Source organism: Pan paniscus, chromosome 15, assembly GCF_029289425.2.
Source record: "Pan paniscus chromosome 15, NHGRI_mPanPan1-v2.0_pri, whole genome shotgun sequence".
NCBI lineage: Eukaryota > Metazoa > Chordata > Mammalia > Primates > Hominidae > Pan > Pan paniscus.
This window is the reverse complement of record NC_073264.2, coordinates 100323992-100459441: the sequence shown is the minus strand read 5'-3', so window position 1 is coordinate 100459441 and position 135450 is coordinate 100323992. Positions and strand designations below refer to the sequence as shown.

At 49.5% G+C, this 135450-nt stretch overlaps 1 protein-coding gene across 4 annotated transcripts; it reads left to right on the top strand.

The window, feature by feature from the left end:
* Positions 1-30433: 30433 nt before the first annotated feature.
* On the top strand, positions 30434-133645 carry BCL11B (BCL11 transcription factor B). Of its 4 annotated transcripts, none has more exons than XM_034938101.3 (4): positions 30434-31739; positions 44998-45363; positions 71231-71443; positions 126732-133645. In XM_034938101.3, exons 1-4 carry the CDS (start codon positions 31682-31684, stop codon positions 128774-128776), a joined length of 2682 nt encoding a protein of 893 aa, XP_034793992.1. In that variant the 5' UTR covers positions 30434-31681; the 3' UTR covers positions 128777-133645. The 4 variants fall into 4 exon arrangements, with proteins under 4 accessions (XP_034793992.1, XP_034793990.1, XP_034793994.1 ...); XM_034938099.3 differs by having other exon boundaries at positions 44995-45363; XM_034938103.3 differs by lacking the exon at positions 71231-71443 and having other exon boundaries at positions 30436-31739.
* The last annotated feature ends 1805 nt before the right edge of the window (positions 133646-135450 follow it).

The window sequence follows — 135450 nt, the reverse complement described above, 5'->3', positions numbered from 1 at the left end:
ATCTTCCTGCCTTATTATTTTATCATAATAAGATGTCCTTTTTCTGCTTAGTAGTACTTCTTATTTGAAGTTTATTTTGTCCAACATTAATACAGCTGCCCTGCCTTTCTTATGCTCATTGTTTACATAATACATCTTTTGACACCATTGTACTTTCAAACTATTCATGTCATTGTATTTAAAGTGTAACTCTTGTAAACAGTATTTAGCTGGGTTTTGTATTTTTATCTAGTTTTACAGTCTTTGCCTTTTGATTTTAATGTGTGATACATTTATAGTTAGCCTAATTATCAGTTTGTTAAGATTTATGTCTATCATTTTGGTATCTGTTTTCTATACATTTCCTCTTTTTAAATTATTCTTCTGTTTGTCTTCTTCTGTGTTAATTATATTTTTGGTGTTTTATTTATTCTTTATTGGCTTTATAGCTATGTAGTAACATTTTTAATGATTGTTCTAAAGATTACAATAAGTATGTTTAACTTATCACAGTCTTCAAGTTTGTATTGAAATACTTCAGATAAAATGTAGGAACTTTCCAACAATGGTTTTATTTAAAGCTATCATAGCATATATTACATCTATATTCATTATAAACCCACAATACAATATTTTTTATTATAAACCCACAATACAATATCTATATTCATTATAAACCCACAATACAATATTTTTAATGTTGCTTCAAACAATCATATGCCTTTCAAAGACATTAAGAGAAGAAAAAATATATATCCATAGTATTTATCTGCATATTTTGTGTTTTGGTATACTTTATTCTTTCCTATAAATTCAAATTACAATCTGGTATTGTTTCCCTTCAGCCAGCCTTTTAGCATTTCTTGTATGTAGGACTAATTATCTCATGTTTTTTCTCTTGTGGGGCTTGCATTTTAAAAGGATTATTTTGCTGGATATGGAATTTTTTGTTGGCAGTTTTATTTTTCTTTGAGTACTTTAAATATGTAATTTAAATACATCCTGGTCTTCACTGTTTCTGATGAGAAGTCAGTGGTTAATTTTATTCTGTTTTCTCTCATTTTTCTTGGCTACTTTCAAGAATTTATCTCTATCTTGTTTTCAGTCTTTTGACTATGGGGTGTCAAAGTAGCATTTCCTTTGTATTAATCCTGCTTAGGATTTGTTTAGCTTTTTGGTCTATAACTTAATATTTTTCATCAAATGTGGGAACTTTTTGTCATTATTTATTCAAGCATTTTTTAGTCCCATTCTCTCTCTGCTTTATTCTTGAACTCCAATTACATCTATGTTGGACTTCTTGATGTTTTCTCAAAGTCCTCTGATGTTCATTTTCCTTCAATCAGTTTTCTCTCTGCCTTAGATTGAATGATTTTTATTAATTTATCTTCAAGTTCACTGATATTTTTCCTTCTTCCATCTCCAATCTGTTTTTAAGCATATCTAGTAAGTGCTTCATTTTCCATTTCAAATGGAAAATAAAAAATTATGTACTAGATCTTCTAAAGTTTCATTTTCTCTGTTAAAATTTTCTATTTGTTCACTCATTAAGACAATGTTTTCATTTAATCTATTAAAGCACCAAATTTATCTTTATTTTTTCTTCTTCTTTTTCCTCTTCCACCTCCTCTTTTTCTTTTCTTTTTCTTCTTCTTGTTTTTTTAAGAGACAGAGTTTCACTCTGTTGCCCAGGCTGGAGTGCAGTGGTGTGATCATAACTTACTATAACCTTGAACTCCTGGACTCAAGTGATCATTTTGCCTCAGCCTTCTGAGTAGCTAAGACTACAGGTATATGCCACCATGCCCGGCTAATTTTCAAATTTTTTGTACAGACAGGGTCTCACTATGTTGCCCAGGCTGATCTTGAACTTCTGGCCTCAAGTGATCCTCCTACCTTGGCCTCCCAAAGTGCTGAGATTACAGGTGTGAGCCATCATGCCTGGCCCTATTTTTCTGAAATATTTTTAATAGCTGCTTTGAAGTCTTTGTTTACTAATCCAACATCTGTGCCATTTGGAGTCAGTTTCTGTTGACTGCTGTTTCCCTTGAGTGTGTGTCACATTTTCTTATTTATTTGCATTTCTGGTATTTTGATGCTGTTGCAAACTAGATACTGAGTACAGTATATTGTAGTGACTCTAGATTCTGTTATGTTCTTCTAAGGATTGTTGATTTTTTCTTCCAGAAGGTTGTTAGTTCGCTGAGACTCAATCTTTAAACATCATCTTTTCTGTCCTGGTTTTTCAGGTTCCAGCTGCTGTATTTTTGGCTTGACTTGCTGGGGTCTCCTTGCAACAGCATAGTTTGGTGGTCAGCCAAGAGTTTGGATAGAGTTTATATCCACATCTTGACATCTACCCTTGTTGTGACTTCTTTGCTCCTGTGGTTCCTCTCTGAAATTCCTGCTGGTCTACCAGTCTTGAGCTCTGACCTCTAATACCTCAAGTCAGTAAGGATTCAACCTTCTGCTACTTGAGCTCTTCATGCTGGGGAATGCCCTTAGTAAAAAAAAAAAATGCAGCAAACTTAACAAATCTCTCTCAATGATTTCCGCTTCTTTTTCCCTGGACTCCCTGTGTTCTCCTTTATGCATGTGCAAATGAGCAGAGTTTATATGCAGATTTTTGAGTCTTGTTCCTTCTATTGCTCTTGTTCTTCCAGGAATGCCCCCCTAAACTTCCAGCTACTCTGCTAGCCCTGAACTATCTCCTCTACATCTTCAAGCCTGTAAAAATGAGGTTTTCAGCCACAAGATTTGTGAAGATGGAGATCACTCTCAGTCACCTCAAGGAAAAAAAAACACAAATTCAAAATTCTTTTCCAGTGGCCACCTGGTGATAAATTCTTTTTGGTTTCTGCCTTCTTTTGATTGTGTCTTCAAATACTTTTTATTTTCATAAATTTTGTCCAGATTTTATAGTTTTTATGTTTGAGAGTATTTGCCTGACCAATTATTCCATTATCATAAGCCCGAAGTCTAAATGGTATCATTTTCAAAATTTTTCTAAATATTTGCCGCTGTTATATACAAATGAGAATGAAATTTTAATACTGATCTAATGTCTAGCAACCTAGTTAGTGTTGCTAACTTCACTTATTAATTCTAACAGTTTGTGGATTGTTTTGGATAATTTTACATATACTATTATGTTGTTTGAGAAAATGGCAGTTTCATTTACTCTTTCCCCATTCTTATACATTTTATTTATTTTTATTGCACTGTCTAGGACCTTCAGAACAATATTTATATAAATGATGGTATTGGGAATCCTTGTCTTCTTTTCTTAATCAAGGAGAAAGCATAAGGTGGTAATGACTGTAGATTTTTTAAAACATAATTTTTTTTTTTTTTCAGACAGGGTCTCACTCTTTTTGCCCAGGCTGGAGTGCAGTGGTGTATGAATGGCTCGCTGCAACCTCCACCTCCCAGCCTCAAGCAATCCTCCCACCTTAGCCTCCCAAGTAGCAGGGACTGTGCACCACCTCACTCAGCTAATTTTTAAAATTTTTTGTACAGTCAGGATCTCACTATATTGGCCAGGCTAGTCTTGAGCTCCTGGACTCAAGCAATCTTCCTACCTCAACCTCCCAAAGTGCTGGGATTACAGGTGTGAGCCACTGTGCCTGGCCTAAAATAAATATTATTTATGGGAGTGTGGAAGTTCATTTCTATTCAGTATTTGCTTAGAGTTTTTTTTTTTTTTTTTTTTTCTGGAGACGGAGTCTTGCTCTGTCACCCAGGCTGGAGTGCAGTGGCATGATCACAGCTCACTGCAATCACCACCTCCCAGGTTTAAATGATTATCCTGCCTCAGCCTCCCGAGTAGCTGGGATTACAGGAACCCGCCACCACACCTGGCTACTTTTTGTATTTTTAGTAGAGATGGGGTTTCACCATGTTGGCCAGGCTGGTCTCGAACTCCTGACCTCAGGTGATCTTCCCTGATGCCTCCCAAAGTGCTGGGATTACAGGCGTGAGCCACTATGCCCAGCTAGGATGTTGAATTATATCAAATGTTTCTTCTGTAACTGTTGAGGCGATAATATGATTTTTCTGCATCTTCTGAGAACGTAGGGAGTTAAACTGATTTTTTGAAACATTAAAAAAATCAGGCTTTCATTCCTGAAATTAATCAAATGTGGCCAAAATGTATATATTATCCTTTTTAAAAAGATCACTGGATTCAATTTGCTTATATTTTGCTTAGAATTTTAGCATCTATGTTTGAGAGAGAGTGATCTGTAATTTGTCATTCTTGCAACGTGTTTATCAGGATTTTGACATCAAGGTTGTACTGGTATCATAAAATTAGTAAGAAAGCATTTCTTTTTTTATTCTCTAGAAGGTTGTATAACATTGGCATTACTTCTTCCATAGATGTTTGAGTGTATTCACCAGGGAAACTGACTGTGCTTTGGACATTTCTTTTTGGGAAGATTTTAAATTACAAAATAATTTAAAAATATTTGTATGTTAGATTTTGTATGTCTTCGTGCATCGGTTTTGAAAAGTTGTGTTTTCTAGGACTTTGTATATATCGTCAAAATGTTTGAATGTTTTGGAAAGTAGTTGTTCATAATGTGCCTGTAGGGACTGTAGTGATGTCCACATTTCATTTCTAATATTGGCATTTTTTTTCTCTCTTTTTATCTTGGTTGGTTTTTCTGGATATTTATCAATTTAATCATCTTTTCTCAAGGAGTGATTTCTGCCTTTTCTAATTTTCTCTATTCTGTGTTTGTTTTCTGTTCTCTTCATTTATTTCTGCTGTCTTCATTACATTTCAGTCTTTCTTCTTTTGTAATATCTGCCTTTTTTTTTTTTTTTGAGACAGAGTCTTGCTCTGTCACCCAGGCTGGAGTGTAGTGGTGTGATCTTGGCTCACTGCAACCCCCACCTCCCGGGTTCAAGCGATTCTAGTGCCTCAGCCTCCCTAGTAGCTGGGATTACAAGCGTGTGCCACCACGCCCAGCTAATTTTTGTATTTTTTGTAGAGATGGGATTTCACCATGTTGGCCAGGCTGGTCTCGAACTCCTGACCTCAAGTGATCTGCCCATCTTGGCCTCCCAAAGTGCTTGGATTATGGGTGTGAGCCACCGCGCCCAGCCAACATCTGCTTTTAAGGTTATGTGTTTTCCACTAATCACAGCTTTAGCTCTAGATTATATTTTAATATGTTGTATTTTGGTTTCCTTTCATTCAAAGTATTTTGTAATTTCTATTTTGATTTATTCTTTGACCAATTGGTTATTTAGAAGTGTTTTAGTTCATTTCCAAACATTTGGAAACTAGCTTTTGATTCTCTTTTTGTTATTGACTTCTGGCTTTAATACCACTATGATCTCACAACAAACTCTGAATGATTTCAATCTTTTGAAATTTGTTGAGAATCACTATATGGTCCAGCCTATGATCCCAATTCTTTCAAAAAAAGATTTTTAAAATTTACTTTATCTGGATTTTTCAGTTGTTCTTAACAGCTATTTTGGTCTTCTATAAGCTACTCTGTCATAGCTGACAGTACAAGTTCCACTGCATTAGAATTTAATTAATCACTCCTCCACTGGGAAGCATGAAGTTCATTTTTGGTTTTGTGATATTGAAAAGTGCTACAGTGGACATCTTTGCAGCTTCTTCCTGTGTATGCTTGTAGCCCTGCCAGAGAATTAGAAGAGCAGAGCTGAGTGGTTGAGGGCATGAACTCTGAGCAAGATCCCTGGGTTCAAATCTGATCTTTCATCTTGTGAAAAATACAGATTCCTGGGCTTCACTCCAGATCAACTGAATCTATTTCCCAGGTGAGCTTCCTGATTCTACGAGTCAGAGAATCATGCTGTAGAATAAGAGATAGGAATGATAACGATACACTGACCCTAGATGCCAAAGAATTACAGATGGTTCCACATTTTCCGGGAGGGAGTGGAGAGAGGAAGAGGAGGGATCAGGCATTTCTCTCTGCTGCCTTCTTTCCCTGGAGTCACTTTGCCTCTTCCCAAGTTATTCCTAAACTTGTGTTAAAAACCAGGCATTTTTGGATCTTCCTTTGCCCTCCAGTCTTGCCTAGCAAAAGAAGTACTGAGTATATGCAGCGATAATACTTGGGGAGCTTTGACTCATAACCCTGGCATTGTGATGCGCTTCGAGTGGGTCCTACTGGCTGCTGAAGAATCGTCTCCTCTCGGCCCTGAGGGCTAAGGAGAACTGCATCTCAGGCATATTTCTCTTGGGGCCATGCCAACAACAGCGCCACTCCTGTTGGGGGTGGGAATAGACTCATGAAAACCAGGTTGGGTTCACAGCACAACAAAATAAGTTCCGGGGTTAGGCTGTGAGGATGCTCTCTTGTGGTACCTCCATTGAGGCTGACCTTCAAATATTCATCTTGAGGCCATGAGAACTGCGCCTCATCTAAAAGATGTCTTTGGCAAGAGAGGACCCCATCTTTCAGGCTCAACTTGAGATTGTTTCCCCATGAATTCACTCATTCATTCAACAGATATACTTCAGGCACAACTCTGTGCAAATCATTTATTTAACAAATATTGTTAAAATTCTGTGGCAATTATTGTTCTAGTGGCTGGGTACAGCAATGAACAATGTAGATACAACTTTCTGCCTTTTTGGAGTTTATATTCTGGTGGGTGACGACAGGCTACAAAAGTTAGCTGGGCATTGTGGCGGGCGCCTGTAATCCCAGCTACTGGAGAGGCTAAGGCAGGAGAATTGCATGAACCCGGGAGGCGGAGGTTGCAGTGAGCTAAGATCTTGCCACTGCACTCCAGTCTTGGCGAAAGAGTGAGATTCCATCTCAAAAAAAAACACAAAAAACAAAAAACAAACCAAAAAACCTTAAAATAAAATGCATGATGTTGATATGGCAATAACTGCTACAGAGAAAATCAAAACACAAGCAGGAGGTAGGAAGTGGCAGGAGTGGGATTTCAATTTTACTCTATTGCTTGATTCCTTTTTAGGTATAATTTCAGACTTACTGAAAAGTTGCAAGAATAGCCCAAATAATTCTTGATTGTCCTTTATCCACACTCCCAGTCTCATACCTGAAACTGGGTAATATATAAAGGAAACAGGTTTAATTGATTCATAGTTCCACATGGCTGGGGAGGCCTCACAATCGTGGTGGAAGGCAAAAGGCTTACACGGCGGCAGGCAAGAGGGCATGTGTAGTGGAACTCCTTTTTATAAAAACCATCAGATCGACCTGGCGCAGTGGCTCACGCCTGTAATCCCAGCGCTTTGGGAGGCTGAGACAGGCGGATCACGAGGTTAGGAGATCGAGACCATGCTGGCTAACACGGTGAAACCCTGTCTCTACTAAAAATACAAAAAATTAGCCGGGCGTGGTGGCGGGAGCCTGTAGTCCCAGCTACTTGGGAGGCTGAGGTAGGAGAATGGCGTGAACCTGGGAGACGGAGCTTGCAGTGAGCTGAGATGGCGCCACCGCACTCCAGCCTGGGCGACAGAGTGAGACTCTGTCTCAAAACAAAAACAAAAACCAAAAAAATCCTGAAAAACATCAGATCTTGTGAGACTTATTCACTATCACGGGAGCAGCACAGGAAGAACCTGACCCCATGATTCAATTACCTCCCACCGGGTCCCTCCCACAACATATGGCGATTACTACAATTCAAGGTAAGATTTGGGTGGGGACACAGAACCAAACCATATCACTCCCCAAATGCGAATACTTTACTGCATACGCTTTCTCTCTCTCTCTCTCTCTCTCTCTCTCTCTCTCTCTCCCCCCTCCCTCCCTCTCCTGAACTATCTAAGAGTAAGATGCCTCTATTTCAGCGTGTGTATTTCCTAAAAGCAAGGATTTATCTTGCATAACCACAGTGCAATGATCAAAATCAGGAAATTAACATTGGTACAAAACTGTAGCCTAAACTATTCCTTATTTAGGTTTCACCAGCTGTCCCAATAATATCCTTTATACTGCAAGAAAGCCCAAGGTCATCTGTTGCTCTCATTTGTCATGCCTCTTTAGTTTCATATTTTATGACACAGACACTTTTGAAGAGCATGGTCCAGTTATTTTGTAGAATGGGTGTCTTTTTTTTTTGAGATGGAGTCTTACTCTGTTGCCCAGGCTGGAGTGGCACAGTCTCAGCTCACTGCAACCTCTACCTCCCGGGTTCAAGTGATTCTCGTGCCTCAGCCTCATGCGTAGTTGGGATTACAGGTGTGTGCTACCAGAGTCGGGTAATTTTCATATTTTTAGTAGAGACAGGGTTTCACTATGTTGGCCAGGCTGATCTTGAACTCCTGACCTCAAGTGATCCACCAGCCTTGGCCTCCCTAAGTGCTGGGATTACAGGTGTGAGCACCGTGCCTGGCCTGGAATCCAAGGATGGGTTTCCTGATGGTTTCTCATAGGTAGATTCAGTTAAGGCCCTTTGGCCGGAGCACCATGCGGTGATGCTGTGTTCTCAGTGCATCCTATCAGGAAGCATGTGTGGCCCATTAGTCCCATGGCTGGTGACATAACTTCAATCACTTGGTTAAGATGGCATCTGTCAGGCCTCTCTAGTGTAGACACTATTTTATCCTTTGTAATTGAAAAGTATAATGTGAGGCTATACTTTGAGACTATGTAAATATCTTGTTATTACTCAAAGTCTTATCTCCTAGTTTTAGCATCTATTAATGACTCTTGCTTGAATCAATTATTATAATTATTATTATGGTTGCCAAATGGTGATTTTCTAATTTTATCATTTGTTCTATTTTTATTAGTTGGCTTTCTACTATAATAAATAATTTTTCTTCCTATTTATTCATCTATTTATATCAGTATGATTCATAGATTCTTACTTTATACTATAGGTTATAATCATTTACTGCCATTGTTTATTTTGACACTCAAAGTGTCCCAGATTTGGCCAGTGGAAGCCTCTTTAGTTTGGCTCTTGTGCCTTTTTGACATACCTCTATCTTTTTTTTTTTTTGGAGCACTTCCTTACATTTTGCTACAAGATGTTCTAAGCTCATCTTGTACATTCCTTGCTCCAGCCCTGGAATCAGTCATCAGTTCCTTTGTGTGGAAAATGACATTTATAAACCAAGATCTTGTCTATACATATGCTCATTGCTACGAGGCCCTCTTAGCAGACAGAACTGGGAAATTTTACACACACACATACATCACATATCCACACATATCTGTATGTGTGTATCTATCAATCATTTACCTATGTATGTATGTATGTATCTATCAATCTATCATCTATCTATATATCTATGTATCTATCATCGGTCTATCAGCATATATTTATCACCTATTTATCTATCAGCTATATATCTGTTATCTATCTATCATCTATCTATCTATCTATCTATCGAAACCTATAAGTTCACACCAATATCTCCAATTCCAAACAACACCTCATGGTACCTCTTATCTTTCTCCTTTTGCATATTTGTAACTCCCTTCTCAATAGTGAAAAGACTGGCTTCCATGATCAACAACATAGTCACATATTTGTTCAGTGATAGAATGTACAGAGTATCCGAATCGCTAACCCATTCCTTTGCAAAAAGGAAGCCTACTAAAGAGAGTTCAAGATTTGTTTGGGGTCTTTTTGTCTAGTGTCTGAGGGCATATAATCCAAGTACCATGTTCAAAAGTGACTCAGTTCTCCCCCGCAGCAGTTATGCTATTTATTTGAAATATAGCTCTGTAGTCTGTTGGTATTCTAATTCAGGTCCTCTCCTCTCTCCTGGTTGATTTCATTTTCTTTTCTTTGAGCACGTGACACATTAACATGGTCAGGATTATATAAAATATAATCAGAGAGTGTTCTGTGTTATGACCCCATCATTTTGAACATTTCACCCCCTTCTCACCCAAGCCTTTTATGTGACTGCTATGGCCTGAATTATGTCCCACTCAAATTCATATGTTGAATCCTTAACCCCCAATACCTGGTCATGATGTATTATCCTTTCAGTGCATTGCAGTATTCAACTTTCTAATATTTTGTTTAAGATTGCTGCATCTAGGCTTATGAGGGATTAAGGTCTGCAATTTTCTTTTCTTTTTCTTTTTTTTTTTTTTTGAGACGGAATCTTGCTCTGTCACCCAGGCTGGAGGGCAGTGGGACGATTTCGGCTCACTGCAGCTTCCACCTCCTGGGTTCAAGCAATTCTCCCACCTCAGCCTCCCAAGTAGCTGGGATTACAGGCACCCACCACCATGCCTGGCTAATTTTCATAGAGATGGGGTTTCACCATATTGGCCAGGCTGTTCTCGAACTCCTGGCCTCAAGTGATCCACCTGCCTCTTGTAACGTCCATGTCAGGTTTCAGTTTTGGGGTTCTGTATCCTCATAAAATGAGTTGGGAGGTGTTTTTTCTTCCTCTGTTTTCTGGAAGAGTTGGTGTAAAACTGGTATTTCTTCCTTAAATATTTGGAAAATTTACCAATGAAGTCATCTGGACCTAATTTTTTTTTTTTGGTGGGGGCTGGGGAGAGCAGAGAAAGAGGAAGGAGGGGAAGAAGGTTTTAAATTACAGACTCAATCTTAAACAGACGTGACTCTGAAAATTTTCTGTTTCTTCTGATGGTAGTTTTTTGTTTGTTTGTGTATTTTGAGCGTCTCACTCTGTCACCTGGGTTGGAGTGCAGTGGTGCGGTCGAGCCTCCTGGGCTCAAGTGATCCTCCAGCCTCAGCCTCCCAAGTAGCTGAGACTACAGGTCCACACCACCACGCTTGGCTAATTTTGTAGAGATGGGGTCTTGATATGTTGCCCAGACTGGTCTTGAACTCCTGGCTTCAAGGGATCCTCCCAACTCAGCCTCTTAAAGTGCTGGGATTATAGCTGTGAGCTACTGTGCCTTATGTCAGTTTTGATAATTGGTATTTTTCAAGGAATTGGTTCATTTTATCCAAGTTGTCAGTGTTTCAGTGATAAATCAACTGGTCCAGGAAGGCCTCCTTGAGAAGGCAATATGTGAACAGAGACCTGAAGGAGGAGAGGAAGCAGGCCATGACCTGGGGAGCATATTGCAGGGAGAGGAAATAGAAGATGCAAAGACCCTGACGCATGTACCTGCCTGTGAGTTGCAGAATAATCCACAGGCCAGCGGAGTGGTGTTCCGGAGGGAGAGAGTGGTGGGGTTAAGGTCAGAGAGGCAAAGGAGGCTGGGACCTAGGACCCTCTGGGCCATCATAGGGTCTTTGGTTTTTACTCTGAGTAACAGAAAGTTTTCGTCAGAGCAGTGTTGTGATCTGGCTTATGCTTCAAAATATCAGACTGACTGTTGAGAGTAGCCTCAAGGAAGAAGCAAAAAGACCAGACAGGAGGCTCTTGGCCTGGGGAGGTGGCAGTAGGGTTAGTGAGACCTGGCCATGTTCTGGAAAGACTTTAAAGGCAGAAGCCATACAGTGTGATGAGGGGTTGGATGTTGGGTGTGGGAGAAAGAGAAAGGTCAGGGCTGACTCTCAGGGTTTTAGCCTGAGCAGTGACCATATTCTGAATTAGAGAATACTGTGGGCAGAGCAGATTTGGGGAGTGGAGCTCTGAAGTCAGTCTTGGAGAGGTTAACAGTGAGAGGCCTGTTAGGCACTCACTGTTAGTGAGTTAGTCCACTGTTAGTGAGGAAGTCCATCAGGTGGCTGGATACATGGAAGCATTGTTCGGGGCTGGGGACACATTGGCATGTAGATGGCATTTGAAGCCACATGAGACGTTGGTATTGCCAAGGGAGTGAGTGTAAGTTGAGAAGAGGTCTGAGGGATGAGCTCTGGGGCAGAACTATGCCCAGAGGTTGAGAGATGAGGGAGAACCAGAAAAGAGATTTCTGGCCGGTGAGATGGGGGAAAAAACCAGGGGCACGTGGCCACCTCAAAGCCCAGCAAAGAGGAGGAACGTCCTGCCATGGCACAGGCAACTGACGGGCCTGGGGTGATGAGGACTGCGTGGTGACATTGCACTTAGCAACAGAGAGGCCAGTGGTGACTTTGGCAAGGTCCCTTGGGTGGCTCCTGAGAGCCAAGGCGGATGGGGTGGCTTCCACAGGGACTGGGAAGACAGAGACCCAACAGAGTTAGCATAGACAGCCCTGTCACAAATGTGCTCTTCTTGGAGAAATAGGCTGGTACCTGGGGGAGCTATGGAGGAATTACAGCGTGTCTTGATTACAGCTGGTAAAACGAGAGCTGTTTACATGCCAAGTCCTGGGGCACTGTGGGGTCCCAGAGGTAAAGAAGACACCATTCCTGCACCCACCGAGTTCAGTAGCAGCTTGGGGCCTGCAGGATTACAGCCCAGGGACTGATGTGCTGTGATGGATGAGGCCCAGTGCCTGGTTGGAGCCTGCAGAGGGAAGCCTTCCTGGAGGAAGTGATGTCTGGCCGAGCCTTGAAAGGGAGGTGAAGAGGCCTCCTCCCCCAGGAAGCCTTCCTTGGTGTATTTGCACAACACCCCTCATCTTTGTCTCCATAGAACTCGCTGCGTTCTACTTGGTACTGGCTATCTATGGGGATTGCATTCACACAGGTGAAGCGCCTTCCACGCCCAGCTGCTGAGCTTAGTACTTTCACCTGAGCTTTCTCAGTTCCTCCTTGGAACTGCGTTGTGAGGGAGGTCCCGCTAGGATTCCATCTCACAGAGGAGGAAACTGAGGCCCTGGGGGGTTGAAGGGCCTTGCCTGAGTTCACACTGCCAGGAAGCAGCTGAGCTCGATTTGAATTCTTTCTGATCCCTATCCAGCGGCCTTAGCACATAGCAGGGGCTCAGGAAATGTTTTTTGACTCGACACTACCAGGGAGGTTTGATCTTGCAGAGGCCAGCGGAGGAGAAGATCTCCTGGCTGACTCCACAGACACAGCTCAGAGGGGAACCCCCTTCGCTCATCCTCGGGACCTGCTTCAAGGGAGCTATGTGGCTTACACCTGGTCCCTGGGCTTCGGAGTGAGCTCGGGAACCCTGGCTTTGCTTCAGAATAAAGAAGGCTGGACGTAGACGGGAAGGCCCCATTGAAGCCCTTCTGCCTCCTGGGCCTGGGAGTCAGGGCATCGGGGCCCACCCCATGGCTCACGCACTACCCCGGTCCTGTGCCTCCCCCGCCTCCCCCTGGCCTCAGACTCCCTCCTAAGGTAGGTGGACTGCATTATCTCTTGGTTCCTTCCAGCATAAAAATTCTATGTTCTAAATCCATCCATCAAACCCTATTTTGAGGGCTTTGAAGTGAAGCCTGGGTGTTTTTACCTTATCCCACACACCTACCTCACACCTTCCAAAGTTCCAACATCTCCTTTGATTGGCATGTCAAGTGGACACATTTCTGGACTGGAGGGGCCCCCACTGTGAGTCTCTGTTTCCAAGGAGCTAGCTGCTCACTTCCAAATGCTGCGGGTTGGTTTGCTCCTGAGGGCACATTGCACAACCAGGAATAAAGTCTCCTAGATTCTTGCCTCTGTATTACCTTGAAAGCCCCATGCTTCTTCAGTGTGATGGGAGCAAGCACAGTGAGTGATGGATAAAGGAATGGTGCCAGCAGTGAACTTCAGAGGACGGAGGGAAAAACCTCAGTCAGCTCAGAATAAGACCCTGCGTATGTTATGTAACAAATCCAGGTGTGTGGGCACTTCCGTTGACCCATGGTCCTGATTCCCAAATTGACTGGTGAAGAAATTTCTAGTGAAGGCCCCTTCAGTCAACAAGGAGTAACTGTGCACACCCTCTTCCTGGACATGGTGGCAATGGGCACTGCCAACCACACTCGGGGGCTGTTCTGCATTTCCCAGCTTCTCTGGAGGTCGGGTTGGGTCATGTGACTGGCTCTGGCCAATGGGCTGTGAATAGAGGTGATGAGTGTCACTTCTGGGTTGAGGCAGTTAAGAGCCAGTGGGACTCCTCCGTCTCCCTCTTTCCCTGCCATGGAGGTCCTGGAGGCCATGAGGGGTGGCTAGAGGGATAGAAGGACCACCAACAGCCTATGGCAAAAGAGGACATGTGAACCTTTCTTGTGTAAACTTCTTGTTTTTTCGAATTTATTTTTATTATTATTATACTTTAAGTTCTTGGGTACATGTGCACAATGTGCAGGTTTGTTACATATGTATACATGTGCCATGTTGGTGTGCTGCACCCACTAACTCGTCATTTACATTAGGTATATCTCCTAATGCTATCCCTCCCCCTCCCCCCACCCCATGACAGGCCCCGGTGTGTGATGTTCCCCTTCCTGTGCCCAAGTGTTCTCATTGTTCAATTCCCACCTATAAGTGAGAACATGTGGTGTTTGGTTTTTTGTCCTTGCGATAGTTTGCTGAGAATGATGGTTTCCAGCTTCATCCATGTCCCTACAAAGGACCTGAACTCATCCTTTTTCATGGCTGCATAGTATTCCATGGTGTATATGTGCCACATTTTCTTAATCCAGTCTATCATTGATGGACATTTGGGTTGGTTCCAAGTCTTTGCTATTGTGAATAGTTCCACAATAAACATACGTGTGCATGTGTCTTTATAGCAGCATGATTTATAATCCTTTGGGTATATACCCAGTAATGGGATGGCTGGGTCAAATGGTAATTCTAGTTCTAGATCCCTGAGGAATCGCCACACTGTCTTCCACAATGGTTGAACTAGTTTACCATCCCACCAACAGTGTAAAACTGTTCCTAATTCTTCACATCCTCTCCAGCACCTGTTGTTTCCCCACTTTTTAATGATTGCCATTCTAACTGGTGTGAGATGGTATCTCATTGTGGTTTTGATTTGCATTTCTCTGATGGCCAATGATGATGAGCATTTCTTCATGTGTCTGTTGGCTGCATAAATGTCTTCTTTTGAGAAGCGTCTGTTCATATCCTTCGTCCACTTTTTGATGGAGTTGTTTTTTTCTCGTAAATTTGTTTGAGTTATTTGTAGATTCTGGATATTAGCCCTTTGTCAGATGAGTAGATTGAAAAAATTTTCTCCCATTCTGTAGGTTGCCTGTTCACTTAGATGGTAGTTTCTTTTGCTGTGCAGAAGCTCTTTAGTTTAAATAGATCCCATTTGTCAATTTTGGCTTTTGTTGCCCTTGCTTTTGGTGTTTTAGAGATGAAGTCCTCTTAGATAAAGAGATTAAGTTGTGTAGCAGCACAGCCTGGGTTACCCTAACATGAGGAGGTAGACACAACAGGACGCGTGTCATTGGAAAAACCGACTTTGAACCCTGCGTCTGCTGCTACTGCCTGTGCAGTCTTGAGCTAATCGCATAGCTTGGCTTCCCTCCTATAAAATGAGACAGATGTGTAACCCGGGGGGCGGTGTGGTGTGTAGGAAGAGTGGATGTCAAATGTCCAGCTGCTGCCTGGTGCATAAGAGGGGCACAGCCTGGGTCTGAGTCAGCTCTCTGTGAGCCCTGCCCTGTGACTTCACTCCCGCTGAAGGCTCAGTCAACTGGGGGAGACCGTTCCATGAAGAGCGAGGGCGCATCTACCCCACCATACATGCCTTTGGTCAAAGTTGCAGAAGCCTGTGGTTGGGCGTGAACCCAGCACTTTGCAGAAGTGTGAATTCTTAATTTACCTCCCCCACAGCCACACACACAGGAGTGAAGGCAGCAGAGCCAAGCAGGAACCCGTCCTGCCCCAGGCCTGAGCTTTCTTAAGAGGCTCACGGGGCAGAAAGGTAAAGTGGTTTCTTCCTCATCTTCCATGTGCAGGAGCAGGGGTAGAGCTATGTGCCCAGATAATTTCATTTTGGGGGGCGCTGTGGGGAGGAGGGAAAATGGGGCTCCTTCACTCTATTATGTCCAGGAGGGTTTTCAGTAAGCACCAGAGAAATGTGTCTTTTATGTAATTCCATTTTCCTGTGCAGTAATTTACTACTAGTAGTTAGTTAATAGTTTCTCTTGTTTTTAATTCTTTATTTGTTAAACACAAAAATGAAAATGAAACCCAGCTACACACCGAGCTAACACTTCAGTGGCTGAAGAGTTTCACCGGGGTGCAGTCTTATTTTAGGGTCAACTTTGTGTGTGGTTACTTGGAGGGTGTGATTTGAGGCCACTACAAATATTCAGCCCTTAAATATTTCCTCCACTGAAGCATTATTTTCCCCTAAACCCTGACTTTATAACTGGAGCTTAAACTATGTGCAAAGTCCCAAGCTAGGACAAGAGGGTGGCAGGGGACATCTGAGTGGGAGTTCAGGGCAAACCTGCCATGGTTTTGGCCTCAAGATACTCACAGTCCAGGCATTATTGCTCTTTTCTGAGGTTGACAAGGAGGGCCACCAGTTCTTGTCAACATTCTCTTTGCAAATATGAAATGCAGGGAAATCTTTATTTATGTAATTTTAAAGGCAGAGTCTGTCACCCAGGCTGGAGTGCAATGGTACAATTATAGCTCACTGCAGCCTAGAACTCCTCCTGCCTCAGCCTCCCAAATCGCTGAGACTACAGGCCTGTGCCACTATGCTTGGCCAATTTTCTTTTCAAATTTTTGTAGAGATGAGGTCTCACAATGTTGCTTAGGCTGGCCTTGAACTCCTGGCCTCATAAGGTCCTCCTGCCTCAGTCACCTACAGTGCTGGGATTACGGGTGTGAGGCACTGCGCCCCGGCCTCGGGGATACTTTCCACAGTGTTTTACGACTTCGTAGAAAAGGCCTGTGACCCCTGAGCCCCCGAGGGCAGGGTTTGTGTCCAGGTAGCTTGGCTCTGCTGGCCTGGCCCCGGCTCATTATCCAGCACAGGGCAGGCACACACATTCATTTCTGGGGGTTGGCATAACAAAGTATTGCTAGCTGGGTGGCTTAAAACAAGAGGTGCTGATTGACAACTAGGGAGGCTAGAAGTCTGAAATCATGGTGTCTCTGGGCCACGTTCCCCCTCCAGGGGAAGATCCTTCCTTGCCTCTTCCTAGCTTCTGGTGGTGGCCAGCATTCTTTGGTGTTCCTGGCAGCTGTCTGGGTCCAGCGTCTGCCTCCGTTGTCACCAGACGTCCTCCCTGTGTGTCTCTGTGTTCACGTGGCTGTGTTTTTAGGAGGACACCAGTCATGGCATGGAAGGTCCACCCTAACCCAGGATGACGTCATCTTAACTAATTACATTTGCAAAGACCCTAAGGCACATTCACAGGTACAGGGCTTAGGACTCCAACATATTATGGGGGGGTAGGGGGCATGATTTGACCCACAACAGAGCACAATGCTTGGTAACAATGTAGTTACCAAGTGAACCATGAGGTGCTTTGGGAGCAGGGAGGGCATTGGGAAACGAGGGCGAACAGGCCACAGAAAGGAGGGCTTTGCATGTACAATGTGTCTAAGTATTCAAACACTGCATGGCGCTGTGTTGGGTGAGAAAGGGAGTCTCTTAGTTTACCACCTTGCCGAAACCCAGGGTTTTTCTCTTCCTAGGGTCATTGTGCATTTTTGTTGACTATTGATTCTCCCCTTCATTCAACAACTGTACTGAGGCCAGATCCCAAACTGAGCTCTGACGAGATGGAGAAGCAAAGGACACGGTTCCTGCCCCCAAGGAGCTCCCAGACAAGCAGGAGAGAAGGCGGCTCCCAGACAAGCAGGAGAGAAGGCGGCTCCCAGACAAGCAGGAGAGAAGGCGGCTCCCAGACAAGCAGGAGAGAAGGCGGCTCCCAGCCAAGCAGGAGAGAAGGCCGTGGAAATGATCCTTCTGATACCACAGCCTGCCGATGTCATCTAGAACTCTGGGGGATTGGGGGAAAACGAACAGAACCAGATTAAAAAAAACCCCTGTCCTTAGCTAGGTGTGGTGGTGGGCACCTGTAATCCCAGCTACTTGGGCGGCTGAGGCAGGAGAATCGCTTGAACCCAGGAGGTGGAGACTGCAGTGAGCCAAGACTGTGCCACTGCACTCCAGCCTGGGTGACAGAGCGAGACTCTGCCTCAAAACAAAAAATGAAAAACAAAAATGAAAAAGAAAAACAAAAACCAAACCCTGTCTTGTAATTTTGACTTTTATTTTATCCAAGTCAGGACTCCTGGTCTGAAGAATATTTGACCTCATAACTATTGGGGGACACTGGGGCTCCCTGCCCAGGGACAGGATGTTCTCTGCAGATATCAGGACGTGGGTGCCGATGACAAGGGCGCTTTGCCGCCATGGCCCGGGGCTGGAAGCGCAGCTCTCAAAGGTTGGTTGTGAAGCTTCCAGGGGAGATGGTCCTCTGCAGGAAGAATAAGAGCCATCCTGTAGCCTTCGCTGTTCCAGAAGGCTCCGTGGTGAATACATAATTAGGTCCTCTGTAATTACCAGTTTGAATCTGCCTAGGACACTAAGGCTCCCACCCCCTAATTTACCTTATAAATTTATTCTGCTAAAAAAGTCGAAAATGTCAGTCTTCTGTGAACGCTGCATAAATGAATTATCTCCCCGATGACAGAAGGTGGGGAGCGGGGAGGCTTCCAGAGGACATTCCTCACTGTGAGTGTCGGAAAGTGCTCCACGCTTCGCAAGCACCCAGCAGAGAGCCTAACCAAGCTGCTTCCTGCGCCCACCCCACGGAGGGCCAGGTTCCAGCAGGTTCTGTGTAGCTGGTTAGCCGGTTAGCCAGCCCCAGCAGGGCGAGCAGAGGTGGCTTTAAAATCAGCCTGTTTGGCAGCTATGAGAGAGCTTTGCCTTAGCGTGCAGTCCCAGGTAATGGAGGGCTGCAGACAGAAGGAAAGGAAGGAAAAAGCATGGCAGCTTCTTAAAGAAGGTCTCATCCAACCACGTCCCACAGACCTCCCTGCACCCAGGATGGTCTCACACCATAGCATGGCAACCATCTCCTTGATTCTTTCACAAAGAATAGTTTTACAAAACTATTTATTACAATGTACGAGGCTGGGCGTGGTGGCTTACGCCTGTAATCTCAGCACTTTGGGAGGCAGAGGCAGGCGGATCACTTGAGGCCAGGAGTTCGAGAGCAGCTTTGCCTATATGGGGAAACCCTGTCTCTACTAAAAATACAAAAATACAAAAATTAGCCAGTCATGGTGGCGGGCACCTGTAGCTCCAGCTACTTGGGATGCTGAGGCAGAATTGCTTGAACCTGGGAGGCAGAGGTTGCAGTGAGCCGAGATATTGTGCCACTGTACTCCAGCCTGGGTGACAAAGCCAGACGCCATCTCAAAAAAGAAAAAAAAAATGTACAGCAAGTCTTTAGTGATATTCTAGGGGGTTTGGGAAACAAAGTTCCTTTTTTTCTTTTTGAGATGGAGCCTCACTCTGTCACCTGGGCTGGAGTACAGTGGCGTGATCTTGGCTCACTGCAACCTCCACCTCTCGGGTTCAAGCGATTCTCCTGCCTCAGCCTCCAGAGTAGCTGGGATTAGCCCGCCACTTCAGCAAGCTAATTTTTTTTATTTTTAGTAGAGATGGGGTTTCACTATGTTGGCCAGGCTGATCTTGAACTCATGACCTTGTGATTCGCCTGTCTCGGGCTCCCAAAGTGCTGAGATTACAGGTATGAGCCACCGCGCCCGGCGGGAGACAAAGTTCTTTTAAAATCCCCCCTAATCTCATAATTCTCACACAATAGCTGCTGTTATTTCTGAATCTCCTTCCGGTCTTTTTTTCATATGTAGTCTATTATTTTCCTCCTGAATAATTAGTCAAAAGGTTCAACCGCTACAACCTTTAGTTTTTAATTTTTGGCGGCTGATAATAAAAACCATAAATGCAGATTATAGAAAATGTGGAGACCGAGAGAAGAAAATGAACAATGATTCCCCACCCTCAAACTCCCACATGCTCATCTCTGAACCCTGAGAGCTTTCTTTGCAGTTTTTGTCCCATGGCCATGGTTTTTCTTTTTCTTTCTTTCTTTCTTTCTTTTTTTTTTTTCCGAGATGGAGTTTTGCTCTTGTCCCCCAGGCTGGAGTTCAGTGGCCAGATCTCGGCTCGCTGCAACCTCCGCTTCCTGGGTTCAAGCGATTCTCCGCCTCAGCCTCCTGAGTAGCTGGGATTACAGGTGCCTGCTGCCACGCCCAGCTAATTTTTGTATTTTTAGTAGAGACGGCGTTTCACCATGTTGGCCAGGCTGGTCGCGAACTTCTGGCCTCTGACCTCAGGTGATCCACCCGTTTTGGCCTCCCAAAGTGCTGGGATTACAGGTGAGAGCCACCGCGCCCGGCTGGCCTTGGATTTTCTAGTTTGCCTGTGTATTAGGTCTTGTAGTGAAGTCCAGCTGGCTCAGTCACTGATACCCTCCTATGTGCCCGTCACAGGCACAGGAGACAAGGTAGGATCTGGACTGTCTGCTTTGAGAAGCTCAGAGCCCAGTGACCTGCTACTAGCAGATAACAACTATAATGTTTTCCTCTGGGTATTGGCAAAGGTTAGCCTGGTCCTTGGCACAAAGTAGGTGTGCTATGATTTGAATGTGTCCCCTCCAAAATTCACGCTGAAACTCAGTCCCCATTGTGGTGGTATTCAGAGGTAGGGCCTCTGGGGAGATGACTGAGTCATGGAGGCTCTGCCCCATGAGTGGATTAGGAGGGAAAGGGCTGGAGGGAACTAGCTTAGGCCTGTTTGCTCCTCTGCCATGTGAAGCTGTAGTGTTTGTCCACCCTGGAGGATGTGGCAACAAGGCACCATCTTGGCAGCAAAGGCTGGGGCCCTCACCAGACACTGAACCTTCTGACGCCTTCATCTTGGACTTGCCAACCTCCAGAAATGTGAGAAATCAACGTCTATTCTTTTTTTTTTTTTTTTTTTTTGAGATGGAGTCTCACTGTCACCGAGGCTGGAGTAAAATGGCGTGATCTCGGCTCACTGTAACCTCTGCCTCCCAAGCTCAAGCGATTCTCCTGTTTCAGCATCCTGAGTAGCTGGGATTACAGGCACCTACCATCATGCCTGGCTAATTTTTGTATTTTTGTAGAGATGGGGTTTCACCATGTTGGCCAGGCTGGTCTTGAACTCCTGACCTCAGGTGATCTGCCCGCCTTGGCCTCCCAAAGTGCTGGGATTACAGGCGTGAGCCACTGCGCCCGGCAATATCTATTCTGTATACATTATGCGGTCTCAGGTATTTTGTTACAGCAGCGCTGAGACAAGATGCTTCATCAATATTAGTCGATTATGTACCAGTGAAATCTGGGGGAAATTTCCCATTTCATTCCTGAAATATTGACGTGTGTACCTTAGACTGAGTTGAATGTGAATCTCTTGTTTCATGAGTAAAACGCCTCCATAATAATATCTATCATTTATTCAATGCCTCCTCTGTGCCAGGCCTGTGCTGGGGGCTTTCTGAGAGGTCATCTGATGAGATGCTCACAGAGGCGTTGATAGAGGAGGACCTGGGATGCCGAGAAGAGAAACCGCATGAAGGCTTTTGCAGCTAGCAGCGGGCGCAGCGGAGACTTGACCCTGGCGATCTCGGAGGCGTATATCAAGCTGTGTGTGCCCTGTCCTGCTTTTCTCACAGGCTGCTGGGAGGACAAACTCAAGTCAGGGAAGCAAAAGGGCTTTGTACACTAAAACTCTGTCCCAACATGAGTTGTTTGTCTGTTTCAAATTTTACCAGCAGAAACGTCTGTCTTACCCCACTCTCTCCACCCCATTTCTCTCTGCCTCAATTATCTAGTTTCATAACCGTGGTGTGTCTTGTTGGATTTTGCTGTCTCAAACAAACAAACAAACAAAATCTCTTCTACTAACTGAGTATACTGTGTCCTTAATGCAAACTTTGTTTCTCTGTAATTCTCTTCCTTCCTCCATGTCTCGATCCAGCACTGACTTTGTCTTTGCTGTTCTGGTTCCACATCTGGTGATGTTTTCAACTGCCTGTTATTGGCTTGCAAGATGGCTGGAAATCCAACCTGGGTATAGGACGGCATAGTGGTTATACACAGAGACAGACCTGGGGTGATTTGGGCTCTACCTCGTGGTGGCTGACTTCGGGTTTCCTGTCTAAGGGGGATGAAAGTCTTTCTCTTCTGAGGATTAGATAAGATAAATGCCTCACAATGTAATTAGACAGAGTGTCTCTTTGAATGAGCAGGTCTTGAGGGTCTTGGAAGAATTCTGCAATCTGTGCTCAGGACCCCTGAGCCCTGCTGCTTTGCTCCCATGGCACTTGGGACACATGGCCATGAATCCATGTGATGGGCTGTACTCTTACTACTATAATTGCTGAACTATGTCATCAACTTTTGTTTTCCCTTGCTCTGTTCTTTGGAGCTGGGGTGGTGTGTCAGATTCAGGCTTGCCTGAACTTGGAACCTCAGTACCACCACCTCACAATATTGCCATCTTTGGGCCCTGTCCCCCATGGTGTGCTCGGCATACAGCAGGCGTCCCATCCGCGTGTGTTGTTGAAGGAACAAATCACAGCCATGCTTATGATGCGACTGCTGCATGGCGAGAGACCGGGCCAGGCGCTTTGCTAAGACCCACTCATCACCGCTTATACAGAGCGGTGAAGCCCATCTGACAGGGAGACCACAGAGCCTGAGAAATGAATGCCCTTTCCCCAGCCGACTCAGCCAAAGCCTGAGCTTCCAGATGGGCACCCTGGCAGCATGTAGCAGGCCAGGGTTTGCAGGGCAGGGGAGCCATTCTACTTCAAGGCAGCAGGCAGCCCTCATGGCTGGTGGGGAGGCTACTGACAGTCACTAGCCGTTACTACTAGCAGGCAGGTTTTAGGGAATGACGCCTCGATTTCTCACTTAGAGGAAACCCTTGATGTGCACCGTGGCAGTGGCAGAGGCTAATCGCGTGGATCTGGGAGCTAATGCAGCTGCTGTAATTCCTGTCACCTTCTCACAGCTCAGTGGGAGCTTCCGATGAATAAATCGTGGCATTCAGGGGCTGCATACATCAGTGGCAGGTGTCACCGTCATAGGTCGGGCAGGGCACTGGTGCTCCACCTTGCCTTGTCTTTAATTAAAGGAGGAAATATGTCAGAACTGACAGGACCACTGACCAGCCTGCCAGGTCCTTTCCAGTCGCAGTGAAATCAACCGTTAAAGATGCTCATCTCAAGAGGAGAACGAGTCTCTTATGCTTCTGGGGAGAAATCACCATCTGGCGAGGGTTTCCTGGCCTTTGGGGGTCCCCCTGCTACCTCCTCTGAGCCATCTGGGGCTCCCCTGCATTTGCCCCTTACTTGGGAACTGTAACCCTTAGGGATCAGAGGGAGCATGGGAACAAAACAATTCAATAAAGTCACAATAAAGCATCCAAAGCCCTTCATACTTTTTCACTTTCTTTAACTCAATTTATTTTTCATTTTGTGGACAGAGATTTAGTCTGGGTATTAGTTTATGATTTTTACTGAAGGAATTACTCAACACACACACATATAAAAAGGAAATATTATTTTTATCATTTATTTTGTGCCATGTATACCATAGGAGAAAAAAACGGAGCGAAATCACTTCAGTACCGCTGTGTTTTTCATTACAAAGTTATTACATATAGAAATTACTCCAAATTATCTGAAATGAATGGAAATTATGAGGTTTAAATTCCCCAGGTTACTGCAGGCACAGCTCTGGAAATTTATTTTGTCATCTTGCTGAACATAATTGCTACAACAAAATTTCTTCCATTTTACAACTGCAGCATAACTTATTTATACCGGTGTAGCTGTAATTTTACATCAATAAGTTGCATGGGAAGGAATACACAGGTGGTAATTGAAAACAATAATTTGTACTGAGGTCCAGGTGGAACGGTTGGCTCAGAAAAAGGCTCCAGTTATTATCGGCAACAGCTTTGTGTCACTGCGGCCTCTTCTCATCCCCTTAGCCAACACTGGTCAAACCATCCAAACACCTTCAATCACATCCCTGTGGCTGCTGCAGTGAGAGCTGCAACTTGTCTGACTTTCCACCATGGCCCATGTATTCCGGTCTGGAAAGTGAGGCCACAGGGTGCTGAAGGTACCCAGGGAGGCCCATGACACCTCTGTGCCAGCTCCTGCCCTTTCCTTCTGCTGCTTTCCAACTTGCCTCTTGGTTGGGTGCATTTAGGTACCCGGAGCTAATTAAGGTGTTTGATAGATTTCAATTGGAGTATGAGTTCTTGCCAGAAACATCAACAATTCGATTCCCCAAGCACAATGCAGAGCGTTAAATCCACTAATGCTTTATACATTACTGTGTTCCTTCCCAGCCGGAATGTGTGGTCTGGGTACAATACCAAACTGGTCCCCAAACAGGCGTCCTCACTCTTCAGTCTCTAATTGTTCCTGTTAAGCAGATACAAATAATGAAACTGCAGATGCCTGTGCTGAATCCCAACAGCTGATGAATCTACCCGTTTGAATCCAGAGGTCCAAATACAGATTTAAAATAATTGACCATAAATCTGCCTTATTTAGAATCCAGATCATCAGAGTGGTCAGAGATGATCTTTTTTGCTCCTGTCTAGTGTTAATTTCATGATACGTGTGTGTGTGTGTGTGTGATGGGGCCGGCGGGGTGGGTAGAAGGGGGGGAGAAAGAGAGAGAGAGAGAGGCAGGCAGAGGGGCTTTGTCACAAGTTCAAATGGGAAATGTTATTGCCACATCCATATTATAGAAGCTATTCTTGTTTCAGTGATTCCAAAGGCTTGAAATCACAGTGAAATCATTTTTATAAAAGGATCCAGATTAAACTAATACCAGAATGCACAGCAATCCAGTGTCTCAGTTTTCCCTGGGCAGCATTAATTATCTTTTGTTGTAGCAAATTGTCTGCCTTGTAAATTAAGCTGAAAGTGCATCTTCAAGCAGAGGCAATGTTTTAATATGTACATAATGGAACAACTTTCATAACTTCCACATACTATAGAAATATGATTTCATCTTCAATAATGTGCCTGCAGTTAAAACTTTGTGGTGTAGAGCCTCGTTTGTCAGCTTGCAACCTTAACCCTTCTCTATTAGATAGAGAGAAACCACTTAAGTGTTTTCCAGGATACAAACTACCTTTGTTGAATTCACTCGAAAGCATCCGTGGCTGTTTCTAAAACTACAAAACAACAGATGAGCTCTCCCAGAGCTCTCTTTCCTAGCTCTGGAAGGCATATCTGAAACAAGGTGTTGGCTGGTTTTTATTTTTATTTTTTGGTAAGCGCCCCCATTGCAGCATCCTCATTAGCCGAGCCTGTTGGAGGGATGCTAGCCTGACTCATGTCTCTCTCTCCTTCTCTGTTCTTCCATAAGTGAGTGCTTGCTTCCCCCTCACTTCCTTTGTAGTGCATCACAGCACAGATAGGAGTTTTCAAAGCCTGGGATTGGGGGTGGGGGAGACCTCTCTACTGAGTCAGATGTCTACAACTCCAGCTTAGCATTTACTGAAACTTCATCTTTCTCAAACTGCTTAAGGATACAAACTAATTAATCCTTACAGCCTCATAAAACCCTTGTTAGGAAGGTGATCATTACTGCCTCCATCCCTAGTCCTCCCCATTTCCTATCACCAGACACCTCATTGTTGCTCGGTCTCAACGACAGCAGCTGACAGCCAGAGTCAGAACTGAAAATTCCTTTCTGAGTCCCTCATTTGAACCACTTTAACTCTCTTTATTTTCCTTGTCTGTTCTCTACAAAGGGCAGATGGATGGTCACTAGACCACTGAATTCAAACTCACGGATATGTGTGTGTCTTCAAAACAGAGCTCTCAGCATCTTCAGGAAAACGGTCTTCCTTGCAGTTTCAGTTACACAATTTGGAGACTCAGTGACAAAAGAGAAAGCAGCAGAGAGACCCTTTTGCATAACACACACACACACACACACGCACACAAACACACACGTGCACTCACACCACAGCTGCTCGGATCTCTGTATATGTGAGGGGTGGGGGTGGAATTTGGTGCAGTCTGATCATCTTCATGAACGATATTTCTCCCAAGTCGACCAACTGGGTGATGCCAGTCCCTACCAAATTTGAATTGATGACTCAACTAAAGAATTAAAATTAGCAAGACAAGAAAATTCCAAATGAGGTGAGAAAGCTGTAGAAATAGTTCCAGATCCCCTAGTACTGAGCCATTCAATATCATTTCTGATGACAGGGACAGAGCTAGGAACATTCAATGTGGGTGTGAGTCCTTTTCATATACGGGGAGCTGGGTAAGTATTTTTTAAGGAAAATAATACATGAATCAGGAACAGTGAATTTGATTTAACCCCTTGCAGGCTGCAGATACAAAGGCAGCAGGCAATGATGCCTCAGTTTTCCTACAGCTTACCTATGCCTTATACAGTTAAGCAACGGTCAGAAATGTACTACTGTATCAAGGCCAGGTATTACTTGCAGAAAAAAATAAGGTGCCAATGATGTCATGTTTTAACAAAAGCAATGTTGTTAAATTCAGTACACCAAAAGAATCAACCAAACAACTGTTGAAAGGCAAGTTTTGTGGTCCTGACTCTGCTATCAGGTGACAACGTAAAAAACTCCTCTAAATCCAGCAAAGCTTTAATTGAGTGCTTATGGCTCCCAGAAATTTGCTGTAATTTTCAGAAATGACATAAAATAATTCTAGAAGATACGGCAGGAAGCCCAAAAGGCCTCTTTTGTCTTTTTATGCCTCTGGATTTGATAGCTGCTAAAGATTCTAGAACTGTAAGGAAAGAGATAAGGACCACCTTGGGAGCCTTATTAATATGTACATAAATATGATTTGCTTGGTGCCTCCACTGTGGTTTCCTCAAAAGTTAGAATAAGTCCATCCACTGATCAGATCGGAACATCGTATTCATGTTCATCTTCTCAGTCAATAACACTTATAGATCCGGAGGAGTAGAAATGAACAGACAGGGGTTGCTTCTGAGTCTGCCCTATACCTGTGAATATGAAACGATTTGCCTTCTCTTTGCATGGATTTCTTCTTCTTCTTCTTTGTTTTAAAGCACCAAAAATGAAGCCCAAAGTAATTTGGTAAGATGTGCTGTTGAATTGCTACAAAGTTGACTGCGTTTCAGAGGGTGGATCTGTGTTAAAAAGAAAACAACAAAAACAAATGAAATATCAGTTTTCTTTCTGCAGAAACATTAGGACTTCCCATTTCTACTGACACGTCTTATCTTGATTCTTTCCAAATTTTTGTAAAGACATAAGAGATAAAATATAACAGCTCAGAAGGCAAAGATAACATTGTAGGATCTCGAATAGAGTCCAACCTCAGCTGAGTTAAGTATTGAGAATCGTTCAAAGAATTTTAAACAAAAAGCCTGGCTTGGGGGTCACGTGTCTGTTTAATCTGCCCCCACTGCATGGTGTGTTACACGCAGCACACACAGGGAATTAAAGCCCCACATAAGGTTAATAAAAATGCACTCTGATTTGATGAAATGATTTCTGATTTCTGAACTATTCCTCTATAAAGAAATTTAAAGTGACTGAGAATATGGAGGATTATCTGCTGGAATGCACTGTGAAGCTAGAAAAAGAATAGCAGGGAAATATTTGTGAGTTCAAAAAGCTTTTTGACATCTGCTCTGTGTGTGTGTAAAGATAGTGCAGAAAAGGTGGCATGTATTTCCATGTGATTCCAGCATGCACAAAGCCCCAGCTTTGGGCCCAGCACACAGTAGGTCTGCAGCAGGTGCTAGAGAAATGAACCTGGTTTTAAGATATTAGTTCAGGACCACATTTGGACCCACACTTTTTCCTTTTACATTTTCATATGTGAGCCACCTGCACCCTCTTTTTTGGGGGTGGGGAGGGGGCAGGAGTGACTTGTATTTTAAACAAAGGTTTGGTGAAGAAGAGGTGGGGTGGGGTGCGGTGGGGCGGTGCAGTGACCTTCTCAGGAGAGTCCTGAAGCCCCCTCTCGCCTGCCTGGGGTGCTGAGGCAGGGGTGGGTACATGGCTGTGGGCCGAGGTCGACCACCCGCCTCCCGCCCCGCCTGCTGTCTGGGCATCTAGAGAGTGGGGAAACATTAGTACGGGGCCAGCTGCGGAAGCCAGGCAGGGTCGAGGGAGAGGTCAAGGTCGGCCGAGAGGCGGCTATTGATCCGGCTTGGAACGCGAGACATGGAGCGCAGCAAGACTAAAGGGGGAGCTGTGAGACCAGACATTAACAGCTTTGCGCGCTGATGAGGCCCGTGCCAGACGGGCAGAGGGAAAAAGAGGAGACTGGAGTGGCAGCTGGGATCGCTCCCTGCCTGCGCCCGGCCGCCTCTCGGGAGAAGAGGAGGAGGAGGAGGAGGCGAAGGAGGGGGAGAAGGAGGAGGAGGGGGAGGAAGATGCGGAGGAAAAGGGGGAGGAGGAGGGCGAAGGGGCCGGCTCAAGGCTGGGCAGGGGCAGGGCAGCCTCTCCCCGGCTGCCGCGAGGTGGAGCGCGCCGGCGGGCGGCGGCGTGTCCGGCCCTGCACCCGCCCGCCCGCGCGTCCCTCTTCCCGCCGTCGGGGCAGCGCGGGGCCAATGAGGAAGTGCTCCTCGGGTCCGTGGGGCACGCGCCGGCCCACGCCAGCTACTTCCTGCTGGGAGTGGGGAGGGGTCCCCCCTCCCCAGGCACGGCCCCTTACCGCACGCGGGGTGGCGGCTGCAGCTGGGACTCCGAGAGCCCTTGCGCCGCTCGCGGAGGGGCTCCCTTTTCCTGAGGGGTCCTCCCCGTCCCGCCTTGCCACTGGCGGGGTCTGCCTTCCTTGTAATCAACCCCAGGAAGGTGAGGGTCGTGGGTCGGGATTTCGAGTCCCGGACCGCCGGCGGCGCTGGGCTGCAGGCACGCCGCGGTGTTTTGGGTCCAGACCTGTCCCTGACGCGCTGTGTGTCCTAGGGCAAAGTGCTCACCCTCTCTGGGCTTCACATCGCTAGTTCTCAGAAAGAGAGCGCGAGTTGATCTTTCAAATTTAGAGTCCGGGCGAGTAGGGATGGCCAGTTTATGAATGTCTTAAAGAAGTTTATTAAAGGTGCGTGTGGGCATATTTTTTTTAAGCCACTTTCCTGGAAAGATTTTCCCGGTGAGAGGGATGGCAGAAGAGGGAGGCCCTACTAGACTTTGGACCACGTGGAGGTGGGGTGTTGGGGGTGGGCAGCCGGGTGCAGCCTGCCCGGCCAGGGCGAGGAGGTGCAAGTCCGCGCCCCGCCCCCGGTCTCCATCCGCTCGGCCTCGCGTCCGCCCACCGTGGAGCCCACAGTTTACAGAACTGCAAGCCAGGGCACATTTTATTGTTATTATTTTTTAGGGTATGGGACTGGAAGGGATCTCTTTCTGTTCTCGCTCACGGACGCTGGGCGCTGTTAAATTGTTGGTGCCATCGCCCCACCCAAGACCTTCGGGACGAAAACAAAAACCCCCGTGTGACCCCCGAGGAAAAGGCCCCGAGGGAGGCGGCGCTCCCTGAGGCGTCACGGCCTCGCCATGCGCCCGGGTGAAGCCGCCGGAGCCAGGCCTGGGGGCGGAGTGGGGTGGGTGCAGCTGGACTCGCCCGCGAAGCCTAGCCGGAGCCAGGCCCCGACCCGCCCTGGCCGCCTCCAGAGAAACCCTGAGAAGGGAGAGGAGGCCAGCCGCGTGGCGCGCCCAGCCCTGGAGGCCAGGTCATCAAATTGACAAAGTTGGCCACAGCCTGGGAAATGAGGGGTGTCCACGGGGGCCGTGGTCTGGCCTTGTCCCCGGGCCACGGAGAGGCCCCACCACTCCTCTTGTCCTCGCCGGTTGGAGATCAAACGGCTGACAAGGCAGCTGCGTCCTTCCCAGTCTGACAGGCATTTCCAAGTCTTACCCTGGGCCGAGGAGCGCGGGGGGCGGGGTGTGACTTCCAGGTTGCTGTGATTGTCAGGGGCGCCTCCTGGAGTCACCCACCCGAGTATCTGCGGAGATTTGGCCACACCTACTCCTGGGCTGGCAAGTCCAAGTCCCTCTCCCACGTGGAGCGCCCCGGTCCCTTTACCCTCTCGCTTGCCATAGACCCAGTTTAGGAGGTGGGGTCGTGTTTGACCCCAGGAGTTAATCGGGGTAAGGTGAGGGGAGGGGACAAAGATTTGAGTGAAAATCCTTTTCCAAGTGGGACTCAAACAAGGTCTCAAACACGTCTCACCCCCTCACGTGCTCTTGATTCTGTTGTCTTAGTGTCGTTTATTTTGTCATCCTCACCCTCCCAGAGTCTGTAATACCAGGATTTATATGGAGACACTTTTTGGAAGTTGAACTCCAACATCTACTCCCCTCCCCTCGCCTCCCGCGACCATAAAACAAAAGTAAAAACTGCCAAGCGACTTTTCCAGGGAAACGAAGCGATTCCTACTGTCCCCCCAACTCCCATGTCGACCCCAACCCTTTTCCACAGTCCACGCCCCCACCCCCAAAGTCCAAGTCCGAAAGAGCTTTTGGGTGGGTGGAGACTTGCATTGATTCAATTTAGTTCACTCACACAGCACCCCGCCCCCCTTCTCAGGGGGTCCTGCTCCCAGGAGGGAGGAGATATAAGGACGATTTTTCTTTTATTTTAAAATAAGCTGCCCAGTGGCCCCCCCCAACCCCCTCCCGCTGTTGCGCAGCCGGGGCTCGGGGGAGATGAGCGCACAAAAACGCGGTTTGCACGTGTGTCCGGCTTGGGCTGCGGGTGTGCGCAACTGGCGACTGTGTGTGTGTGTGTGAGTGTGCGCGCGCGCGCGAGTGTGTCTCTGTGTGTGCTTTCTTGTTCTCTTACAGGGTACAATGTTAAAAAGCCACCGCTAGTCGCCCCCAGTGCTCCGACTCTCTGGGTCTTTTTGTCTCTAGTGCAGATTAAACGTCACGTCCGCACTTGAACTTGAATTTTATCCCATTGTACAGAGGCAGCCCCAGCCATAGAGAGACCGAGAGCTCCCAGAGAACCCGGACTCCGCCATCTTCACGTTGCAATCTATAGCTCCCAGTCTGCGCCCGCACCGACCCAGGCGCACTGGGCGAGCCGCCCCTCCGCCCCGCTCCCCCCGGGCCCGCGGCGCCAGGGGAGCGCTGGGGAGCGCTCGCGGGGACTCGGCAGCCCCTCCGGCCGGCGCCAGCCTGCCAGGTGAACTGGGAAGGAGCCTCTCCTGGTGTCCCCCCAGAGCCTCGGAAGGGTCAGTCTCCGAGAAAAAACAAAAACAAAAACAAAAACAGGCAGCCCGCAGAAAACCCAGAAACAACCGAACCGGGGCAGTTTTACATTGCTTTGGGTTTTTTGAGGGGGCGGGGTGAGGGGGTACGAGACAAGTCCCCAAGTTTTCTTTGCTTTTTTTTTCCTTTGCTTTTTCTTCTTTTATTTTTTTATTTGTTTGCATTTTTTCCCCCTCCTGGTAGAAGTGCGCTTTCCACCTACCAGACCCTGAAAGAAAGTGTCAGGAGCCGGTGCAAAATCCAGTTTAAGTTCAAGAAGACATTTGCAAGTGCAAGAGGCCAAGCAGTTTGAAGAAGTGTAAGAGATTTTTTTTCCTTCGAAAGAATATATTTTTAAAGAAACCAGCCAGTCCGCGGAAAGCAACAGCAGTTTTTTTTTTTTTTTTGCCTCTTTTTCTTATTTTAGATCGAGAGGTTTTTCTTGCTTTTCTTCCTTTTTTTTTCTTTTTGCAAACAAAACAAAAAACAACATAGAAGAAAGAGCAAAATAAAGAAGAAGAAGAGGAGGAAGAGAGGGCAAGAGAGGAAGGGGAAAAAAAACACCAACCCGGGCAGAGGAGGAGGTGCGGCGGCGGCGGCGGCGGCAGCGGCGCGGCGGCAGCGGCGGCGGCTCGGACCCCCTCCCCCGGCTCCCCCCATCAGTGCAGCTCTCCGGGCGATGCCAGAATAGATGCCGGGGCAATGTCCCGCCGCAAACAGGGCAACCCGCAGCACTTGTCCCAGAGGGAGCTCATCACCCGTAAGTGTCTGCGGAGTGCGCGCGAGGGGCCGGAGATGGGGCTCCGGGCGTCTGGGGCTGGGGACACCGAGCCCGGAACAGCCGAGCCGGGCCAGGCGCCGGGGCCGCCCGCTGGCTGGCAGAGTCTACGGCGTCGGCCTGGAGCATGGCGGGGGGCGGGGGCCATAGGAAAGTTTCTTTGCAGCCCGGGGAGTTGGGGCGCCGAGCAGCCGGACGCGCCTCGGGCTCGGGGGCCTGCGGAGCCGGCTCCGGGCCGGGGAGGGGGCATGCAGGCTGGAGGAGTGTGTGTGTGTGCGCGCCGAGCCCGGCTGGACGCTCGCCCCTCCGAGCCGCGTGTGTGGCGGCGGCGGCGCTGGTGGCGGGGTTTGGAGAGGAGGGGGAGGGGGCTGGGGGAGCGGAGGGGGAGGGGGAGCCGGGAAGTGGGGAAAAGTTGGCGAGCGCGTGGGTCCGCGCTGACGGCGCGGGCGGAGGAGAGCGGGGTGCGTTCCGGCTGGGGGAGCCGTAGGGCCAGGGGCGGCCGCCGGCTCCGGGTCCCCGGTCCCTGCGACCGGCCCAGCAGGGTGCCGGCCGCGCCAGTCCTAGGATTCCGCAGCCGCCTTTCTCTCCCCTCCTCCTGCTATTTGCAAAATAATCCAGCTGCGCGGCTGTTTGCCGGGCTCAAGCCCCCCTCCCCACCCCCCACTTCCCCACCTCCGTCTGTCTCCTGGGATGATCTTGTCTTCTTTCCCCCACTTCAAAAAAGGTGGGGGGATTGGGGTTGGTGAAAAATCCCCGCCACGAGGAAAAAAAAAAAGGTTGTCAGGAGTGGGAAGAGAGTGGTGCGCTTGTAAAATAGTAAAAGAAAAAATAAAAAAGAAAAAAAGGAGACCCATCAATCTCGTATCCATCTTTCTATCTCAGTATCTTTCATCTTTCCTATCTAAATAAACAAGGCAGGTCGCAGTGGAAATCCACCGGCTGAAATCGTGTAGATTTCAAGCATGTGGCTGGGCGGGCAAAGTCAGGCAGCGGGGCAAGACAAGCAGCAGCTTCCACCGTCCCTGTTGGGTTTATTTAGCAGAGGGGAAAAGCGAGCGCGAGCGGGCCAGGTACGGTGTTTGCAAGGGAGCCCGCCCCGGGTCCCCGCACACTTGCACCGGGAAGGTGGCTTTGCGGCGCTCCCCGCCCGCCGCAGCCCGCGGGGCGGCTTCTTCGCTGCGCGCGAACATTTCCCCGCCGTTCTTTCTCTCGCGGTGCCTGGGTCGCCGTTCCTTTTTTTTTTTTTACTGCAATAGAAATAAAACATCCTCTGGGTGCCATCGAGACCGCGGGCAGGTTATATGCTTGCAATCCGCCGCGCACCTCGCCGGGCTGGGGCCGGGCTGCCCGCGCGGAGCTAGAGAGGGCTGCGCGCCCAGCCACCGCAGAGGACTGGCTGCCGGGCGGCCGAGAGCCGAATATTTATGTTATATTTTAAAAAATTTAAATAAATAAATAAATATATAAAGGGGTTCTCCCCTCCCCTGAAAACCCAGCATAGGAGCCATCTGCTCGGAGCAATTGCTGTTGCCATCTCTCCTTTGTTACAGCAGATACATTAGTAAGAATTTGTGGATTTATTATGATTTTTTTTTGGGGGGGGAATAGAAATTAAAGTGGGATTCGCCTTGGGAGAGGGATGCCTCTTTGGAGGAAGGGAAGAGGACTTCTCTTTTATTTTTCGCCATTGTAACACCAAAGAAGACTCGCCGGCTGCGTTTAAAACAAAATGTTTTGCAGCTAGATTTGAGCTTGGTTTGATCAAGGTCTTTTTTGCCAGTTGACATTTCGATCCTTTACCAAGCCACAGCAATCGCTTATTCTACACCCTTCCCCCTTTAGATGGGGTGGTTGTTAAAACGTCTATACTTGCAGAGGCTTAATTTCTCCAGGAGGCAATTTGCCCCACGTAGCCTCTGTATAATTGCAAGGGTTGTTTTTGAGGAGGGGGAATTGGGGGGGTCGGGGAAGGGGGAGTGGATGGGGGTGCACTGCCAAGCTGGCAGCAGCGGCGAGCCAGGAGTGGTTGCAGTTGTGTGTAAGGGGAAGAAGCAGGTAGGTTCGCTTTGCTTTGGCTCTCCTTCTCCTGGCATTCCTGGGACATCAGGCGAGAGCCCTGGCCAGAGGACTGGTGGCAGCTGGGCATGGGGGTGAGGGGTGCCTGGTGCAGCACTTTCCCATCCTTCATTTGTTCCCTGTCTCGCTCAGCCCTGCTCAGAGCCGCGCTGGGGAAAGCCAGCTGACACTGGAGCAGTGGCAGGGAGGGAAAAAGAGAGAGGCAAAGGAGAAGAGAGGTGGAGAGAAAAAGGGGAAGGAGACCAGAGGGCAAAGGAAAGCCAGCCTGCCTTTGAGGGGCACACGGAGCCCAGGCTATGTGTACAGGTTTAAGCTAGGAGAGTGGTCCAACCAGTTTTCAGACAAGGCTATTTATTATCCAAAAGCAGCTGGCTTTTCGTCTGTCCTGTGTCACCCGGGAGGGAGGTGGGAGAGCAAGCAGGGGAAAGGCAGGAATGGGGTGCACTTTAGCCTCTCTGGCCTCTGGAAGTGCCTCTCCACAAATGATGCAGGAGCCGTGGACTCAGGGTGCTTTGGAGCCCTGGCTGGCAAAGCGGGTGCTGTCGCATCCTCTACTTGGGATTCACATTTTAGATTTTAAATGCAAAAGATATCCCTTAAAACATGGTGCATCTTTATCAGTTGGGTGGCAGCTCCTGGGCCTGTGGGGCAGCAACCTCAGGTCCTTCAGGGATGATGCAACTGCAAATAACTGATGGCCTGGGAAACAAGAGGGCACACAAATAGCACGCATGGTCTTTGTGGGTGGGTGGCGGGGGGGGAGGGGAGAGGGGGGAGGGAGCGTCTGAGAAGGGCTCCATAATGAGCTAGTTAAATTTACAGACAGGGCCAGGGACAAGAGGAGTGAGGTAAAAAAGAGTGAGAGACAGCTGGTGATGGAAACCTGGGCTTCTGGTTTGCTTCAAAATGTTTGACCCAGATGGATATGGCTTTTAAAAGCAGAGGACAGACACAGCTATTAATAAAAAAACAAACACAAAACAACACAGTGGCAATCGTGCCGAGGGGAGGTTAAGGGGGATCGGCTGACCACGCAGAGGAAAGGGCCAGAGCCCGCTGTGCCAGACAGGGCCAGGGTGAAGGGAAGAGTACTTAAATCCAAGAAGGAGCTTGATGCTTTCTGAAGAGACCAAGGAAAATAAGATGTCCACGGTAAACTGCGTAACCCCAGTCAAGGTGATTTTCTCAATAACCCACCAACAGGTGTCCTAGGAAGATTAGTAATTTTCCATATGAATTCACGATTTTGTAAAACAACTAGAGACCCAAGCAAGATTCAATGCAAAAGTTAGGCTAACTGTGTTAATTCCATGGTTACCTTTTAAATTAGGTTTTGCTGTAGCTGTGTGTTGTGAAGGCAGCGGTGCTCACAATTATCTTAACTCCCCAGGGTAGAGTATATCTCCAGTGGTCCACATGTCTTTCAAAATTGGGCCTCCGATAAATTTCATAAGACATAGCCCTCTTTTTTTTTTTTTTTTGGTTAGTTGGTGGGGGGGGGGTGAAGTTCCTCTCCCTTCTGCACAGAAGGGAACCCCATATCATTAGAAGTGTGATATAAGTCAGCTGCTCTGATTCAATGGGAGAATAAAAACGTGTTCACCAAAGGTGTTATGCCAGGCTGATTTTATTCATTTGTAATTCACACCTGAGAGAAAACAGCCGTGAGCATATTTTAACAACCCCTAATATTTTTAAAGGGTCTTTTTTCCCTACCTGAATGATATGATGTACATATGCATATTTCTTTTCTTTTCTTTTCTTTTTTTTGATGGGGAGGTTGCTATCTGCCTGTGCTTGGCCTTGGCGATTTTTTTTCTGGCCTTTGAAATATTTCATAACAGAAAACTAGTCATTTCTGAAGTGCTGGGGTGAATGCAGTTGCTTTTGTGAAGCCGGCCTTAGAGACATCGAGGCTGGGTTAGCTGGTTGGGTGTGTTGTGTCAGTGACCAGTGTGGAGGGCTAAATGGGTCCTACTCAACCCAAGGGAAGGCCAACTTTGGGTGCATTTGAGAATAATTAGAATTATGTCTCAGGTGAGACGGAAGCACAGAAAACAGTCGTTTACAGATACCAGTTTCTAGCGCCTTCTCAGAGTGGAGTTCTTGGCACTGTCTTATAGCTTAGAACACGGCTTGCACCAGCCTTCACTTATCCCCTTTTCATCTCCTATCTCGATTGCTTTGCATTCTCTGTTGCTTGTTGTGATAAAATACTTTCCAAAATAAACTTTCAGTTGAATTGGCTTTTGGTTGATGGCAAGCTGAAACGCCGAGCCGCGCCTAGCGCCACTTGGCAGCTAGGGGGAGCTCGGTGCCCGTGTCATGGCTTGGCGCCTCCGCTACAAGGGGCTAGGAACGGGCTTCCATCAGCAGCGGCGGCAGTTTACGTTGCTGCAAAATATCTTAAGTGTGAAGTTGTAATATTGATTTTCCAGCAGAGATTCGTGCAGGACAAAATGAGAATATAAGTTTGAGAAATCTATTTTCAAGCTATCGCCATTGATTTACAAGCCCTCACTTGGCAGATGGGGGCATTTTCTTTTTCTTTGATTTTCTTTCTTTCTTTTTTAACAATTAAAATTGTGAGTTTTGAATGGGTGTGTTTTCTCTGATTCGTCCGTGGTCTTGACGTTCTGAAAATTCTGCTGCGTTATTAAGGCGCTGGTGATCGGGCTGGGGAGGTCTGGGGAAGGCGTACTGTTCATTTCTGTCTTGCATGTCACAGACCCAGGGAACAGTCGAGAGTTGCTGCTTTTGGGAGTCGTGTACCTAAAACAGCTTGATGAATGGAAATCCTTTTAGCTCAAATTTTATGACACTTGGATTCTCAATTCCATTTATTAGGTAATGTTCCCACTGAACTAAGGGAAATAGCACCGTTCCCCAAAGATTTAAAATGCCGACTCAAATAACATGTAAAACTTTGTTTGGAAAGAGTATGTGATTGCTAGAGCCAGTGTTGATCACATCTTTCACCCCAAACAGTTGTCCTTTATGGATGGCTTTTAATGAGAGGATTTCTCCCCTAAACATGTAATCTAGTGATGGGGAATATATGTGCTTTTGATCATAGGATTTCTAGATTTATAATGTCTTCTTTCCCAAGTTGAAGAAATCTGCAGACTGCACCCTGAGTCTTATGCTAGAGTTCAATATATGAGCAGAAGAGGTTACCCTGCGACAGGAAAGAGTGCTTTATTCTAACCTGAAAGAGAAATAAATTAGGTCAGACAAAAGCCTAGCGCTGTCGTCAGCTGGAGAAAGAGCCTTCACTCTCCAGTACAGAGGGCCAGCAATTTATCTGATGATTTCTCTACTTCATTTAATGTTTGAATCGAGCCAGTTGTAAGCATGTAGTGGCAGCGAGCTCACTGGACCACTCAGAGATGAAGAGGCACGGTGACCTCGAAGTCTTGGGCCGGACGGTGGTCTCTGAGCTGCAGAAAACCGTTAAAAATCAGTTTAGCAATCTCCAATCCTTTGCCTTAGAACTGAGGGGAGTTTCACAAGCTGTAACTAAACACAGATCATAGATAAGACAATGCAGGAAAAAATATATGGGGGAGGGAATGGGAGGGGGTCAGGTTCTTGTCCGTTGGAGACTCTCCTTCATCTCCCATGGCTTAAGGATGGACCTTCTGGCTGCCTGGTTAGGCCTCACCTTTAGCTGAAACTCTCCAAAGACTTTGGCCTCTAGGTTAATGTTGGCTTCACATCTGGGGAGGACAAGGAGAAAGTAAATGGTCTTTGGGGACTGTACCCTGCACCACATGGTTGAGTTATTGATACCGGCTGAGCATCTTTCTCTGAAGACGGTGTTAGCTGTAGATACACTTTTGTATTTATTAATGGGGAAGGGTACAGAAGACACTAGGAATGAATGTCTGTGTCATCCAGCTGCCGTGAGTATGCTTTGTCACTTTGCGGCACTCTTTTGACTCAGGCCATTTGGCCTGAGGTCCTGTGTGCTCTGTCCTGTCCCTACTCCCTGATCCCACTCAGCTTCCTTCCGGTCCCAGGGAGCCAAATGTCAGGGAGATGTGCTCAGGCTCGGTCCCCCTGTTTCTCCATCCCTCCCCAAGAAACGCCGTGTGCTGACTGCCTCCCATGAGCAAGTATGTTTCCCAGGGCGTGGGTAAAAAGTGCCGAGAGCAGGCTATTTGGAGATGCGTGGAAAGAGAAGGACACATTTCTTGCGTCTTCTGCACAAGCCAGTGAGGAGGGTGAGCAGAGCAGCCTCGTTTTTTACTGGCAAAAGTGACACTAGATGGAGGCTTGATGAATGGTGCCACATTCACGGGATGTTGGTCCAGCATTTTGACATATGCTAGTCTTTTGTGCAGTTGATGAAAATCAAGAAATTCATTCTTTTTTCTTTTTCTTATGGCAGCTGATACTTTGCTTGGGTGTTGAATAGCCAGCCTGAGCTATTTTACTGTAATGAAATCCCAGACCACACAAAATTAAGTCACTTCAAAGTAAAAAAAGAAAAAAAAATCCTCTCTTTTACATAACTTCTTTTTTATGGCCCCCTTCCACTTATTTTATTGAAATACAAATAAATACATTTGTGAAATGTTCTAATGAGTTTTCTACTAAAACAACACGCAGAAATGACTCAAGAAAAGTTGAGTGCCAATATTATTGTGATTAACATGTGCCTCAGAAATGGATGCACTGCTAAGAATTAAAAAAAAGGGGGGGGGCGGTGTCATGTTTAAATTCCTACCTTGGAAAAGAGATGTCGAAAGCACTCCTGCCCTTGCTATTTGCTGTTGGCCTCAGATAATCCAAACTCCTCCAGCTAAAGCCTTGAGGTCCAGTGTCCTGTGTGGAAGCCCTTCTTTTCTTCCGCACCTTTGAAAAAAGCATAATGTTAAATAAAAACAAATCTCTTCATTTGCCCACAAAGAGTGCTTTTTTATCACATCGTTAGGAGCCCGTTGTGGCTCTGAAGATTGAAGGCATTTGCAGTTTTATAGAACCTGCTAAATGTGTTGAGAAGGATTGCTATTGTGGTAAATCTTTTCCTTTTCTTTTTCTTTAAAGCGCCTATTTTATTTGTCAAGACTTTTATTTGTAACCTTTTAGTAATGGCTGAGACCTGTGAATATACCTGAGTATGTTTTCCTTATTCACTTGTTCTTTTTTCTGCTCTTGTGCTGGGGAGACCCAGACTCCTGGGCTCAGTTTTTGGGGTTCTGGAGAGGTGTGTGCATTGTTCTTTTTTCTGTTGTTGTGCTGGGGAGACCTAGACTCCTGGGCTCAGTTTTTGGGGTTCTGGAGAGGTGTGTGCAGTGGGGGAGAGAAGGCGGTTGGACTCCATAGAGCAACTGAGGATATTTTTCAGGGAGCTGCTTAAGCATCCTAAAATTAGGCTGGAGTCCTGCAAACAATCTGTACACAGGGAGGCCCTCCCCAAACATTCGACTTTCCCGCCTGGAGTCTGTAGACCAGAAGGTATGGGAGTGAGCCTCTTCCTGTATCTAAAACCTCTTCACGGATCTGGAGTTTCCACCTCCTGGCCTGCAGGCCAGGCCCAAAGTTTCCGCTGCTGGCGGAGTCAGCGGGACCCTGGTCATTTTCCTGGGAAGCCCACACTGGGAAGCATGTTTTGCACCGGCCGCCTTCCCTTGCTCTCCCTCTCACATGTCAGAAACGGCGATCGAGGTGTGTGCCTCAGCTGAGGAGGGGCAGACAGGACCTCATGGGGTAGTGGCTGTGGTATGCATCTGTCCCTCCAGGGAGGCAGCCTTTGGAGGGTGTCAGGAGGGTGCAGAGCTGACCTGGAGCAGGCTGGACTCCTCTGACCGTCTGCTGAGAGGGTCGAGGGTCAGGACAGAGAGGTGTGATCTGGGTCTTGCTTCCTGCTTCAGACTCCGCCTGGCTGTGCCTTCCCAGGGTCCCCACCCCCAACTTGTGTCCTAATAACCCTTCGAGACCCCCTGTGGACATCCTCCTGACACCCGCCTCCCTCTTATCTCCATTTCCTTCTCTGCCAGGCACTTCATTATTCCCTCCGTTAGGGAACTTCATAAAATCTCTTGTCGTGCCTTTAAGCGTCATCTAGTCATAGATTATTTTCTCCAACAAGAATTGATTCCTGCTCTCTCCCCCTCCACCCTTCTCCTCCCCCCTCCCTACGGTTGTTATTTTCTCTTGGATCCAATAAATTAAAAATGGATGGCAGCTCAGAAAGTGTTGTGCTCCGTCGAGTGTGCGTGTGGTGGCGTTTCTGTGTCGCCTGGAGTCCCAGCCCCTCCCCAAGTGTTCACAGAGAGGAGATGAAAAGATCTCTTCGTAGATTATGGGTAAGCATGGGCTTGCTGGCAAGAGCTCCCTCTTCGTAGGAAGCAGGTGTAAAGTCTCCAGTCGGATGCAGAGCTCGGGCGGATGGATGCTGAACATTTCTTGTAAACATGCGTACACATCATGATGGCGGTTGTGACGTTGGTGGCACACGATTTTAAGAGCCTGGGACCCATCCCCCCACATCCTTCCCTTTCCCACCCCCGTCATCACTGAAACAATAATTCTGTGTATGTTTCTCCTGGACTGTAGCTTAGCCATTAAAGATAAGAGAGTTGGATTTGAATTAATGCAGGGTAAGGAGGAGCAGCAGCCCATGTACTGTGTATGTAGCAATGCACATGTGTGTGTGCAGGCAGCCACGCACATGCCTGTGCTCTGGGGACAGCAGGCAGCAGACCTCTCAGCTGGAGTTCCCCTAAGGGCAGGTGCATGGGCAGTTGTTAGAGATGGGCCAGGGAGGGCGGGGTCCTTGGCACCCTGTGTGTGGGGGAGTCACTGGCCAGGTAAGGCCCTGCTGAAAGCTTGCAGCTGCTGGGGGCTTGTTGGCTGCTTGGCTGGGCCTGTGTTAACGATGTCTTTCCATTTCTTTCTTCTGACTCAAATTCCTTCCCAGCAAAGCCGAGGCATGGGGAAGTTTGTCTTGGGATCAAGTGCTTCCCCTTTCACTTAACAACGATGTCCATTATTATTTGTGATTGCTTCTAAATGCATTTACCAGCTGGGAGGAGGCCTGGCCTTGTAAATAAAATGTGGTTTTGTTGTAAAAGAAAATCTAACTCGTGTGTGTGTGTGTGTGTGTGTGTAAATACAGATTTGTCCCTGCACTTTAGGATTTAGCATTTCAGAATCCGCCTCAGCCCTCTGATATCTGCCTTTCGAACAAGTTGTCTGCTGCATCCATTCATTTTTCCTCTTAATGAGTCAAACATTTCAGCAATTGCTCTACTTTATTCGGCTCATAATATATTGAGAGCAGCAATATTCTGCAGGGCTGCCCGACACTTGGGGAGCTTTTCATGAAAGCAGAGATCATCTCAGAGGAAAACCTCATCTTGGCTTTATTTTTTTAAGGCCCGAGTTTGCTGGACGAGGCTGCATGAGGGGCTGGTCTGTAGGGTCTGGGAATTTGAAAGACTGTTTTCATTGGTCTTTTTCCTGGTGCTTTTTCGTCTCTGGGTGGCAGGTTGGACCACTCTGCCTGTTAGAACAGAGGCCTGGCTCTCTGAGGCTGTGCAGAGCCGGGAGACTCAGGTGTCCATAGGGCAGAGAAAGAGGGGTGTCACTTTGCCCTTCCCAGGGCTTGGCTTTCTCCTTTTATTTCTTCCATTATCGATACAGTTCTAAGGAGGGACACATGCACACATATGCAGGCACCCTACACGCCTAGCTTGGTATCTGCCTGCCAGCGGAAGTGAAACCACAGTCTTTAGGGGTGTCTACAAAGGCCTTGAACGTGAGCTTTCAGGCCCACTTGGTCCACTTACTCTGACCCAGAAATTTGGGGCTGGGGGTGACTCTGCTGCCTGATGTTGAGGGTGACCTTGCTACCTTCCTGGGAAGTGCCGCACACAGCAGGCCAAGGCGCAGCGCCACAGCCTGGGTGGTAGGGAGAGGAAACCCGGTTCTTTGGAATCGGGTGAACACCCTGTCATCTCAGGGGTTTGACTTTCAGCGCTGAAAGTGGGAGGGGAAGGAGATATTTTTTGTTTGTTTCTTTTCCTCCCAGACTCCCTTAGAGGCAGTGAGTTGGATCTCTGGTCTGCGACGTGGAGATCCCAGCTCAGAACTGAGCCCTGGAGGCCTGGATAATCCCGGGGCTGTCTCGGGGACGCCAACAGGGCCTGGCTCCCAGGTTGGTTGGCTGTTAGGACTTGACGCAGAAATCAGAGCTGCAGCACAGCAAACGGCTTTGGACACCTTCAAACTCAATTACGGGGGCTCGCAGGGCTGCTGCATGAGGAAAGTGAAAAGGCAGAGACTGCCAAAAAAAGGAAAGAATACCAGATGTTACCAAAAATAAAAAAATAAAAAAAAAAAAGGAGAGAAAGGAAAAAGTGCTGGTACATAGTCTTGGCAAAAGACGAAGCTGAGGAGGAGGGGTGCTTGCGAACAGGCACGTGTGACCTCTGCTAATTTTTAAATTCATCTGTGTTTCTTTTGAATTAGAAAATGAGTTTGAAATTATGTAGTTGAAAACCTCCTAGCAGAGAGGAGATATTTAGGCTTGCTAGAACTCCTACTCAGGAGGGCGGACGAGGCTGAAAAAGTTAATAAAAAAGCAAACAAAAAAGTAAACCGAAGATTAAATTAAAAAAACCAAGAAAACCTCTTTGCCCTCAGAAAGGACGGTCCAGCTGGCCATGTGGATGTGTCGTCGTTCGTTTTTATCAAATCTTCCACTGATGCAGGAGTTTGCCAGGCCTGGACAGGGTGGTATTTAAAATGGTACCAGGTACCGCACCTCGCCCCTGTTTCCTTTGAATTCTCAATTTCATTATGTCCTTTTTTGCCTTTCAGCTCATTTCTTTTGTGCCTCTCTCTCTATTTTTTAATAAAACAATATTTTGACATCCTCTTCCCATTTATTAGAGCACCTTCTGTAAAAATGGCGCACAATACATCCTTATATTTCTAAAGAACTGTTTTTACAGCGCTCTCCTTTGGCTCTGAAATTATGTATATGTAATTGGTAATTAAAGGTGCGAGCTTTTCAATATAAACAGTATTGCTCAATGTTAGATCATTAAAGGGAAAAAGAGGCACCAAATAATTACCTTTTACATTCTGACAAACCGTTCACAGGAATCCAGTCTTCCCTAGAACCTCTGTTCGGTGGGAAGGTTGTGATTACATTTTAACCATAGCAAAGCATCTTTTCATAAAATAAATTGGTAAATTAATTACGTGGCATTGTCTTCAAACCCCTTTTTAAGTAAACTCCTATTTCTTTTTAAAGTGTAATTAATGGTTTCTGGGACCGGCTTTGTGAGGACTGTTTCTTTACCTTGTAGGTTCTTTTTGTTAGAGAGATGCAGACAACAGATTTAGGATTTCCTCGTCTGCGGGGCGTTTTTGTACTGCCACATTTCTGATGCATTCTGCATTTAATTCATCGAGGGCTCTGTCTGCTTTTCTGTAACCACAGGTGGGATCTCAAATTGTAGTTTCTCTTCTCAGCGATACCTACGTCGCTACCTATCCACACATAGTTCATACGTGCGCGCTGTACGTCATGCTTCGTCGTATATTCCGTGTTCAGTTTCACACATGGACTCTCCTAGGCCCTGCATAGGCTCGTGTTCAGAAAATAGAGAACAGTGATTTATGTGTAGGATGGGAGATGCCACAGAATTTTTTCCTTAAATTATCTGTTCTTTGGCTCTGGCACTTCAATAACTTCACTGCCACGGAATGTATTTTCCTCCCTCCCATTCCTTCTCGCCGTTCCTCTGTGGTTTTCATTATCCTTTCCTAAATACCATACAACTTAAAATTTACCTGCCTCCTCGGGTTTCAGACCTTTGGCTGCCCTCTGGCTTCCCTGAAGACCCCGCCACTCGTGTCTTCTCTACGACTACTGACATTTGCTCTCGAAAAATTCCAGCCCGAATTTGCTCAGACCCCGAGGGGAATATGAAACCTCCACACTGTCCACTTCTCTTTATTTATGACACTTTCGGCTGCCGAGTCTTCCAATTTTCCCTTGAGGAGGTTGCTGCTTTTTGAGGCATTTATTAGCTTCCAAATATTTGGGTCCTAGGCTCCCTACTCCCTCCCCCCCCCCAAAAAAAACCCAAGAGAAATCTATCGGCTGCTAAAGAAATATAAAAACATACAGTCCATTGAAAGTGTGGTTTGATATCTTCCAAGAAATGCTTTTGGAGTCTGGAGAATTTTCTTTCTTTCATTTTTCTGGGAGTGAAAATAAAATCAACAAACAGAAAAGGACAGTGGGGAGTTGATGAGTGTGGGGGAAATCTACAGAGAAATGGAAGTCTGACCGGGCCTCGGGTGCTTGGCAGGAGAGCCTGCTTCCCGACTCTGCAAGCCGGTTCCAGCCTCCCTTCTGCTGCAGTGCTTTCTCCTAAGATATTTTTTGGAACCTGACACTCACTTGTTGCTTTCTGAGCATGTGGGCTTCCTTCTCTCCTAAGGACGGGCCCTTAGACGCCCATCTGGGTTTCTGTTTTCTAGTTTGGTGTGTGGCCAGGTCCCAGGTAGAGGAATGTGAGTGGGATTCGCATGAATGGGGAGGGCATGAATGAAGGTGTAAGGGATGGGAGGGGTGGGGCTCCAGCCCAGCAGGGGGAAAGGGCTCCAGCTCACTGGTTCTCAGCCCTGGCTGCCCATTGGAATCACCTGGGGAGTCTGAAAGACTATTCCGGTGTTTGTTCCCAGTGTAACTGGTCAGGGGTGCTGCCTGCGCCTTGGGATTTTTCAAACCCTCCAGGTGATTCTCAGATACTGGAAACTTTGAGAGACACATCACGACCTCATGCTGTCAGCAGCCAGGGTGTGTGTGTATGCGCGTGTGTCCGTGTGTGTTCTTATACTACGTTGGGGAGAAACTGGCAGAAAATAAACTAGAATGCAGTAAGATCGGCACTACTTACGTGGCAATGCCCAGGGGGCACGACGTTGCTCCTAGAGCCTCAGTGTGCCCATCTGTCCTGTGGGGGATGCTCACCAGCCCCCAACCCCGGGGAGGACCTGGTGAGCTCTGGCAGCCAGCAGCAGAGGGGGCTGCTTCTTGGCGGGGAAGGGGTGGACCGGAAGTTGGGTGCTGTGACCACCTAAGCCCATCTCTATCTTCTCTGCCCCTTCCCTTTCTTCTTTCTGTCTCCAGCAGAGGCTGACCATGTGGAGGCTGCCATCCTCGAAGAAGACGAGGGTCTGGAGATAGAGGAGCCAAGTGGCCTGGGGCTGATGGTGGGTGGCCCCGACCCTGACCTGCTCACCTGTGGCCAGTGTCAAATGAACTTCCCCTTGGGGGACATCCTGGTTTTTATAGAGCACAAAAGGAAGCAGTGTGGCGGCAGCTTGGGTGCCTGCTATGACAAGGCCCTGGACAAGGACAGCCCACCACCCTCCTCACGCTCCGAGCTCAGGAAAGTGTCCGAGCCGGTGGAGATCGGGATCCAAGTCACTCCCGACGAAGATGACCACCTGCTCTCACCCACGAAAGGCATCTGTCCCAAGCAGGAGAACATTGCAGGTATGGGATGCTGCGCTTGCCTGGTTGCTGTGGAAGCCACCTCCTGGGTCCCATGCCCTCTGCCTGAGTGTGCTGGTGCAGGGGAAGGCCCAGGGGCTTCCAGGATGGCCTCTGGGCCACCAGCCAGGGCTCCCCCTTTCTGAGGGTCCACCATCCAGGTGACCTTCAGGAGGAGACAGGCCTGGGGCTCGGGGAGGCCCAAATAGCTGATGGCTGCTTGCTTTTGGTGAGGGGACTCTGTCTCGGGGGCTAATCCAGAGGTGGTCAGAAGCACAGAATGAAAATTTGGAAGTCTGGTTGGCCCTCTCTTTGCTACTGATCTTGGCTTAGTCCCTGATTTTGAAGCTAGACAGTCTTGGGTTAGAGTTTGTCTTCACGACTTGGACATGTCAGTTTGCCCATCTGTGAAATGCAGCTAAGGAAACCTACCTCTTTAAGGTTGCTGTGAGGACGAATGAGCTGTTGCATGCGGCATGACCTGGTAGGCACTTAGGAATGGGAGTGCTCATTCTCTCCCCTCTTCTTTCTCTCTGGACTCAGTTTCCCATGTGTGAAATGAGGAGTTAGGCCCCCTGATCTCAGAGGTTGCTTCTGACATTGCCCGACCCCAGGGGCCGGTCCCAGGCAGGGGTGTGGGAACTTGTTGGAGCACTGTGCCCGTTGGGGGAGGTTGGATATGCCCTTTGACATGCTCACTCATTCGACCACTGGGACAGCTGGTTTTACCACCTTGAGAACAGGTCTAGGGCCCCTCTGTCCCCAGGCGTGGGTCTGCTCACTGCAGTGAGTTAGCATGAAGTCCCTCCCTCTTGGCCAGCACCATGACATGCTGGAGCCTCTTCCACGGAGCCACTGCTCTCTGTGCAAACCAGAGTGTTTGTTTCTGGTTTATACTTCTGAGCCCAGGAGGCCTGGGGGAGAAAGGAGGGCCTGGCCAGCCTGGGTTCCCTAAAAAGGAGCAGCCTGTGCTGGAGCAAGATGGGCATCAGAGTTTATGCAGACGAGTCTTCAAATCCTGATGGTTGACTTTGGATTAGCCACTTCATGGGTCCGAGCCTCAGTTTCCCCATCTGTCAACAGGAAGTGATAATAGCAGCAGGCCTGGTGTGAGGATTAGATGAGCAGGGGCTCTTAATCAGTCTTTTGCCCGTGGCACTTCTCTCTCAGAGGTCTCCTCTGGCTCTGCGGCGTGCAAGTAGGTGGCTGGCTGGGGAAACGAGTGCATTGATCGTTACCATGCTTCCATCATGGAAGGTAGCATGGGCTCTGGAGGGACTCAGGCTTTGGATGCTTCTAGGAGGGTGAGATGGATGGGCATGGGCACTGATCAAGACCCATCACCCAGGACGCAGTCAGGGTAATGCTGCAAGCCTGTCTCCCCCACGTCTCCAAAGCTTTGTGACGCTGAGCCTCACTTTGCTCACCTGCACAAGGGGCTTAGTGAGCCCTCTCTTTTGTGGGGAGACTGTGGTGATATGCAGAGTCCTGCAGCCTCATGCCAGGCACTGGGGAGACATCAGTGAACCAGATTGGCCTCTGGGCCTTGCCTTCTGATGGGTGCCCTAGCATGAAGTGTCTCATACACTTTCCAAGATGCAAGGGGCTTTGAGACATGTCCAGGCCACCGGCATGTAAACACTGGCTTCTCAGAGTCCTGTGCACACCTGAGCAGCGTCTCTTCACCCGGCTGAGCCATCAGGCGAGAGAGGTGCTGGGTCCCTTTTGTCTTTGTTGGTCCACATTCCAGGGACAGTTTTACCTGTAGTATCAACGCCTGGCCTCAGTGCACATCGATCTTTCGGGGGTGGCCTTGCTAGGGAGACTCGGGCCGCCTATTTATGTTTCCATGGAAAGATTTTCTGCTTTTGCCAAAAACATCCAAATCCTCATTTCACATTGAAGGCATTTCCCAATGAGAGGCTGCAGATCACTGTGGCAGGTTTGTTTAAGAAAGTGACTAAATGTGATTTCATAAAAGGCAAAGCTAATCTCCAAGGCAGCTTTGTCCTCATCCTTCCACTCCCTGGCCCCCCTGTTTTTTTTTTTTTTTTTTTTTCCAGGTTGTGATACTGCAGCAGCCTATAGTATCTTTATTTTATGTGTGACGAAAGATATTCTTGGCCTTTCTGTTCAGCAACAGGACGAATGGATTTCTTCATTCTAGAAGAAATATGTAAAATAATCCCTTAGAAGTCTAAAGAGATATGTTTGTTCAAAGCATTTAAAATGTTATTTTAATCAAAGGCACAAAACAGTCTACATGCTGTGTCAGCTGAAGACGACCATCCCATTTTAACAGCACACATGCGCCTGCCTTTCTAGTTCCCATTCCTCCTATTTCCCTGCCTACTTGGGCACCAACTTTTCTTTTTTTATTTAATAAAAAGGAAAGATTAAAGAATAAAACTTCAGTGGCTCAAATGTATAAAGTAATTTAATATGGTGGGAGCATTAATTATTTTAGCTTAATTGAATTCCGAGGACTGCAGTAGTTGCATTTTTGTAGACAAGCCCTGTTTATTATTTCTCTGTATAGATTAACAGTAAAGGAAATACAGATAACTTTCAGTTATTTATTGTAAAATAAATGTGTCAATTCATGTGTAAAGCAAGCTGCTCAGAGATAATTGAGTCTTTATATTTTAAGAGGGGGACTAGGAATCACGGGCACTTCTCCGCCCAGGCTTCCGGAAACCCGTCCAGCTGCTGCCCACGCTCCTGGCCCCCGGGCCGGCTGTCCCTCCAGGCTTCTGCCTCCTGGCCGGGGCTCCAAGGAGTCCTCCAATCCCTCCATGACCTGCTATTGTCCCCAGGGCCTCGCTGGCCCCGGCCAGTAGCTGGTGAGTGGGTGGCTGTTAATTCTTGGACTCTGCCTCTGGCTTTGGCTGTCCAGGCTCAGAGGAGTCCAGGGTGAGGTGACCTCGAGGGTCCTGGTGGCTGTGAGGGTCCTGCCTTTTCCAGGGCCAGCAACCTTTCTGATACCCAGGCAGGTCCCCGCTCTTCCTTGCTACCAGGTGCTTCTAGAAGTGGGGACTCCAGAGGCAGACCCGAAGGGGGTTCCTCCCACCCTTAAGGGAGATCCCAGGGTGAGAACTGCGGGGGGATTCTGTCAGTCATCACACTAGGTCGGGGACCCCATATCAGCTGTTTCCTCGGGATAGTCATTCTGGAGAGTAATTACTGTTATTTTTTATTTTTGGTAAATGATAGAGAAGTAGGAAGGTAGAGGGAGGAAGTTTCTGAAGCTTTGTTTTCTGGAGGGCATTCATTCATTCATTCAGCAACTGAGCACCTGGGGCCCTTCCTCCGCCCTGGGTGTCCCCACCTGGATCCCCAGGTAAACAGCCCCCAGAGGAGGGAGCGGGCGTCCAACATGGGGATAATGGGCAGAGTGTGAGCTGGCAGCAGCTCTGCTCTTGACGTGTGCATTCTGGATCCAGGGCTCCACTCCCTGCTGAGCATTCGCTGTGGACAGAGGAGGTTCTTGGAAATTTGTTTCAGGCCTCTCTGGGGATGGGGCGAAGCTGGTCAGAGGCAGGGTCTTTAGCTGGTGGTCTGACTCAGGGCAGCTATGGTGCCTCTGATACATCGCTGCCTATAGGTTTACATTCTTTATGTTTCTTAAGGTTCCTGCCTGTGGCATTCTCCCTGCCTCTGTGGGAGTTCAGGGGAGCACAGGACCCATCCTTTGGGGATGCTGAGAGGTGTTCCAGGGTTTGCAAAGAGCACGTGGCGCTGCCAAGCCGTTATCTGGGAGGGGTGTTTTGAGGAGGGGTGAGGAGAAAGGGGCTTTCAGGGTGTTTGGGGTTTGAAGGCTGTCTGTTGCTGTGTGGGAAAGAACACAGCCCGAGTCAGAGCCCCACCCTGCTCCCTGCCAGCCTCTGGCAGCCACTTGACCTTCTGAGCCGCGGTTTCCTCATCTGTCATTGTGACATTTATGATGAGTGCCTGGCACACGGTGGGGGTAGGTGTGCTGCAAATAGGAGCTTTTCCTGGCGCTCGGCTTTCCCTCCTCCGCCGCATTTTCAGGCGTTAGAGCAGCTTGCACCGGTCTTCTTGGCAATGGGCTCCTGTCAGGGTTGGGACAAACCGCCACTGGGTTGTGGGACTAAATCCACCATCACAGGCAGTGTCAGCATGGGGTAGACTCTCTCCCGTCCATTCTGCCTTTTGTTAGGTGACTGTCCCTTGAGGATCTCTTTGCTGGCAGTGCACTCTGAGGAGCCGGCGGGGGGTTTCAGGTGAGGGAGCACAGGCTTTGGCATCTCCCGGGTGGAATCCCAGCCCCATCACTCACTGCTGGCCACCTGTGTGAGTCACTTCACTTTTCTCGGCCTCCGTTTCCTCGACTGCACCTCCTTTTTGGGTTATGCTGAGGATGAAATGAGGAAGCACCCACCTGGCACCGGTTGGGCCTGAGGCAGATGATCGAGAAGTGGATGCTTCTAGAAAGCCAAACACAGGAAAGTGTGGACCCTGCTTGGCAGCATGCCGAGTACGTGCTTTTCTTGGTCAAAGCCATGATCACTTACCTGGGATCTCTCGCACGGTGATTTCCTACAGGTTCCTCCATATAATTCCCACTTGATAGTCACTGAAGGGGAGGCGCTTGATCACCAGGAATTTGGTTTTGCCTGTTTTCAGCCCTTCCATAACCAAATGAAGCTACAGAGGGAGGAATTAACTATCAGCTGTCACTCATAGGCCTGCCTCCCTAACCCTCCAAGTCCTGAATGTCAGTTTTCTGGAGAAGTGCGGAGACAGGCAGCAGGTGACAGGAGGTGGCAGATCCCTCTGGGCTTGGAGGTGGCAGGCAGCCCTGGCTGCGATGTCCCTGCCCACTTGATATGTCTTCATCCGCAACCCAGGGAGGACGCGGGATCTACCTGGGAGATTCTCTTAGCAGGTGGGGCACAGATAAGGGTTTGGTTTGGGGCCCCAGTGACCCATTGCTAAGCAAAATGTGTGAGAGAAAAGGACTTCTGACGAGCCCAGGGATTTACATGCTGCTTTGGGAATGTTCTCTCCAGACTTTTAAAAATAAATAAAATAAACGTGAAAAAAAATATTAGCTTGGCTAGTGAGAGAAACTAAATAACTTGCTTGTGCTGGAAACTGGAGATAAACCCCACTCGCAGGTTGCCTTAAAAAACTTGCACTTGATCTATTTAGAGTTGTTATTTTCCCTTCAAATTAAGATGCGTTAAATCCATGTGTGTTGTGGCATGGATTATCTTTTTTTATTATTAAATCGTGACAGCTAATTATTAGTTCTGTCTGCACCGAGGAATAGTGCAGTGTTCTGTCTGAGGGACATGGCCCTGGGCTCAGGCTGGGGTTTGGGTGTTGGGATGGCTGAACAGGGCAGAATTTGGGCTGGGCTGGTGGCTGGTGGGGAAGAGGGGCGCTACCTGGTATTCCTCATTGTGCTAGATGCTTTTCTTGGGTTATCTCACTTAATTCTTCAACCTTGAAATATATATTTCTAACCCTACTTTGAACTGGGGCTCAGAGAGGTTAAGGGAGTTGCTGAAGGTCACACAGCAAAGCAGAGTCAGACTCAGTCAGGCCTAGTTTCCTTGGATAGCAAGGGGTGTGGAGGATTTTGGGGATGGGTATTCTAACTCTCTCTGGCTGGCTGGTGGGGCCTTGATGGCGGGCACCACCTCTGACCCCATCCAAAATGGTCTTTGAAGCCCATCCCAGATATGACCCTGTGGATACAGCCAGAAGTCCTCAGACCCCCAGGGACCGTGGCCTGCAGTCTGTGGCTTTTGTATATACTGTCCTGTACTTCCTAATGAGGGCATTGGAGAGATGGGTGGTGACAAAGAATGAAGTACAGTGTAAATTCAGGTGCACCTGGGCCAGAATTTTAGATTTTTTCCCATATATATGATTATTTCTTTTATTTTATATTCACTGTTGCATAGACTTTTCCCCCATAAATACAAATTATTTGTTTTATTTTGTGGAATTGTGGTTTTGCCAGGGTCTTGCTATGTGAGTGTCAGCCAACTGTTTGCCTCCCCAGGTCTCGGTCCCTATAACTGGAGATAATGTTCCTTGTGTTTTGGGCTTGTTATAAGGTTTGATTCAGACAAGGTATACATAGAACAGGTTCCTGTGGGTTTTAGCTGTTGTTGATAATGGAGATCCTGCCGGTGGGATCCAGAGGAAGGGTCTGGCTTCCTAGCCTCCTGGAAGGACCTTGCTGCCAACTCTTCCCTTCTCACCTGCTCACTGACTTGCCTGAACTTACATAACTAGTTACTGGCAGAGCTGAGTCCAGACCCCAATTATCTCGAGTCAGGACAGGTGACTTTTTGCCATCCCAGGGTGCCCAGCCCTGTAGCTTGAGGCCATCTCCCCTGGTGGAGTCCCAGTTTCCTCAGCTAAGAAAGGGGGTGAGCCCTTCCTGTCCCACTGGCCTTCCAGGGAGGCGGCAGATCCACCTGCCATGTGAACTGTGCAAACCAGAGTCAAGAGTGTGTGCAGCTAACATGGTGACATCAGCACCAATTGTAGTTGAAAGTTTTATTGGATTAAAAAAAAGAGAGACAATACTGGTCACATAAATGCGTGTTTTTTTTTTTTTCTCTTAAGGTTTGAGGCCTTATTTATTGTTTTATGTACGTAGTTCCATACTTCCAGCAGTAATTCAGGAAACAGGAGAGAGAGATAAGGTAAGAAAAAGAGAGAAAGGCAGCTGGGCTCCCAAGGGGTGAACTTAACCAACATTCAGCCTGAGTTAATATTATTATTCTTAGTTTGTCTATTTGACAGTAAATAGTTAGTAATTGACTAAAGTTTTTTTAGTCAGGCATTTGACAGCTTTTTTGGGTGGTTGTTGCTCATTTGCATGCTTGGCTAATGCATTAACCACCAGGTCTCGAATCTGTTAGGAGTGGGCTCTGCTGATAATCTATAGAAATAAGGCTGACTGGCTGTCACCCTGTGCCTTTGGGGTCATCTTTTCACTGAGGAAACAAAGAAATGGAGTTTTTCCTTATTTCATGTAAAATTTATTTATTTATTTTTGAGACAGAGTCTCGCTGTCGCCCAGGCTGGAGTGCAAGGGCGCGATCTCAGCTCACCAAAACCTCTGCCTCCTAGGTTCAAGAGATTCTCCTGCTGGGCACGGTGGCTCACGCCTGTAATCTCAGGACTTTGGGAGGCTGAGGCGGGGGGATCACGAAGTCAGGTGATCGAGACCATCCTGGCTAACACGGTGAAACCCCGTCTCAACTAAAAATACGAAAAATTAGCCGGGCATGGTGGCGGGTGCCTGTAGTCCCAGCTACTCAGGAGGCTGAGGCAGGAGAATGGTGTGAACCCGGGAGGTGGAGCTTGCAGTGAGCCAAGATCATGCCACTGTACTCCAGCCTGGGCGACAGAAGGAGATTCCATCTCAAAAAAAAAAAAAAAAAAAAAAAAAAAAGATTCTCCTGCCTCAGCCTCCTGAGTAGTTGGGATTACAGGCGCCTGCCTGGCTAATTTTTGTAGTTTTAGTGAGATGGGGTTTTGCCATGTTGGCCAGGCTGGTCTCAAACTCCTGTATTCAGGTGATCCACCCGCCTCGGCCTCCCAAACTGTTGGGATTACAGGCACGAGCCACCGCACCCAGCCTGATGTTAAATTTAACTCATACTTACTAGATCTTACTGTGTGCCAGACACTATTCTAAAGACTGTGCAGATACTAACTGGTGTAATCCTCCCTATGACCTTATGATATGCGAATATCAGCCCCACTTTATAGAAGAGGAAACTGAAGCCCAGAGATGTTAAGTTATTTACCCAAGGTCACACAGCGGTGAGTAGGGTCCCAGGGTGTCAACTCCGGCAGTTATGTTCTTCACTGTGGTCATAACTTTGCCTACATTCCATCCACCTCTCTGCCCCACGAGGGTGGTAAATCAGGTATTCCTTTCATTTTGCAGATGAGGCAACTGAGTCATAGAGAGGTACCTTGCACAGTTGTCCTGTGAGTCACCAGCTCAGTTGCGCCTAGAGACCAGGCTCCTGGGAGGGAGAGCACTAGGAAAAATAGCTAATGCATGCTGGGCTTAATACCTAGGCGATGGGTTGGTAGGTGCAGCAAACCACCATGGCACACGTTTACCTATGTAACAAACCTGCACATCCTGCACATGTACACCAGAACTTAAAATTAAAATTAAAATAAAAAAAGAGGACAGGCTCCTGACTTCCCAGGGAGGCCCTGGGTCTTCACTGTGTCATGTCCCAGGAGCCCAGGCCTCGTGGGATCCTGTGTTCTTGAACTGTGGCTGCTGCAGGCCCTTTCTGCTCCTGGCTGGGCAATGAGTGATTTCCACTCTGAGGTCGAATCTTGGTGATGGGACTTGGGTTCCAGAGTGGGGTGAAAGAACCAAGACAGTAGGCACCCACCTGTCCTGCACACATCTGTGGTTTCAATGTTGACTGCATTTTGGGAGGAGCTGGCCCCCACCTCGTCATGAGTTACAGGCAAGTGGCCCTGTTGAGTCCAGAGTGGGGAGAGGCAGGCACAGTGGACTCTGGCTCGAGACCTAGGATGGCATCCTACTGTGGCTGGCATGCTGTGTGACCTTGAGCAGACAGATCTTCCCCGTCTCTGGGGCTGAGCCTGCTGGGCTGAAATGTGAGATGGAGCCACCAGTGGTTTCTAACAGCTGCAAGAGCCAGGCAGAAGGTCGTGCATTTCCCACCTCAATTCCTTTCCCACCTAGTAGTTCCCCCAACTTTCCTCATTTTTCACATTAATGAGGCTTAGGAGTCAGTTTTCTCTGAAGAAACTGGTGGTGAAAATGAAAACTGTTAGATTGAAAGCTTAGGTCTTTCTGCCCCAGGCTGTGAAGATCCTTATGGGAGAATTTGGTCCACTCACCGTGAGGTTAACAGTTGAAGCTCAGAGCCCCTCGTGTGACCAGGCCCTGTCCCTAATGTCCCTGTGTGGTTTGGCATTCTTTTCTTTGTGATGAGTGTACCCTGAATTGTATAAACCTCGGGCCCTGCAAGATCTGGACCCACCCTGGCCCAGAGCCTGCTGGGGGCGGCCAGTGACCTCTGGGCACACAGGGAGTGGGAGCCTCCTCAGGGGAGGGTGTGATCAGGACTTGCAAGCCTCGAGTTGGACCCAGGGAAGAAGAGGCCTTGCTGGAGAAGGCAAGGCACCCGAGGCTTCATTTTATTTTGTTTTTGAGTTTTCTTGACGCCTTCTTGCTGGTCCGCTGGTTTTGGTCTGGAGGGCCCTGGGGTGTCTCAGAAAGGAGGAGTCTGTGCTGAGGGTTGGGAGAGGAGAGCAGGGAGGGAGGGAGGAGGGAGCCCTTGATCAGCCACAGGTCTGGGAAAGCATCTGCCCCTCGCTGCTCAGACAGCTGGGAAACTGGGACCACAGCCTCCTCTGGGCGGAAAAATAGTAACAAAATAGCCTTTTTGTTGGAGGTGAAAAGTCAGACTCCCCCACTCCTGGTGTGGAGAAAAGGCAGCAGCCAAGGGCAGGGTGAGCCCCCCAGCCCAGGACAGCCTGCTCTGTCTCTAAGCCAAGGCAATGTTTGATCAGGGCTGTTTTCCCCCATCCCCTGCCCTGGGGGCTGAGTGCCTGGGCACCTTCCATGGCCTTCAGGTTGCGGGTGTGGACACAACCTCAAAGGTGCAGGCAAACAGGTGCGCGGGTCAGCGTCTACTGAAGATGAATCCAGAGGCACAGAGCCCTAGGGGCTGGTAGCCCCAGTGCCTAGGCTGTGCCTCTAGTGATATGGCACAGATGAAGCCATCCGTCCAATCCACAAGAGTGTCCAGAAAACACGCGTCTACCTCCTGATGACTGCAGGTGCCAAAGGCATCCTGGAAAGGAGTGGAGAAGGTGGCTTTATTTCAAAGCCTTTTTCAGGGTAGAGCACACCTCCTGGAGAGTGTAGCCAGCCAACCAGGGATTCCAGGCTCCTCCCTTGGGGTTTGAGGGCAGAGACTGGCTGTCCTGGGCTCAGAGAGACAACAACTGTCTGAATTCTTCTCTGTTCGGGAGAAAATGGGACAAACCTTCAGTGACTCCCTGCCACCTTCAGCAGCTGGCTAAAAACTGTTGGAGTTGGTAAACCCAGCAAAACTAAGTTTTCCTGGGGCTGGAGCGGGTTCTTTTCTCCTCCCACCTCAAGTTCAAAGCCAGCCAATTAAGAAAGCTAAACAGTGTGGTCTTCTCTCTGCATCATGGGCTTGTAAAACTTTCCCTGCAAACTAGGCGACTTTATTTGTTGGGAAAACGAAGTATATAATTTTCCTGACCTGGCCTTTGCTTTGGGGAGAAGGGGAAAGAGAGAAAGAAGTCATTTCCAGAAACAGACGGGCCCCGAGGAGCAAAACAAGGTCCACACTCCAGCGTCAGGGCAGCGTAGACTGCAGCGCTGTGGTCTGGAACGCTGAAAACAGCGTGTTGCGGGGAGGCGGGACGCGAGGCTCCAGGCTGCAGAGCCCTCTGGGGCCTGGGTCACTGTCTGCGAGGTGGACATCGAAGTCCTCCCAATTCTGCTTCCGAACCTCTGGGCGCCACCTGCCTCCCCGCTACTGCAATTTTCCGGTTTCCCCGACGTTTGCAACTTGCAAGTCTCCTCTCACTTCCTTCCATCTCCAGCAGCCCCTCCTCAAGCTTGGCCTCCTCCCCTCCCCGCGACGGTGCCTATCCCGAGCAAATCATACCCATCCTCTCCGCCGCCCGCGAGACAGCCTCCCCCGCCCTGCCCGAGGGGGACTTCAGGCCCCTCCCTCCAAGGGCTCAATGGTTGGGGTCCATAGCCCCCTTCATTGCCACACAGGAGAACACAATGGCCTTCCCCGAGGCCAGGGGCGCAGAGCTCCGCGGGGGCGGCTGCATCTCCCGGACCCCGCACCCGGCACGGCGCGGACACTTTGGCAACTTCAAAACTGCGCGGGGGCCTCCCCTGCGAGCGGTGCCCCTTTCCCGGCTGGCCCTGGCCGGGTCGGGAGGCTCCTCGGCACTGTTCCCAGGCCTGCGGGCGCGCCTGGCCCCCGCCTGGCCGCCGGCCTCTGATTCGCCCACGGCCTTGCGCCCATCGTCCACCTCCTTCCCTCTCTCTTTGACCCGCGCCCGCTGCGCGCGTTGATTGTGCCTTGGTGGGGCGGGAGGGCCGAGAGGGCTCAAGGTCCATGCATAATTCGGGGGCTTAATAGAGCAGCTGCCTGAGCCGGGCGGCGAGGGGCGGGCGGAGGCGCAGCTGACCCAGCCCGCGTCTGGCCTCGCTGGGAAGGCGCGCTCCTTTCTTCCTCCCCTGACACTCCCCTCCCCCACTCGGCCTGGGTCCGAGGAAGGCGGGGGGTGGGCGAGTCGAAGGGCTAGCTTTGGGAAGGGGTTTCCCTCGTGCATCCGTGCAACTTTTGCTTTGGGGGGCGGGGGGCATGCAGTGAATCGGAGCCGCCTCGGGACCGGCTCCTGAAGGAGGTGGAATGCAGGTTTCCTCGGAGCACTCTGCAGCCCTGGAGTCTTTTTTCCCGGCTCCTTTCCCCCCGCCCCCGTCGGTCCCCAGCCCAGCAGCAGCCCAGCGAGCACGCCCCTGGCCCCGGGCCAGCCCCCTTCCCTGGCAGCCGGCGGAGATGGATGGAGGCGGAGACCCAAGGTCAAGGGCGGGGAGCCTGCCGGCCCCGGGCCCCTTTGTGCGCACGGGGCCGCCCCTCCTCCACCAGTCGCCTCCTCTCTGGCCCTTGGGCGCTCTCCCGGGTGGGTGACCTTCTCGGGCATGGGGAATGTGGAAGTGGTCCCCTCCCCGAAACCGCTGCGCGCCGGTCAGGTCGCTTCGCCGGGGTGGCATTCGTCCCGGGTGCTGGGGGCGCACGGGGATCCCTCTTCCGCCCGCCGCCATTGCCCTGATGAGTGGCGCCGTCTTCCTCAGCCCACCTTGGCGGGACAGAGCGGGCGGTTCCCGGGATCCAGGTGAGGCCGGGACGGAAGGAGCCTCCGGGAGTTCCCTTGTACAAAAATGTGATCATCCAGGGGCAACAGCCCCATCTCAAAGTGGGGATTTCGTGGGGACCTTAGTTTCTTTCCGAGTGGGAGAAGAGTAAGCCCGCTTTTCTCAAGGACAAAAGTGTTTTCCCAATTGTGTGGGAATGGAACCCTCCACTAGAGTGGGCCACCGAAGCTCCTGGAATTACAGGGATTTAATGTCAGTCCTCCTTTCAGCCTGACTTCTCTTAGGATAACCTCTTCCAACAAGAATTTGTATGCAAATCGTCACCTTGCTAGGAGTCTCTAGTTTTGTGTGTTAAAAATTGGCCTCCAATTGTTTAAAGCACTTCAACAGGCCCTTAAAGGCCCAGAAAAGCAGTGGTTGGACGCCCAGCCTGTCCACCACAAAGCTCTTAAGAAAATGTTCAAACATTTTCCCAAAGCTGTTACTCTGGAAATAAAACTGTATACTGTTCGCCTGTAGCCGATTAAAAGTTTACCTTCACTGTGACAGCTTTTCCAGGCTAGGATTGGAGCCACATCTCTATTTTCCATTTTTCAGAAATAAATCTAAACCAGGCAGAATTGATTTGCTATAACAAGAGTCAAGGTAGTATTAAAAATATGCGTATACATATATACTTACAATATGAAACAGTATGTTACACTTGCTGGGCTCTCAAGGCGAGTATTGTGTAAACGGCACCGTCATGGCGTTTTGAGTAAGAGTTGATTTTAAAATCTCAGATTTAGCTAACCCAAACTTTGAGCAGCCAGCTTTTCTGGTGGAGGAATCTGAAGGCATTTGTCAATTTATTTTTTGCAAGCCCTCCGGAAAAGGTAACAAATTCAACACTTGGGAGCTCAAAGCTACTGCCAGTCCTGGACAGGAAGGTTTTCATATCTGTCTGAACTTGCTTGCTGATTTCTCAGACGTCCATTTATAACAGTGGGTCTAACAAGATAGAATCCGCCTTTGAATATCTGTAAATACGGGTAAAGATCACAATCCAGCACTCATAATGGTCCAAAACGAACTGGCAGATTCTCGTGTTTGATTAATATTTATGTTACCGGATTCCTTTACAGAAAGGAAGATGAAACGCTAATTATGTGTGTGTGTGTTTGACGGGCCCCATCCTAGGTCTCTGCAGTTCATTTAAAGGGATGTACATTTTAGGATTTTTGGAGACTAGGGGTGTGTGTGTGTGTGGGGGGGGGTAATTGTTCATGTTTTGCTTGAAAGACAGGTAACCTGTGGTTGGCTGAAGTATTGGCTGGTACACTGAGGGAGAGGCTGACTTTTCATTTTCCTTTTCTTTATTTTGACAGCTCAACAGTGATCAGAATTACGCATGATTTCTCCCTGTATGTTTGGGCTAAGGCTTGGACAGTGTGGTGGAAGGCTCTTGTTCAGGATCTTCCTCGAGGAGAACTGGTAGCCCCCAGGGTGCTCTGGCGTCTTTGCAGGGCACACTTTCTGTGCCTGAGTGGCAGGGTGGGCTGCCCTGCAGTGTGTGCTTCCGAGCCCTGCCATGTGTCTGTAGGGCACTTTCCTTGCCTTTTTTTTTTTTTTTTTTTTTTTAGGAGCAATGTGTGGGAGATTTGCCTGGAAATGGGGGGTTCTGTCAGCTGGATCATGTTGAAATACCAGTGCAATTGGTAGCCAAAGGGATCCTGGAGAAGCCTCCTTCGGAGGTGCTGTGTTAAGCATCTTCAATTTTATTGCTTTGAGAAGCCTAGATTTTTGTATAGGATTTCCTACAAGGGTGGCTTCCAGAGTGGCACCTGAGTCCTGCTTAGAGGTTCAATAATATTTGTTGTTGCTGGAGCGTCAGGGGCCGTGTCGTTGTTAAAGCCGCAGAATCTAGAGGTTGGCATGTGGTGTCGGATAGTCTCGAATGCATTGACTTCCTAAACAGCCCAGGGCAAACCAGTTCATCTGTTAGTTGCTTCATCTATAAAATGGGGCTAGCCAATTGTTTACTTCCCTGTCCCTGTCCAGATATGAAAACAAACCCGTAGGTAGGAGTGAAGCAATTGCTGATTTCAAAGACATCATAAAAATGGAGAACTGTTATTGTTCAGTCCGTGGGGGCAGGGTGACTAATTTGCAAAAGGGAAAGGAATCAAATAGCCGCTTCTAGAGGGTGTAATTTTTTACTGCAAGGAAGAAGAATTAGGGGCTTTGGGAGGAGGTTGATGTGGGGAGGGGGGCACTTGGTTTTTCAATTTAGTAACCTGTCACCAATAGGAAACTCCCCCACTTCCCCATTCATTTTAGAGGAGTGTTCCCCCACCCCAGCTCCTTGTTATTGTTGGGACTGTCACATGATTCAGAATCTTGATACTGAATAGTGTCACTGCTGCTCTTGACCTGAATACCCTAGAAAAGGTATTTTTCCTGATATTTGGTCTCAGGCCCCAGAAGGAGAGGAGCTGGACAGGGGACATGTAGACTTGGATTAGGGAGGAATGCATACAGCAAGCAGTCTTTAAATGCACAGGCTTGCTAGGTGCCGGTGAGGAAGGAACTCAAAGCGGACCAGTGAGGAAATTCTCACCGCCTCTCAGAGCTAACAAAAATTGGCACTTATTCCCATGGAGCACACGGCTGCTATGAAATGGTACCTTCACTAGGGAAGCCAGAGGGCCTAAGTGTCCTATTGGGGCTCCATTTTACTTTTTGGTTGTTGCTTTTCTTTGGAAGTGTCTTGGTTTCTTTTTTCCAGCAAAAGCTGGATTACTTGAATTAGATTTTTCATAAAATAACCTCTGGCAGGGTCCAAAACCTCTGGATTAGTCTTGTTAGTTAGGAAATACAGAAGCTTTCTTTATGTATTTGGTTTGTTCACCCTGGCTGGGCCAAGACTTTGGGCTGGAGTTGTGGGGTAGGGGTGGGAGAGTGTGGTCCTCTCCTTTCCCCATGGGGGCCTTGACCCAGCCCCTGTTCACTGGCATTGGGGCTGGAGTGGGGAACGGCAGATACCTGGAGTCTGCGATGGTGCAGGCTTGGAGCCAGGAGCTGTCTGGTGCTTCTTAATTGAATACAGATCTAAGTAAATTCCACGTGGGCATGCAAGGCTGGGCAAGGAAGGCCGTGATATTCCCCTCTCCACGGCTGGACTCGTAACCCTCCCAACCTGACGGGCCTCTCCGCCTGTCGCTGTACCCAGCCCACATGGTTTGCGAGAAAAGGTAGGGAAGCAGGGGGACAAGATCATGCGACGCCCATGTAAATATTGTCTGTATGAACTGGGTCTTCCATCTTTTGTTAGTGGCAGCTCGTTAATTAACCAGCAGATTAGTGCTGCCTTCTTTTGACACATGCATGTATTTTGGGGTAGAGGATTCTTGTTCTCCTAAAACTCTGAACCGAACCGTTCAGAAAGACTTCCTTCAGCGCCGCCTGCCCCTGCTCCCTCTCCCTCATGTCCTCCCCACTCCCCTTTTCCTGTCCCCTTCTACCCACCCTTTCCTTAAACCCAAGTGGGCTTGTAGTCGAGTGGAGGACAGACACGTTAAACACAGCTAAATAAATCATGTTTACGCTTGGCGTCTTCGGTAGTGAAAAATCTGTTGGCTGTTTTTACTTCCTTATTTCTCAGCATTTGCTTCCTACCTGCTTTTGACCACATGCCCAGAAATAGTAGTTTTGTCAAATGAGGGGATAATGCCAGCCAGCCTTTCTCGCTGCCAAGGAAGCTGCTGGATTTTGCAAAACAGAGTGACGTTTTTTTTAGTGACACTGATGTTTTTTTCAAAGAAATTAGGATGTAGAATAAGGGTATTAAAATGCACTTAGGGAAGGGGAAAAAAAGCGACATGGTCCCCCCTACAGCAGAGGGACATGTAGCAAGCAGGTTTAGAGAAGAAAGGTCTCATTTTTGTTTGCACTTGGCCGCTCCAAGGGCAGGAGGCAGCTGTCAGAGGCGGAGGAGCTGAGTCAGGTTCCCTTCGTCTCAGCCCCAAGACTTAATTTTCTCTGCCATTTTGGTGATGTGGTGCGAAGATTTTTTTTTTTTCTTTTTCTTTTGGGTTTTGTGTCTGTTTAGTCTCTGAGGCCTCCTGAGCGATGCTTGCTGCTTTCTTCCTCTGAGATTACAGCTAGATTCTCGCCCCGATCTGGAATTGGAGCTCGTTGGGATCCTGGCTACACTATGATTGTTTATGTGTAAGAGTGGCCCCGGAGGCCTCCCCGCCTCTGGGCTCTTATCTACGATGTTGTTTTGGGGTATATTTCATGATGGGATGCTGGGCAGAGAACTTCCTGGGTAATTACAGCCAAACAGAGGCTGTAGATTTAAAAAAAAATAATAAAAAAACAGTTTCAAAACCAAGTAAGTGGCATATAAATACTGGGCACTCCTGTAGGGAGAAGAGGCTTGTCTTATCGCGGGATCTTTGCAGGGTTTCTGCAGTCAGTTCTGTCTGAGGTCCAGCACATCAGCTCTGTTTCAAAGACAGCTGAGGAAAAAAAAAATTACAACAAAATCAAAGTCAGCGTGCTATGATTTTCCCCAATTTCTAATGGGAATAGTCTGCAATAGAAATGATATTTCCATTGAGGACTGCGCTGCCGGTTTCTTTAATTACATTAAATAGCGGTATAAACCTCAGCTGAATGTAAACCTCTGTTACAGCGGCGTCTCGCGCGTGGCTAGATGAATCGTAAGGAGCAATGTTCCCAGCGTTAATGTGCTAACAATCTTTATTAAATTAATCCCGCGAAGTGTTAATTTTTACAAATTTTGTTGTGCACGCACTGCACGTCACCGCTAGTGTGTTAGGAGATGAAAACGGATTTCACGTCAAAAAATAAGTAAGAAGGTGGCTGTCAGACAGCTCCCTTAGAAGAAAATTTGTGATTTTTGCCATCAAATGTTACCTGTGCTGAAAAGAAGGCTTACGATATGTATATTAAATGCCATCTACATACAGAAAACTCAGTTAAAGGAACTACTTTGTTGAAAGTAATTACAGGCCTGTTCAATTTTTTAGTCAGTGACATTTCAGACTTGGCTTAGGAACATAAAGAGGCCATAGAAAAGATTTTGTTCTTATGTAATGCAAAGCACTGAACCTCGGTCTTCTGTAAGTCCATTAGGAAAAGGAAAAAAAATGAAAGGGAAAAAAGAGATTTAGTCATAAACAAAATCCAGGGGAGAGCTATATTTTTTTATTACAATAGTAGAAATCAATTGCCTATAATTCTATTAAATGCAACCAAAAACAAAATGTGCATTTAAACTATAGCAGGGTCCTCCTTTTTACAATTTGATTTCTTTTCTCTCTCTTTCTTTCTTTCCTTTTTTCTCTTTTTAACCTTCTACTAACCAAATTTATTTCTGTTCCATCTGAAACAAGAAACCCTGCTGGCCCTGTGGTTGTCTGTTCCCTTATGGCTCAGGTAGAGTTTTATGGTCTGATCTTAAAAAGGTTGATGATGCTTACATTCCTCATATCCATGACTCCATCTGCACCTGAAATTTCTGTTCCCTTTTCTGGCTGCTTCGGGCTTGAGTCATCCCAATAACCTCCTTGCTGGGCACTCCGTTTTCTTTATGTTCTTTTTATTGGCTGTGCTGTTTATTTTCATTCTTAATTCTCCGGGATTCTCGCAGCTCAGCCTTCCTCCTTCTGTTTATTCCATTGCACTGTCTGTACATGGCCGTTGAGCAAAAGCCAGCATTGGAGTTCGTGGGACCTTGGAACCACAACTTCCTGAACTCCCCAGTTTGTAAACATGTTTTAGGGAGGGCCAGATTCTTAACACGTGTCAGGATTCAGTGTTTTCCGGGTCATTCCTCAAAGGTCAGGCACAGTGGATGCTGAGGGGATAGAAAAAGGTGTCCTTAGTTTAAAACTCACTGTAGGCACCCAATCTGAAGATGAGTTTCCTGGTTTTTGCCTTGTGTGACATGTGAGTTCTATCTTAACTGTGTATTTCCACTCCCACCCCCAGCTCTAAATTAATGAAGAAATAGGAACATATCTGAGGGATGCCTGGCCAAACTTGTCATTGGAGTCTGGCCCCTAAGTTCCATCTGGGAAAGGGCTACAGGGTCCCAACCCGAAGTCCCACATTCTTTATGCTTGGTATCCAGATGATTTATCTAACACTTTACTTCGGTTTGCAGCCTGCCTTCACTCTTCGTCGAGTTATGCTTCATGCAGACGACATGTAGTATACTGTTTGTGGCTCTGGACACAACCGGAGAGAAAATTACTGAAGGATCTTGAATTAAATTGTCTTAGAAAGCAGAGACTGCTGAAGGTTGAAGCAGCTACCACACCTCTGATCAGAAAACCTAAATTGGGAGGAAAAGGGGCAATTCCTCCATTAGGTATTGACTGGCTGATTTTGCTGGTGAGATTTGGAGAATCTCTCAGTTGCAATTTGTCCTTGGCCTCTGTGGACTCTGGTTGGATGCACGCAAGACATCTTAACATGTCCACGTTGCTGATAGATGAGTGTTTGTTTGTGTATGTGCATATGTATATGTATATAGAACCTCTCTTATAGATAATAGATGTGCATGCACACATTTTTCTAACCAGTGCGACACATGGCTTCACCTTCTGTTGTCCTCAGGCCTGCCCATTCCAGGATGGTGGGCCCCAATTTGGTGGACCCTGCCTGCCTGAGGTCACCCAGAGGAGTTATATTCATTTTTGTATCTGTGTCCTGAAGCCGTGATGCCTAGGAGCAAAGGAATGATCAGCGTCCCGGCTGGAGGACAAGTGTTTGTGGTTTATTTGCATTTCAGTAGTTCGGAACACTGCAGGATTTTCCCCGAGAGACAAGCAAAAGAAGAGTCCAAGCTGCGTGTCCCTCACTGCGCCCCCCCCACCCCCTGCAAATGCCCACTTAGGGGCTGGAACGGCCAGCCCCCTCCACCTCCGTGGTTCACAGAAGATGGCTGAGGGATGCCCTTCCTCCTCATCAACACTGAAGTGTCCTCTGCTCCCTCACAGGGGCCTTGGTGTTGGAATTTGTGATGTAACTTCACCAGTCCTTGGGTCAGGGTGCAGAAAGGGGATCGGCAGCCCTGGAGTATTTCAGCTGCCTGCATCTTGAGGAAATTGGAGTTGGCAGTCAATGAAACAGGTGCTTTTGGACCTGGGGAAGGGGTGTGCCCGAGCGTGCCTGCCTCTAAATTGCGAGAGGCAGCTGCTGGGGAGGATGTTCCCTTTCCAATCTCTGGTGGAAGGAGGAGAAAGGTTTTGGTAGTGTCGGTGGGGGACGCGATCATTCCTTGGCTCTGCCTTTCCATTTTCTGGGATGAGATTTCGGAAGTGCTCCAAGAGGAGGAGCTTAGAGTAGGGCAGCCTGGCTCAGGGTGCTCCCTGAGGTGTGCTTCTAGTCTCCCTCATGGCCAAGCCTTCTCACGGTGGGTGCAGGTGGATACCCTGGTGGCCACACAGGGTCGTGGGTGGCCTGTGGGGAATCTCTGGATGGTCGTTTGTGGAAGTGATGGTAGAAGTGGTCTCAACCCAAAGATGAGCAGTTGCCCATGTTCCTGGAGGCCCCTGGTGAACCCACCTCACTTCCTGCAGCCTGGTACTCCTCAGTGACCCTCTCTGGATCCATTAGGGCCTAGATGGTTGATGAAGGATGCTGGACAGGCTCTTTCACCTGCATTTGAATTCTTACCCTCCTCAGCCACCTGCAAGGACTGCTGTCTTTCAGCCGGCCGCCCACATAGCGGCCAAACGTAGATTCGAACTGTTTTTATGTCTCCCGTGTAATGACCCTGAAGGAACTCTTTAAACACAGCTGTGCAAACCCTTGTGAGACCTGACTTTCCCTTTTTGTTGCTCTTCTTTCCAAGGACACCTACATGTTCACCCCCAAACCAAAACCCATGGCAACAAGGGACTAGAGACCTGTAATGGCCATCGGGTGCCCAGACAAAACAGTGGTGTCTGATGGAGAATGAGAATCCAGGAGTGGGAGGTGGGGCCTGGGGAGCTCCATCGCCCTGCCTGGCATTTCTAGGTGCCCCAGATGCTCTGGGGCAGTGAGCTGAGCCACGTGGCACACCCACTCCCTCTCTGGTCCTGCCTTGGGGACCCACCCTAGACTTGCAGCTTTTCATGGTAACCTGCGTGTTCACTTAAATGCTTTGCTTTCCCTTTCTGCTTTATGATGATGATTGTTGGTATATATTTTACAATGAAATGGAAAACAAGTTACAGTCATTGCTGGTTCCTAGACCTTGGTAATTAAAAGCTAAAAAAAAAAAAAAAGAAAAAAAAAGAAATGAAATAATACCTGTGGAGTGAAGGAATTTATTTTTTGAGTCACCCCCGACCCCAAAGACCTGTGTAGCTCTGAAATTGAGCAAACGAAGAAGTCTCCCTAGAATTGTTCTTCTCTATTCCTGCTGTCTCAGCCACTCCCCCTCTACACCCCCCACAGCCCCCCAAAAAAAGGGATTGAGAGAAAGACAAATGATGAGAAGGCCAGTCTTGTCAGGTGAACACCCAGTTCCTGTCTCATTTAAGGTTGCACTCCACTTCTTTCAAATAGGAAATTGCCAAAATGGATGTCATGGGCTGCTAATTAGATGTATTTTAACTGCAGGATCATTTTACCAGCTAATACTGTTATTATGTGCTTCAATGTGAACCCATGGTGGAGCTGTTAAAATATGAGCGTGCAGTCTTAGCAGACAGCTCTTGGAGCCGTTGGGATGGGTGGAGGGCGCTTTTCCTCACGGCCCTGAAGATCCCCGGGCCAGGCCCTGTGCTGAAGATCGGAGCCCTTTCAGCTTCTCAAGAGGTGCCCCCTGCTCTCCCAAAGACCATCTTCTCCTTGTGTTTAGACCAGGGCCTGAGCCTCCAGGAGGCCTGAGCTCTCCAGCGTCACATCCCCTGCCCTCTAGACATCAGGGTTCCCTCTGGACCAGCCTAGAAGTGCCAGATGACCACAGTTCATGCCTGTGCCTACCCAGAACAGGCAGGCCTGAATCTCACACACTGGAGTTTCAAGTCTGTGCTGGCTTCTCCTCCATCTTCCCTCTGTAGCAAACCGGAAAAAGAATCCTAATTTCCCGTTGGGGTGGGAGGAGATGAGCTAGGATCAGGATAATGATTTTTAAATGTGAGCCAGGCATTTGACTTCACGTTATTTCTTTTCCCCCTCACGCTCTTAATACTTAGCATTTTTTTCTATCATCCTTAAGACAAAGTAGCTGGCAAAATATTTAAGTGATCAGAAAAAAATATTTTTATTTGCCCGCGTGCGAATTGGGTTATCTGCCTATCTTGTTTATGAAATTTGGCGCTGCCTTTCCTGCACAGTACATTCGCCTCTCAAATCTTTCCCGGCTCCCATTTCCATATTTCTGCGTGCTTGTTCTTTGTTAATCACTTGGCAAGCGCTTATTTGAATATTAAAAATTTCTTTAATCATCAAAGGCAGGAGCACAGTCTCATGAATATTCATATTTTTCCCCCTCCTCAGACTGGATTCTAGTTCATTACCCTGCAGTAAAAGCCAAACAGCCATCAATCGCCCTCATTACAGGCTCTGGCGTTTTGATTGGCTGCCTGCTGCCCAGAGCTTTTTTAAATTTTTTTAATTTTTTCCCCCTTCTCCTATGAGCTGTCTTGTACCTGCCAACAACCAAAAAAAAAAGAAAAAAAAAATCAACAATGCAAGAATAAATTTCTCTGGTTGGAAAACAACTCTGCAAACTTGTCAAACAGTCCTTGTGGCTTGCTGCTGCCACCGCTGTAGCGTCCACCAGCGCCACCTCCTTCCCCCCGCTGTCCTTCCCCCACCAAAAAAAAAAAAAAAAGAAAAAAAAAAGAAGCCCAAGATAAAAGAGAGGGGGGGAGAGAAAAATAAATAAATAAATAAATAAAAAGGGAGAAACTTGAGCCTCAGAGATGAATATTTGTCAAGAGAGTTGACGTAAGTTTCATTTGCATAATGACTTTGTACTTCTGCATTAATAAAATTTGCATATGAAGCCATGTTAATTACTCCTGATCATGCTTTTTGCATTCATGCATAGTAATTTTCTCCGACTTGTGAGAATTAATGTCTTGGCATGGGGGGAGGGGGCGCGGGGACTGTCAGGTTCCCTTGCCAGTGTCCCTCACTCACACGCGCTGCCTCCCTGGCTGTCTCCTTCCTTGATCTATGACTCATTTCTGCACTATCAGTAGGAGTTCTCAGCTTAAAAAAATGTATCAATTGAAAGGCACCAGTAGGGAGAAAAATACTCGTCTCCTGCCCAGTGTATTCCAGACCACCTCTCTCTAGCTCTGAACATGGAATCTGTAATCCTCCCATTTGGGAGGGGACGCCCCAGAGGCTTTAGGGGTGGGGAAGGCTCGAATTCCCCCCGAAACCGGGATGGGGCTTTTCCAGGCGTTTTTGTGTCTCCACGCTCCTCGGCGGTGGGCGTGTTCGCTGGGTGAGTGCGCATGTGTGAGGAACGGAGCAGGAGCCTCTGCAAAGTCCCTCTAGAAGAGAGACGGGTGACAGACCCCTGTGGAATGCTTAAACCCATGAAGCCATCAAGAATGAGCTTATCTAGCATTGCCCTGTTTTGGAGCCTAAGAAGCGGGATTTTAGGGGCCTTATTTTTAGACTTTTTTTTTTTTTTTTGCATAGACCTCCAAAGCCAGCGTTTTTTTGGGAGTGTCTTGCAGGTCTTTGCGGGGCGCTTTGCTATGCTCAGAGAACATCCTCTTGCTTTCTTCGCTGGGCAGCGATGATACCTTGGAAAGGACCACAGGGAGTGGGGAAAGTTTCAGAATGGAAAGCAAGAGAATGATAGTGACCGTTTGGTGAGTTTCCTGGATCTCCGGCTCTGGCTCAGGGCTGTCCTGACCCTTCTTTTAAAGTTGAGGGAGCTGAGGCTCTGAGAAAGTGACTCACCTTCAGCCACGAGGCCAGGAGACAGCCGAGGAGGAATTTGAATCCAGTCCTCTCGGTCCTCAAGGCTGTGCGGCCTGGGAGCTCTGGTGGCTTCCTCTGTGCGTGTGTGGGTGCATACCCTGTCCCACGTCTCAAGCGCTCCTTAAGTGCTTTCTGGATTTCCCAGCTTCACTTTTAAAGGCAAATACCCCTCCTCTGAGGAAGGATGGGGGCTGGGAGGTAGCCTGGGACAGGTACTGAGGCTGTTTTTTCAAGTTGAGGTAAGAGTCACATGATGTACAATTGACCATTTTAAAGTGTACAATCAGTGGTTTTGGATCTATTCACAATGTCGTGCAGCCGTCACTCCTGTCTAAGTCCCGAGCATTTTCATCACCCCCCGAAGAAACTCTGTACCCATTAGCCACCCCTCACACCCCTACTGGCTCCCCCCAGCCCCTGGCAACTGCTACTTTCTGTGTCCATGGATTTGCCTCTTATGAACATTTCATATCCATGGAATCATGCCGTAGGTGGCTCCTTTCATCACTTTGGGCTTTTGCAGTAGCTTCAGATTTCTTGAGTTCCACCCTTGGGAAGGGCTCTGGGTTTAAGCTGCCCCATGTGGAAACCTCTCCCAGTGTAGAAGGTGCTCTGGGAGCCCCAGAGAGGCCCTGCAGAGCTTGGGATTTGAAGCCCCTCTCCCGGCTGCCCCCCTCCCCTGCCTCAGTTGAGCCGGTCCCTGGAGCAGGTGGACTTCAGCAAGGTCACAATTGCTAATGAGACTCTGGGGAAACCTGTCCAGGGCGGCCTACCCCCTGACCCCTATGCAGGGAACAACGCGTGGTGTGTGACATCGCCTTTACAGACCCTGGCCTGAGCCCCACCTTGGACGTTTCCAGGAGAAGGGTGTGGCCAGATGCCTGTTTTCTACCTGCTCTGCAACTGTTCCTCCCACCACGGAGACAGAGTCAGCTCCTTAGCACCTGGGACAACCCTTACCAGGCCTCGAGCTGCTTCTGCTGGTTTCTCAGTAGTGATAAATGGTGCTGGCTGTGTCGTGGCCTCACCCAGAACCCAGGAACCAGAGCCTGGGTTTGGCCTTTGCAGCTTCCAATGGCTGGATTGAGCCCAGGGATCTCAGACTTCCGCCCACTATGTGGCCGTTGCTCTAGAGATCCCAGGACCCCTGGTCACTTACCCAGCTGCAGCCCTAGAGGGAAGCAGAGCATTGCGGGCTTCAGGGACACAACTGGGTTCCAGTCTCAGATCTCCCTAAGCCTCAGTTTTCCCCCAGTGGAATGTGGATCTTTTCTGAGCGAGGTGGCTGTCATGATGATGGATGACCCAGAGCCCTCGGTGGTCTGCAGGGAAGGCCTAACATAGGGATTTGAGACCACCAGTGGACAGGATCAAATGCAGTGTCCAGTGCTGGAAGGTTCAGGCTAGGGCAGGCTTCCAGGAGGAGGCAGGTCCTGACCTTCCTTGAGGGATGGCACTAAATCTAGCATGGCCTTCCCCTCAGCATCTGAGGCTGAAACTGTTTACTGGTTCCTCAGCCACATCCTTCCAGGGCTATCCCCAGCTCAGAAATACCCTGGGCCCGAGGCCTCACCTAGTATGAGGTCCTTGTTGGTTCAGGGGGGTCCGAGCAGTGTTGGTGTTAGCTTTGACCTCTTGACAGGACACTGACAGCTTGCAATCCCTAAGCAGGGGGTCTTCTTAAATGCCCTGATGCCTTGATCCTGGATAACCCATGTTTTAGAGAAACTAGGGCTACAGAGAAAGAGCCCTGGTTCTGGGGCCAGACAGCTGGGGTTTGGATGGGGCTGCTGATGTCTGCAGTTTTCTGCAGTCACGCCATCAGTTTCCTGGTCTGTGCAATGGGTATTCTAAGCCCCAGTTCCCGTCAGTGTGTTAGGAACTTCAGTCCAATGAAGACTGACAGGCTCCTGGCTCCTGGTGGCTTGCAGGGTCCTGTGGCTCTCCTTGCGATGGGGGAATCCACGTGGGGGCCCTGGAGTGGGCAGACTCCCACCCGTGCAGACCTGTGCTGGGCCTCCCTGGCAAAGCCGGCTGGGCCCAGCTGCCCATCCTCTTGTTGACGTTTCCTTTTTGTCTCTCTGATGCTTCCCTGCTCAATTATTTACCCAGGGAATTTGGGCTTCTTCACTTGTGGTTTTGGCAAGGGCTTCACACAAATGTTTTGCCCTGGTGGTCTCTTAGCCATTTAAGATAAACGGCTAAATCAAATGCAGGCCTTGCTGCGGAGCTGAGCGAGCTGTGGGGCTGGGCAGAGGCGGGGCCGGCCCTGGCCCTGTGTCCTTGCTGTCACATGGCGGGAGGCCTCCCAAGCCAGGCCGAGACATTAGGAGGGGGTGAGCAGCGCCAGGGTTTTCTTGGGGTGTGGTAGGGGGGTGTGAAAGCCTTCTGAAGGGCATTGCGGCTTGGGTGCAGCACGCTCAGTGCTTGGGGCTGGAGAGAGCCCCCAGCTGGTGGTCTGCCAGACAGGAGGCTAACAGAGCCCAGACACCTGGAGGCGGACCCAAGGTGTCCTGGGCCTGTAGGAACAGCCCATCCTGATACAGCAAACAGGGGAGGCTGTGAGCTTCCCAGCTCTTCCAGGGAGGGGTAGCCCGAAGTTTTGGAAACAAATCCCCAAATGGAACCTATTTGATTGCTCCAGAGGCCCCCACATGGGGGGTCCTTCCTGAGAGTGGGCCCTGACAGCCCCCGTTCACCCAGCCCCCTGCACCAGGCCCCCAGAGGCGGGGTCCTGCCTCCCCGACAGCCCAGCCTGGCAGCTGTGGAAACCGGGCCCTCCCCAGTGCCCCCTGCCCACCTCCCCGAGCCCATTCCCTCGCCTGTGTCCCGATTGCCTTCCCTGCAGGGCCTGGCACCCCGGGGGCCTCCCACCCCCGAAGGGTGGCCTGAGCTGAGCCCCACGCCCCGAGCCCCGTCCCACCCCGTGCCCCTCACACAGTCCAGGGCCCGACTGACCAGTCTTTTCTATTGTTTTTTCTCCAGGGCCGTGCAGGCCTGCCCAGCTGCCAGCGGTGGCCCCCATAGCTGCCTCCTCCCACCCTCACTCATCCGTGATCACTTCACCTCTGCGTGCCCTGGGCGCTCTCCCGCCCTGCCTCCCCCTGCCGTGCTGCAGCGCGCGCCCGGTCTCGGGTGACGGGACTCAGGGTGAGGGTCAGACGGAGGCTCCCTTTGGATGCCAGTGTCAGTTGTCAGGTAACAGACGACGCCGCGGTGGGGGGCGGGCCCCCGGGATGGCGGGGTGTGCCATGGGCAGCGCTGGAGCAAGGTGGGGACCCAGGGAGGAAGGGCAGCTCCCACCCAGAAGGCTTTTTGGGGTGCCAGGGGAAGTGGTAAAGAATGTTCGCTGAACTATGAGCCAGGGCCCGGTGCCCCTCGGTCAGGAGTCCCCCACGGTGCCCCCACCCGTTCTGAGAGTCTTGCTCCCAGAATGCATTCCCCAGCCTCCCAATCCCGCTTCTTTGGGTTGTTTAGCGACAGCTTAATTGGATAACACTTAACATCTGAGGTTTTCTTCGGCCCTTGCCACTGCCACCCCCTCCCCCACCCCAGACAATCCCCTGCCCCGCCAAGACCAGGCTAGGGGAAGATTCCTTGGTTGACTGTGTACATTGCTGGAGCCGTCCAAAATGCTGAGTTTCTCTTTGGGAAAATGTGTTGCCCATTAGCTTTGAAAAAGAAAAAAAAGTGGCTCAAAAGGAGCCTCTTAAAAAGCTGTGGCCACGAGAGGGAGTGAAACACTGTGAGGTGTGTGAGGGGTGGGGGCGGGAGCTGAGTACCTGCTGTGCGTCCGGCTCTGGGCCAGACCCAGACACAGCTGTTTGTGCCGACTCATCCTGCTCTCCCGGGCGGGCGGTGTGGCTGCCCATTCTACAGATGGGCAGATGGGGCGGTGTGGTGACACAAACTGGCCTCTACCTGCCCTGCTTCTCCCCAAGTGGAACCCAAGATCTTATTCTGCCTAGGGTCTCTGGGAATCCTTGGGGTCCCTGGGAATTCAAGGGCAAAGGGCCCTCTCACAAGTCTGTCCCCCCAGCATCTGGGCAGGGCCTGGTGTGAAAGCACTGTGGCCACGCAAACCAGGATGCTGACACAGACACATGTGGTGAGCAGCCGTGGCCTGGTTTCTGTGGCAGGGGCAGGAAAGGAGAAGGGGGGTGCAGAGCTGGGGCAGATTTGATTGGTCCCTGCTTTGTCACCAGGCATGTTGCAGGCTTTCTCTTGACTTGAATTGTGAAAGGAAAACTATTTTTATTGGGCAGGTTTTGTTTTTAATTGAAGCTGTCCCCACAGGCGGTCCCTGATGGAGCCACAGCTCTGCAAAAGCCATGGCCACAGCTCTGTAAAAGGCCACAGGCAGCCCCTGCTCCAGGGTCCAGAGCTTCCTGGGCTCCAGAGCTCCCTAGTAGGGTGGCCTGGAGCTTTAGTGTACCCTCCCTGCTGTGACAGGTGGTGACATCATAGGATCTGGCTTCCAAAAGGGAGTTCTGGTTTCTTACTGGACTTGTGCCTTAAAGGCACAAAGCAAAACCCAAAATCTCCTGGGAAGGAGTCGGAACCACTTGCAAAGATGCCGGCTCCCTTTTCTGGGCTGTGCTGGTCCCCAGGTGCTCAGGCCTCCTGTCCTGGCTCAGTAGATCTGTTCTGTGAGTCTGTGGAAGGCCCTGCTTGCTGAGCAGGGGGTGCCTGCTCTGTCTGGGTGGTTGCCTTGCTCTCTTGGCTTCCTGTCATTAGTGCTGCAGCCCCGGCAACCACTGGGGGGGCCATGCTATCAAAGATCAGCCTGAGTGTTTATTACTGGACGCGGTCAAGTTCCATGGCACAGAAATCTGATCTCACCAGAGGCTCACCCAGGGCTTTGCTTAACCCTCTGTTGGCCCTACTTAGAAGTTGCTGAAGTAGATGAGACTCAGCTAGAGGACTGAGCCGCTCCCTCATGTGGCCAGGCCTGCTTAGCATCTTTGTATGGTGCTGACCAGGAGCTGTTACCATCCCCATTTTGCAGATGGAGAAGCAAGGGCTTGGGGAGGGAGAGTGGCTAGCCAGGGTGGCAGAACTGGGATTTGTCCTTGGTTGCCTCCTGAAAGGCCACCCCTCTTCCTGTGGAGCCACGCTGCCTCTGCCGACATCCACGGGAGGTCGAATGAGCTTTCCACTGCCTTGGCTCTGGGGGACTCTGCCATCAGCAAGTCCTCATACATGCCACTAGGATCCTTATGAGGACTGTGTATGGAGGGCCTGCTATGTGCTGCATTGTGCTGGGCATGTGTGCCTTCTTGAATTTAACCCTCACAGCAACCCTAATACTTTATTCTCCTCACTTTGCAGATGAGAAAATGATGTTCAGAGATGTTGAGTTCTCACAGCTCACGTCTATCCGTCCATCCATCCATCCATCCATCCATCCATTCATCCCTGTATCCATCCATCCATCCATCCATCCATCCATGCATCCATCCATGCATCCATCCATGCATCCATCCATCCATCCATCCATCCATCCATCCATCCATTCATCCATGTATCCATCCATCCATCCATGCATCCATCCGTCTACCCATCCACCCATCCATCCAGCTATCCATCCATCCATCCATCCGTTCATCCATCCATCCATCCATCCATCCATCCATTTATTCATTCTTTAGCTTGAAGCCATTTGGAAGGCACCTAGCTTGTAGCACTGTGCACACACAGGAAGAGTCGGCAGGCAGGTCCCTGCCCTCGTGCAGCTTGCATTCTGGTGGTGGGGAGGACAGGGAGTGGGGACCTGCAGAAGGGGAAGGAGGACCTGCAGAAGGGAGGGAGGGAGTGGTGGAGGTGGGATTTGATCCCAGGCTCTCCATCCAGCACCTGCCACATCTTTGGCTTTGGCTCTTCTTCTGGCATTAAAGGCCTTTTTAGATTTTAGGCCTTGAGAGCTGTCAGGACTCAGAGCCTGTGAGCAACCAATGCTTGATTGCAGTGCTCTGGGAGGGACGTGAGGAAGGGCAGTGTCCTGTTCCTGGGGTTGGGACTGCAGGAGGCTGAGCCCCTAGGACTGCTCCAGGAGACCCTTCTAAGGGGCCTGCTCTTACCTCCTGCCCTCTGCCACCATGTCCGGTGCAGCTCTCTTTTTTCATTCGGTCCCAGTTCATTGGCCCTCACCAGCTTGCACCACCATGTTTCCCGATCAATTTGAATACCTGAAACTATCCTATTCTGGTGTTTTTTGTCCCTTTGTGATTTGTGTCCCTGGCACTGGGCTGTTTGCTTAAGTGTTTTTAGTGCCTGTTTAATTAGTAGTTGGAATGGAGTCATTAAGTTCCCAGTAACCCGTTAGGAAGAAGCAGGCCTTTGTAAAGATGGAATGGGCCTGCTGTCCTTACTTGGTTTTGTCCCTTTTCGGATCAGGATGCATTGAACCCACCTCTTCAAGTTAATATGGAGAACCCCAGTGTAAACGTGTTTCACACGGGTTAATTGCGTGCCTGTTACCGCATCTGCAGTTATTTATAGAAGGATGTGATTTTACGGGGGGAGAAAACCACACAGGTATGTGTGTTTGTGCACACCCTGGGCTGGCAGCATCCCAGGTGGCCCTGCCTCCCGGGACCCCAACCCTAGACCTCTTTCCAATGGTCGCAGTGGGGAGAAGGGACTCGGGGGTCCTGACTCTTTTTGACTCTGCTGAAGGAATGGGGGGCTTTGAGTCTAGGCATTCCTGGGAACTGAAATTTCTTCCCTGAGAAATTTCACATAGAGGATTTGGCACAGTGGCTGTGGGGTCAAGAGCCTCAGATTGTGTTCCTGGTCTGTGCTTCAGCTGGCCAGGGGCCCTAAAGAAGTCATTGCCTCAGTTTCCCCTTCTGTAAAAATACACGTATGTATGTATATGTGTATGTATGCAACACTTGAAAACGAGGCTCGTGTTATTTTCTGAGACAGGTCAGTGTGGAGCTGCTGTGGGTGGAGTGAGCATGGGGCTAGCTAGGTTTCCAGGGCAGGGCGTGGGACATTCAGAGAATGGTTTGGACACTCCTGGGCTTTGTGCCCCGCATGCCGGAATCCTTCCCTGTTCTGAGGCTTCCATGATTGGAAAGCGGTGGTCAAGTGTATGAGACTGCTTGGGGGTGAAGGCTGTTCTGCCCCGTGTAGTCATTTCCCCTCTCCATTCCTCAGTTTCCCCATCTACAAAATGGAGCTAAGGATAGGACAGGCTCTGAAGGGTCGTTCTGGGGATCGTGTGAGATCATACGGGCCAGGTGCTGAGTGAGCCCTGTCGAAGTTAGAGTCCATGCACGAGCGGAATGGGATTCACGACATTGAGACTCTGTCAGGTCTCACTTCAAGCTGGATCCTCGCTTTCCATTCTTAAAAGTATTTAGCCTTTTGGCTGGCTCAGATCATGTACCAGCTTTGGGAGGTGGAATAGGAACTGAGACACTTCATTGCATATTTAAAAGCTGCAAATGGTCATCAGCCACGGTGATTAATACGTGTACTTGGTGAAGTTCAAGGTCTCACGCAAGAACACACAGGATCCCAGCTCAGGGAAGTGGAAGTGTTTGGCTTTAATAGAGGGAGTCAGTTGCAGTCATTAGTATATGCTGAAATCACAGGGCAATCTTGTAAAGTTAAATTCAATTTACTTTTCTACTGAAATTGTGCTTGCTGTGTTATTTAACTAGTCTGGGGTTTCTTGGCATGGGTTAAAGGGACAATAAAGATAAAAGAATACCTGTAAGTAAATAGTAGGGTTTAACCATAGAATCTATCCTTTTCTCCTCCTTCAATTATATCCCAGTGTTCATTTTGTGTTGGTTTTATAACCAGAGCCGTCCAATGGGGCGCCGTGGATTAGACCACCCTAGCTGTGGAAGCCTGATGCAATTAATACAGTCTGCCTGGAAAGTGGCCTTATTTCTGGAAGTTTTATGTTAATGATATGGTCTGTGCTTTGCACATTTCATACCAAACAAGAAGCAAGCTGTAGTTTCATTCTGGACTGGGTTTGATTAACACCGGAGGATCCATGGGAAGCCAAACGGTGATGCGGACAGAGATGGTAGCCTCACCAGGCCCCTGCTGATGCGTCGCCTTGATTCTGGTGCAGGGGGTGCCAGAGACACTCCAGGAGGGCGTCAGATTGGCCACTGAGACTGGAGGGAGGGGTGAGTATGAGGGTGAAGACAAAAAAAAGAACCGTGTGAGTGAGCGTGTGTGGACAGCAGAGCTCCGTCGTGGGAAGGTTGGAAAACATGCTCATGGGATTCCCTTTGCAAAGTAACGTTTGTTGTTAGGATCCTTCTGGGCTAACCAGACAGGTCCTAGTGTTGATGGGGGCTGGCTCCATGTAGGAAAAGGGCTTTCAGGGGAGTTATTAAAAATTTAGAGAGTCATCTGTATGCCTTGCAATGTCTACATCGCCCAAGGGCCAGTGGTCCCAGCATCTGCAACGCAGCCTTCACAGCGCTGTTGCTCTTCCTGGCGTGCAAGCGCTGTTGATTCCACCCTAGCACCTGCCTGCTTCTTGAGGTCACACTGCTGCAGAGGCTGTCCATGCCCGCCTGCCTTGAGAACCCAGACGCCTCTTTCTGTGACCGGAGGAAGTGCCAGGAGAAGCCATGGAGAGCTGCAAGCCCCCCAGTTGGGGGAAGCTGATTCTGAGAGTGCTGGAGGTAGCCAAGGGTGGCAGGGCTTGGTGGATGCCAGAAAGTCCCCTGTCCCACGTAGCTGGAAAGTGACATTTCCTACAGCATCAGCAAGGGCCAGAGGAGCTGGGGAGTTGGGGGCAACAGAAGGGCTGCACTGTGGCTCTGTTGGGGGTGGGGCACCTACCAGCATGACTGTCCTTAGATAAAAGAGGCCCCAGCAAATCCCTGAGTGGAGATCGCTGCAGCCTCGCCAGATTCCATTTCACTCTCTGAGTTGGCCCTTCAGACGTTCTGAAGGCAGAGCTAAATCAAAGAATTCTGTTCAAATCCATACAAGATGTTGCTGTTTTTCTGCTCTGACAGGAGAGGCATTTGGAAGTGCAGTTTCTTTCTTTCTTTCTTTTTTTCCTTTTTTTTTATAGCTGTCTTAAAAAGGAGTTTGGCTGTTTAGCACAGCTGGTGCTCATTACATTATGCACTGGCAATAAGATAGCATGTGTAATTAATTTTTAATGCAGTGCTGGATGCAGCGCTTTCAAGCAGTTAGTGGATGTGAAGAAGCAGCACCGGCCACGGACATCAGAGACCTCAGAGCAAGGCAGCCCCGTTCTCCTTTAAAGGGACTCGGAAAGTGGCAGAGGAGGCTTGAATTGCCCTCTGTGTGGAGCGGACTGGCCCAGAAATGGGTTCTTCTCGGGTGACCTGAGGTCAAGTCAGTCTATAACAATCTAAGACCAGGGATCCCAAGAGATCATCTCCTCCAACCTCTTCATTATATAAATGGGGAAACCAAGGCAGAGAGTGGGGATGAAGCCATGACACATGGGTGGCAGAGCTGACTCATACCTGGGTCTGCCCACTAGGCCATACTACCTCTCTTGAGTTTTTATTGAAAACCAGAAAAGGAAGTTCGTCGCCCAGTGGAAGCCACTTAAAGATTGATTTCTGCCTGACCATGAGGCTTGGTGTGAACCCTGCAATGAGATTGGTAGCAGGTAGAGCTCTGATGTTGAGGAGCCCCACGTTGGGCGCCTTGGACTTCAGCTCTGCTATCTGCAGTGGGAGCACACCAGACACATCCTGGGTTTGAGACTCTGGGGTTGTGCTTTGACAGCTGGCTGCCCTGTCCCTGTGGGGCTCTGTGGCATGGATGTGTGTTTGAAGTTAAATGTCATTGTGGACCCGTATTAGACTGCAGGCATTGTGGGAAGCTCTAGAGATGGGGCCATCCTCGGTCCTTCCCTTGCAGTGAATGGGAGTGAGTATGTGATCCCAGGCTAGCCACTTACTTCCTCTCTCCAATCTTCAGTTTCCCCACCTGTAAAATGGGGACACTGAAGTACTTGCTTACCATCCCTCTACTGGCAGGTCCCATGAACAGCTACCATCTGGGCGTGGCCACAGCCCATGACCAGCACCTGGGGGAATCAGAGGGAAAAGGCCAGTGGGAAGGGAAGGAGGGAGAAAGCTGAGATGCTGGAAAGCCTTTTGAGACTTTGGCCTTGGGTAACCGGCACCCCAGTGATGACTTAGCTCTTGGAAAGCCACTTGCCTGGGAGAGTTTCTTAGTGTGAATGAAGGCAGAGGAAGGGCCAACATCATCAGTGTTCCTGGGGCTTGCCACTGTTTGCTAAAGGGCCGGCTCAGTCCTAGGCATGACATCTCATCCTTGTAACACTCCCAAGAAGAGGCACTCCCCCACCCTTTTGCTTATGAGGATATTGGGGCTCAGAGAGGCCACACAACCCACCAGGGGTCACACAGCACACAAATAGCAGAACTTGGACAGAGAGTCTCAAAACAGAGATTCAGACTCAGGTCTGGCCAGCCTCCCAGCTGTACTTGGAGCTCTCCCGTCTGGCTTCCCATTGGGCTGTAGTGGACAACAGAGAAGGAGCTGCTGGTAGAAAACCAAATCAAACTCTGATATGGTACCTGGGAGGGTCCTGAAGGTCTTCCTTCATGCACTGGTCATCCTTGTGCCAGACCCTGGGCTGGACTGAGGGATCTGGAAATGGGCATGACAGGGTCCTTGCCCTAGAGGAACTCACCGTGGTGGGGGTGCCCATGGAGGGCCTTCTCACTCAGTGGATGTGAAATGCATGTCCCCATGGCGCCTTTCTCTGTTTGAAAAAAATGAATCAATTGGCTGCCGCTCGGGTGCTCCCTCACTTATTGCCATGGTGCAGCTCAAGAGCAGATCTCAGGATGGAGAGGTGTCCCACCTGAGGACAGCTTGTCCTTGTGGTCGCATTGCTGAGAGGTGGGGGGTACCTTCTGTGAGGATTTTTACCTGAATGAAGCACAAGTGGTGCCTGACTGCATTGGAATCCACGTGATTATTGGCGTGTTTTTGACTCTCATTTTATCCAGTGGTGCATTGGGCCCACGGCTGGTCCATAACCGCATGTTATGTGGAAGAAGTGAGAGAGTAATGGGTTTTCCATGAAAGGTGGTGCTGCTTCTGGAAATGGGGCATACATATGCTCATCCTCATGGAGCAGCGCCGTATTAAACAGAATTGTGTGAATTGAAGGTCACCTGGACCACTCTTGGAAAATGCTCCCGACCCCCATGGGGTTCCTTCCGGAGAATTTGTGTTCTCTGTACCTGAAATCAAATGTGTGTCTAAGCAATTCTGGCCCCTGGCTCCCACCACCCTACCCTCTCCACAAAATGGTAGACATTAGGGGAGGTAAGGGAACAGAAGAGGTCTCTTTGCAGATATTATATTTTTAAAAAATGGTTCTATGTAATAAGCAGCAGCTAAGGAGACAGAAAGACAGTAGATGAAGAGAGTGCCAATATCTTCCATGGGGAAAAATGAATGAACTGAAAGAGAATATTATTTTTCTAGAATACAGAAAGCTGTCCTCTCACAGATCAGCTGGAATTCCAAGGTGGATTATGGACTTCTTCTAACTCCCATTGATAGTGCTTCTTCCCAGGTGAAGGGAAGGGCTACTTTTTCCTAAAGGAGAAAAAAGCTTTCAGACAAAGCTTGTACCAACCCCTGAACCGCAAATTTGCTCAAGTGACCGTGCATACTTATATTCCTAATTTAAATGATTATTTATGTCAAATGCTCATTGTGAAACTTGAAAATGTTGTATTACATTACATCAAATAAAGTTTACTTGTAGCAGACAGAAAGAGAGAAAGAGAAAGAAAGAAAGGAAAGAAAGGAAGGAAAGAAGGAAAGAAAGAAAGAAAGAAAGAAAGAAAGAAAGAAAGAAAGAAAGAAAGAAAGAAAAGGAAATAAAGAAATTAAAGGGCTGGGCTTACAGGAGCCTGGAGGGTTGGGAGATCTACAGGGGTTTTACCACCGGGGAACTTGAGGCTGAGGGTCCAGTCACTGTGGGCAGTGACAGGTGTGGATGTGGTGTCTTCTGGGAAGGGGCCTGCTGACAACAAGCTTCCTCCAGCCCTGGCTGGACATAGAGGGAAACAAAGTCACCGATCCTCAGTCCACCAGAAGGCAGTTTTGACCTTGAAGAAGAGGGCTAGAGCATGAGCGAGATTTTCTCATCGGATCACCTCAAATTGGGTTTTGGGGTTCTGACTGGGAGTCAGGGACTTGGCATGTGGTCCCACGCCAGCCTTAACCAAGTCGATTTCCTCGACCAGGCTCATCTCTGTCTCTCCAGTGGCTGGGGCGGGGCTGAGTCCCAGCAGGTGCCCAGGAGATGCTGGGGGATGATGAAGACTCAGAAAAGGTAGTGTCTACACCTGTGAGAGAAAGAGGAAACACAGAAAACGCTGCTAGCACATTCTTTTATGAGCATCCTCCTTGTTTTTGTACACAGGACAGTGGAATCCATTTTTTTCCCCCACTGGGGAGCGAAAGAAATAATAGCCCTTAAAAAAGCTTGAGGTGTTCTTTGTTGTTTTTATGGTGCCGGGAGAGGGGAACAAAATGTACTTGACTTTTCGAACCTGAGGGCAGGGTCGGGGTGGAGGGGCTGTGTTCTGTGTATATTTCACAATTAAACCCAAATAGTCTAGACCATGAGATATAGTTTATTCAAACATAATCAAGGCTGGCCACTTTTACCCAAAAAGCAGTGGGACGGAACCCTCGGTGGGCAGGGGTCCCTCTGTGGGGCCCAGCATTATGCCAGGGAAACCAGATCAAACTCAGATATGGTCCCCGGGAGGATCCCCCAGGTCTTCCTTCATACGCTGGTCATACATGTGCCAGACCCTGGGCTAGACCCTAGGGTCCAGAAATGGGCGTGACAGGGTCCTTGCCCTAGAGGAACTCACTGCGATGGGGTGCCCAGGTGGGGCCTTCTCTCCCAGCTCTGAATTTGGGCTTTCCAGGCAGCTTCTCTTGTAGTTCACAGGTGAGAGGTGACAGGACCTGCTCCTGGTTTTCGCAGATGCGAAATTGCTTTCCTTGCGCGTCTGGTGGATGGCACAGGTGGGATTTGAATCCAAGCCTTCTCGAGCCTGGGGCCCACGTGGGCATCCTGCTCCTGTCCTTGCGTCTGGTCCTGGCCTGCCCCTCCCGCCTGGCCTTGTACCTGGTAGGTGTGAGTAGGAACAACCAAGGGAGAGGAGTGAGCTTGTGAATCACAGAGCTGTCACTGGGCCAGCCTGAGCCCCGGGTAATTAGAACGCCAGTATTGTATGATTCTCAAGGAAGGGATCATGGCGCTCAGGACTTCTCCAGGGAGGTGAATGCAAAAATGGAGTCAGTACCTGCAGAAACGGGGGCCGCTGGAATCTTTTCATAAAACTGGACATTTTAAATGATTGCCTTTGTTAAGAAGTGAGGAATAGCTAGTGGGGCAAGGCCCACTGGGTGCGTGAGTCTCCTCTTGGTGTTGTATTTAACCAGTTCTGACTCAAGTTCTTTTGCACGAATTTCCTTGGGTTTTATTAGCCAACTCAGTTATTAACATTTTAATCTTAAAAAATACCTTTGATCAGGCCAGTCGCGGTGGCTCACGCCTGTAATCCCAGCACTTTGGGAGGCTGAGGCAGGCAGGCGGATCACAAGGTCAAGAGATCAAGACCATCCTGGCCAACATGTTGAAACCCCATCTCTATTAAAAATATAAAAAAATGTAGCTGGGCGTGGTGGCGGGCGCCTATAGTCCCAGCTACTTGGGAGGCTGAGGCAGGAGAATCGCTTGAACCCGGGAGGTGGAGGTTGCAGTGAGCCGAGATCACAGCATTGCACTCCAGCCTGGGCAACAGAGCGAGATGCCGTCTAAAAATAAAATAAATAAATAAAATAAAAAATACCATTGATCAAGGGTCCACTGTGTACTGTGGGCTTTCTGTGTATCTCCAGTGATTCTCACAATGCTTCGATTGTGAGTTTTTTTAATTGTGGTAAGATAAACATTAGATTTACCATTTTAACAATTTTTAAGTGCACAGTTCGGTGGCAATAAGTACATTGCAATTGTTATGCAGCCATCACCACCATCCATCTCCAGAGCTTTTCCATCATCCCAAACAGAGCTCTGGCACCATTAAATACTAACGTCCCATTTCCCCTCTCCCCAGCCCCCCATTCTCCGTTCTGTCTCTCTGAATGTGACTACTATAGGTTCCTCAGGTAAGTGGAATCATACAGTGCTTGTCCTTTTGTACCTAGCTCATTTCACTTAGTATAGTGTCTTCGAGGTCCATCCATGTTGTAGCACGTGTTACAATCTCCTTCCTTCTTGAGGCTGAATAATATTCTATCATATGGATAGACCACATTTTGCTTATCCACCCATCCATTGATGGACAGTTGGGCTGCTTTTGGCTATTGTGAATGGCACAGCTAAGAACGTGGGTGGACAATAATCTATTTGAATCCTTGCTTTCAGTTCTTTTGGAGTTTCTGCGGAAGTGGAGTTTCTGCGTCAAAGGGTAATCCTATATTTAATTTTTTGAGGAATTGCCAAACCGTTTTCTATAGTGGCTACGCTGTTTTACATTCTCACCAACAGTGCACAGAGGTTCTCATTTCTCCGCATCCTTATCTGACTGTTGGGTAATTTTAGTGTTTTTTGGACTGTTGGAGTTGATAGCCAAGGAACCTGCCTCTCAGGGATGTGGCAACAACTGGTCCAAGTTAGGTGGGTAATAAACCTGAGGGCAATTTGAATCCAGCCTCAGCCAGCCTAGGTGTGGCCCTATAGTCACCACTGGACTGCCGGGGGCTACCACCTTCAGTATATTTTAGTTGAGGGTCTTGAATCCCCTTTGTCTTGGAAATGGTTGCCCATGGCAGTTCTCAGTTCTGTCTCCCAGGACAGCTTTTTTTTTAATTTTTATTTTTTATCTTTATTTTTTATAACAAAGCTAAACATTTAGCTACCTTGATAGCTTGGGGAAGAAAATTCTACAAATGGACAATTTTCATTGTTCTTTCTGTTGTGTCTTCAGGGTGTTGATTTGAGTGTGACTTAGCAGAAGGAGCCCCGTATTTGGAATCAGAATCCCTAGGAGCGAGATAGAGCTCACTCGGTGTCCTGTGCACGCTTTGGCCCTCTCTGAGCCTTGTGGGGTCTCCCTGCCTGATGGGAATCATCACACTGGTTTTGCTTCCTTGGCTGGGCGGGGAGGGACTGGGGACAGGGAATCTCAAGGGAGTGGCCTTGGGTCCTTTGTATATCGGGATGGTAATTGCAATGATTCTTATTAGTGGTTGTGCTTTCTCTCTACTGTCCTGTATTGGTGTCCCAGGGCTGCCATAGCAAATGGGCGCAGACTGGGTAGCCTAAGACAATAAGAAATTGATTCTGTGGTTGGGTGCGGTGGCTCACGCCTGTAATCCCAGCACTTTGGGAGGCTGAGGTGGGTGGATCTCTTGAGCCCAGCAGTTCAAGACCAGCCTGGGCAACATGGCGAAACCCATTCTCTAAAAAAATTAGCCAAGAATGGTGGCATACACCTGTAATCCCAGCTACTGCGGAGGTGGAGGCAGGAGAATCCCTTGAGCCCAGGGAGGTTGAGGCTGCCATGAGCCGAGATCATGCCACTGCGCTCCAGCCTTGGGCAACACAGTGAGACCCTGTCTCAAAAAAAAAAAAAAAAAAAAAAAGAAATAAAAAAAAGAAAAGAAATGTATTTTCTCACAGTTTGGGAGGCCACAGGTCCAAGATGGAGGGGTCGGCAGGGCCGTGCTCCCTGATTCCCTGCCTCTGTGGGCACACAGCTTTCTCCTCTGGGTTTGACTTCTCTTCTGAACAATTAAAATAAAAAAGACAATTGTCTTTGGATTCAGGACCCACCTAGACCATCCAGAATGATCTCATCAACCGCCTTCACTTAGTCACACCTGCAGTGACCTTGCCCCTAAATAAGCTCACATTTACAGGTCCTGGGATCTGGCTGTGGACAGCTTATTTCAGGTGGCTCCATTCAATCTTCTCTGCATGCCTCTTGCTGGATTCTAGGCCCTTCCAGGGCAGGAAACCCAGCTGGTCTCGGTGAACTGAGGTCTGGGACAGGTTCAGGCACTTACAAGGGATTCCCCAAATGTCTCCTGCATTGAAGCTGGAGCTGGCTTTTGACAAGATGGACACATGTTCCTTTTTTTCTCAGGAATGTGGTGATTCTGAAATGCCTGGCCCTTCGGCTAGCACTCAGACTTCTGTGTTTATGGAAGGCAGTGTGGTCACATGTGGCCCCCAGCCCTGCCCCCACGCTGAGTCAGAACACAACTATTAACGATAGGGCGGGGAGATGGCTTAAAAAAAATCTGCGGCCGGGCGCAGTGGCTCACGCCTGTAATCCCAGCACTTTGGGAGGCCGAGGCGGGCAGATCACGAGGTCAGGGGATCGAGACCATCCTGGCTAACATGGTGAAACCCTGTCTCTAGTAAAAATACAAAAAAAAAAAAAAAAAAAAATTAGCCAGGCATGGTGGCGGGTGCCTGTAGTCCCAGCTACTTGGGAGGCTGAGGCAGGAGAATGGCGTGAACCTGGGAGGCGGAGCTTGAAGTGAGCTGAGATCGCGCCACTGCACTCCAGCCTGGGCAACAGAGTGAGACTCTGTCTCAAAAAAAAAAAAAAAAAAAAAAAAAACCTGCAATGATTATTATGAGAATTAACAGAGTTGAATAGGAGCTAAAAATAACTGGACACACACTTGCCTATAATCCAGATTTTAAAAGAAAATATAATTATTTTTGTAAACTGGCTCTGAGAAGCCAGGAATATTTTTAATTTGCATCTTTTAAGACATGGTGCATGTTTTCAGGGAGAGGAGCTCGGAGCCCACTGGCATGTGATGATGTCACCAAGTCAGAGCACACCTGAAGCCTGTGGGGACGGGGTGGTGGCAGGCGGCGGGGTCAGAGGTTAAGGAGCCCAGTTCTGAGTACCATTTGTTTGTCTGAGCATGCATTTGAGGAGAGGTGTTCCACCAGCCTACCGTGGCTTCTGTAGGTGCTGGAGCCTGGGGTGTCCTGGCTACCCCCAGTCTGGAAGCCAGTAGCATTGAGAGAACAGCAGCTGGTTCAGCTCAGAGGCCAGGGGGTGGGGGTTCCCCCTGGATAAGGTGGACCTGACAGGGTCTGAGCGGACCTGCAAGAAATAACCAAGACTTGAGGGAAAACATTCCACGGCTTTTTCATTTGGAGCCAAACATTGCCTCATGTAATTTTCTCCCTGGTTTTTCCCATTGCCTCTGCCAGGGTCCTTGGGCCTGGCACAGACCCGTAATAAAAGGCCCTGTGTGTGTGTGTGTGTGTGTGTGTCTGTATGTGTGTGTGTGTGTGTCTGTATGTGTGTGTATATTTGTACTTGTGAGAGTGTATATGTGCATATATGTGCATGCGTGTACACGTGTATATGTAAGTGTATGTATTTGTGAGTGTGTGTGTATGTATTTGCATATGTCAGCATATGTGTATGTGTGGGTGTGCATATGTGTACATGTCTGAGTGTATATGTGAGCATGCATGTGTATACATGTGAGGGTATATATACATATTTGTATATATGTGTGCATATACATACGTATTTGTGTGTGCACATATGTGTATGTGTATTTGTGCATGTCAGTGTATGTGTGAATGTGGGGGTGTGCATGTGTGTACATGACTAAGTGTATATATGTGCATGCATGTGTATATGTGTAGATGTGAGAGCATATGTGCATATGTATTTGTGTGTACATACACGCGTATTTGTGTGTATGCACACACGTGTGTGCATATGTGTGTATGCATGTGGATATTTGTGCATATGTGAGTACATATGTGTATGTCTGAGTGTATATGGTATCTGTGCACATATGTGTATGTATGCGTGTGTGTGTATATGAGTGTTTTTGTGTGTGAGCATGTATGTGCATATGTGCATGTTGAGTGTATATGTGTATGTGTCTGTGTGCAGTCCAGGGAGAACTATCAGCACAGAACAGGCCCCTCCCAGCCTCCCAAGCTCTGTGTTTATGGTGAGGGCACTTGTGATTATTTTTCTTCCCTGAACTTTCTGATTCTTCCTGGATTTGTGGTGTGTGTCCATCCTGAGGCCTGCTGAGGCCTTTGAGGGCGAGTCTCTCTCTAGAGCTGAATTCACCTTCTTAGTACCTCCTGGGGGAGACTGAGCCCCCGCCCCCAATCTCAGAGGGAGCGCACAGTCCACAGTGCTGGGAAATGTGGCCAGTCTGGTGTGTGACCCACCAGGAGTGGCTGCAGAGAGAATAAGGGCTGTGGAAGTGGACGGCTGGGTTCAAATCCCGACTCGGATGTCTCTGAGGTTTGGCCTTGGGCAGGTAGCCCAGCCTGTGTGTGCATCTGGTTCCCCACCTGTGGCATGAGAATAGCACCATCTCACGACTGAGAGTGGGCGGCTAGCAGTGATAATGGGGCGCTGTGCTAAGCGTTCATTGTGGGCTTCATCTTCAACATCCCTCACCCCAATTCTGCGAGGAAGGCACTTTTCACATCCCCATTTTACAGATGAGGAAATGGAGGCAGTCCGATTTCAGACACTTTACTGCTTTATTCTACCTTAGAGTCTTTCTCTGTTACATTGTGCGGCCTTAAGCAGCAGCTGGCCTGTGAAAGGTGCTGAATAGCGACAGGCATTACTGCTATATTTTTATCGTTGTTATAACTATGATTATTATTATTGCAATCACTGTCATTGCCGCTTCCCTGGGCGGAGGCTTTCCGGGATCCACGGGGCTTTTTCCTCTGTTCCCGGCACTGCCCTCTGTTCCTGGGGGCCGCATTCATCCTCGCGTCTCGCCCCTACTTCCCTGCTTTTCTCCTTCGTTTTGGGTTTGTGTGTATTTGAGGTCTCTTTCTCCTCTAATTGAGATAATGAACACAGTGTTTCCAGAATCACTGCACTAAAAGTCAAGTGCAAAGTGATGGTTTTCATTTGTTTTTCTCCCTCTTTCTCTCTCTCTTAATATACATGTCTTTAAGAAGGGATTGGCTGAAAGCAAACAGCTAATAACCTATGGATTTATGGAGGCAGTGCGAGCCGGCTTAATAAGCTTTTATACCTGGAATCAGTGTTCTGTCCCTTTAAGTGGAAACTCCAACGTGCCTTGGTATTTTACAGTGCCTGGTTTCATTTATGCTGGAGCCAGCCTTACTATGTGAGAGCCGTCCGCATGCTGGAATTAGTCTTAAGCTTGCTTCTGTGGCGTTGCCAAATTCCATGTTTGTGTTTTATTTAGAATTCTTTTCACGGCCAGCCGATTCTGTGCCGGCACACATAGGCACTGTTGCGCCCCATGGAGAAAATAAGCAAGCTTGCGTTTTCTTTGGCAGGGGCCGCGGCCACAATAGACTGCGGTCTCCGAAACATTTTTTAAAAGCTATTTTAACCCATAACAGATGCATAAAGTCGGCTCAGGCATGCCAGTTTTCTTAGTTTTAATTAAAAAATAATTACAGTCTAATGGGATGTTAGTGACACATTTGGATGAATGGTGGGTGACATTATCTGCAACTTATAAATTAGTGCATCTCCCTTGGCCGGAGCAGGGGTGGGGAAGAGCTGGGGAGGGAGAACGTGGATATCTGTTCTTCATTGCAGGGTGGGGGGCTGGGGGAGATGAGGTTCCTTCTGGGCATGGAGGCAGCCCGTGGAGCCCTTGGTGAGAGGTCAGCAGCACTCAGAAGGGACATTCCGCTGTAGCTGCCCAGGTGACAGTGCGGTCAGGAGGAATGGTGGTGTGGGCGCATCCCCCACCCCTGCATGCTTGATGAACTCACCTGTGGAGTTCTTCAGCCGGGAGATGGCTGTACCTGGGTGCTGTAGCCTCAAGCCAGCACTGACTTCCTGGCCCCTGTGACCCCTCCCCTGCTTCAGGAGCCACCCATCAGCTAGAAGCACATCCACCTGCTGGGGCCATGGGAATAAGATGCTGCTGGGAAGGTAAAGAGGCAGAACAGCACCGTCCTGCTGGGTCCCCATGCTCCCAAGAAGGCTGCATCCAGATGCTCATCCTGTTTTTTTTTTTTTTTTTTAATATTTAAATGTATTTTAGGTTCCGGGATACATGTGTAGAATGTGCAGGTTTGTTACATAGGTAAACGTGTGCCATGGTGGTTTGCTGCATGTTTTTTTTTTTTTTTCTTTGAGATAGGGTCTTGCTCTGTCACCCAGGCTGGAGTGCAGTGGCGTGATCATAGCTCACAGCAGCCTCAACCTTCTGGGCTCAAGTGATCCTCCTGTCTCAGCCTCCTAAGTAGCTGGGATTATGGGCATGCACCACCATGCCCAGCTAATTTTTTAAAATTTTTTGTAGAGACAGGGTCTTGCTATGTTTCCCAGGCTGGTCTCAAACTCCTGGCCTCAAATGATCCTCTCTCTTCGGCCTCCCAAAACATTGGGATTACAGACATGAGCCACCACACCTGGCCACACCTGGATTCAGATTTTATGTAGAAGTTGCCACTCATTGGAATCTGGAGTGGAGGGCAGTAGGCTGGAGTGTGCCTGGGAGGCAGGGTCTTTGTGGGAATTGAAGCTAGGAACAGGCAGGGCCGTGGATGGGGGGACACTCACTGTGCCAGAAGGGAAGGGGAACTTCTGTGCTGTTTCACCAAGGGGGTCAGTAATATCCTCTCCACTAATTAGGCAGCTGACAAATGGTGACCTGTTGTTCTGACACTTGAGCCCAGGTTCTGCCTGCCCTCTGTGGGGTCTGAGGACTGGGTCTAGGGAGAGGGAGGAGTCAGTGTCCTGGGGCCAAGCCTCTCGGAGGAGCACCGGAGGGCTGGGATGTGTCACCTTGAGTGTTCCAGCATCAGAAGCAAGATGCTGGCCCCAGCAGTACCCTTGCGCCTGGGCGCACTGGGCAGCCCCTCGGGGGCCCTTGCCAGGGTCCCCTGTGCCTTGTTGCGAGATGCTCTCCAAGCAGTGCCCCAGAGAGGGGACAGGATGTGCCCCAAGTCCCTGCGCTGAGCTAGGACACGTGTGGCTGACGCTGGACTCTATGCCTTCCCCTTAGACCTTTGTGCTCTGCCCAAGCTCATGGACTCTGCAGCCTGTGGCGTCCGGGAGTGTGGGAGACAGGCACTGGCTGGGGTTCTGCATTTGTACTTTTGGGGTAGTAGGACTTACCATTGCCCGTGGAGTAAAATGAGTGTTTCTTAGACAATATTTCCCTGAGCCCAGATTCCTCAGAAGTGAAAATTAAGTTCTTCTATTAAAAACATGACTCATACCAGCCCAGATGAGAGTCATTTTGGCGTTCCTCGAATTTTTGGAGGGGAAACGTCGCATTCATGTTAATCCATTCAATTATACCTCATTGCTGAATAACGTGCCGGGCATTCTGGGTGGCAGCCTCTGCTGTCTGATTAGTCGGGGCTGTGTCTGCTGCACTTGAGAGGGAGCAGCTCGGGGCCTTCATCCTCTTTTGTGCTGGCACACCCAGGTCGGCCGAGCCTCCGGGGCTCCCTTCTTCATTCCGGGGGCTCATCGAGAGCCTCGGCATGGTCTCAGCATCTGATTCTTGCAAATGATTCCTGCCCAGCTGAAAAGCCTCCCTGTCTGTCTGCTCATGTGAGTTTTAAGCAGATGGCAGTAGGTCCCCCACTCTGCACTGGCACAGGGTCTAGGGTCCCCTCTCCCCTGGTGGGCATCCTGCTCAGGTGAAGGTGGAGACAGGCTTGGTTTTGTTCCCTCAGTGATGTTATTTTATCCTCCCAGAAGCCACCAATAACCAAGACTGGAACCAAAGCAGGAAATCAAAGCAAAGTATCACTGGGTTTGGGGACAGACCCAGAGACTTCTTGTCTAAAGACAGCACATCCTGCTTTGGGCAAGGGAGCCAAGCAGGTGGGGGAGGTTGGAGAGCATCATGGCCCTGGCATCAGCCCTCTGCAGTGCAGTCTTTCTGCCTCTCACATGGGCCCTGTCAGGGCCTGGGTCACAGGCAAGTGGACACTTGCCTCCAGCTTCAGCTCCTGGGGGTGGGGTGTGGAGGGGTTGTTCTCTGGGAAGTCTCTGCTGAGGTCGGGGCTGAGGTCCGTGTCACCTGTGCCCTCCCCGATGGGCCCCTGTACTTACCCATGGAGACACCTATCATGGGGTGGGTCTCCTTTCCTGTCTCCCTGGCTGTCCTGGGAGACCAGGCTGTGAGCTAGCCTGGACCCTGTTTGTCCCCATAGGCCCAGGTGGAGGTCTGGCCCCCATGAGGCTGTCCGTGAGCGCTTGTGAATGAAGTGAAATCAAGTGAAATGAAGCTGACTAAGCAGACACCCAATGTGGCCAGAGATCCAGGGCAGGTGCATTCGGAGCCTCAGTTTCCTGCAGTGTTGGCTGCCCGCCCAGGCCCAGGGGAGGCTGCAGGTTTGCACATTTGGACAACATGGGGCTTGAGCTGCACATGCTGCAGTTGTCGGACCAACCTGGAAGGCTGCCTCTCTGGCTTTGGGTGCACCGTTTGATTTTTGGAAATTTTGGGGAGGTCCATTTTGCTTTTGCTTCTTTATTCAGCAAGTTGCTCTAGCCCCCCCAGTGCTCAGGTGAATCCCGGGGTAGGAGGAGCAGTTGCTTGGGTTGATGGCACCTCCTGGAAAAGAAGACAAAGTGTAGGGATGATGAGAATGAGTGGAAGTCAGTGGGCAGGATGGGAGAAGCTTTGGGCTTGGAATCTGATCCAAAGTGTGGTTTCTGAGTTTGGAACCAACTCTTCTGCTGGGATGTGTGGAGCGGGGAGTGGGGATGGGCAGGGGTTCAAGTTCATTTATTTGTATCAAGTTGAAGTTTCTTCTTCTTATAAGTAAGAAGCAAAAGCCCACATAGATGATGAGAAAGACAGGCTGGAAAAGCAGACTTTGCTTACTCATTAAATTTTCTGTAAAATAAACACAAGTTTAGAACCGAGGAACCAGTGGTGGGGGGTACTCCAGAGGGCAGGGCAGAGTTTGGTGTGAACCTCTGGGTGGGAAATGCACCAGCAGGTCAGAGTCACACATTCATGTGAAAGAGGTCAGGTGCAGCCCTGAGAAGTAAGGACGATGGACTCGAGGAACCAGGTGGAGGGGGGTGTGTGTGCACGTGTGTTTGTGCATGAGTGCATTGTGTACATGTGAATGCATGTGCACGTGTACATGTATGTGTGCACATATGTCTGTGTGCACACATGAGTGCATGTGTGAGTGTGCATGTGTGTGCCCATGGATGCATGAGTGGCATTGGCAATTCTACACTATACCCTGAGACCAGGCTCTGTGGCCGGCTGCCATGAGGAGGAGGACAGAACAGCAAAAGGCACAGGCCAGGATGGAGTGAGGGGCCCAGACAACACCCAAGTACATGACTCTGCCCTGGGCCCAGAGGCTGTCCAGCTGCAGGCTCTCATGGGGACCCCTTTACTCCCCTGGTTGCCCATGGGCTTGGGCTGGGGACTGGAGCCTCTGCTGCTCCCATGGTGCTTTCTGAGGCAGAGAGTCCTACGGGGTGCCAGACAGGCCTGGGGCAGACCTGGCTTTGCCTTCTTAACTGGATGACTTTGGCCCCCACTTCCATCTTCCAGCCTCGGTTTCCTCACTTGCTAAAAGGAGATCATGGTATTACCTGGGTACGCATGTGTGGATGGCTCAGGACGGGGCCCGCATCTGCAGGCCTCAGCTAGGGGAGCTGTTATTGATCTTATTATTATGATCATTGTCGTCATTGGTAGAGGGGAAGGTGTCTATTGATCTTATTATGATCATTGTCATCGTTGGTAGAGGGGAAGGTGTCTATTGATCTTATTAGGATCATTGTCATCGTTGGTAGAGGGGAAGGTGTCTTCTCCATGGTGATGCAGGGCTCTGCGGCCCCAAGTGCAGCTAAGTCAGGAGGAGGTGATGGTGAAGACTGGGTTCCCACCTCAGGCTCCTCCGCACGTCAGTGTCAAAGTCACCCCTGCTAGACCAACTCTGGGGCTGCAGTGCTTTCCTGGATCTGGCTTTGGGGACATCCTTATTCCCCAGTGGGAAGCCCTACCTTCAATCTCTCTCTTCCCTAGAGTGACTATCCACACCTGAGCAGGAAAAGCCTTGGCGTGGACCCAAAGCTGGGGAAGTCAGTTTCTTGGTCCTCGGGCATGAGCTGCTTGGGCTCCTGTGGGAGCCTGTTGCAGACCCAGAACGAAAGGGCTGGAGCAGGGAGGTGGCCGGCTGAGGAGAGAGAGCTCTTCTCGGTGATTTCTCCCTGGAGAAAACCTTCTCAGTAAACACACTTCCGCAGTCAAGATGGGCTGGAAAATCTGTGCCTCCTGTTTACTGTGGGCTGAGAAAGCCCAGGGATGTAGGGCAGTTGCAGGCAACTCTTCTTCCTCCCCTTCTCTGGTTTTGGCCATTGTTTTGGACCTGCTCTCCCAACCTTTCTATTTTCTGCAGTGCTTGTTCTGTCTCTTTTGTTTGTTTCTTCTGCAAGGAATAGGATGCAGTTGTCCAGAGATGCATTAGAGTTGGGCATGTCCGTAGCATGTGTGCCTCCATTGCTCCCTCCTATACCATAGCAGACATCACTTGTCAATCACAGCACCTCCTTCCCCTGGGCTCTGGCCTGGATGCTTCAAGCTGAGAGGTAGGGCAGCCTCTGCTAATCAATCGTGCTGCCCAGGAATTGAAACTTAATTTCTGTCCTGGCATGACTTTCCTCAGAGGAAATGGTAAGAGGGTGCACCACCTCACACCATTTCCTCAGCCCTTGATGAGAGTCTCGGGGGGCTCAGAGGTCTTCCTGGTTATGGGACCATTCAGGGGACTTAGCTGGAGGCATTGGCCTAAGTGTTGCAGCTGTGGAGATAGTGGCTGCCCTGTTGAGGGCTAGTGGGTGCCAGGCCATCCTGAGCACTGCATTTTTGCAGTGGTTTTGCAGTCAAGGTGCACAGAAGGCAAGGCTTTGATCTGAGGTCATAGATTTAGAGGCAGAGAGGACAACTGGCCTGGCCAGTCCACTCCAGGGCACTCACCTCTCATCCACCCTCGGGCTTCTTCCCCCACCCTCAGCCTCCTAGCTCTCTTGTCTTCCTGCAGCCATGGCCCTGGCCCAGCCTGAGGCTGAGGTTCTCCCCTGCCCGGGGCCAGGCTCCCCAGGGGCTGGATCCTGCATCCCTGTGGCACCTTGCTGAGGTCGTGCTGGGTGCATGCTTCTCTCCCCTGGTTGTCCCAGTGTCCCTGGCAGCTGTTGTTACTCACAGCTCTGGGCTGGGCTGGCCCTGGCACTGACCTCATTCCAGCCCACGACCAGGCTTGTTCCGTCACATGGCCTCGGTGGTCTCCATGGATTACACCCCAGGGCTCTGCCCTGCTCTCTGGTCGCACAGGAGTCCCCTGCGGATGTCAGTGGAGGCCGAGTGTTTTCATAAACAAGAAGCGGAGTTTTGGGGTCCAGTAGGATTATGAGCTGAGTGAGAGGTCCCCAGCCCATGGCCTATCGCCCTTTCCCTTCAGAGTCCTCATTGTGACTCTGTGGCAGGATGGCAGCTCCCGTCTTGCAAATGAGGAAACTGGGGCTCATAGGAGTCCAGGGCCTCTTGTAAGACCTCATGGCTCTAGAGTGGCAGAGAGGGGGTTGTAACCAGGTCTCAGACTGTAGCCCTTCTCTATCCTAGACACATTTTAGTAAAGCTCTTCCCCACTGTGAGCCCATCTCAGCCTCTTCTGCTGTCACTGTGCTCTGCTTCCCGGGAGGTATCCTGGCTCTCGCATGGAGCCTCTCTCTCCCACTTCTTGGGGGCTCGAGGTTTCCATGTCCACGTTGGCCTTGGCCTGGCTGCAGTGTATGTGGCTGTTGGAGCTGAGGGCAGGGACGAGCTTCATGACCTCTGTGTCCTGGTATCAGTGTCGTGTCCAGCCCTGAGGGGCCTCACGTCTGCTGGGTGGGTGAATGGAACTAGAGCGGTTCTTCCAGCGAGCACTCCTTTGCGCAGACTCGGCTGCTGTCTTGGGTCAGAAATGCCTCAAACAACGGGCCCAGTGGATTCTGGGAAGGGGCCCTGCCCTGAGCCTGCCCGGACAGGAGGGAGGCAGTGTTATTAGCTAGAATTGAGTCTGAAGCCAAAGGGAACCTGAAAGCCCCCTTTCCTCTTGTTAAGTGTAGCCCCGTGCTCGGTCTTGCTTGGGTTAGCTTCCCTGTCTGCAGCTAGAAGGAATGGCCCTTTTATTACTTTAGTGCTTCAGGAGACCTCGGGAAAGCTAGGTGTAAATATTAGAGGCTGCCAACAGCCAGTGGCAGCAACTGCTTAATAAACTCCAAATAAATAATGTGGTGATTAGCAGGGATTGCAGCCCCAAGATGCTGGCCTCTGTGGAGGAACGGTCCTTGTCCATTCCTGGGATCTGGGGCTCAGGGAAGTCCGAGGCCCTGTGGCTGTGGCCCAGGTGACCACACCAGGCTTTTCCAGTGGGGGAAGGGATGCCAGGCCTGAGCAGGCCCATCTTTGTTCAAATTGTGCCACTCCAAAGGACAAGGGACAGGATCCTTCGCCTCTTGCTTTAAAACATCCGGGCTTTCAGACACCCCTGTGGGAAAGTAGACTCCTCATTGCAACATGCATGGCCCCTCGGACTTACTGGACTCATCTCCCTATGCTGCCCTGTGTCCGCTACCACCCAGCCAGGCCTCCTGGGGTAGACTTCATTTACAAAGCACCCGCTCTGTGCTGGGCGTGGTGCATCTGCTCTCTCCATTCCTCCCAATAATGCTGCTCTGCTGGTGTGGGGAGATGGAGACTCAGGGGCCTGTTACTTGCCCAGGGCCACCCAGCTGGTGGGAGCTCAGTTCCAGGTGGATCTGGGGACAGGATCTGCCAGAGCCCTGTCCCTCAGGGCTGCTGTTGTTGGCAGCTGAGCTCTGCTCCACTGGGCTCCTTGCTCCACTGGGCTCCTGGGTGCCTCTGCCCTTTGGCCTGGCCAGACTCTGCCCAGCAAGCCCTCGGCATCCCCAGGCAGCCGAGGGAGCTCCTGTTTACTCTCCGGGAAAAGCTCCCCCAGGCAGCACTTGCACCTGCCTCTGGGCCGGCTGATAAGTCATGTCACATCCTCTTTGTGTGGAATGTGAAGGCCTCCAGGGCACAGATTGTGCCTGATGCCTCTAGCTCCGGCTCCCAGCACCCAGGGTGCACAGGAGGTCAATGAGGGTCTGAGTGAATAGGGGATGCTTTTGGAGCCCTCTTGCCCACCAGAAACAGGAAGGGCACTGGAAGTGACTGAGGTGCGTGCCCAAAGCTCCCTCAGCTTCATGGGGGATTTTCTGGTCCCAAGGTCTCAGCTAGAGGGACTTTAGATTGGAAAGGAAGGGATGAGGTGCCCTTGGCCAGGTGATTTCTGAGAGTTAGGTCTGCAAAGGCTCATCAAGGTGCAGGGGGCCCCCTGAGCTGGAGCAGCTATTGGGTCCTCATGTATTTTTTCGCTTTGTCATTTATGTCATAATAAGAGGAATTTGAAGTCTCTTGCTTTAAGTAAACCAGTAATAGAAGCATTAAAATGATGGTGAAAGAATGAGAATCATACAATCAAGGGACAGAAAAGGTAGTCCTAGTAATCTGCATTGCATAAAAATCTAGAATTTACCTCTGAGCTTCCTGGCAGCCTTGGCAAAAATGGAAACATTGTGATTTCTGATTCACTTATGAAAGAAAGTAATAGTTCAGCATAGAGAGTTTTGGATCAACTGCAAGCCTGGAGGGCTTCATCCCATGGTTTTTTAGATAAGACCGGGCCTTTATCTATGATAAGTACCAGATAGTGAAGTACTTTAGGGTTCGTGGGCCAAGTGGTCTCTCTTGCAACTATAGTAGTCTCCTCCTAATCCTTGGGGGGATATGTTCCAAGACACCCAGTGGATGCCAGAAACCTTGGGTAGTAGTGAACCCTATTGTACTGTGTTCTTTTTCCTATACACACATACTTATGATAAAGTTTAATTTATAAATTCAGCACAGTAAGAGATTAACAACAATAATTAATAATGAAATAGAACAGTTGGAACAATATGCCAGCATCATTGCCCTTGCACTTTGGGGCCATTATTAGGTAAAATAAGAGTGACTTCGACACAAGCACTGCGATACTACCACAGTTGCTCTGATGCCCAAGAAGGCTACTAGTGACTAAGGGGCAGATGGTGTCTTACAGCATGGATATGCTGGACAGAGGGAAGATTCAGGTCTTGGGCAGGACAGAGCAGGGTGGTGCAAGATCTCATCACACTACTCGGAGTGGCTCAAAATTTAAAACTGATGAATTGTTTATTTCTGGAATTTTCCATTTAATATTTTTGGACCATGGTTAACCTCGGGTAGCTGAAACCCCAGAAAGTGAAACCACGGGTAACGGAACTACTGTATTCAACTGTGCCACTGTAGTGCAAGAGTACCTGTGGACTATTAATGAACAGGTGTGGCTGTTGTTTCAATAAAACTTTATTTACAGAAACAGGCAGACATCCATGGCCCGTAGTTTGTGGCCCCCAGAGATAAGAGATAGTATTACCCTGATGGATGACTGTGACATCTTCCCATCTTGACCCTGTTGGAGGCTGAGATCTTCTTGTTCTGTGTCCTTGGACCACCCTCTGCCTCTGCTCCTGGAGAGAGAATCTGGTCCAGGAGGCCTCTGGCCCTGGCCTCCATTGGATTAACCTTGCTGGCTCAGGTGTTCCTTCCCCAAAGCCTCGGTCCTCTGTTGAGGGTATCGGGGGTCCTTCAGGCTCCCTTCCCACAAGACTCCCCTCCCAACCCCTGGCTACGAAGGGCTGCCTCTTTGGAGCTAACCTTCCTTCAACAACTTGATTCTGCAATGAGAGATCTTTGCCGGAAGACCTTTGTGGGAGTGGCTTTATGGCTGTCTGGACTTGGTCCACCGTGGTCAAGAACCATACTGCTCCCGGGAACTGGTATGTGTGCTGTTATTTTCTTTTAATTTTGGAGGTAAAATGTGGGAACAGAACTTTCTGGGAATTCTGCTCCTTACCACGTACTCTGTTTGTTTATTTACATATTCCTGACCTCATTCCACAAAGCTGGGGGGTAGGGGGGCGGATGCTTCAAATGTCCTGTCAAATTTTGGGCTCCTTTTTCCTCCTCTGGAAAAGGGAGCTCATCTCAGGCATCACAAAGTTCACAGAGCGCCCAGGACAGGGTGACACAGAGGTCCTCACATCGCTCCTCCCCTTTCCTGGCATGCTGGTGTAGCAAGCGCCTGGTCCTTGGGTGCATTTAACCAGTCATTGTAGAAGTGGGAGATGCAGGCTTTGGGAGAGTCTGCGAATTTTCCCTAACTGTCAAACTTGTGGAGCACCAGAGTGAATGTGAATCCTCCACTGGCCCTGCTGGCCGGGGCCGTCTCAGTTAGGGACTGTCCCCGGATGCTCATTTTCAGTGTCTGAGGCCCTGTGGCCACACCTCCATGAAGAAATGGCCGGGTAGGATGGAGCCGTCATCACTACCAGCTGTAGAATTCTCTCTTGACAGCCCAGGAGGGCCCTCGGTTCGTTCAAGGGCCTGTTTTTTTTTAATTCCCTCTTCCTACTGTTGTGAAAGAGCTGCTTCCATTAAGGAAGGATCATATTATGCTCCCTTTCAAAGTAATGTAACTGGAGGGGCATCCCCTGAACACCTGCCCACAGGTGATCTGGGACCTGGTCCGCCTGTCCTGTCCCAGGTACCCCTCCATCCAAGGACAGGGGGCACAGACTGTAATGGTGTTGTCACATGAAGTGGGCTGAATTTAGGCCCCAAGTTACATGTCTGTGTTTTGCTTTGCTCATGCGGCCTTATTGTGGGTACATTTATGAGTTTCTTTAGGTTTTGAACATTTTTGAATGAGAAATGCAGGCAGCCCTTCATGACAGCCTTCAGAGGCCCAAGGACGGAAGGAAGATGCTGCTGTTTGATTTTGTCTAGAACATTCTTTTTACCGCTTGGGCTCGAGCTCTCGCTCTGTCTGGATGTGGGGGAAAAGGGACATTATTGGTAAGGGAGAAGGTTCTAGACACTCTTGTTAGGCTCCCAGATGCCCAGCACTGGCCCGGCCCCCGGGAGGTGTCCAGGGACTGCCCCTGGGATGAACAGCTGCCGGGCATTGGCAGGAAGCTGGTGGAGCAATGTGGGGTGGAGTGGGTGTTGGCGAGTCCCCCACCCACCTCCCTGAGCACTGTGGAGTGAATGATAGGGCTGGGGGAGCAAAGTTCTGAGTTCTCCTGCCTGCCTCCCTCCCCCCTACCCCAAGGCTGTTGGGTGGTGAAAATGCCTTTGGCCACTGCAGGTGGAAGAGCTCAGGTGCTCAGGACAGGCCAGTGGGTGCGGGATCGAGGGCAGTTGTTAGGTTGTTACAGGTGCCTTAGCCTCTCTGCACTAACCCCAGGGAGAGAGAGGCCTTCATTCCAGACCCCCTGGAAAGACGAGTCCACAGACTTCCCCAGAGGCCCACCAGGCAGCTCGTGCATGGATCCTGTCTGCAGCAACCTGCCCAGTGATGGGTTCACAGGTGGCTCATTAGTGAACCCCTTTTGTGGGCCCACCTCCAGTCATCACCCCCAAGGCAGCCTTTTCCCCTCTGAGGCCGAGCTCTGACTGAGCAGGGAGAATGCCCATGCTTCAGGCACTGGGTAGAGCCTGGAAGGCTAGGGTGGGGGCAGTGGCTGGAAGACCACAAGGAGGAAGTCCTTCAATCTGCAAGGGCCTGGGGGACCTGGGGGCTGATGGCATCCTGGGCACTGCTGACCTTCCTGTGGCACTCCTTGGCTCAGACCGGGGGGTTCAGGGGCGCTTGGGGCATTGCGATAAGATTGACTAGGCCACGAGAGGGAGGTGGCTGCTTCCTTCTGTGTACCACCCCCCCGCCCCCAGCCCTCTATCCCTATCTGAGCTGAAGGTCCCACTGTGCTGGCCTGTAATGATGCCTTCAGTGTTGGGGGTAGGGGGGCTCCCTTCATAACCACGTCCTCTCTTGTCCAGCACAGAGCTTGGCCCAGGAGACGCAGTTTTCAGACCCATTTGTGCAATGACAGAGTAAAGAATGACTCACTGAATGAATGAGTGAACGAATGAACTCCTTGGGAGTAGGGACCTTCCCAGGACCCCCATGGTGCCTAGCACATAGTAGATGCTTAGGAAATGCTGCTCAGCCAGTGGACCCATTCCGAACCCACTTCTCCTTTCTTCATCCTCACTGACACTGACAGAACGTGGTGCACCTTTTCTTTCGTTAACCTCTTTGAACTCGCCTTTAAGAAATTAAAGTTCTGGATTCAGTGTCAGTGTTCTATTGGCCCCAGACATGCATGTCAGCATCCTGCCACTGAGAAGGTCTCAGGGGTCAAGTGAGATCTTTTCATCTCAGAAGTCTCTCTGTCCTGGGGCTTCACGGGTTATTTCCCTTTTTGATGATGGGATTTACAGGAGCAGAGCTGAGCCCTGTGGAGACCTTCTGTTTGGTGCCAGGTCATGTGGCTGACTAGGCCTGTTCTGCTCACTGCGGCCATGGGGGACGAGAACGGGGCCACGTGGGGCAGTGGAGCAGCCCTTGCCTTCCAGATCTGTGGTTGGGGAAAGCCACGGCCTCAGTTTGTCTTCTAGGAGGTGGGAGTTGAGATAGGGTGTGGAAGGGCCCAGCTTCGTGCCACAGTGGGGTGTGGACATTGAACAGCTGAGAGCCGGGATGAGGGGACCCTGTGTATTTCTGAGTGGAAACAGCTTTTCACCGGCTGTCCGACCCCAGAGCACTTGGGCTGTGAGGCCCTGGATTCTTGGCGGGGGTTTGAATTAGATTTGCTTGGTTTGACTCCCTTCCTGACCAGAGACCAGAACCCAGAGAGGAGAAGGGACACTTCTGGGTCACTCAGCAGGGGCAGCGCTGCATGAGACCCCAGGCTTGTTCTGCTGGCTCCAGGTGCCCTCGGCGTCGCTATTCCCTGCCTGAGCTAGGCTGAATGAGGCTGAGGCCGGGGAGATTGGACTGCCCTGTAGCCAGGAGGACTGTTAGACTTGGGCTCTAGTGGCCGACGACAGGTGGCCTCTGCTCCCTCCCCAGGGCTCTGTGGGCCCTGCCTCCCTCTCTCTCCCTCCCATCCCCATGAGTCCTCAGGGCACTCCTTAGGTTGCCTTGCGCATGGCTTCAGGAGGAAGCTGTCTTGTTTGTCATTTCTGGCCCAGGGCTGGGCTGTCCTCTTCCACTTCAAGGCTCATTTTCGGCTGATCATGAAATTGCTACCCAGCACCTTCTCTGATGGAAGGGCGGTGAGCTGGCAAGCTGGGAGGCGCAAGTGTCCTCCTCCTGGGATGGGCCTATTAAAAGAAAAAGCAGGAGAAAAGAACTCTTAGAGGCTCCTACCGCATGCAAAGCTCTCACCAGAAACAAGTGATCCTGGTGCTTACAAAGAGGCCGGTGGCTGGCCATGCTCACACCTGTAATCTCAGCACTTTGGGAGGCTGAGGTGGTAGGATGGCTTGAGTCCAGGAGTTTGAGACCAGCCTGGGCAATATAGTGAGATCCTGTTTCTACACAAAACTAAAAAATAAAAAAATCAGCCGAGTGTGGTGGTGTATGCCTATAATCCCAGCTAATCGGGAGGCTGAGGTGGGGAGAATTGCTTGAGCCCAAGAGGTTGAGGCTGCAGTGAGTGGTAATCGAGCCACTGTACTCCAGCCTGGGCAACAGAGTGAACTGTCTCTACCGAAAAAAAAGAGGCGAGTGTTTCTGGCTGATGCCCCGACTCCTTCCTGCCTGTTGTGGGCTCAAGGACCCCCTTTGGAGCCTGGCATTGTTCTGGTCACCAGAAATAGAGAGGAAGGGTGCAGCTCCTTGGGGGCACCCTGGCATAGAGCCCGGGAGCAGTGTGAGGCACCAAGGGATGGTCAAAGGGAGGCCAGGAGCTCTGCAAGGGAGTCTGAGCCCAGATGTGAAGGAGGCAAAGACATTCCCAGGTGGGCACAGTGGAGGGGCAGCCACACAAGGCAGAGGGGATGCCAGTGCTGGGTGTGAGCAAGGAGACACTTCTGGGATGTGCCAGGGGCAGTGCAGCACCAGGGACCTGGGACAGGGTGCACAGAGACGGCCTGGGTGGCTGCTGGGGGCAGAGCAGGGTGAACACAGGGCCAGGACAGGGACTGGGGGCAGGTCTGTTTCCCTAGGGAGCAGCCTTGTCATGGGAGGTGGGGGCTTCTGGCTGTGTGACCTTGGACAAGTTACTCCACCTCTTTGAGCCTTGAGTTTCTCATCTCTAAGCAGGGAGGAAGCCCCCTGTGGGATGGTGATGATGATGACAGCGATTCATGTTGCCGCAGGCCTTCATCAGGCTCTAGATGAGAGGGGAGCATTGTCCCGTCACCATTTGTGTCCTGCCCTCCCTTAAAACAGTATTTGGACTGTTAATTGTGTGTGACAACTTTTTAACTACCGACCACTCTTCAGCCGGTGAGGGTCAATTTGCTTTTCAGGCATTCTTTACAATGAGCCTTGGTTTTGCTTCCAGGGTGAGAAATCCCTGGCGAGGGTTGTGTTTTCCTCTGTAGAAATGATTTGCACGGGCTACTGCCCACTTCCCTCGGAGAACTGGGATCCTCTGCAGCTTTGATCCTGCTCTTAGGAAAATGCTGGAGGCCTGGTGGGGGGTGCTGTGTGTCCACTGTCCGACCTGCCTTGGTGCCCTGGCTTCTCCTCCCATGCTGCGTCTGGCTGTGCCACTTCCCCAAGCCAGCAAAGTCTGGTCTGAGAGCATAAAGGATACGGAGGCTGGACTTCCCCTGGCCAGCCTGTGGACCACTGGGGGGCTGCTTCCCATGCAGTTTGAGTCAGCAAATATTGACCAGGGGCTGCTCTGTGCCAGGCCTCGGGGGAGGGCTCCAGGCCCCGAGGTGAGCCACACGCAGGGCAGTCTCTGCCCTCTGGAAGCTTCTTGTCCAGGACTTGCCGGCTCTCATTCCATCCTGGGTTAGCTCCAGTAGTGGCTGTGCCAGCCTCCTGCGCCATGCCAGGGACATGTGGCCATGGGGGTCTGTGACCCAGCCCTGGAGCTGGCATTTGCAGGGCGTCCAGATGGGTGGGCCATGTGGTATGAAGAGAGATGCCCCGCCTCGCTGCCTCATGGGCAAAGTGGCATCCCTGGGCCCAGGCAGAGATTTTCTCACCTCTCTGAGGGACAGATGCCCAGGCCCCCAGAGGAGGCCTGTCGTGGTTGGAGGGCTTCCAGATGTCAGCAGATGCCTTGCCCTGCAGGGCCAACTGTGCCTGTGATCTCGGGCACTGCCCATGTCCCCTGGCCCCAGCCATGGATATTGGCTTCTTAGCACTTGGCCTGGCACGGCCCTGGGCTTTCTGAGTGGGAATGACAGAGCTCCAAATGGGGCTTCAGCCCAGTCCCCTTCCCCTGCCCATTCGGGGTGGAATCTGAGCTCCCCAAGACTGACCAGCGCCTGTGCTCCTGCACCAGGACAGCAGGCTCTTCTCTCGGCTGCGGACCCCTGCAGCATCCTGGATTCCCAAATACTCACAGTGGGCCTCATGGGGTTTCACTGCACACCCGTGATGTGTGTCAATAAGACTGTTTAAAAAAAAAAAAAGACGAGAGTCCCTGTCTGTGGTGGAATTTGGTGCCTTTTGAAGCCGAGGGATGGAGAAGTCAGGGGGAGCTCTTTCACAAGAAATAGACTCTCATATCTTGGGATTTGGGGAAACAGAACTGGTGAGGTTTTTTTTTCCTTCCCAGGCACGCTGTATTATTAAGACACTCTGTCTTATAAGGGATGTTGGATAATTAATCCTGTGGTGAGGAGCAACACCAACAAGCGTTCGAATATATTTAAATAATGAGGAAGTTCTTTAATGTGGACCCGTAAAATAATTGTGGGCCAGTGGCATGAAAAACAAGAAGATCCGTATTTATTGAAATGTACTTTTCCCCTTTAGAAGACAGGGATTTTTCTTTTGTGTACACACACACATATGCATGCACACACGCACACACGTGCACGTGCACACACACACACACACACACACAGAGCATTTAGCCAGAACCCTGCTAAGTCTTCTCCCTTTTCAGTCAAAAAGAATCAATTATGCCTTGTGGTCGCTTTCCAAAAACCACTTTTGATTGTGTGATTTTGTTTCAGTCGAGAGCGCTCCAATCAGTCCCTCAGAAACAAGAAGGGGGAAAGAACCCTCTCACCAAATATCTGGGCGTCTGTGCAGATTCTCAGCCATTGAGAATATTGACAGCAATCAGAATTCCTCGGCTGTTGAAACTTCGCCTCTAATTGAACTGGGAAAGGTAAACCCAGATTCAGGGCTCTGCACGCTGTAATTGCAATAATTTAATTTAGCTATTTAACCTGTAATTCAGTGGTATTTATTAAGGAGCATGGGAGAAAATGAGGCCATTAGGAGCCAGAGATGAATACATTGAAATGAAAATGAACACTTCTAACTGCCAGTTGACCTTCGGTTTGTAGCAGTTTTTATTAGGCTGGTCACGGTAATTACCAGGACGTGGATCAGGGAGGAAAAGCGAATAATTCGGTAATGAACATTTTTATTCATTATCTCACATTTTCAGGAAGCGGACAAGTATCGCAAAAGTATCGGTGATGCTTCCTTTCTGTTTGTTTTTTTAAAAAAATGATTGTTTGTGGACAACGGCCCCGCGCAAAGCGTCCCTCGCCGTGAGCAAGTGGTGTCCGGGGAGTCTGAGCGAGGCGCTCTGGTGTGTCACGGGGCTGGGGTGCACTTGGGGACGGCTGACCTAGTCTTCCTGGGAGGAATGCAGAGAGTCGGAAGCCTGCTAGCCCCATTCACCAAAGAGTTTTCTGAAACCGTTGATTAAGTGGAAAGTTTTTTGCTGTGCTGACCGGGGGTGGGGTGGAACAGGTATTCTCGTGTCTTAGGATTAGCCCAGATGGGGCTGTTCTAGTGAGTGCAAAGCAGTGCATTTCGGAAGGTGCGGAAGGTGCGCTCTGTTTGGAAGGCTGGGGGTATGGCTGAGAATGTGTCGCGAGACCTTTCATACCATTCAATCCGGGAATTCTACTTCCAGGACCACGGCCTGAAGACTAACCAGGGACACGCATAGGCTCATACGTATACACCTGCAGGGTCCCTATAATCGTGGAAAAGAGAGCGGTGAAATAAACATGCCCCAGCCATAGGGTGGAACATTACCCAGCAATTGAAAATAATGATGTCAGGGCACTTCTAGCGATGTGGGAAAATGTCAAGCACAAATCAAAACTGTATACAGCAGGAGCTCAGCTGTTTGAACTGTACGCAGCAAGAGCTCAGCCGTTCGATGTCTGTGTGTTCTTGTCTATCTGCATCCACAGGAAAGGGACCGAAAGGAAACATTGACATTTTAAGAGAAGTTATTTTGGTGGATTATATTTCCTTCCATATCCTTGTTTGTACCTGTAAAGGTTTCTACAAGAAGAAAAGTTTCCTTGAAAATCAGACAGTGCAGTGACACTGATCTCAAAAGTTGTAGCCACTTTTGCTCAGTGGAAAGAAAAGTTTCTAGCTGGGCACCCTGCATCGGCAGCCTCTGCCAACCTTGTGGTTTCATTAGCTCCTCCTCCCACTTCCCAGAAAACCATCCAGCCCTTCGATGGATCAGGGGGATACACACTAAGCCCACGCGTGTCAGCCAGCTGTGATGGATAGCTCGCGTCCTGTGCATTTGGGAGGCATCGTCTCTTTATTGCTCTGATTTCCATACCTGGCTTGCGGCTTCAAATTGGAAGTCAGGGGCCTGCACAGCAGAGTCTGCTGTCCTCTTCTGGGGCTGGGGGTGCATGACCCAGAAAGGGGGACACTTGGTGAGGATGTCTCCCTCGCACGCAGCTGTCCAGTTGATGGCCTCCGTCTCTGAGTCTCCGCTCCAGCCGTCTGTCTGCTTCGTTTCTGGCTGTGGTCATTTCCTTTCAGATAGAGACGTTAGAAATAATCATATTCTATTCACGCAGCAAGGAAGAGTGCGTGCGGGGTGTGTATCTTGGCGTTGTCAGAAGAACCTTATTACATAGGAGGCGAATCCTCCTCCCCACAGCAAGGGCTTCATTTCCTCCCTGGAGCACCCCTCACCACCCTCTGACACCCAAAGGAATGAATGAGAGGCTTGCCTCGTGAAAAAAAAATTCTCTTTCCAATCTTCAATTTTCCAACTTCACTCATTTTCTTTATTAAGGGTACTATGGATATTGGAAAGAAAGAAATAAAATGACAGCTCTGCCCTGAATCCAGAGTGGGAGACCCTGCTTTGCATACTGACTTCAGCTGACTGGCAAGAGAGGGGCCAGGGGTGTCTTTAGGCCCTAGAGCAGTGTCTGGCACACACTGGATCCCTGTAGGTGTCCCCTTCTGCCCTGGGGTCCTCTTCTTACTCATCTGCTCATTGCTTCTGACCCACTGCCACCAACTGTGTCCCTAGACAGTGCCCAAATTCAGACCATGTTAGCAAAGGGATGTTGTGTAGCCTGATAAGGGTGCAGGCTGGGGAGGTGGAAAGGCATGCATTTAGCTTCTGGTCTGGTGTTGGGCCTCAGTTCCTTCACCTGTAACAAAATGAGTATGCTTCCAGGTCTGAGAATAAACTCCCTGGAATTATGCATGTGAAACCTTCGGGCCAGGTTCTGAACATGGAAGGAAACAGAACATGGAAGGTTCTTGGTAAATGTTCCCTTTCCTCCTTCCAGCCCTGAGCCTCAACATCACCATGTGATAATCTCAACTGGTGAGGATCCTGTGCAGCCTTGGTTGAGAAAGCGCCTGGTTTATGAGGTGCTCATGTGAAGGTGCTCGGTGTTCGAGTTGTATCACACAGCCTTGGCAAGCATTTGCATTTTTTGAGCGGGTGGGTTTGCACACTCCCTGCACACAGAGCTCCTGTTCCGTTTGCAAGGTCCCCTCTCTTGTGGACACAGGTGTCCTCTCTGATGGTGGACAAACATCTATCCAGTATGCAGCTGGCCGGTGGAACTGCTGAGGCTTCAGCTCCTGGGAATCTTGGGGGGCATCTGTCAAGAGAGCCGCAGACAGGGAATGGTCAGGGCACATAAGCCGCTGCAAAGTGAAAGCTGCTGTGGCCTAGGACCTTAGGTTTTCAACCCACTGGGAACAGCTTTGACCAGGATAGCTGGGGACACAGAGCTATCTCCCTGAAAGATGGGCTGGCTGGCCTGGCTCGGGAGGGGAAGGGGAGGATGCCAGGACATTGAGGTCCTCACGTTGGAGGAGAGGCCGGTGTACCCCCAGCCCCTGTTTTTTTCAGGTCCACAGAAGGTATCACGGTGCTGCGCCCCAGTCACCACTATGATCAGAACACTGCTGTCCTCGCTCGTGTGGAGGAACTTTGGAACCTTTCCTCCCCTGGTTGCCTGGTTACAAGATCATCTGTCATGTGTTCCCCGAGAAGAGGGCTTGGCTGGGGGGCAGCATTGGGAGATGGTGTTTGCCGTTGGGAATGCAACAAGCACCTTCGATTCTATCTAATTCCCATTTATATTATGCCGGACAGCCCCACCACCCAGCTGCCCTCTCGAAGCCTCGGACCGCTGGGGTTTTTTTGATGCATGAATGAAGACTGGGAAGTGGGCCAGGACTTGGCTCATGGGCTTCTTCATCATTTATTAGCTTCTAGTTTTAATTGTTTCCCGACTTCTTTCCAGATATTTATCTAGGAAGAAATGTCAGTTCTCACTGTGCCACGCAGACACAAGGGGCGGGTGCAGACTGCAGAATTTTAAGGGCTCTTCTGGGCAGCAGGCAGGAGGGCTGTGTCAGCTCAGTCTAGCAGGTGTTGGCTGAGCACCTACTATGTGTCAGATGGTGTTGGGTGGTGAAGGGTGACAGGAATGACTGGGACGAGGCTCCCACTCTGTAGGGGCCTGTTATCCTTGGGGGTGGGGTGCTAGCTCGAGGAAACTTACTTATGCTTTATTTTGAGCACTTCCCATGCTGCAGGCCCTGGGATGGATGTAAGCTGTGTATCCTCGGGTGGGTTGCTTTACCTCTCTGAGCTTGGATCCTCCATGTGGAATCCAAGGCATACGAGCCTTGTGGGGGTTCACGAAGATACACTGAGGCACTCAGCAAATGCTCAGCAAGGGCCAGCCATTGTTTTGGGGGTGCAAAGCCCAGTGCAGTATCCTCGCTCGGGGTACTGTGGTGTGTGGTGGGGTGGGCAAGGATAGAATGCTGGGTGCACCATTCGCCTTCAGCATTCTGGTGTCATCTGCAAAATGGAGGTGCTGGGAGAGCCCCACAGAGGAGGTGTGGGGAATACTGGAGAGCCCTGGGAAGCTTCTCTTCCTTTTCTTCCAGAGGAGCCCTGGGTCAGAGTGGACCACTGTGTTGGTGTCTGTGGTGGATTTGACAGTGGGGCTTGAAAGTACAGGTCAGGAAGCCAGGTAGTTCGCTCCGCAGATTTTCCTGAGAACGCATCTCCGCTTGCTTTAGGTTCTTTTCAGTCCCCTGATCATCTGGGCAGAAGAGGAGTCTGAAGGCTTGAGTTCCTGCGCCAGCCTCATCCTTGGGCTGTGCGACCTCAGGAAGCCCTTTCTGCATGCTGGGCAGCCTTCGTTTTCCCATCTGTGCACCTGGGGGAGATGGCCCTGTGCTAAGGTGACTTATTGGTGGAAGGAGCAAGGGCAGGCTGGCTGGACCTGCCTTGTTGCCTGGATGGCCTTGGGTAGACGCGCTTTGTTCCTGAGCCTTGGCTTCTGCACTTGGGAGCTGAGGTAAGATGGGATCGTGGTAAGGACTGACCAAGGTCCTACTGGTCGGGTGCCCGTGGTTCAGGCCTGTCTGCATCCTTGGGGGTTGCTATTATCGAAGGCCGTCTGCTCCACGGTTGAGACTGCTTTTGAGCCAAGTCATCCAAGCCTGGGTCCCAGCTCCTTCACTTCCTGTAGGACCAGCCACGCAACCTGGTTGAATCTCACCTTTCTCCCCTGAGTGACAGGGAAAATATTAGCTTCCTCTGGGGGCCATTTTGCAGACAAGGCCTTTCACACCGAAGGACAGATTCAGAGAAGTTAAGCACTTTCCCCAGGGTTGCCCAGCTAATAACTGCCGAGTCACGGCTGGTTGGGAATAGAACCCCATAGTGTTCAGTCCTTTGCTCAAGGTGCATGGGCAACACTGGATGGGGTTCTGGGTGGCCCACAGGGCAGAAGCCGAGAAGGACAGAGCTCTGGCCATGCCTACAGGCCTCTTCCTGGCCCTGCCACCCCCTAGGGGTGTTGTCCAGGAGCACTGGCTCCTTGGCGGGCCCATCTTACCAGACCTGGGTGTGTTCCGTAAGCCAGTGCAGTCCGGGGAAGGCCTTGGCGGTTTGCTGACTGTGACTTCTGCTGCTGGGGGACAGTCCGGGGCCAGCAGCACTTGCTCTGTGCTGGGGCTGTGAGGAGGGAGGACAGGTGTCCAGGTGGTCGCCCTGTCACCTGCCCTGAGCTTCCTGATATTTCGTCTTCTCCATCATGTTTGGGAGAATTCATGTGTGGGGTCATGCACGTTTCTCACGACATTCCCATTCCTTGCAAAATCACTGAATTTGCCATTTGCTTTGGGGCCATATTGGCTGGCAGAAACCATTGAAACCCCCAGTGCCCCCATTCATATTGACAAGCACTGGGGCCAATAAAATGGCTGGATCTCATTGGCTGGAGCACTGCTTTGGGATGGCTGCAGAGAAGGGGGAAAAATAAAATCCTTCAGATTGGTCAGCTTGCTTTTCAAACAGGAGTCTACAAACGCATTTTAGATTTGGGGTTTTTAAAAGACAGATCCCTTCTGAAATTTGGCCAGAAATGATTTGAAACAAAATGATCACAGACTTGATGAAAAAGAGGTGCTATCAAACCCTCTTCATGGTCTGGACCAGAACTTCTGTTGGCAGTGGGGTTCGTTAGTGTGTGTGTTTGGCTGTTGGTTTCTCTATTTAGTTGCATGTATTCTTATTATCTTAGATTTGGCTTTAATCATTTATTTCATTTTTTTAGAAGGGAAACTTTTTTTTTTTTCTCCAGAAAAAAGAGGTAAGAGGATTGGGAGGAGGGTCTCTCCTCTGCAGCCGGAATCTGAGTTCTGTGGCATGTTGTACCAAGTTGATGGCTATTATTCCCCGAGAAAATAATGTCCCTTTTTTTTTTAAACTTCCTTTTAACATTCTGCCCTTGGCATCTGTTCTAGGCATTGTGGACGAACGTAGACTGTGTTCTGACAATGGGTTAAAGCAAGCACTTATTGAAAAGCATTCTCTACTTAATTACATTTCCTTCTTCTGGAAGCTATTTTAATTTTTTTTATAATCACATGTTAATTGTGTATTAGCGGGGCCTTTCTGATTAGTTGAAAACATAATGAAACCTTTGTAAACAACATAGAGAGAAAGAAAGAGGAGTGTGCGAACAGAGACAGTGGTGATGAGCCAGTTCTAAGAGGCCGAAATCACTACATTTCTGGATGCCAGGGAGGGGCTGAAATTGTACCTGGAAGGCCCCTTTTGAATGACGACTACTTGGTGGCAATGGCTGACCACGGTGGCTGATCAGTGACAGAGAGGGGTTTGGGGGTTTGTTCATGAGCGGTCCCATCTCATCTTAGCCCCTCTTAGCCCCATCCTGCTGTCTTGCACTCATTTATTCACTCATTCATTCACTTATTCACTTATTCACTAATTTACTCATTCATTCATTCACTCTTTTATCCACTTACTCATTCACTCATTCATTCATTCACTCATTTACATTTTGATCATTAAATAGCATTCTCTATTGAGCACTGACCAGAGGCAGGACTCTTCCATGCACGCTCTGGAATCTTCTCACATCCTCAATACAGGTGTCACTCGCATTTATGGATAAGGAACTTGGAGCTCAGAGTTGAGCTCACTCATTCATGTTCAGCCAAGGCTAGGAAGCAGGAGAATCAGATCTTTCTGGCCCACAGCCCCAGCCCCAGTGTGGTTCCCAAGTTGCCATGTCCCTTCCCATCCAAACTTCAGCCGGTCTGGTACACCTGGTACCTGGCAGGACAGCAGGAGGGTAGAGGAGGCAGCGGGGCTGGGCCTGTGTGTGTGTGGCGAGGACGAGGTGAAAGGTAGCGCGCTGTGGTCTCCAGAACGTGCCGGCATTGTTTTATTTTCCGCCTTCTAACGAGAGCCACGTTTCTTGATTGAAAGCACCAGCCCCAGTTTACAGTCCCTATTGTGGCGAGCGGGGCCCCGAAAGCCCTGCTCTGTTCCCCATTTAAAGGGCTGGGCTTACAGGGGTTTTGCAGTTCCCAGGCTGTTATTAGGGAAGCGTGGCTGGGGCGCTTAAAATGAAAGTGCTACTGTATGCGAGAGCCAGGTTCACCGTGTGCGCTCCAAGGAAACGCTGCCAAGACAGTATTATGAACAGCCGCCAAGCAAAACACACGCATTCCGTCCAGTGGAGCCAGCACTGCTGCAAATAGAGGAAAAATTGACTTTCTGATTTGGAGTGTTTCTACAACTAAGAAGAATCACTCCAGTGATTGTTCTAAAAATATTCCGGAGCTAGCACGTTCTTGAAGGCCTCGGAATTCTGAGCGTCCCTTAATTGTACTTTTTATGTAATCTCTCTGGATCGTGTTTTTTAAAAAAATCACTTAAGCTTGCGTGGTCATCCTCCTCCCCCCGTCACCCCACATAAGTGTTGATGCTGCGTGAAAGAGTGGCATACGCAGCAGAAATTGTATTTTTATCTCTTTGACTTCAGGAAGTATATATTTGTTTTTCATCTCCTGCAGCCGCTGTTGCAGGGCTCACAGCTGAGCCACCAAATCTAGGGCAGCCCCTGACATCCCTGCCTTAGTGGCCAAGCCTAGCTCTGGAGGGAAGTCACTCGGAGCATTTTTTTTTTTTTTTTTTTTTTTTTTTTGGTGGAGGGCTGCAGGCAGGGGGGTGCTGACAAATGCAGTCCCCCTGCCCCCTCTGCCATTTCAGGCTGCCTTCCCCCTTCACGAGGCGCGGAGCTCCCTAGGAGCCCCGGATTCTCAGCTCCAGGCAACTCTGGAATTCAAATGATTTCTACAATGATGAAATTGACTGGGATTCCACAGTTTCTTTATTGCCAGAGAAGTAGATGGTGTGGGCCCCTCCTCTTCTCTCTGTCTTTTCAATTCTCTCCACCTCTTTCTCCCTTTCCCACTCTCTTCCTGACTCCCCACTTTCTCTTTCAGTCTATTTTTTTTTTTTTTTTTTTAGATTTAGGGGCAGTCCCCACAAGGAAGCCAGTGTTTAAGTTGACGGGTGTGGCCCAGGGCTGCCCACTTTTGGGACAGTTGCTATGTGGACTGGCTCATCCTTTGTTGGGGAGATGTCCTGTGCATCGTAGATGTGCAGTGGCATCCCTGGCCTCTCCCCACTAGATGCCAGTAGCACCCCAAGCCCAAGCCCCTTCAGTCTTGACAATCACAAATATCCCCAAATATTGCCGCAGGTTTCCTGGAGGGGCAAAACAACCCTCAGTTGAGAACCACTGTCCTAGGCTGTTTTTTTCTAACTGACAACAACCTGGAAAAGGCCTGGGGGAATATTAGTATCTATTTTGAGGTTCAAGAATAACCAATAATAAAAGAGTGGAATCAAAGGCCTTCCTTGAAAATTGGGACTGAATTCCCATTGTTAGATTTTACCCCCAAAGCATATTTTAAAAAGAAGTAACAGGATGACCCTAATTTGAGGGTGACCCCCCCGTGTGGCCGAAGCGGGCAGTGGGAGTGGAGGTGGTGAGCTGTCTGTCACAGTCGCACCTGTAGGAGTTGGAATGGCCAGGTAGGTCAGACATCTGTACCTTCAAACAGTCGAGCAGTTTTTCTCTGAAATATTTCCCATGCCGAGCTTTAGAACAACTCTTCTTTCTAGAATTAGCTTACTGATAGCCTTATTGGTGAATGGATGCTTTTGAGAAATTTGCCAGTGGTTTTGGCAGTGTGTGTTGGAACTTTCTCAGTTTTACTGCCCTTCCTCCCTCCTTTCCTTCCTTCCTCTTCCCTCCTTCCCTTAGAGATTTTTTTCCCCATTGTTAGGAATGGGACTTCACTTAGAAAACAAAACAAAACAAAGGCACAGGCAAGTGCCTTTTTAAAAAAATTAGTATTTATTTATTTCTATTTGAGACGAAGTCTCGCTCTGTCGCCCAGGCTGGAGTGCAGTGGTGCCATCTCGGCTCACTGCAACCTCCACTTCCCGGGTTCAAGCGATTCTCCTGCCTCAGCCTCCCAGGTAGCTGGGACTACAGGCGCATGCTACCACGCCCGGCTAGTTTTTTTGTATTTTTAGTAGAGACGGGGTTTCACTGTATTAGCCAGGATGGTCTTGATCTCCTGACCTCGTGATCTGCCCGCTTTGGCCTCCCAAAGTGCTGGGATTACAGGCGTGAGCCACCGCGCCTGGCCCAAGTGCCTTGTTTTAAAGACATGCTGTAACTGTTTCTGTGAATCATGTTATGTGGCTTTAAATGTTGGCTCATTATTGGGACACCCAGTAGGGTCAGGTGCCAGGTGTCATTGCATCCATCAGCAAAACCCGTCTTTGGGAAATCTAGAATTGGATTGTCAGCAGGTGCTGTGCTGGGCTTCTTGGAGTGCCTTGAGAGTGATTTCCTGGGCTCGGCCCACACCCCTGCTTCTGCGGGCCAGCCCAGCCAGCCTTGAGGTGCTCCTGCCACTTGGAATTCACAGAACTCCACCTCCCCTGGGCCTGGACCTCTAGGCTTCACATTCCCTAGTGCCCATAGTCCCCGATAAGGGTCATCTTGGGGGCCTTCTTGCCCCAGGTGCTCCCACACAGTGTGGGCAGCAGTTTCCCAGCCCTTCTCATCCCCCGCTCTACCTCGTGCACTCCCCTCTGGCTTTGTCATCAGCCTGGCCTCCTTCTGCCCCTTGGTGTGGATGATGCCTTTATCCTGCCCTCATGGGGTGGGGGGCAGTCCTGGGAGAACCAATGGGCACAGCTGCTGGGGCCGCAGGCTGGAGCCAGCGTTGTGATTGGATCCAGCTGCTGACCCAGTAGCCGCCAGGCTGGGGTGTTGGTGTCTGGAGAGGGCCGTGTTAGGAGCGTGGGTGTAACTCCTTGTCGACATTAGTTTCTCTCCTGCACACTGTGTGTGTGGGTGTGCGTGTGTGCCCACGTGGACGCACACATCCCCCTGCATTTTGTGAACTTGCATGTGTGTGTGCATGTAGTGTGCGTGCAGCTTTTCTCTTCCATAACCGCCCATGGTGGCGTTCGGTGCATCTTAGAGTCCTCTGATGTTCTAGCGGCACCAGGCAGCTCGGCTGCGCATCCGGGCACCCGGAAACTTCGGTAGTGTCAGGCTGTGCCTGGCGAGATGACCACGTCCCGGCAGCCAGCAGCGGCTGGAGGAAGCTTGGCACGGTGGCAGAGGCAAAGCTCCGCAGAAGTGCCGCAGGTTTTTCATATGGAAATGTGAAATAATGGGGTGATTAAATAGAGCTGTATATTAAAGTACATCTGACATTAGAATTACCATAATGTGCTGTAGCCTTAGGCTGAGTACTTTATTTGCCATCTGCGTCGGCCCAAAATCCCCCGGGGAAGCGCTAAAATATTCTGAATAAACTCAGCTCGAGTTCTTATTGAGAGTAAAATACCATTTGTGGCACGTCGTATTGATTCGTCTTAATTGTGGTGCAGAAAAGAACATTCACTGGCTGATGACTTTTGTGCTCGGTGACAAGCTGGCTGGAGTTACTCTAGCACTGCAGTTGGTTAACCTGGGCCGACAGCGGACTCGGCCAGGCGGGCACCTGGGCTCCAGCCGCGGGAGCCGCAGCGCCACCCCCCGCCCCAAGCCGGTGGCACAGCTGGGGCTCCCCACCAGCCCCTGGCCCTCCTCCCGGGAGAGGGTTGGGGAGAAGGGAGCCCACTGGGGGGGGCAGAGGAAATTCACACCCTGCCCCTCAGACCTCTCCCTATGGCCAGCCTTGTCCTTCCCCAGAAAGACGAACTGACCTGCTGGGGACAGAGGCCACGGTTTCAGCCCTAGCCCCAGCCCCGGCCCCGGCCCCAGCCCCAGCCCCAGCCCCAGCCCCAGGCCAGCCATTGGTTGGAGAGATGTATTCTGCATATCGAAGGAAACAAAACTAACAAAAGAAAGGAAAAGAAAAAAGAAGGAAAAGAGCCTATCCACCCGGGCAAACCCAAGCTTGGTTAGTTACTGGTTAGTGGTTGTGGGACTGGGTAATGGTCTCTGAACCCCACTGGGGGGAAATTACTTGCAAAATGCATTAAAGATAAAAGAAAACACTTGGTGATCCAAACAGTGTTCCCCCCATTCATAAGGTCCAGTTTTTTACCCTATAATTGCCTATCATTATACACAATTTAAATATTCAAACATTCTCCACAAACCCTGGGCTAGCATGTTTTTATTACAAATTCAGAACAAGGGAATAACCTTTAACTTCAGAGACAAATGAGACAAATTTACAAGTGCATATCTGCTGTTTTCTTGTGCTTTATCAATCCCCGCGGACCGGAACACTTTTGCTCTAACGCCACTCAGAACAATATACATATATTACTACTTGTTTGTAGTGTGTCAGTAATGAGTCCCCTCTGCATTAGCTAACCTATATAACTCGGTGTCGAGGCTCTCCATAACGTCAATTATCTCCTTGGAGCTAAACGTACACTCCATTAAAATGAGATTTACTGCTCTGCCATACTTCTTGGGGTGGAATGTCGAGATTTTTTGTGGATTTAAAGAAAGGAAAGATGGAGGCTTGCCTGGTGAAGGAAGTCGTGAATTATGGAGAGGGGAGACTTCCTGTCTCCAGGAGGAGGAGGAGGAGGAGGAGGAAGGCCTGCATGGGGTGCTTCTGGGGAGACTGAGATCCCACGTGTGAGTGAGAAACAGCTACACACTGGTCCCCGCTCACACACCTGCAGCCGACTCCTGGCTTTTCTTTTTTTTTGCCTGTTTATCTCCTAACTCCCTCTTTATTTGTCCATTAAATGATAAGGATGGTTTGCTCTGTGCTTCTCTTTCACATTCTCTGCAAAATTCCTGTCCCCAGAGTTCTAGAATCCTTTCAGAAAACTCTCATGTTGGGCGGCGTGGGGGAACGTCACCATCAAAGTGAGCTCAGCTATCGGCCCACCAAAACCCACCGGAACAGCGTAGGCCCTTTTCAGGGAAGTTCACAGAAAGCAGATTTCAAGGGACTCTGACAACGCATTCTTTATTATTTCCAGTGGATTTCAGTGCCTTATCCGAAGGGGGGACCTCTAAAGACAACCTCTAGGAATGTGCTGTAGCTTTTCACAAATGCTGCAGATGACTTGCCACATGGAAAATTGCTCTGTGCGTCCTGCCCTGGCTCTTCCATCTTACTGACAGACACCGCTGTTTTCACCCTGTTCCGTGATACCCCTGTGGCTGGCAATGTTGCTTTATTTTGGGGTTGGGTGGCTGTTTCCTGAGCCTGAAACTGCACACCTGGGCTAACCAAAGAATTGAACGGTTGAAACACAGACTGTTTTGGGAAATCTCGGGTGCATGCAGCCATAGTTCAGTTTTAATACTTCCCTGTTCCACCAACAGCCTGGACTGTCTTGTTTCTGAAGGTGGATTCACAGGCCTAGGGTATTCAGATGTGAGGCTTGCTGGAATCGTTGAACTCCTGCTGGAGAGGGTAACATAGAAGCCACCTTCCTTGCTAGTGATCTTCATAGACTGGATTTTAAGTTTCATTCCTTTATACCTTATGATTTCGCAGCTTGGGAAGGGTGGTCCTCTGAAGGGTTCACCTGCATCCTTTTGTTATATTGAGATTTTCCCTTATACTGAACAGTTCTTGACTTGCGTAGGCCTTGAGTGTGGGCTTGAAATTTTTCATGGACAAAATAGGAAAGTTTTCACTATGATGGGATTTACAGCAATGGAATTTGCTCTATATCCAGCTAAGTTTCTTGTGTGTTTTCAGAACCTCCTCCTTTTCAATTTCACCTTTAGTTCTTCCTTTCTTTGAGTCTGGAGTCCCACCTCCGCCTTTGGGCATGCAGTACCTCTGTCAGGCATGCCCTTTCCCTCCCTTCTCTGCATGATGCACTTTTTTTTGAGACGGAGTCTTGTTCCATCACCCAGGCCGGAGTGCAGTGGTGTGACCTCGTCTCACTGCAACCTCTGCCTCCCAGGTTCAACCAATTCTCCTGCCTCAGCCTCCCGAGTAGCTGGGACTACAGGCACCTGCCACCATGCCTGGCTAATTTTTGTATTTTTAGTAGAGACGAGGTTTCACCGTGTTGGCCAGGCTGGTCTCAAACTCCTGACCTCAGGTGATCCACCTTCCTCAGCCTCCCAAAGTGCTGGGATTACAGGCGTGAGCCACTGTGCATGATGCACTCTTATTTTCCCTTCTGAATGAACACCAGGGTCTCTTCCTCGGAGAATCTTTCCTGGTCCCCCCAGGATGTCAGCCTCTCCCTCCTCTGGGTTCCACACTGCTTGGCACACCCTTCACTAGTGACTGAGTGGCCTGAACCCTGCCTAGATGTTCCTGGAGTCATTGGCCTCTTGCTCTAGACTTTGGGCTCCATGAGGACAGACCTTCATTTCTTTGTGTGTCCCTCCTCTTGGCATAGGTCCTGGCACAGAGTGGACACATCGTGCATCTGTGAAGGAAGGGAGGAAGGAACAAGTGAATAAATGTTGTTGAGAAGTTGACGGTGAAGCCGTGCTCTCATTTCTTGCTGTAACGATACCATTTCTGGGTTGCCAGATGCAGTGAGGTCTTGGGTCATCCTGATACTCTTCCAGGGCTTCCCTGGGAAAGCACCTCGGGAGCAGGGTGTCTTCTGCACACCTAACACTTACCCTGGGTCAGGAGGGCGAGTGTGTGGGAGTGAGGACAGCCCTGTGGAATGAGCCAGGCCTGCACTGGATGGAGACCCCTTTTGTGGAATGCTCTTGGGTATATATTGGCCTCTCCGGTTGCATTTCCCATTTCCCCCGAACTGCCTCATTCTACAGCAAACAGAGCTGCTTTCTCCGTCGCGTGGCCCAGCACCCTGCACCTTGAGTGTGCTCACACAGCTCCCTACCTTGCGGACCTTTCCCTCCTTGGCCTGGGCACCTCCGGTTCTCTGTGTCCGGCTTGAACATTACTTGTCATATAGTTTTTTTTTTTTTTCTTTTTTTTAAGGCAGAGTCTCACTTTGTCACCCAGGCTGGAGTGCAGTGGTGTGATCTCAGCTCACCGCAACCTCCGCCTCCTGGGTTCAAGCAATTCTCCTGCCTCAGCCTCCTGAGTAGCTGGGATTATAGGTGCGTACCACCATGCCCAGCTAATTTTTGTATTTTTAGTAGAGATGGGGTTTCACCATGTTGGCCAGGCTGGTCTCCAACTCCTGACCTCAGGTGATCCGCCCACCTTGGCCTACTAAAGTGCTGGGATTCCAGGCGCGAGCCACCGCGCCCGGCCTCATCATGTAGTTTTGCTGCCTGCCTCCTCCCCAGGTGCTCAAAAGTCACTTGAGGTTTCTGCGTTGTCTGACAATTCTCTGTGTCTACAGTTTAACCCACTCCCACTCCCCGACCCCCACCTATGACCCTGAGGGAGGAAAGCAAGACTCACTGGCGTTTTTGTGCAAATCTGGCTGTCAAGGGGAATGCTGGGGCTCTTTGTTTGAGGGGTGTAGGCCCAGCTTCCTAGGATTTTTCTCAAAGCCTGAATTAAGTCCAGGCAGATGAAGCTGCACAGCTCACCTCTGATGCAGGGGTCCCATGAGGGTAAGTGGACGGTCACCCAACACTATGGGGTGAGCGAGGTTTTCTCGCTGTGTGCAGCCTCTTTCTTCTGGGCCATTTCCTGCCCTCAAAGGCCTCAGCTTGGCCTCCCAGGCTGGCTTGCTGGCAATCCTGGGTGCAGGCGGAATGATTGCACAGGGCTGGTTCAGGCTCCTTCCCGGGGCTGGTCACCGCAGGGTCTGCCATCCCTGTGTGAGGGGCAGCCAGTTGTGAGTCTGGACCCAGCACAGGCTCTGGGGTCAGACGGACCCGGGTGTGCATCTTGACTCTGCCACTTACCAGCCCTGTGACCTGGGGCCCCTCACTCAGCTGTGATGAGACTTAGTTTCTTTTCTCTAGAGAACCTGGGTTAAAACCCACTTTCCAAAGTGGCTGTGAGCATCCACCTGAGAGCAAAAGGCCAACATTGGCACGTGCAGGCTGTAGCCATGCTGAACACACCAAGGTCAAAGACAAAAGATGACAGTTCAGTATGGTGATCAGTATGAAGCAGATCTAAATACAATGCTGTGGAATGCTGAGGGGATTAGACTTGGGCTGGATCTGAAAGGATATTTTATGGGGAGAGAATAAACGGCAGGTATTCCAGGAAGCAGGAATGGCACCGGCAAGGGCATGGAGGTGTGAAAATGCGCTGCCCAAAGGGAGGCACCGAGAGGGCGAGCGGGCAGCTCATGGATGTGTGCAAAAGGCAGGCAGCAAGTGGGACCGGATCCCAAAGGCTGGGGTGCCTGATACATCGTCCTGGGTATCAGGGAGGCCCCACCAGCTCTGTGATTTGGGAAGATCTGTCCCTGGTTCTGGGGTGGGTGGTGGCATACTGTCTTGGTTCTGTGTGGAGTCCCCTGGGATTCTGGCATGCTTTGGTGGTTGGGATGCAGCCGGCTTCGGGGTGGGGGCAGTGCTGGGTGTGTTCTCTGCTGGGGAAGAGAGGCCCTTTGTTGAGAGTGCTGAGTGGAGCTCTGCTCTCTGCAGGGGGCCCGGTGTGGAGGGCGGCATGTGCACTGTGGAGTTGCAGTGTCCTCCCAGGTCTGGTCCTTGTCTTGGTAGGACTTCAGGAACGCTGACCATGAGAAAACGCAGAGAAAGTCCCAAGTTCCAGTCTCTGTCACCTCCCGTGTACCCAGTGCCTACTGTATGTGGCTCCCTATTTGGGGTATTTTACCACGACGAGCCCTCATCCTACAGCGAACGACCCAGGAAGGCAGGTATTGTTTTCCCTGTGTGGATGAGGACCCTGAAGCCCTGTGATGTCCAGCAACTTGGCCGGAAGTGTCTGGGCTTTGAAGTGGGTCTGAAAGGAACATGGCTCGTGCTGGCAGGAGGCTGAGAAGACTCCTGGTCTGTCGGATGTCTCGGCCGCTGGCAGTCCTGAAGTGCAACTTTGTGTTAGTCACCATGTTGCAGGCTGGTGTCCGAGCAGTCCCCAAGACCGGCGCAGTCCCTGTCCTCAAGGAGCTTGGAGTCTGGAAGATGAATTTTAAATAAATAAGCTAAGGTCAATAATTTCTTCTTGAGCAACTTATCCAAGTTCTCTGGGCTTCCCTTATTTCTTCGGTCAATGGTCACCGTGTGTAGAGTTAGGTGGGGTCTGAATGAGGTGATGTGGGTAGGAGGTCTGGCATCATGTGGGTTCTGAACCCCCAAGTTGAGTCAAGCCCTTGAATTCTTCTCTCTCCCAGCACCCTGAACTTCTCCTAGCGTCACTCATAATTTGCATTAAATAATGGAGTGGTTACTGGGGGTTCCCTGTCTCCCCCTGGAGTGTGAGCTGCACCCTTAGCTACCAGCATAGTACCTAGCAGATGAAGGGGGCCCAGATCCTGTTTGTTCAGTGAATTAATGAAAGTCAGATGTAGACAAAGTTCTCAGCAGAACACACAGTGCTACCAAGCTCATTCAGCCCAATCTATTTTGATCCCACATTTACTGGATTTACATCTACTGAGATCCAGGGATGGCAAAGAGGTGCAGGCATGCTTTATTTGGCAGTGACTGCCTGGAGCCTGGGGTTAAAGAGGAGTCCAAGGCCTGGAGGGAGAGTGCGGGGATGAACTGGCAATGTCTACCACAGGCCTTGGTGTGGGGGCAGTGGCTTTCTTAGCCAGAGGCTGGCTCAGCACATTACCACCAGAGGAGACCATGTCTTATTGGTCATAGTACCACTGCTATTACCATCAGCACTTACACCCCTCAGTGGGCCACTTGCTTTGAAAGGTTTTTCTCTTCTAAATGGCATCTATTATTTTTGCCATGAGATAATCAGCATGATTTCATGGAGTTACTGCAATTCTAGCCAAAAGCAACACATCTTGACATTTTTGTTAGTACGTGGGCTGAAATGAAAGGTAAAATACTGAGGCCCAGGTAGCTAGCCCCATCCCTGCCCAGAGTGTGTCTGCTGCTCTTCTGACCCAGCGTTTATCAGAACAGCATAACAAGAGCACAGGCTTTACCGTGGGCAGCTGTGCAGCCCCAGGCGGATCCCCTATCTCTTCCCGTCCTCAGTTTCTTCATCTGTAAAATGGTCATCATGACGGTGGGTACTGCAGGGGTTGTTGGAGCAGCATGTGAGGTCCTTGGTGTGCTTAGCTCAGGCCTGGCAGGTGGTAAGGATTTCATAAAGCTTTCTTGTTACCACTGTGAGTGTTATTTCCCCAGTTCCGCCTTTGTCTTGGAGAGAGCTGAGGTTTCACGGAATGCATTTGGAACAGGCAGGGATGGTTATCAATTCTGCAGATGGCTGTGCCCAGAATGATATAGACACGAAACTTAAATAGACCCCTGCGGTGCCCAATGGACATCTCCTTTCTGACGTCATGAAAGAGGATAGTTTTTAAATGAATAAGGAATCTACACATCTGAGGGATAACACTGATAATTACGATCATTTTGGAACTGTGGAGACGGCATCTTTAGCAGACGGATTCTGGAGGCGGACTGAGTGGTTGGCCGGTGAAACCAGCCATCTCCTTGGGTACTGGGTACCCTGAAGTCCAGAGCGGGGAAGGGAGCTGCCACAGGGGGCCCTGGGATCTGGTTTCCCATCCCTGGATTTGGCCACTTTGGTGTCTGCCTCACGAGGTCCCCAGTGACGTGTCATACCCAGCAGGCTCGCTTGCTCGCTCTGTGAAATGTCTCCCCTTCTCCTCTCCAGGGTCAAGGCCTGTGGTGGACCTGACCGGGTTCCAGTCAGACATCATCAGTGCCTTCCACTGGGAGGACACTCACAGCGTGGTGGGAGAACCTCCCTCGTGGCCATTTTCATTGTGAAACAGGCCCTGACGATAAATGCCTCAGGTGGTGCTGTGTGCCGAGGCGGGGCTGGAGCCCTGCTCAGGGGTCGGGAAGCCTGAGGAGGAGCGTGGCCTGCCCCTTTCTGGCCGTGCCACTTTGCTTCTCTGAGCATCAGTTTGCTCGCGTGCCAGCTGGGATGCAGTTTTCGCCTGGCCCCCCTTGAGGCCACAGTGAGAAAAGATGGTGTGAGTGAATGCATGGGAAATGCCACGCCTAGTGTAAAATGTTTTTGCAAGCTGTAGAGGGGCCTGTAAAGACAGAACCCAGTTCTTACTTTAGCCCCCCAACCTCAGGATATCGCCCCGGGCCCTGCTTGAGTCGAGAGGGTGTCTCCTTGCTGCTCCTTCTCGAACAGCAGTGGGCCACTAAATCTCACCCAGGCAGGAATGCCCTTCCCTTTGGTATCACTTGGCCTTAGGAGAACCCCTATCAATTATGGCCTTTTCATTGGATAATAATTTCAATTAAAGGTGTGTTTTTTATTGAACATCTCTGATACCTTTATTGGTATTATTAGAGTAGCCAGCTTAATAAGGAGGAACAATTATTTAAATGCTCATAAAAAAGCCTAATGGCAGAGGGAGAGTCACATTTCATTGCAGGAGTCCAGCTGCACGTCGGTTCCCAAGCATCATAATAAAAAACGATGTTTCCTCAATGTTTGCAAGTCTCTGCTTCCCTAGAACCTCTAATGCATGAGGCAAGCTGCATTAAATGTCCTCCAGGGTTTCATTATTGCTGGAGTTATACTGAAAGTCATCCCTGAAACATCCATGACCAGGTACAAGGATGGATAATAAAAAAACAAAACGTGCAAACCCCATCGTAACGCCTGCATAGCCATGTGCGATTTATAGGCTGTGCCCACATACAGGAGCTCATTCGGTCTCCCCAGCCCTCTCTGGAGCCAGGTATATTATTCCCATTCTACTGATGAGGAAGTCAAGCCTCAGAGAGGTTAAATGAATTGACTGAATTCCTCCTTCTGCGAACACCAAGGCAGAGGGGTATGGACGCACTGCTGTTGTCCAGGGTTCTCATGACCCAGGGTATTGCATTTGAGAAAGATGTCCCGGGGCTCTGTCTAGAGCCAGTGGAGCAAAGAAGATCCAGTGTGGGTTTCTGTCAATGGATACAAAAAATGTCTGAGAAAGGAAGAAGGATGGAAAGAAGCAAGGGAAGACGAGGCCCTGGGTCTGAGTCGCCAACCGTGACTTAGTGAGCAAAGTGTAGCTGACGTTTCTAGGTCTGTAGGCCAGGTTTGATGTTGCTGGGTAAATCGCTTCTAAATAATCTAGGCCTTGACCTATCAGTGGGAATCTCAGCAGCCTGTCTGGGCCGCTAGCATAAAGTTGTCACCCCTCTCCACAGTGCAGCCTCCAGCTCACCTGTGGGCAGGTGGCCCTCAGTTCCTGGAGGGGGGTGACAGCCAGGAAACATCTGGTCCTGGGAAGGGGAGTGGGCCAGCCCCCAGTCAGAAGCAGCCTGCTCACCAGGGGTCTTTTGCTGCACTTAAAAATGAGCCGTCCAAGACTGTGTGCCATGTGTTTAAAATATTTAGCGAGTTTTCAAATAGAAAAATGTTCTGAGTGGCTCTTCAAAGACTTTCTGACATTGTTCCATTTCTAAAAGTGAGCAAGCCTCATGCTCAGGGCTACTTCTGGGCAAGAGATAACCATGGAGTGATAATAAGGAAATGAACATTTTATTAAAAAAAGAAGGGAGGGGGAACTGGAAAGAAAGTTGTCTAGGGTGGGCCTCTGAGGGCTGGGTGATTTTTAGGATATCGGAAGGCTTCAGATCCTGCACTGGAGGCCATCGCCTGAAGTGAAATCTTGCCATTGTGCAGAGGGAAGTATTGGAACCAAAGCGGTTCACGGACACGGGTCCAGTAAGAGCTTCCCAGGCAGGACAGGTGGCCCTGAAATCCAGCCTGATGAATAAACATCGCTCTTCTCACCTGATGGTGAATTACGGACAGGTAATGCCCTCCCTATGTTGCTCCAAGTTAGTTTTAGAAGCTTTTTTTTTTTTTTTTTTTTTTTTTTTAAGATGGATTCTCATTCTGTCGCCCAGGCTGGAATGCAGTGGTTCGATCTCAGCTCACTGCCACTTCCATCTCCCGGGTTCAAGCGATTCTCCTGCCTCAGCCTCCTGAGTAGCTGGGATTATAGGCATATGCCACCACACCCGGCTAATTTTTGTATTTTTAGCAGAGATGGGGTTTCATCATGTTGGCCAGGCTGGTCTTGAACTCCTGACCTCAAGTGATCGGCCCGCTTCGGCCTCCCAAAGTGCTGGGATTACAGGCGTGAGCCACTGTGCCCAGCCAGAAGCATTTAAAACAAACAAACAAGAAGTGGAAACACTTGAGCTCTTTAGCACTTGTAGCTACCTGACTTCCAGTAACTGCCCTTTTGAGTTGAAAAACCTGTGACTTGGCCATTTCGGCTGTAGAGCCGCCTTCACTGCTGGCCTGCCTAAGCGCTCTGCATTTTCCTCTGATAGCCATGTTCTTTCCTCACCAGCCACGGAACTTTCTAGAAAATCTGTGGCCACCCAGATCAAGAAACAGGAAGTGCTTTGGAGCACTTCCCAGGGAAACAGAGATGATGAAAAAGAGATTGGGGGAAGGGAGGTGGCCTGACTTGAAAACATGAGGAACTAAAGCGACGGAAAGCTGTGAATTGATTAATTAGAGTGGGTGAAGGGCGGTGCAGGGTACAGGAACGATCTTTAATTTGAAGATCTATAACCCTGCAGCAAGGGGCACTTCATTTGTGTGATTAGCTCCTGTGTCAGAAAAGGACGTTTATCTAGCTTCTTTTTTTATTACTTATTTATTCTGCCTTGTTCCCAAAAAGGGTGTGAGGAGTCGTCTAAATATGGCTTCTGGCCAGCTCTCCTATGAGGCTGTCTGAGCTAAGGCGTGCTGTTCCCCAAGTACAATCACTAATAAGTGTAGGACAGAACCAGGGAAGCTGGGCACTTCCTCTGTTTGCCGAGAGTGCACAGAGCAGGAGGGCTGTGGTGTTGGGGTGGCCTTACAGGGAGAATCGCGGCCACCCAGGGCCTTGGGAAGGCGTCCCTGCCCTATCTTAGGTGGGGAGGTTTCCCCTCAGGGGCTCTTTCATGGGAGAACTGAGTTACCTGGATGACTAAGAGAGGGAAATGACCCAGACACCCTGGAGAAAGAAGACAGCCTCAGAGGCGCTCCTTGAGCTGTTTTTAAAAGAGGGATGAGGCCGAACTTCAGAATTCCTTTTTCATTTCTGTCCTCCCTACCACCGTCTTCTCATCACCAAACACACAGAATGGGAGAGGAGAGGGAAAGAATCCCTATGTAATGCCAAACTTGTAACAGCGTGGCTCGGTTTCTAGTGTTGGTGTCCTGGGCCAACTGGTTCTGAGGTCGCGGGGGGAGTCTCCACCCTGCCCCTCGGACAGCACGAAGCCTTCTGTGATGCTGCAGGCATGGGATGTCTTGGGGAGGTCCCAGCCCCTCAGAAACTGGCAAGTCCAGTTTCAGGCAGAGGCACAGGCCACACTCAAGACTGAAGCCCTTGGATGGAATTCAGGGTATTTGGTCCCCGAGTCACTCGATTTTTAAAAGATGGTTTCCAAACGAAAGTTTATGTGCCTATAAACACTGCTAAGAGTGCAGCCTTCCAGAAACATAATTAGTGGGTGGAAAACAAAAATGCTGTCTGCCTAGGATTTCAGAAGGCCTGTAATCGATTGGTGGAGAGGGTGAGACAGGGGACTGTTTTCTCCACTTCCCATGGCAACTTACCGATATCGGGAAGGGTCATTCATTTGCACGTTTGACTTCACCAGAGCTTGTTGCTCCTGTACTTTAGCATCTGTGTTAAAATCTTCCAGGTAGATGAAAGTTTGAGAAAACAAAAGGGATCTTTCAAGATCTCGCATGCCATGTCTTCTGCTGGATCTGAGCTGGGATTCTTGTTCCTCTTGCATCCCCAGCTAGTGAGTGCAATGCTGGAAGATGGGTCCTGTCTGCACCGTCTCTTTTATGCAGAGCATTAGGAGAGGTACATACTGGAAAAGCGGCGAGCTTCACCCCCAGGTGCAGGAGGGCACTTGCAGGATGGGTTCCGGAGGAAATGTTCAGCCTCCATTTTGTGATTGTCTCAGTGATGGACACAGACGATGACGTTTTGGCTCCATACCACGAGTGTTCGCTACAATTTGCTGCCCGTGTCACCAGAGCCAGTTGCTAACACATCAGCATTTGCCACTGTTCATCCTGACTGCCCTGTCAGATGTGAGGATGTTCTTTCATTGCTTAGTATTCTGGCAGAGGACTTTGAAAGACTCATTTAGGCCAGTGTGCCCCCGCCTTCCCTAGGGTCTGGAGGTGGAATTCCAAGCGGTGTTTGGGCGTGTGTGTGAGGACACGGGGTGGGGGCAGCTGTCACAGTAGTAGCGGGTCTTCACAGCATGTTAAATTTCTTCTGTTCCTACGAATCCATATTCAGGTGTACAGTGCTTTCTGCACAGACGGTGGTGTAGGAAACACGAGAATTTCCTATAGCTAAAAATCGCAAATGTTGCAGAGGTATTGCAGCTATTTCTCTTAAAAAAAAAAAAAGTTTGCAGGATAGTACAGTTTGATTTGTGTTTCTGTATAACTCCCTGGAATCAAATATTATCAGAATTGGTTGTTCTCAAAGGGGTCGGTGATCTTGCCCCCCTCCCTGGGAAGATTTGGCAAGGCCTGGAGACACTTTTGGTCCTCGCAACTGGGGGAGGTGGATGCTCCTGGCATCTGTCTAGTGGGTGCAGGCAGAGGATGTTGCTAAACATCCTGCAATGCGCAGGACAGCCCCCACCGCCCAAAGAATTAGGATGTAAATGTCAGTAGTGCCTTGACTGAGAAGCCCTGGCCTAGATGGTTTCGGGTGTGGAGCATCCTGGAGGGCTGGCATTTGCCAGGGCTGTTACACAGTCCAGCCTTGACAGAATTCCTACTACTGGATGGTATTCTCACAAACACGATCTCCCGTGGCCTCGGAGGTAATGGAGATCAGAATCCCTTTCCTTTGGGGGAGCAAGGCGGGTCTTACACAATTGAAGTAAGTCGCTGGCGCCCGGGTGGCCAGGGCGGCCCGCCCACAGACCCTGCGTCTTCGGCCCCCCAGCCAGGAGGAGACAAGGCCGGGCCTGCTTGCAAGCGGCCCTGCAGCCCCTGTGAGGCAGGGCACTGGGATCCCGGATCAGCCCGGGCCGCGTCCCCCAGGCCAGTGGCCCTGCGGTGCCCGCGCCCCGCTGCCGCTTCTCACGCTGTCTCTGCCTTTCTGTCCGTGTGTTTCCCCAGGTAAAGATGAGCCTTCCAGCTACATTTGCACAACATGCAAGCAGCCCTTCAACAGCGCGTGGTTCCTGCTGCAGCACGCGCAGAACACGCACGGCTTCCGCATCTACCTGGAGCCCGGGCCGGCCAGCAGCTCGCTCACGCCGCGGCTCACCATCCCGCCGCCGCTCGGGCCGGAGGCCGTGGCGCAGTCCCCGCTCATGAATTTCCTGGGCGACAGCAACCCCTTCAACCTGCTGCGCATGACGGGCCCCATCCTGCGGGACCACCCGGGCTTCGGCGAGGGCCGCCTGCCGGGCACGCCGCCTCTCTTCAGTCCCCCGCCGCGCCACCACCTGGACCCGCACCGCCTCAGTGCCGAGGAGATGGGGCTCGTCGCCCAGCACCCCAGTGCCTTCGACCGAGTCATGCGCCTGAACCCCATGGCCATCGACTCGCCCGCCATGGACTTCTCGCGGCGGCTCCGCGAGCTGGCGGGCAACAGCTCCACGCCGCCGCCCGTGTCCCCGGGCCGCGGCAACCCTATGCACCGGCTCCTGAACCCCTTCCAGCCCAGCCCCAAGTCCCCGTTCCTGAGCACGCCGCCGCTGCCGCCCATGCCCCCTGGCGGCACGCCGCCCCCGCAGCCGCCGGCCAAGAGCAAGTCGTGCGAGTTCTGCGGCAAGACCTTCAAGTTCCAGAGCAATCTCATCGTGCACCGGCGCAGTCACACGGGCGAGAAGCCCTACAAGTGCCAGCTGTGCGACCACGCGTGCTCGCAGGCCAGCAAGCTCAAGCGCCACATGAAGACGCACATGCACAAGGCCGGCTCGCTGGCCGGCCGCTCCGACGACGGGCTCTCGGCCGCCAGCTCCCCCGAGCCCGGCACCAGCGAGCTGGCGGGCGAGGGCCTCAAGGCGGCCGACGGCGACTTCCGCCACCACGAGAGCGACCCGTCGCTGGGCCACGAGCCGGAGGAGGAGGACGAGGAGGAGGAGGAGGAGGAGGAGGAGCTGCTACTGGAGAACGAGAGCCGGCCCGAGTCGAGCTTCAGCATGGACTCGGAGCTGAGCCGCAACCGCGAGAACGGCGGTGGGGGGGTGCCCGGGGTCCCGGGCGCGGGGGGCGGCGCGGCCAAGGCGCTGGCTGACGAGAAGGCGCTGGTGCTGGGCAAGGTCATGGAGAACGTGGGCCTAGGCGCACTGCCGCAGTACGGCGAGCTCCTGGCCGACAAGCAGAAGCGCGGCGCCTTCCTGAAGCGTGCGGCGGGCGGCGGGGACGCGGGCGACGACGACGACGCGGGCGGCTGCGGGGACGCGGGCGCGGGCGGCGCGGTCAACGGGCGCGGGGGCGGCTTCGCGCCAGGCACCGAGCCCTTCCCCGGGCTCTTCCCGCGCAAGCCCGCGCCGCTGCCCAGCCCCGGGCTCAACAGCGCCGCCAAGCGCATCAAGGTGGAGAAGGACCTGGAGCTGCCGCCCGCCGCGCTCATCCCGTCCGAGAACGTGTACTCGCAGTGGCTGGTGGGCTACGCGGCGTCGCGGCACTTCATGAAGGACCCCTTCCTGGGCTTCACGGACGCACGACAGTCGCCCTTCGCCACGTCGTCCGAGCACTCGTCCGAGAACGGCAGCCTGCGCTTCTCCACGCCGCCCGGGGACCTGCTGGACGGCGGCCTCTCGGGCCGCAGCGGCACGGCCAGCGGGGGCAGCACCCCGCACCTGGGCGGCCCGGGCCCCGGGCGGCCCAGCTCCAAGGAGGGCCGCCGCAGCGACACGTGCGAGTACTGCGGCAAGGTGTTCAAGAACTGCAGCAACTTGACGGTGCACCGGCGGAGCCACACCGGCGAGCGGCCTTACAAGTGCGAGCTGTGCAACTACGCGTGCGCGCAGAGCAGCAAGCTCACGCGCCACATGAAGACGCACGGGCAGATCGGCAAGGAGGTGTACCGCTGCGACATCTGCCAGATGCCCTTCAGCGTCTACAGCACCCTGGAGAAACACATGAAAAAGTGGCACGGCGAGCACTTGCTGACTAACGACGTCAAAATCGAGCAGGCCGAGAGGAGCTAAGCGCGCGGGCCCCGGCGCCCCGCACCTGTACAGTGGAACCGTTGCCAACCGAGAGAATGCTGACCTGACTTGCCTCCGTGTCACCGCCACCCCGCACCCCGCGTGTCCCCGGGGCCCAGGGGAGGCGGCACTCCAACCTAACCTGTGTCTGCGAAGTCCTATGGAAACCCGAGGGTTGATTAAGGCAGTACAAATTGTGGAGCCTTTTAACTGTGCAATAATTTCTGTATTTATTGGGTTTTGTAATTTTTTTGGCATGTGCAGGTACTTTTTATTATTATTTTTTCTGTTTGAATTCCTTTAAGAGATTTTGTTGGGTATCCATCCCTTCTTTATTTTTTTTTTTTTAAACCCGGTAGTAGCCTGAGCAATGACTCGCAAGCAATGTTAGAGGGGAAGCATATCTTTTAAATTATAATTTGGGGGGAGGGGTGGTGCTGCTTTTTTGAAATTTAAGCTAAGCATGTGTAATTTCTTGTGAAGAAGCCAACACTCAAATGACTTTTAAAGTTGTTTACTTTTTCATTCCTTCCTTTTTTTTTTGTCCTGAAATAAAAAGTGGCATGCAGTTTTTTTTTTAATTATTTTTTAATTTTTTTTTTTTGGTTTTTGTTTTTGGGGTGGGGGGTGTGGATGTACAGCGGATAACAATCTTTCAAGTCGTAGCACTTTGTTTCAGAACTGGAATGGAGATGTAGCACTCATGTCGTCCCGAGTCAAGCGGCCTTTTCTGTGTTGATTTCGGCTTTCATATTACATAAGGGAAACCTTGAGTGGTGGTGCTGGGGGAGGCACCCCACAGACTCAGCGCCGCCAGAGATAGGGTTTTTGGAGGGCTCCTCTGGGAAATGGCCCGACAGCATTCTGAGGTTGTGCATGACCAGCAGATACTATCCTGTCGGTGTGCCCTGGGGTGCCATGGCTGCTATTCGCTGTAGATTAGGCTACATAAAATGGGCTGAGGGTACCTTTTTGGGGAGATGGGGTGGCCTGCAGTGACACAGGAAGAAACTAGCGGTGTTCTTTTAGGCGTTTTCTGGCTTGACGGCTTCTCTCTTTTTTTAAATCACCCCCACCACATAAATCTCAAATCCTATGTTGCTACAAGGGGTCATCCATCATTTCCCAAGCAGACGAATGCCCTAATTAATTGAAGTTAGTGTTCTCTCATTTAATGCACACTGATGATATTGTAGGGATGGGTGGGGTGGGGATCTTGCAAATTTCTATTCTCTTTTACTGAAAAAGCAGGGGATGAGTTCCATCAGAAGGTGCCCAGCGCTACTTCCCAGGTTTTTTTTTTTTTTTTTTCCTATCTCATTAGGTTGGAAGGTACTAAATATTGAACTGTTAAGATTAGACATTTGAATTCTGTTGACCCGCACTTTAAAGCTTTTGTTTGCATTTAAATTAAATGGCTTCTAAACAAGAAATTGCAGCATATTCTTCTCTTTGGCCCAGAGGTGGGTTAAACTGTAAGGGACAGCTGAGATTGAGTGTCAGTATTGCTAAGCGTGGCATTCACAATACTGGCACTATAAAGAACAAAATAAAATAATAATTTATAGGACAGTTTTTCTACTGCCATTCAATTTGATGTGAGTGCCTTGAAAACTGATCTTCCTATTTGAGTCTCTTGAGACAAATGCAAAACTTTTTTTTTGAAATGAAAAGACTTTTTAAAAAAGTAAAACAGGAAAAGTACATTCTTTAGAAACTAACAAAGCCACATTTACTTTAAGTAAAAAAAAAAAAAAAAATTCTGGTTGAAGATAGAGGATATGAAATGCCATAAGACCCAATCAAATGAAGAAATAAACCCAGCACAACCTTGGACATCCATTAGCTGAATTATCCTCAGCCCCTTTTGTTTTTGGGACAACGCTGCTTAGATATGGAGTGGAGGTGATTTACTGCTGAATTAAAACTCAAGTGACACAAGTTACAAGTTGATATCGTTGAATGAAAAGCAAAACAAAAACAATTCAGGAACAACGGCTAATTTTTTCTAAAGTTAAATTTAGTGCACTCTGTCTTAAAAATACGTTTACAGTATTGGGTACATACAAGGGTAAAAAAAAAATTGTGTGTATGTGTGTTGGAGCGATCTTTTTTTTTCAAAGTTTGCTTAATAGGTTATACAAAAATGCCACAGTGGCCGCGTGTATATTGTTTTCTTTTGGTGACGGGGTTTTAGTATATATTATATATATTAAAATTTCTTGATTACTGTAAAAGTGGACCAGTATTTGTAATAATCGAGAATGCCTGGGCATTTTACAAAACAAGAAAAAAAATACCCTTTTCTTTTCCTTGAAAATGTTGCAGTAAAATTTAAATGGTGGGTCTATAAATTTGTTCTTGTTACAGTAACTGTAAAGTCGGAGTTTTAGTAAATTTTTTTCTGCCTTGGGTGTTGAATTTTTATTTCAAAAAAAATGTATAGAAACTTGTATTTGGGGATTCAAAGGGGATTGCTACACCATGTAGAAAAAGTATGTAGAAAAAAAGTGCTTAATATTGTTATTGCTTTGCAGAAAAAAAAAAATCACATTTCTGACCTGTACTTATTTTTCTCTTCCCGCCACCCTCTGGAATGGATATATTGGTTGGTTCATATGATGTAGGCACTTGCTGTATTTTTACTGGAGCTCGTAATTTTTTAACTGTAAGCTTGTCCTTTTAAAGGGATTTAATGTACCTTTTTGTTAGTGAATTTGGAAATAAAAAGAAAAAAAAAACAAAAACAAACAGGCTGCCATAATATATTTTTTTAATTTGGCAGGATAAAATATTGCAAAAAAAAAAAAACCATTTGTATGTTAAGTCCTATTGTACAGGAGAAAAAGGGTTGTTTGACAACCTTTGAGAAAAAGAAACAAAAGGAAGTAGTTAAATGCTTTGGTTCACAAATCATTTAGTTGTATATATTTTTTGTCGGAATTGGCCTACACAGAGAACCGTTCGTGTTGGGCTTCTCTCTGAACGCCCCGAACCTTGCATCAAGGCTCCTTGGTGTGGCCACAGCAGACCGGATGGGAAATTATTTGTGTTGAGTGGAAAAAAATCAGTTTTTGTAAAGATGTCAGTAACATTCCTCATTGTCCTCCCTTTCTCTAAGAGGCCATCTCTAAGATGTCAGATGTAGAGGAGAGAGAGCGAGAGAACATCTTCCCTCTCTACCATCACTCCTGTGGCGGTCACCACCACCACCTCTCCCGCCCTTACCAGCAGAAAGCAACGCAAACTGAGCTGCTTTAGTCCTTGAGAAATTGTGAAACAAACACAAATATCATAAAAGGAGCTGGTGATTCAGCTGGGTCCGGGTGAAGTGACCTGCTGTTGAGACCGGTACAAATTGGATTTCAGGAAGGAGACTCCATCACAGCCAGGACCTTTCGTGCCATGGAGAGTGTTGGCCTCTTGTCTTTCTTCCCTGCTTTGCTGCTTTGCTCTCTGAAACCTACATTCCGTCAGTTTCCGAATGCGAGGGCCTGGGATGAATTTGGTGCCTTTCCATATCTCGTTCTCTCTCCTTCCCCTGCGTTTCCTCTCCATCCTTCATCCTCCATTGGTCCTTTTTTTTTCTTTCATTTTTTATTTAATTTCTTTTCTTCCTATCTCTGTTCCTCCCCTAATCCTCTATTTTATTTTTATTTTTTGTAAAGCCAAGTAGCTTTAAGATAAAGTGGTGGTCTTTTGGATGAGGGAATAATGCATTTTTAAATAAAATACCAATATCAGGAAGCCATTTTTTATTTCAGGAAATGTAAGAAACCATTATTTCAGGTTATGAAAGTATAACCAAGCATCCTTTTGGGCAATTCCTTACCAAATGCAGAAGCTTTTCTGTTCGATGCACTCTTTCCTCCTTGCCACTTACCTTTGCAAAGTTAAAAAAAGGGGGGAGGGAATGGGAGAGAAAGCTGAGATTTCAGTTTCCTACTGCAGTTTCCTACCTGCAGATCCAGGGGCTGCTGTTGCCTTTGGATGCCCCACTGAGGTCCTAGAGTGCCTCCAGGTTGGTCCTCCTGTAGTCATAACAGCTAGCCAGTGCTCACCAGCTTACCAGATTGCCAGGACTAAGCCATCCCAAAGCACAGGCATTGTGTGTCTCTGTGACTGCAGAGAAGAGAGAATTTTGCTTCTGTTTTGTGTTTAAAAAACCAACACGGAAGCAGATGATCCTGAGAGAGAGGCCTCTAGCATGGGTGACCCAGCCGACCTCAGGCCGGTTTCCGCACTGCCACAACTTTGTTCAAAGTTGCCCCCAATTGGAACCCGCCACTTGCCATTAGAGGGTCTTTCATGGGGAGAGAAGGAGACTGAATTACTCTAAGCAAAATGTGAAAAGTAAGGAAATCAGCCTTTCATCCCGGTCCTAAGTAACCGTCAGCCGAAGGTCTCGTGGAACACAGGCAAACTCGTGATTTTGGTGCTCCTTGTAACTCAGCCCTGCAAAGCAAAGTCCCATTGATTTAAGTTGTTTGCATTTGTACTGGCAAGGCAAAATATTTTTATTACCTTTTCTATTACTTATTGTATGAGCTTTTGTTGTTTACTTGGAGGTTTTGTCTTTTACTACAAGTTTGGAACTATTTATTATTGCTTGGTATTTGTGCTCTGTTTAAGAAACAGGCACTTTTTTTTATTATGGATAAAATGTTGAGATGACAGGAGGTCATTTCAATATGGCTTAGTAAAATATTTATTGTTCCTTTATTCTCTGTACAAGATTTTGGGCCTCTTTTTTTCCTTAATGTCACAATGTTGAGTTCAGCATGTGTCTGCCATTTCATTTGTACGCTTGTTCAAAACCAAGTTTGTTCTGGTTTCAAGTTATAAAAATAAATTGGACATTTAACTTGATCTCCAAACCTTGTCCTTTTCTGTGTCTTTTAAAGGTGGGGGATGGACAGCTTATTTCCAAGGGCAAATTGAAGGTCTTTCTCCATTTTCTTCCTGACCCAAATCTTTAAGCCCATCGAGAGGATGACAGGAAATCACAGCACGAGAGCCCTATAGTTCTCTTAGCTCCTGTGCAGCAGTGTGATCTAGAACAGTGGTTCTCAGCCCAGTTGCACATGGGAATCTTCTGGGAGCTTTCAAAAATCTCAGGGCCCGGGAGACATCCCAGACCAATTCTGTCAGAATCTCTGGAGGCAGGTCCCAGTATCAGCATTTTTGAAAATGATCCAGGTGATTCTCCTATCCAACTGAGCTTGTGAACAAGTAGTTGAAAAGAAAATACACTTGGCTAGGAATGATTAGACTCAAGTTGAGCCTAATTCAGCTCCCATTTTCTCAATACCCAGGGAGAGCTGTTGTGAGCCATGGGGGGATCAAAATTCAGGGAGAAGGAGACCCTGCCCCAAGAGTCTAAATGATTCTGTGCCCTTGGGCAGGTCCCCTTGGTTTTCCCATTTATAAAATGAGGTTGATGAATTTTGTTAAAACTCATGAATGAGTTTTAACAAAATCACACGGGAGGATATCCTTCCCGTCCCATGTGCTGGATGTTAACAGATTTGAGGAAACTTTCACTGGAGATGATCAAAATCAGGCCTTGCAGAATGAAGTAGCTTTAATTCGGTGTTTCCCGGTGTTGGGCCTGGAGCAGCCAACAAGATGGGGTGGAAGGAGGCAGGGCTGTTGGGTTCCAGTCACACTGAGGCATGAAGGCACCTTTGGTCTTCTCCATGTAAGCAAGAGAGAGGCAGAGTCCACCCCTGAGCATGAAGGAACAAAGGGCCCACTGGGTTTTTGACCATTCTTTTTCTATGTTTTCTGTTCTTAAAGGGACAAAGAACAATCTGCTTATACCACTTCTGCAAACTATCATTGGGCACTGATGTGAACCAGGTACCAAGAATTCAGGCAGCCCAAGAATCTTCATAAAGGGACTTTACAAGAATGAAAATACCAAGCCATGCTTGCTAAGGTGATTTGTGGGCTCTCTGCTCACAGAGATGAGAAGAAAAAGAAGGGCGGCACGTTCTTCTATGTCCTGTCTTCACCCCACACAAGCCATTGTTCTCCCGAGGCCACTGGACAGGAAGTGGGGTTTGAACTCCAGCACAAGAAATGGAGCTGATGGTTATTTGGGACACTTGCCTTACTTTCTAGGGCCTTAAGGAATAAGAATTCCCAGAGAGAAAATTCTCTTTTCCATAGGTCCTGGGCTCCAAGTCTTTTCCCCAGTGGGCTTTAAAACACAGATATTTGGGCCTTTTTATGTTTTATTTTTTATTTTTATTTTTATTTTTGAGACAGGGTCTTTCTCTGTTGCCCAGGCTGGAGTACAATGGTGCAATTACAGCTCACTGCAGCCTCAACCTCCTGGGCTCAAGTAATCTTCCTGCTTCAAATTCCCGAAGTAGATGGGACTACAGGTGTGTGCCAGTATGCCCACTAATTTTTTTCTATTTTTTTGTTGTTTGTAGAGATGAGGTCTCTCTATGTTGCCCAGGCTAATCTCAAACTCAACCTCCTGGCCTCAAGCAATCCTCCCACCGTGCCTGGCCAAACCTTAATGTGTCTGTCTTTCCCACCCAGAAAACTAGGCAAATAGCAGAACTGAAATGCTCAGTTACTTTCTGGCTGGAATACAGCAGGATATGCTCATCTCGGGGAGATGGGGAACAAACTCCTAGGTTGAGTACCAAGAATTGCTT

Excerpts from the sequence above, each read along its gene's own strand:
- BCL11B (XM_034938099.3), top strand. The coding sequence starts at position 31,682 with ATGTCCCGCCGCAAACAGGGCAACCCGCAGCACTTGTCCCAGAGGGAG. Across the intron at positions 31,740-44,994 it reads CCAGAGGGAGCTCATCACCC|CAGAGGCTGACCATGTGGAG; the intron begins GTAAGTGTCTGC and ends TTCTGTCTCCAG. Across the intron at positions 45,364-71,230 it reads CAAGCAGGAGAACATTGCAG|GGCCGTGCAGGCCTGCCCAG; the intron begins GTATGGGATGCT and ends TTTTTTCTCCAG.